Source organism: Mauremys reevesii, linkage group 27 (assembly GCF_016161935.1).
Source record: "Mauremys reevesii isolate NIE-2019 linkage group 27, ASM1616193v1, whole genome shotgun sequence".
Lineage (NCBI taxonomy): Eukaryota > Metazoa > Chordata > Testudines > Geoemydidae > Mauremys > Mauremys reevesii.
In genome coordinates this window covers 9006645-9126819 of record NC_052649.1, presented here as the reverse complement: position 1 = coordinate 9126819, position 120175 = coordinate 9006645, and the positions used below count along the sequence as shown (strand labels likewise).

The window sequence follows — 120175 nt, the reverse complement described above, 5'->3', positions numbered from 1 at the left end:
CTGAAAGGCTCCCAGGAAGGGGACTGAAGGGTCAGGAAAGGGATCGTAACTGTGTTTGATACAGTGCTAAATTGGGTGGTGTGCTATGATGTGGACCCCTCTCTCCTGTGGGACGCAAAGTCCCCTGAGTCTGTGCTGAATGGGTCGCTCTGAAAGACGACGACTACGCTCTTCGTTTTCTCAGAAAATGATTATAGGCTTTATTAATTATTATTATTACCATTATTTGTATTATCAGAGCACCCAGGAGCCCTATTTGTGCACCTGGCTCCATTATGCTAGGCTCTGTATGAACACAGACCACAGAGACGGTCCCTGCCCCAGGAGGTTACAATTTATACCTTTTATTTTAGAATACGAGTCAGCTGCCTTGCTGAGAAGCAGCAGGGACAAGTCTGTATTTATCCTCAGTTGTTAGACCCCTCACAGAAACCCAGCCAGTTACTCAAAATGACTATGGCGACCTTGGCAGGAGGGTGGGAAGGGGCAGATACCTCACGCCCTCTGGCACGTTGCAGTGTTGAGAATATTCCTACATGACGGTTTTGTACTTTGTAAAATGGTATCAGGAATGTAATTGTTTGGTAAGATGAGGAGCTGTTATCTTCGGGTTGAGCCAGGTAGCCTGGGCTCGGGCTGTGCAGGCTTCATTAGGGTTAGTGACAGTGTTAATATTTAAAAATGCACTTGTGTGACCAATGGCCACAGCATCCTCTAAATGTTGGAGCCATTCCCTGCGCTGGAGAGTTTACAATCGAAGATAGACAAGGCAAACAAAGTCAAGCCCCAGAACAATTGTTTCTGAAAGGGAGGTTGCAGGAATTGCTGGTGGGCAGAGGGCAGGAGGCATTCCCGGAAGAGGCGGATTTGAAAGGAAGATTTGAAGGACAGGAGATCACTTGGTGGATAAGAAAAGGGAGCGTGTCCGTGTCCATACTTCACCCACACATAGCTCTGTCTGTTCACTGTCAGTGTGTGCAGCCCTGCAGCCCTTTGCTAGCCAGTCCTTGGCTGCCCAATTCGGCTCTGCCAGTGCACTGCCAACCTGACATGGACCCTCTCCTACTATTGCAGCCTTAAGCCGCTCCCGAGCAGAGACTGCCCACCGTGCCAGACTAGCAGGTGGTGGTATGATGTGGACATGTGGCCACCAGGGCTCATTCAACTCACTCGCTTTTCTGAGACCTAAACATGATTTGAACCCAGGTCTCCAAAAGTGCTTTGACTGTACCACTGAGCCCATTCTCCTCTGGCTACACTGCTGGCCCCGTGCGTGCACACACCCCCCACACCCTTGTGCTTCCTGAACCATCACCAAAAGGAGCGACAGGACATTTTGATGAGGCTTGAATCAAGAAAAGAGAAATGGCACGACAGCATGTGTGCAGTGGGAGTGTGGGGCAGGTGGGAGGCTGGGTGTGCGCAGTGGAGTGTATGGGGGGGTGGGAAGGATTGCTGCACAGCGGAGGCACTAGAAGGGGTGACCAAGGAGGTAAACAGTGTGAGGTTCTTAAATGGTACAAGGGGGTGAACTCTGTTCAAACAACAGATACAGAATCATTCTTGGGCCATCCCCATATCAGCTCCAGGCGGAAAGCACACCCCATAGGGCTTCCCATCTAGCTTCCTGCCATACATCCCGCAGGCCCATGTGTTTCCATATGCTCTATCTCCTTTCCTCTGCTCCAGGAAGCCAGCTCAAAGCACAACACAAAGCAATCACGCACGTCCTCTGCGAGTGCAGCTACCAAGCAGGGCTGACACTGGCATATGAACGATGTTGATTGTTCCATACTGGCATTTGTGTGTCAGCACTGAGTGCTCACTGAGCACACGGGGGCTTTCCAGACCCCAAAGAGCCAGGAAACCTCCAGCCATCACAAACAGGGAAGCCACATGCGAGCCAGGTTTGCTGAACCCATACTAACTGCTGTGAGGAAAACATGTGTCTGAGCCAATCTTGGTGTGACTTTAACCCTAACCCTGACACTCCACAAACAACAGTGAAACTTCAAAGCAAGTGGGCACAGTACAAGGCGCATACACATCTCCCATATGTTGGTCCTTGATTTCACCACTGGGCTTGTTCAGGAGATGCCAGTGACCAGCGAGGGGACGGCAGCTGTGTCTCCCCATCCCGCGCAGGGGATTGCGCTGCCCAGAGGAGCCCTCCCATACCATCACTGGACTCACTGTATCTTCCACTTTATTATTAACAATAATAAAATACAGCCACAAGCCAGTAATGTCCTGGACTCCCAGGGCAGCATATCTGCCAAGTGAGCCTCCAACTGATTGAGCAGCTAGGGCAGAAGTGGGCAAACTACGGCCCACGGGCCACATCCAGCCCACGGGACCGTCCTGCCCGGCCCCGAGCTCCCGGCTGGAGAGCCTAGTCCCCGGCCCTTCCCCGCAGCCACGCTGCTGTGCGGGCCGCGCTCTGGCCACTGCTCCCGCTGGGCAGCTTGGGGCGCGCAGCTGGCTCCGGACGGGGGTCGCGGCTGCAAGCTCCTGCTGCTGGTAAGGGGGCGGGGAGCAGGGCAGTTGGATAAGGGAGCAGGCAGTCCTGGGGAGCAGTCAGGGAGGAGGGGGCAGTTGGATGGAGCAGAGGTTCTGGGGGGGCGGTCAGGGGATGGGGAACAGAGAGGGTTGGGAGTGGGCTTGTCAGGAGTAGGGGTGTGGATAGGGGTTGGGGCAGTCAGGGGCCCGGGAGCAGGGGGGTTGGATAAGCGGGGAGGGGGGGGGTCGTTCAGGTTAAAGATAGACAGGTACTTAAGCGTTGTCCTGGACTGGGGAGCTCGCCTGATCAGGGCCTGTATGAACCAGTCCTGATTCGTCCAACAAAACCTGAAGAAGGGCCCTGGGTAGCTTGAAGCTTCCCTCTCTCACCAGCAGAAGTTGCCCAATAAGAGAGATTCCCTCCCTCACCTTGTCTTTCTAAAGCCCTTTAAGCACCCAAGGCAGAGAGATCCAAATAGCTGTCTGTGGTCAGCACCTGGTGCTGGCGCCACCCCTGGTTTCCAGCTGCTGAAGTCCATTAAAGTTACAAACACATGCCTTTCCTACGACCCCTTTCCCAGGAAAGCAATCGCTCTGGCTGTCAGAGATGTCATGCACGCAAGGGGAGGTTGTGGGTGGAAGGGGAGGTTTTCCACAGGACACACATGCTGTTAAGATGGGAACGTTTCAGAACCCCTGCCCCGAGAATAAACAAAATACATCTGAAAGGCGAAAGCAAAAACACAGAGCTAATCCAAACTGGCCTGGTATTTTCAGATGCTGGATGCTGGCATGTCACCTTCCAGCGATAGCTAGAGTCATGCTGCTTGTTTCTGATCAGGAAAGTTCATAAGGAAATAAGCAATCGCTCCAAGTCCAGTGTTGGAACAGAGACAGGGGCCGTTACTTAACAAGCCTTTCCAAAGGTGACCTTTATCCCAGGCTCTCAAGGACCCTGCTGAAGAGCAAAGCTTCCAGTAATGACTATTATCTGTATTCCAGGCGCACTGAGAGGCCCAGCGCGCCCTGCTGCGCAGACACACCGTGCTGCCCCAAAGACGTTACACTCTAAAGAGACCCGGCGGGAGAAAGGGGGTTAGTATGATTCCATTCCACAAAGGGGAGTCACGGCCTGAAGCAAGCGGTGAAGTGGTGAGCCCATGGGCATACGAGCAGTGTCAGAACTGGGAACTGAAGCTAGACCTCCAAGCCCCAGGCCCATGGCTTAACCACGAGACCATCCTTCTCCTGTTTGCTTTTGGGAGTGATGGAGACACGTGTGCCCAGTGCTACTCATCCCTTCTCATTACAGCTCCTGCTCCTCCCCCATCAAAATCCCAGCTCCTTTGCGGTTTTCTAAATGAAAGAGAAGGACCAGGAGAAGGTAAATGGGCCGTGATTGCTGTGTCTCTGCAGCAAGCTCCGAGCCCCTGCATGCTGTTTGCCATGTTCTGGTATCAGAAGCAGCAGCGGAGTCCTAAGCGTTCTACTTCCTATGTCAGGAGGAGTGCATCCTTCATAGCCCAGGCCAGCAAGTTTAATGGCATTACATACAATGTACAGGATTAAATTCTCCTGTCTGTAATAGCTCATTCTCTGCAAAAAGCAAACCTGTCCCACCAGACGCGTCGGAATCAGAGCAAGGACTGGGGTGGGCAGGCGATAGCACGTGTCCCTCTGGGGCTGAACGGAGGGGGTACCTCATACAGTTTTGGAGCAATAACTGGGACTTACTGGCTTAACTGAGTGATGGTGGCTGCGCCACAGGGCTTTAGATGGGTGTAAGCAAGGACCAGGGGCTGAGGGCAGTGGGGGAACTCCCTCCCTTGGCGAGAAAGCACTGAGACAAGCTGACAAACACAGAAATGCCGCGTTGTGCATAGACACAAAGTCCCCTGTCGCTGCTGAGGCCCGGGGGCTGCTTTGGTGCGTGGATTGGAGTGTTGAGTGCTTGGGGAGCGCTGCATGCCCTGAACCCTACGATGGCAGCCACTGGGGTCAGCCCAGTTCACACACGCCACGAAAATACATGAACCGCAGACTAAAGGGCTGAACTTTCCTTTTCTAAACGGGATTTATTTTAAATTGAATCACGTTGAACCAGGACTTTGAACAGCTGAGTTAGTGGCTGGGATGAGCCCAGTTCAGCGCCTTCATCTAGTCAGCAGCAAACCCTGCTTAAAGCCCAGGTCTCAGAGGGGGCAGCCAGGGACATGCCAGAAGGCTGGTGCTGAGATGTGTGACACCAAATCGCCCGTCTCCCCCAGGGGCCCGTCAGACAATCTGACCCTGGTGATGAAGCACAATAATTCCAGCCCCTCTCCTGGTCAATATACAAAAACCTGTAGGAGAACACTTCAACCTCCCTGGCCACACAATAACAGATTTTAAGGTGGCCATCCATACACAAAAAAAAAAAACTACCACAGACAAAGAAAAACTGCTGCTTCAGTTCATCATTTCATTTGCAAATTCCATCAGCTACTAAACAAAGAAGAAAGTGATGGCCTTTGCCAATACAGAACCAGTTTCTCCTCTCTCCGTTTTTTCATCTCAGCTGCTAGACAGGGCCCCATCCTCCCTGATGATGATAACCTCTCCATCTCTCTAGCTTTTTTGCTTTGCTATATATACACACCTGCCTGAAATTTCCTCCACTGCTTGCCCAAGAAGAAGTGGGTTCACACTCACAGCTCATGCTGCAAAACGTCTGTTAGTCTATAAGGTGCCACAGGATTCTTTGCTGCTTCTACATCCCGGGACTGCTTCCCCTTTGTGTTTTATTGAACTCAGTTACTTAAGGGGCAGGTGCTGGCTGCCAGCCCTGGAGACTGACTCTTACCTCTCCAGCACGCACAGCCCAGCGAGCATCCCCTGCCCACTCCCCGCAAAGGAGCCCTGACATGCCCAGATGTGCCCATGTCCGCCCCACTCCCAGTCGAGAGGCCCAGCCCCACCCCGAAAGGCAGGCTGAGCCGGAGAGACCTGAACCCCTGCTGCCAGGAGGTGAGGCTGTTTGACAGCTGAAGTGTCTGTGCCCAGGCACCTGATAATGCTCAGGAGCAGCTGGGAATATCTCACTGGATCAGACTGAAACAGCAGCTCCACGGGCCTGGGTAACTGTTACCCGCCTTTCCACTGCAGCAGCTGTGCATCCCCACCTGTCCTGAGCTGTGCTGACCTGGGCTCAGGACGTGGCCTCTTCCCTTCAGTTCCAGCTCTGGGCTGTCAATCACACCAGCTCCACAATGGACCTTGCAGGGCCAGGGTAGGGGACAGGACCCACCAATCAGGCGCCTACAGAGAAATGGGGCTCACGCAGCGACTGATTCTGTACAAACCCCTTCCTGAGTCTGCGTGGAGGACGGGACACTGTGCTCCTGCCAGCCAGGCCCAGCCTGTGAATTCCTTGTTCCTCTTGCTGGTGGGATGGCCAGGTAAGCAGGCAGCGAGCTGGTTTAACCAGTGACCAGTAAAGCCAAGAGCAAGGTAACAGATGGGAATCGCTGACTGGGTGATCCCATGGCACTGAGCCTCTGCCCCCTTCCCCGGACAGTCCTGTGCCAGCAGTGTCTGGCAGCGTGTGCAGGGACGGGGGTGGCAATAGGGACTTCGTAGGAGGGTCCAGTTACCTTCCTCCGTAGTTTTAAAGTGCGTCTGGCAGGGGATAGGTTAGCAGCATCCAGAGAGGGGGCTGCATTCCCCCAGGAGCAGGGAAACGTCCCCTGTCAAATCCAAACACCACACACGGGAGAGTCACTCCCACTCAGCACCCTCACTCCAGGACGACCTGTGGCTAAGACGTACAAAGGACTCATGGCTGGTAATGAAATGCAGCTCAGGCTTTAATAAAATACCCCACTTATATACAGCCCCCCCCCCCCCATACACACACATCCCTGTTTCACATGAAGGTCATTGCAGGACACTGGGTACTCAGTGGGACACAGAGGCCAGTGAGCCCCAGGGTGCGGGTACGTGCCAGCCTTTCTGCCACGCACCCTCGCTTTGTCTCCTAACCTAGCTGCCCCCCAAACAGCCTCTGCCCTCCACGGGGCGCTGTCTGAGGAATCCTCCGGAGAGCACATGCAGGAGCAAGCGCCCGGTGCCCAGAGAATGCCAATCTCCTTCTCACCCCGTACGGCAAGGGGAGGCCGCAAAGCCAAGCGCTGGCACGACCCTCAGGGGAAATGGCCACACTTCCTGGAGGCTCCTGCCTGCCGCACGCTGATTCCCAGGCCCCACTGCCGAGCCTGGGCTGGCTCCTCGTGTGCCCTGCACATCGGCGTGGTCTGTAACATAGACAGCAGCTCTACTGCACGAGCCAGATAGGAGCACCCCGGCCAGGCGAGCAGGAGCGGGGCTGGGCTGGTGTCTGGACAGAGTCACTCTCTGCAGACCTAGCAAGGAGAGAGCGCTGGAAAGGGCTTGTGCTAAGCCAGTACCTGCTGACTCAGGACCCAGAGACATGGGGGAGCCTCTGCTCCTGGGACATGTCACATGTCGTGTGCATAAATGCCCAGGTTCCTTCCTTCTATACAGCTTTCTTCTCCTGCTGGCTCAGGACCTGGGCGACGCAGTAGGGGATGAGGCCGGCAGCAGCCACGGGCACGGCCGCGCTCTTGCAGAAGGACAGGACGTAAAACAGCAACTCCACCTTGGTGGGAGGCTTGAAGGAGTCGAAGAGGTGCAGGACGAGGAGCGAGGCCGCGATGCAGCTCAGGCGGAAGGGCAGCTGCTGGCCCATTTTCCCTTTGCAGCTCTCCAGGTACATCTGGGAGTTGAGGGCCAGCCCCAGCCCAGACAGGATGCCCAGGTTCCTGAGGAGGCCGGCGAAGGGGGTGGTGTCAATGTGGACCCACTCCGGCCGGTCACACCACCGCTTGGCTTTCTCCAGGGACCACAGCAGGTCAACGCCGAGAGCCTTCAGCAGCAGGTAGAAGCCCAGGGCGAAGCTGAAGAGGAAAAGGGTGGTGCCCAGGTACCTCCGGAGACTGGCGTTGTAGATGGAAGGGATGTGCCGGAAAGCGGCAGCCACTGCCATGCCTGCAGGGAACAGAGCGTGAGAGGAGAAACAACCCGTCAGAGAGAGGAAACTGGTGTGTAGAGATGGAGCCGCAGAGGCAGCCACAGGGCTCCCAAGACAATCAGGGGCTGGACAGCTGTGGTGGAGCATCACTCCTGAGAGCAGCTGCCCCAAGGGTCTCACAGCATCATCACAGAGCTGACTAACGAGTCTCTGCACTGCCACCTCCCTGGGAATGATTCAGGTGGCAGTGCCCACCGTGGGCACAGAGAGGCAATCTTAACCACCCATCCCTCCCTAGGCTAAGATCCCCTCCTCCTAGTGCCAAGCCCTCTGTGCCCACACCTCCAGACAAGGCTTGCTGGCAGTAAAACCTGCCAGTGATTGGAACTAGTCAGCTAATGTTCTGTCTGGCTCAGCTGGGTTACTGGGGAATAAGGGCTTTGCCAGGCATGTGCCAGGGCACGCTCTCTGGGATTACAAATGCAGCCATAGAATCATAGACTTTAAGGTGAGAAGGGACCATCATGATTGTCTAGTCTGACCTCCTGCACAACGCAGGCCACAGAATCTCACCCACCCACTCCTGTATCAAACCCCTGACCTATGTCTGAGCTACGGAAGTCCTCAAATCGTGGTTTAAAGACCTCAAGGTGCAGAGAATCCTCCAGCAAGTGACTTGTGCCCCACGCTGCAGAGGGGCAGTGCAGCGCAGCATGGCCTAGCCACAGCTTACATCTCAGGGCCTGTCCTGTGGTATTTCCCTTGATGCAATGCACTGCCCAGGACACAGAATATATAACTGGAGAGCGTTCAGAGACGGGTCATGAGAACGAGGAGGGGCTTAGAAGACAGGCCGGAGAGAGAGAGACTCAGGGAGCTTGATCTATCGACCGTCGTTTGAAAGAGCAGGTTTAGGGGTGACTTGACCACAGTCTACAAGTACCTACATGGGGAACAAGTACTTGAGAATAGCCTCAGTCCAGCAGACAAAGGCCTAACATGATCCAATGGCTGGAAGTTGAAGCGAGAGAAATGCAGGTGGTAAATAAGGTGTACGTTTCTAACGGTGGCAGTAATTAGCCACGGGAACAATTTACTCAGGGGCGCGGTGGATTCCCCCTCACTGGCAATGTTTAAATCTAGATTGGATGTTTTAGAGACCGGCTTTGGTTCAAAAGGAAGGATTGTGGGGCAGTCCCATGCCCTGCGTTACGCAGGGGATCAGACTAGGTGAGCACAACGGTCCCTTCTGGCCGTGGCGTCTATGACAGCTGGCGGGTGGCCCCTGCGCCCATTGCTCAGAGTGACAGTAACAGTGCGGCTTGTCCAGGGAGAGGCGATGGTGCACGCGATCACTGACCTGAGATGACCCCTGCGATGACTTGATGGGGAAAATGGGCAGCGATGAAGACTCGAGACAAACAGACGCAGACCTGGACGGCCCAGAATCCCGCCCACAGTGCTGTCCGCAAGAACCTGCCGCAGGGAGACATTCTGGTTAGACACAAAGGGCAGCGGAGCGCGGCTCTGCGCAAGGCCACACTGAGGCTTTCCTCAGGGGAGCAGGGAGGCTGAGAACTCGGACGTCTCTCCCTGCTGGTAGTGGCTGAAGTTCCAGCAGGTGGAGAAGAGGGAGGGTCACCTTATAAAGCCCTGAATGCCAGTCACAGACTGGAAAGTGGCATTAAACAGCCCCTGTGGGGTGGGTAGAGGTTCAGAACCAGGGATTTGCCCTCTGCCATGATCCAGGGAAAGCTTAAAGTGCTTGGAGCTGGCTCTGCTCCCACTGACAGCAACTGCAAAACTCCCATTGACTTCAGTGGGGCAGAGCTCCTCTGATCCCCGCACTCCCCTAGACCCATTGTGGCCTCAGCCAAAGACTCCCAGTCCCATCAACTTCACTGGGCTTTGGGGCAGGTTTTAGTCCAGGCCCTTCACATCCTTCCCAGCCACTGCAGCAGGTGCTCGGTCTCGGGGAGGCATGAGACGCGATTCTCTTTATCTAGGCGTTAGTTGGCTTAGCTGCCAGTGGGATTCATGCTCATGCCCCTTCTAAAAGCCCGTGTCTGTGTGTGCGTTGGGGTGTATGAGCCTGTAGCACCGGCGGCCTCCTGCAGCAGTGAATTCCACAGCTCCACTGCACACTGCATGAAGACTCATTTCCTTTGGTTCCAAATGCACCTCCCTCCAGCCTCAGGGCACCCCACTGACCCTGCAGACACAGGAGCGCAACAGTCTGAACGCTGCTTACTGGTCTTTAATCGTCAGCTGCTTCTTCCTCAGAGCAATGGACAGAATGGCTGTCACCATCACATAGTAAACTCCTGCAGAGCCCATCGCATGGCCGGAGGGACTCCCTGGGAGAGAGAAAACACCCACGTTACACCTTGCCCTGGTCACTAACAGCAACCTCCTACTCAGGGCCTAGAGCGCTGGGATCACCCAGACTAAAGGCCAAGAGGCTGCATCAGCCCAGCCCGGCACAGCTGGCCGCGCAGGGCGCTAGGGAGTTGACAGGGAGGGGCAGGCCCGGAGGGACTCCCCCATGCGAGGCACTGGAGGGGGGTGTCCTTACCAGGACAAGGGGTGTAGGAGGGGAAATGACGTGCAAAAGGAAGTTGCTCAGCAAGAGGAGGGACCCCGCAGCCACTCACAAGCCCAGCTCCCCATAGACACCTGGCATTAGGGAGCTCTAATGGTGATACTGCCAGAACACTTGGCACTTGTGCAGACACAGCCGCCCTCTACGTATCCACCCGCACACTAGTCCCCTGCAGAGACCAGCCCCAGCGCTCCACAGTCGTAGGCCCTGTCTTCACGGCCTGCTCAAGCCCGTTTCTTCCCATCCCACGGTGTGTGTTCACACATCCACACCCTGCTATCTGCACCGCCCGGCGAGGCAGCCACCACGCTCTGAGCTAGCGGGCAGCCCACCCGCTCCCCGCTGCCCAAGGCTACAGAAAGAGCAGTGGTAGAGGGGGCATTAGGCTGCAAGGATCCTATGCTCGACTACCCGGCTTTCTGCTGTAGCCACAGACCACTCCCTAGGGAGATGCAGCTCAGCAGGCAGCGGGAACTGATCGTCACATGGCGCTGGAGAGACAAGGCAGGGGAGGTAACGGCTTTTATTGGACCAACTGCTGTCGAGCGACACAGAGCTCTTCTTCGGGTCTTCGTCTTCAGAAGGGCTCTGCGTAGCTCGAGACCTCGTCTGTCCCCAACAGACGCTGGTGCAATAAAAGGTATTACACCCCCCCACACACCCCTTGTCTCTCTACTGTCCTGGGACAGACACGGCTACAACACTGCGCACACAGCACTGGAACAGTCCATCCAGTAGAGAGCAGTAGTGTGTACGTACGTACGTACGTACACACACACACACACACACACACACACACAAACAAACAAAGCCCCAGTGGTTGCAATATACACAGGATGCCTCTGATCTGGGCCTGAGCCTGCACCACGCTGGCTTCCTACTGAGCTTTGCAACAAGCTTCTGATTCCAGCATAGGTCAAGGGTCCCCCTGCGAACAGAATCTGCACAGGTACTGGGCTAGCCCACTCTTTTTCTGGAGGGAAAGGCTGCCCATCTCCTGGGCCGGGCAGACAGCCCTCTGTCGTGCAGGGGAAGGTATTTGTTCTTAATCTCAGTAGCTGTAGGGTCGACCCAAAGGTTTCTTCTACAGAGCCGAAGTTTAGTCTAAGGCAGGTTTTGCATACGCTGGCCTGTTTCACTCCAGCACCAAGGCGAGATTGGCCTGCCCCTAACTGCTGACAGGGCAAAATCTGCCCTTCCAAAGTCTCCCTTTCCCCAGTGAACAGGTCAGGAAATGTTTAAAGACAGCGGCTGCATCCAAGGCTCAAGCTTGTGCTAAACCACTCTGGCCCTGGGCTCCAGGGCTCCGTATTTCCTTTCTTTGAAGGACTGTTCAAGGGCTTGTCTACACTGTGACACTCAGGGAAATTCCTCCAGATTAACTAAACAAGTGAGTTTAAAATGAATTAGTTACACTGCATTAAGCCCCTGTGTGGACACACTCATTCAGAATGAAAAGTTGCCTGCGTTCAATTTAATTTAATTAATTTTGGAAGTCAATTAAGCTTAAATTCTCATTCAGAATGTTTACCTTAATTCAGTTTATGTTAATTTACTTCCAAAATTAACTAAATGTAACTGAATTAAGGCAATTTAATTCTGAATAGGAGTGTCCACCCGGGTTAACTAATTCAAGTGCTTTGGAGGACAGGATTAGAATGCAAAATGACCTTGAGAAACTGGAGAATTGGTCTGAAGTCAACGAGGTGAAATTCAATGAAGACATGTGCAAAGTACTGCGTTTGGGAAGGAAAAGCCAAATGCAAAACGGGGAATAACCCTACTGCGGAAAAAGATCTGGGGGTCAGAGTGGCTCACACACCGAATATGAGTCAGCAAGGTGATGCTGTTGTGAAAAAGGCAAATGTAATGCTTGGATGTATGCACAGGAGTGTTGTACGCACAGGATGACCACGCGTCCCATTTTGGCTGGGACGGTTCCTTTTTAAAGCCCCGTCCAGGCCATCCCGACTTTTCTGGGACTTGATCAATTGGCAAGAGCCAACGGGACAAATGCCCAATTTTGTCAAAAAAGGGAGGTGTGGTGGGGCGGAACATGGCAGGGGGAAGAGTGTGAGCGGAGATGCCAGTCCCGCGCGGGGGGAGCCGGCACAGTTCCAGCGACCAGCAACAGTCTCACGGGGGGCAGGGCAGGAGTCTCGGGCCAGCCCCACGCAGTGTCCCATTTTCCCTTCAGGAAATCTGGTCACCCTACGTATGTACGACACGGGAGGTAACTGTCCTGCTTTACTTGGCACCAGGAGTTCTCAGCAGCAGCACTGCGTCCAGTTCTGGGCACCACACCTCAAAAAGACATGAACGAACTGGAGAGACCCCAGAGCAGAGCAACAAAAATGATCAGAAGTTTAGAAAAAGAAGTAGAGAAGTTCCTGGAGGATAGGTCCATCCATGGCTGTTAGCCAGGCTGGGCAGGGATGGTGTCCCTGGCCTCTGTTCGCCAGAAGCTGGGAATGGGCGACAGGGGATGGATCACTTGCTGATTCTCTGTTCTGTTCATTCCCTCCGGGGCACCTGGCACTGGCCACTGTTGGAAGACAGGACACTGGGCTAGATGGACCTTTGGTCTGACCCAGAGTGGCCGTTCCTATGTTCTAGAAGACCTGATCTATGAGGAAAGGTTGAAAGAACTGGGCATGTTTAGTGTAGAGAAGAGAAGGCTGAGGGGGGACCTGAAAACAGTCATAGAATCATAGAAGCCAATCCACCCACTCCTGAACTAATTCTCTCTTGAAAGGACGTAGGCAGAGGACAATAGTTCTCTGTGTCCCTTGTGGGTGGCACAAGAAGTAGGTGGCTTAGTTTGCAGCAAGGGAGATTTAGGGTGGACAGTAGAAAAACATGTCTAACCGGGATAGTTAAGCAGTGGAGCAAGTTAGGACATCTCCTGCCTTTCTTCCCAGTGGGTCCCTCAGCGCTGATAAATGCCCACCCCACACCTTGCTGCTGCAGTGGAAGATGCCTCCCCTCCTTGTGTATAATGTGAAGCATGATTCTGCCAAATTACTCCTCTCTCTAGATGTGTCTCACCTGGGCCGGTCTCACAGGTGAGGGGGAACTGCTGGATCGCAGGGCTGGAGGCGTTGCCATAGTAACTGGTCTCCCGGACCCACCAGTAGGGTCTCTGCCCAAAGAGGATCCTGAAATACAAGAATAAAAGTGGCTCTAGTTGCCTTGGGCACAAGAGCAGGAACGCAAGGACACAGCTCGGCAGCTCTGGCCCAGCTTGGGGCAGGGGCTGCAAGAATCGGGGATCCCCAGTTCCAGGCTTGACTTCAGTCTGAGCTTGGGGCACCCAGCTGGCTTCCGCTGCATGCTCACCCAGGAGCCAAATCCCCCCTTTCCTTGATGGTGCAGCGGGGCACAGGAGACGTTCAATCTACTGACAATGGGCTGCTTCTCCCTGGGCGTGAACCAGAGCGACATGTGCCCTCGCGCTGGCTGACCCATCATCCCCCCAGCCCAGCCCACCACATGCCCTCCTTGTCTCCAGAGGCAACTCCATCACCACACCCAATCTCAGCCTTCCCCCAATGGGTCAGAGCCCCATGGTAACAGCAAGGCTGGAGAAGAGCAATCGCCATCAATGCAGCCCCTAGAACCGGATGGGGCCGGCTCCCATGCTCACTCACACTCCCTGGCGCTTTCCGTCATGAGCTTATACAAAGATTCACACGGCTTTAAAAAGGGTTAAGATTTTAGATGGGACTCTGCACCCATCAACCTCAAAGGATTTTTTGTATTACAGAAGGGGAAACTGAGGCTCCCTTGCCCATATCACACAGTAGGTCAGCAGCATCTCCATGTCCCAGGTAAGCCCCGTAGCCCCTGCACCACACAGCCTCTCACTGGAAAATAAAAGCAGTTAAACATAAGCCCCTAAATCTGGGTGCTGCAGAGCTGGAGGAACTTGTCTTTGGAAAGCTCCAGCTTGGTAGGTGCCCACTTCACAGCCAAACAACCCTCTGCAAGCAGGCGTGTGCAGGGCAAGCAGGGCGTGTGCAGGGCAAGCAGGGCGTGTGCAGGGCAAGCAGGGCGTGTGCAGGGCAAGCAGCAGGACCAGGACCAGCACAGGCTACTCACCACTTAAAGACCAGGTTGAGCCAGTCCCCGATCACGGCCACCCAGATCAGCTTGACGCCCACCGCCTCGCAGAGGTGGAACCAGATGGGGAAGAGGATGAAGAAGGTGTTTCTGAGGTCGGCAGCGAAGGAGATGAAGAGGAACCAGTCCTGGGAGCCCTGGTAGTTCTCCTGCAGGTAGCGAGTTGCCTGGATCCCCATGTCATGCAGGACGTTCATGCCGGCCTCCATTCTCCTTGTCTATCAACACTTCAGTATCAGCCGAGAGTGCTGAGTGACTTCGGGCTCTGCTCTGGGGCTGCTCACAGGCTGGCTTTATACCCTGACCGGCTCTCGTTTGCAGCCTGTAAGTTGCTGGCTCCCACAGTGATCTTTGGACCCAAAACACTTTTGTCAAAACCCCATTGATCAAAGGTGCATCACTGGGGGGGGGGGGGGGGGGAAGTGTGTGTTTGAACCAAACATGTTTAGAGCAATTTACGTAAAAGAGAAAAGCTGTTTGCCATCCACTGACCTGAGGGCACCGTTAACCCTTTGCAGCACCACGCTACGGCTACGGTGCAAAAACAGCCTAGGAAAAATCACTCGGGTTTGTGTTTGAAACTGAACCCAGCCTGTGCTGTGCACAATTCCCGCTACCTCCTGACTGTTGCTTACAAACCACAATAACACTTTCGTGTTTTTAATTACGAGTGTCGAGAACCCGATTTGAACAGAGCCTGAAGGACTGATAGTAACGCAAGTGGCACGAAGCACAGCGCGCTCAGGCCTGAGTCAAGGCTACGTTGTCCCAGAGATCCAGTGGGGTCACTCTGGCATGATACTGGAGTGTAGTGGGGTCAAGCAGGCCCTTTGTTGGGCTCTTCACTTTGGAGAGAGGTGGGCTTGATTCTGACCTGGCATTTGTGGGAGCAGGATGAAAGCCGAGAGCTGGGTAGGGATGGATGGGCACCTTTATGGCATTTGCACTACCCTGTAATTTAACTGGGAACCAGACAAGACTCTGCTTACTCAGCCAGTATCCCCCCAAAACGCCAGAAGGACCTGCCAACGGCTCTAGACAGTCAGGCTTCCCCAGTGCTTGGCCTGCGATCGTGCTTCTCTAGAGACGCTTTGTGTGGCCTCAAAGGAACTTTGGCGTCTAGATACCCTAGACACCAGACACTCTTGTCTCTGTAACTCCCTTGCTGCCCTGGCACAGCCAGGGCTGGCCGGGGGGTCGGGGGGCAAGTGGGGCAATTTGCCCCAGGCCCTGGGCCCAGCAGGGGCCCCCATGAGAATATAGTATTCTATAGTATTGCAACTTTTTTTTATTGAAAGGGCCCTCAAAATTACTTGCCCCAGGCCCCCTGAATCCTCTGGGCAGCCTTGGGCACAGCACACAACGGAGGACGACGACGACACAGGGCTGCACTCCCACAGGAGGGTGCGCACTGCGTAGGGCCCAATCCTGCTCCCACTGCAGGCGGTGGTAAAACTCCCATGCACAGCAGTGGAGTCGCACTTGCTAACACCAGCTCTGAATCTGGCCTCACTCTCTAGCTTGCTACATTAAGAGCTGAACTTCCCAGGGTACACGAGATGCCCAGAGAAACAACCAATTCGATTCTACTCCTAATCACAAATCCCATCTGCCCTGGGACGCTGCTGCCCTGCCCTGGGATCCTGCAAAAGCGCCCGGGCTGCCCCACTTGATGCAGCGCCAAAGAATATGAGACATGCCGCCCTTGAAATGGGTTTCAGGCAAAGGTGGAACCTGTTTATACTGGAAAATAAAACCCTGAAGGATCATTGGGCTCTGAAGCAAAGGGAATATACTCAATACTTTTGTCCCTAAGTTTGGCCTCTCCTCCCCTGCAGCCATGCTGCCCCCGCGCTGTCGAGGAAGGGCAGCCCTGCTCCAACAGCATTATCAGCAGCTCTCCTGATAAGCATGAATTATGGATTTGGTATCTGCCTGGCGTGCCAGCCGCCTGGAACCACATGCCATTAGCATGCGGAGGACTCAGCCACACGGATTCGCTTTCACATGCTGAACAAGAAGAGCCTGCTTTTCTATCTGGTGACTCTCATGAGCAGAAATCAGAACCTGTGCCAACGCCGGGGCAGCTTTGCGCTCGCAGAGATTCTGGGCTTTTAACGGCAGCGTGGGACAGGGAGGGGTGGACGAGGCTGCACACAGATGATCGTGCGTGGCTCACACAGGCTGGGGGGCAGGATCCTCTCTTTAGCGGGAAGGCGGGGCCCCTGGTTCTGGGACGGCAGCCATTACAGAGGGGCAGAGGCACAGGCAGGAGCCGAGCGATGCAGAGCCTTGAAGACAAGGGCCTGACCTGATGCACAGAGCAATGGGGAAGCTGATGGCCCTTCAAAAGGGGGGTGCTGGGTCAGAGCCAGGAGAGAGGGAAACCATTTCAACAGCAGCGTTTCAGCTGGGAGCAGGGGCCATGAAGAACAGCGCGACGGGGGGCTGAGCTCTCAAGGCAGATGACTGGGGAGCTGAGCTGCAGTTTACGTGTGTCCCCCCCAGAGCCCAGGTATTACTGCAGCACAGAGAGCAACAGGGCTAATGTTAGGGTGGGTCTGGCCCCAGGAGGGGAGGGAGAGAGGCCCCAGGCTCTGGGTTTCAGGAAACAGGCTGAGAGGTTCTGGGAAGCAGGGCAGTGACTCAGTGTTAACCATCCTGTGGTGACTGGCACCACCGGGACCGTGAGAGCTGCAGGGCTGCAGACAGGCGCCAGGCCCAGGGTGGAAGCAGCTGTCACAGGCATCAGCCCCGCTGCACAAGATGCAGCGTTGCCCAACATCTCTGCTCTGTGCCTGTAACGCAGCACTTGCACTGGTGCCTCCCGTCCACCTGCCTGCGGGTTCCAGCCAGTTATCGCTGCTGTTGAAACTGTGTGGGGAGATGCTAACCAAACAGCGGTGACGTTAGCTAACCAAACTCCGCTGCACCACAACACGCTGGCGTACGCAAGCAGGGGAAACAGCCAGTGAAACGCAGCCCTTATCTCCGCTCAGTGAGAAAGTTCAGGTCAAGAGCCTTGAACCGCGCAGCTGTGGGCAGCCTGTCCCAGGCTAGGGTCACCTCCCCAAGACCTGGGCCCTGCTGATAAACAATGGACACTAAACCTCTGAATTCCCCATCAGCTAAATCCCACCCGCCCTGCTCCCAAGCGGCTGCCTGTGCTCTTGCAGCAGTTGGGGCTTTTCTTAAAGCCCCAGCTCCCGGAGTCAGAGGATCATGAGAGAATCTCAGCTTCTGTTAAAATATAATGCAAGGTTCTAGGCCTCCTGATTCCAGAGAGAAGCTGGGAAACGCGATCCCCAAAGGCAAAGGGGAACGAACATGTGCACAGAAACAGGGCTTAGAAAATGACTTTGCTAAACACTCCTGGTCCGGGGTCCTTGTGCGAGAGCCTTTCTGGACAATGCCAGGGAATCTGGCTTCAGCTTTAAAAATGTCTTTTCTTGGAAACATCCCAGTAAGAGTTCTGCCCTGTGAAGTTTCCACATGGAAAATAGGAGGGGGAGGGGAGACCCTGAGAATCACTGGGCAGCAGCTTCTTCCAGTCTTATTACGAAATCTCCCCAGACGTCCATCCCGGCCAAGCTGCAGGAGGTGGGGGGGTGCGGTGGGGTGGGGGCGCTCCTCTCTCCCTCTAGACAGGGCGTTAGAGCTGAGAGATTCTGATCAGAAAACAACCAACTGCTGCCAGGACAAGGGGCTGATGTCCAGAAATGCCTCCTGCTCTCCACGCAGCCAGTCCCCAAAGCACCTCTCCCACTCCACCACCACCCCACCCTGTCCCCATCCCCAGATGGCACCACTGCACCACCCAAGGCACCAGCTTTGCCCATATACCCCAGCACGGCACCCACCCAGAATGTCTGTCTATCTCCCAGCCCCAAGCCTGGCCTCTAGCTTCCTGCCCCTCTCAGACCACACAGCCTGGCCTGGATCCGTTGGCACAGCTGGGGGAAGCGAGTGACTAGGAAATCGACCCAGTGGCAGACGGGGCCTGGGTTTCATCGACAGAAAATGACCCGTTGGAACTTTTCGTTCTGCTCAAACACCCCCGTGATGGAGAGCGCGCTGTGCCCAGGCCTTCCTTCGGCCGGCCACGGGGCGTGGCTCTGCCCATGTCCCCAGGAGCCTGGCGTGTGTGCCAGAGGGCTGCAATGTCTGTACGTGCAGCTGCTCCTCGGTCGCGACCCAGCACTGCAAGGGCCAAGGGAGAAAAGCCAGAGACCCTGAAATCCAGCAGGTGCTTCGCCACTGCCGAGTGTAAGGTGTTCAGATACTGCACCACATTCCCTGCGTGTCCTCCATCTGCATCCTGCCGGCATGCAGACTTGCTGCTTGGACGAGGGCCTCCCTCCAGGAAGCCCCTGCCCAGAGGGGGACACCAATCACCCTGGGGTCACTCTGATCCCAATACAGCTCCCCCCGCCCCCCAACGGACCCCTGTCTCCCTGGTAGCTGAGTCCAAGTCCCACACAACCCCGCAGGGCGAAATGATGCATTTCCAGGGCTGGCTGTTCAGAGTGAGGAGTATAGTCTGGCCACACCCACAGCGCTGGCAACCCCCACATCCCACCCTGCGGTGCACCCATGGGCAGAGCAGCACCCAGCCTGGGAGGCAATGCCATGCTCTGGCCTAGCCCTGACCCCCTCAGCAGGTATGGGACAGGCGCCTCCTCCAGAGGAGAGACGGAATCTGTGCCACGGGCCCAGAGCCGACATCCAGGCCCCACGTCCTGCTGGGAGCTCTAGTGGAGTTTCTCAGCATTGAGGAACAGTTGTCCGGGGCTAGGAACAGCTGCAACCCATCCAGCCTCCGAGAGAGCAACGCAGCTTCTTGCCAGGGTAACACAAGATTTCCCCTGGCCCTCCCGCGTGCTGTAATATCTGCCGAATCCAGCCTGGTCTCGGTCCAAGTTTCCTTCTGACTGTGAGTTGAGGAGATAGCGCTTTGGGCTTGGGCTGCCTGGGACTCCTTGTGCTCTGCAAATCACCCCTCACAGCCTGCCAGAGCCGAATTCCTCCTTCACACGCCTGCGGAGAACCCCTGGCCTTCCCGGCACTGGCCTGAGTTTAGCCCCTCTCTCTCCACTGTGGCTGGGTATGTGGTGTGCTCTCCCCAGGAGTCAGAAGCTGTATCGCAGCATGCTACGGGCCTCCTCCTCTTTAATGAGACAAGCTGGCTGCCATGTTGGAGCCCCAGGGCCACGGACCCCGAACCTCCCTGCATCCCAATGAGAAATCATCACGGGGAGAAAATCCCCTGCTCCTTTCACCACTACTGTTCTCCGGGGGTTCAAACTCGGCCTTTCACAGGCTCCAGGAGCAGGGAGTTCAGGAGAGCAGAGCTCTGCTCCCAGCTCTGCCCTGACCTGCTGGGGAGCTTTGGGTGAGTCACGTCCCCGAGCGATGCATCAGTTTCACCCTCTGTGAAGTGGGAATGACGACACTGACCTTCCTTTGCAAGGTCCAAAGGACGTGTTCTGGGGCCAGTACCCCCGTCTTTCTGAACCGGGAGAAGACCCATCCTGCTGGATGTTTCACAGGAGCTGCATTCCCAATCCCAGTTTTGTCTCCTCAGTCCTGAGTGGATTCTCCAGGCATGAGAGCTCCTGGAGGGGCAGCGGCAGCACAAGTTTCTTCTCCCCGTACGCTCCTTGCTCCACCCACTGGCCTCATCCTTGACCTGGAGCAAGACAGGCACTCCAACCCCATGGCCAGTTCAACCTGTGGCTCTCTGCTGAGGCTGCCACCAGTGCGCGTGGTTTTACTGGTGTGGACACCTCTCCAGTAGGAACTGGGCTGAGACCCTTCCACTCCATTCACACAGGCCCAGCATACACTGGGCCATGGGTGGAGGGGGTGTGCTCTGGGGGTGACGGCAGAGCAGGATCTGGAGTAGTTTCACCTGGGTTAGCTCTGTGCTCCCATCTGCTGGGAGCTCCTCTCTCCTTGCAGCTAAGGAAACTGGCCTTGGCTCAATGGTATTCCAAGTCTGGCCCAGGCCCCCGAGGCCGGAAAGGGCAGGGAATCAGCCCATGGCTCTGGGGAAGGAGCAGGGGCTTTCATGCTTTGTTGTACCATCTGAGGATTGAACGTGAAGTTCCAGCTGCCCCAGGCTCTTCTCTGCATGCTGGGCACCATGGCTGGGACGCAGCCCAGACCTGAACTCCACAGCCTCTGGGCTGCTGTGGGGGAGATGGGGCTTCCCACTAACATGCAGAAGGGAGTCAGGAGAGGCCCTGCAGCCACAGGATGGGGGCCACTCTCCAGGTAAGCACAGCAACAGGAAGGAAGGGGGCATATGTGTGGCCATGTTTGATGCACCTTAACTTCTGCAAGCTGGGACTTGCAGGTCCCTACGCGAGGAAGCCTGCAGCACCTCTGTGTGTAGCACTGGAGAAAGGGGAGAAGTGTCCCCTTTGGTGTGGGATGGACGGGCATCGGCGTGAGATTGATTTCATCAGTACTAAACTACCATTGGTGGGTGAACGCTGCCTGTCCCAGCTCTGAGCATCTCCAGTGATGCCGGTTCCTCAGATGCTGGCTCCATCCTCTTGCAGCGATACAGTGTTTATAGGCCACTGTGCAGGGCTCATGAGCCAAAGAGCGATGGCTGCAGGACGCTGCGAAGCAGCCTTTGGGCGGAGGATGTAGGCCAGGAAAGGAGGACTAACCTTCAGTCTATTTATAAAGCACCCACAGTTCCCAATCCATGGCATCTGAAACAATAATAAACAGGGAGAAAAAAAACAACCACATCAGAACCACCAGCTCCTCTTGCTCCAGAGAGTTTCAATACGTAACAAGTTACGACAAAACCTCACTGCAGCCCCAGTGCCTCTTGCCAACCTTTGATCCACTAACCATGACAGCCAGATCGCTGGCTTTGGGACAGCGTGTTCCCTGAGATTCCCAGGGCCCTGGTTAGCGTCCAGTCACACAATCAGCAACGTGGGCTCTGGGAAACGCTCCCAGCTTCTGCCCTTGCTGCGACATCCCCTCCGTCAGAGAGCCTGTCTGTGTCCTCTGGGCAAATATTTAATCTAAAGTGCTCCCGGCCAGCCAGGAACTTTGGGGGGACTAAGTGCTGAGGAGTGAGGAGCTAGTCGTGGCTGGCAGCAGTTAGCGCGGTGCGCTCCCAGCCTTCACCTGCGTCAGCGCAGCGAGCAGAGTCCAGGCAGGCCAATCCGGTAAACACACTGGGCAGATGGTGATGGATTTCTGAGAACTTGGCCTCCCCAGGGACTGGCTTGCCGTGTGCGGAAGGCAGAGAACATTCAGGGAACAGCATCCCATTTAGGGCTGTCACTGACCCCTCCATACCTCTGCTTTCCCAGCTCATGGGGCCTGATTCTGCTTTCGCCTACTCTGGCATAAATCCAGAGGAACTGCATCATCACAGATGGTGTGAAGATGGTGGCAGCATGAGAGACAAGGCCCATGGACATGAAGGTCTGAATGGACCATTGTGCCAGGCTAGCCCCACCCAGGGACCCTTGCAGTAGAGGCAACTATGCTTCCCTCCCAGGGGACAGGACTGAGCCCAGTAACCCGTGGGCCACCCAGAGAACCCCCTCTTGCTTTAAAGACTCCCAGGGGCTTGAGTTCAGTACTTCCCCTGGCACCAGGGCCTCACGGACGAGGATAAGGCAGGCGGGAGAGCACAAGGCTCAACGCACTGATGGTTTTAAAGCCTGTTGAGATTCTCAGAGGCCAGAGACAGGGCAAGGGATGCTGCTGCTAATGCCCCCCACCTGTGAGCGGTGTACAGCAGCCGAACCACAGACACAGGAGATGGAAAAGCCATAATCAGCTAGTCCACCACCTACCCTGGGGCTGATGGCAGGATTGTTCCCTCCTGTGCAGGGAGGAGCCTAACAGCAAGGACTTTTCTAACACGTCCCCTCCACTCCCTGGCAGGTATTTTCCGCACCTTCCGTTTGCCGTTGTCTGGGCAGCTACTCTGGCCCACTCATCTCCTGGGCATTGGCCCTTACGTGGGAACCAATTCTTGGACTGTCCCACCGGATAATCTCTACAGACCCACTGTCAGCTGGCAAAGCTCCGGGAGGAAGTGGCGTCTTTCCCAGCCAGTCGGGAGTCTGCAAAGTAAACTGCTTTCCATATGGCTTTCGGTCTGTTCTTCTATTAAAAGAGGAATCATCCTAATACACTGAGGTTTCTGGAGAGCCCTCAGACAGGGCATAGACTGGGGATAACCGCTCTTGCCACTGAAATGCAACCACCTCTGGGATGGGACGTAGGAGCAAGCAGCATGACACAGTCCTGAGCCTAGAGCTGGGGGAGACCCAGGTAACTTCACCGAGGGGCATTTTGACCAGGAGAGTTGACCTGACATTGCTGCTCTGGGGAAAGGGAATCCTGACTGGGCCGGTCAGGGCTTTGGGGTTGAACTAGCACCCACGAGAGAGAAGGAGTCGATAACAGAGCAGGCAGGAGCAGCCCTTGTGGTAAAGCAAAGACCACAGAACCCTGCATGTGTCCCTTGGCGAGCACAAAGGAGCCTGAGAGGGGCCCATCACTGTGGGCCCCGTGCGCCAGGCCTGGCCCAGGCAGGGATCCCTGAATGCAGCAGCCATAACACCTCTCTCAGACAAGAGCAGGGAGCTCCCAGGGCTCATTTTTATGGAAAGCCTCCAGCTCTGATCCCACAGAACCCACCTCACAAACGACACCCCCACCTGGACGCTGTCAGCCCAGGGACAGGGTCATCAGCAGCTGGAGACGCTCTGCGGCTCAATGGGCTCTGATCCTGGCTCTGTTCTCGTTCAGCCCACAGCACAATACACCCTCCTACCAATCCTGACCTTCGACATCTGTGATCAGTCAGATCACCAAATCCCTTCCTGCCCTGGTCAGCAAACTGCCCCTGACCCAGCCCCTGGGTTCCATGACAGTCCGTATAAATACACTCACGCGGCCACTGCGCCGCACACACATACCGGTGCTCCACCAGCTTCCCAGAGTCCAGTGCTGCCGTTTGACAGATGGGGAAAGCAGTGCAGCTCCTTATGCAGACCACCAGGTTCCTTGTTAGCAAGCTCTCAGGCCAGGCCTGCTGCCCCAGCGAATGTCCCAGCCCCTGAGCGGTGCTGCATGAGGCAGACTCCCCTGCTTCTCCCATGGGACTGCCCAACCTAAGGTTTGACCAATGTCTCAAAAGCGAGGCCTTGGGAAAGCGTCTGTGCCTTGGGGCAGACATGGGCCTTCCCCACCCTCAGACACACAAACCCACCAGACTTCCAGTTTGGTGCATGTTCCCTGGGACAAGCCCCACTACGAAGAGGCGGGCGCTAGGGCGCATGGGACTTGCTCAGATGTTGTGTGCCCACGGCGCTGGGCTGCATGAGCTCTGAGCCCTGCAGGTGTCTGGCGGGGCTGTGGGGCCATTGGACAAGGGTCCGTGTCTCTGATCCAGAGCTAGGATTGCTCTCCACAAAAGCCAAGGCCAGGGCTGATTAATCGCTGCTTGGTACAATTGTTACACATTAACTCACTTGTTTGTCCCTTATTTTCCAGCTAGTGCTTTGCTGTCAGTGGACTGGGTCCACAGAGCATTCCCAGCACGCGTCTTGTGCGTGGAACGGTAGCAAAGGTATTGCACAGCCACGGAACACCTGGAGAACTGGCTGTGCTGCTCCCACAGCCCTTTAACCTGCCCCTTGCCCCGTGCACGACTGGGCTCCTTACAAATCACAATCAACTCAGGGAACAACAGGCAACCCAGGGGAGGGGGAGCTGAGCCTCCCAAGCTGTGCCACAGGCTGCCCCACCACGCAGAAGAGCTCAGAAGCAGCTGGGTTGCCACCTGCTGGGAAAGGGGTGAAAGCAGGAGAGCACAGGTGGCATCCTCATGCTGGGAGCTAAGCCAGCTCCACTTCTCGGTCAGCTGTGAGTCCCCTCCCCCTCCTCCTCGGATGCTAGGTTCTCCCGCGCCTGGACACCACGCCCGCAGAGTCCTGCACAATGGGCGCTCCCTCCTCTGCTAGTGATGTCACGACTGGTTATTGTGGTGACAGCTGTGATGTCACAAGCAAAGAGCGCCTGGAAGAAGCAGCCAGAGCAAGGGAATTTTGAAGGTGACTGATGACCTGTTCTCAGGCCAACCCTCTCCCTGACCCCGGAGAGTGGGGCAGAGGAACACGGAGTGTTCCCTTCATTAAAGGGAAGGCACCACTCTTCCTAGGCCTGCGCTGCTCTCAGACCCCCTCCCCACAGCCCTGAGGTTGCTGGCGAGAAAAGCTGTCATCACAACAGGCAATAGCTGGTGCTCAGCTCCCCCACTCCTGAGTGCAGGGGCCGGGTCCTTTGTGCAGGGGCTGGGCCCCTCCGCAATACTGCAGCACGACTCACAGCTGTATGCTCCAGAGTGGAATAAGCTCCAGCCCCAATGCTGCAGCACTTCCCGCCCCGAGAAAGCTGCTCTGCCTGGGCCTACTGACTGGAAGTGGCTGGGGAGCATTTCCCGGCTCGCTGGGCCGTTGCTCTGGGATTTGCTAGAGCTCCGCCCTCGTGCTCAGCCTCTGACTCCTCTTGCCAGGACTGTTTGTGCTAGAGACACAAATTAAGCAGCCCACCAGTGTCCTAAGGGAGTGAAACTTTCTCATTGCAGACAGAGGGGATCTGAGAGCCAAGAGCAGAACCTAGCATTTATTTCCTGTCACTGTGCCAAATGCTGCAAAGAGAATCTTGCAGCCCCCTCACAGCAGGCCAGGCCAGGCCAGGCCTTTCCTCCACCTCCGAGCCTTCCAGTGTGTTGCAATGCACTTGTGATGACAATCAGCATCTCTGAGCCCCCACCCCCCACAACCAGCCAGCACTGCAGCACCGCTGACAGGCTCCAGAGTCAGGACTGACGGCCAGGGCCGGGCGGGGTGAGGAAGGAGAAATAAAGGACAACTTACAGGAGCAGGTCTTCCCACTGCCTCCCAGATCATCATGTCCTGTTCATAGCAAACAGGCAGTGCAATCCCCATGTGTTAGGAGTTGGAGTCAGGGAGTAAAGTTTAGGCCCGAATCAGAACTTTTCCAGAGTGTTTGGAGCTGGGGTTGTGGTTCCAGCCCATCTCTAGGAAATGGATCACACACAAGTCTGGGTTTGAAAAGCACTTGAGTGCTAGTCTATTAGGCAGGGAATGCCATTTTGAGCACCAGCTCCCTTGACCCAACAGAGACTGCAACCCCCACAGACCCCTCAGCAAATGCCTCCTGACCAGCTTGCAGACAGATGCAAAACCAACCCAAAAAGCCTGGAGAAAGGGTTACCAACATTGTATTTCAAAAATAAGGGACTGTTTTCTTAGCACCCCTGCCCTTTCTCTCCTCTGATATTATTATTGTTATAATTAATTATTAACAGGACTCACCTCCATTCACTATCACCAGGGGTGTTTCTTGCTGCTTTTTGCTGCACTCAGCAACTCCCAGTCTTCTTGTACCAAGATGAAAAAATAAGGAACTGTTATCAGCCCTTATTGCCTGGATCCACCTAGCAAAGGTTTGCTACCACTGTTCTGGTGGGGAGAGACACCTGTGTCCCCTTAAGCAACAGAAATGCAGAAATTCAGCTTTTAAACAGGCACCCAAAAACTGAGCGAAAAAGACACCCTGTGTCAAACACGGCTTTCTGGTCACTGGGACCCCTTCCCCAGCCAGCCTTGACAGCTGCAGGGTCACACAACAGTCCTGTAACCCAGACTTGAGGCCTGGGGAGCACGGTCTCAGCACTCAAACCATCCAGGCTGTTCTCCCACTAGCTGTGCAGTGAAATAACAAGAGGCATTCTGGGCAATTCCATGCAAATGAGCGTGCCAGCCAATGCCCTAACATCTCCGCCACTCCCCATGGAACTGGCAGTCCCCAAACTGCACCAGTCTTTGAGGCCCATCTTGAACATCCGTCCGCCATCTGCAGTCTGCTGCAACATATCCTGAGCTTTCTGACAGTCTGCCTGGTGCATTCCCGCCTCCTGCCTCTTACTTTCCCAGGACATAGTAAGTCATCGCTGTCCTACACCCTCCTGCCGGGTCTGTTTCAGCCCTGCCTCTCTCCAACGGGAACACTCATCACCTTCATCCATTGAGCTCAAAACATTTTACAATACAGAGTCGGCATTATCGATTCGTGCCCCTTTTACAGCAGAGAAAACCAAGGCACCAGGAGGTCAAGTGACGCCTCCCAGGTTCCACACACTGAATCATAAGCAGAGTTGGGAACAGAACCCATATCTTCTGCCTTCCACCCAAAGGAGCCTTTGCTCCCTTACAGCAGTGGTTCACAACCAGGGACACATACACCCCTGGGGATACACACAGGTCCAGGGGCGGGGGTACATCAACTCAACTAGATATTTGCCTAGTTTTACAACAGGCTACATATAAAGCACTAGCAAAGTCAGTCAAACTAAAATTTCATCAGCCAATGACTTGTTTATGCTGCTCTATAGACTATACACTGAAACGTCTAAGTACAATATTTTAATTCCAATTGATCTGTTTTATAGTTATATGGTAAAAATGAGAAAGTCGGCCATTGTTCAGTACTAGTGGGCTGTGACACTGCTGTATTTTGATGTCTGATTTTGTAAGCAAGTAGTTTTTAAGTGAGGTGGAACTTGGGGTACATAAGACAAATCAGACTCCTGAATGGGGTACAGTAGTCTGGAGAGGCTGAGAGACCCGGCCTTACAGCAACACAAAACAGGAGACAAAAACAGGACATTTCTAAAGCCATTAGCACTTTTAAAAACCTTTTCCAAATGACGCTGCTGTAACTTACCTTTTATTAGCACATCTTTTCCTGTGTTTTATAATGTGGACATATGTGTAACTACTGAATATATGTGAAGGTACTGACAGCTGTAATATTTTGACTGACATACACCTAAGCCAATGAGGATACAGAGCTTGTAGCAATACAGAAATGTCACAGGAAATAAAAATTGGTCTTGAATGCACATCCAACCTGAGCTCCTTGGTAGGCCTGTGAGAAGCTGACAGATGCTTGCTAGTGAATGTTTTGCTTGAAGCTACATCAGGTCACGTCTAGTGAGTGTGCAGAGCTTCTGTGTCTAAGTCTCTTATATACACTCTTAGATAAACTGCAACTCTGCACCAGGTCACTAGGTATCTGTTGAATCAAAAGGGACCTGGGAAAACTTTAATTAAACATGAGGTATTTCAAACTTTGTCCAATTGAGGGCCCTGCTGACAACATGCCAGGAACCTGACTGCTGCAACCATCTGGGAGCTGGTGGAGTAGCGCAGGCTGGGGCCGGGTTGCTCCGGTTCCTGCTGCTGCCAGTGAGTGCGGGGTCGCTGGGGGAAGAGGTGCAATGGGAGCAAGCCAGGGACAGAGCAAGGGGGAGGGCAAGAGGCAGGGCGGAGGGAGTTGTCCGGTGCCCCACACCCCCTAGGGATGGCCCTGCCCCTTGCAGGGGGTGCCGGCCGAGGGACAGGGCTGGTCACCGGGGCTAGTGCTGTCGCGTATGCAGCACCCAGCTGCCTAAGGCATCATGAAATTTGGGGCAATTTGGTGCCCCAAATTTCATGGTGCCCTATGCAGCTGCGGATGCCTAAGGACCATCTACAGATCTATGGTGTCAGTGAGCCAGGGCTGACTGCTGCTTTCGATGGAAGCCTGAGCACATGGCCCAATGAACAGTCAATCACCAGCCACTTACAAGGCCCTGCAGTCAGGGGCTCAGGGACCTGTCTGGTTCCGGAAGCCATTGTAGGTGAATGGGGGGAGGGCTGGTGAGCACGAGGCTGTCTTTGACAGGCAGGCAACAGGATTAACTTTACACATGCTGGGGTCCTGGTCACTTCTGAAATAGATGCCATCAGGTGAGTGAACAGAGGGGTCTTCATCAAAATAGTTGTAGGGTCTCAGGAAAAAGCCGACTCCGTTCCCCACAGTCACCGTGTTAGGAATATCCTCAGTATGCGGGATGTGCAGGAAGCCAACAGAAATCCAGGCAACCAGGTCCTGGAAGAGGAAGAGACACGTCACTGGGCTATTTCAGGAGAACTGCTAGCTAGGAGAGCACACCTGGGGCAGACCCTCTGTAAACACCACTGAGCAATGACCACTGGTCCAGCATACACAGGGAACGAGGGAATACCCTGCTGGCTGTGACATGAACTGTTCTAGCCAGCACCGTGTCTGCCCACCCCTGGGCTGGACTCCCCATCTGCTGTGTGTGTGTGTGTGTGTGTGTGTGTGTGTCCTGCACACTCCCCTGGAAGGCGCTGCAGCCCTCAGTGGGAGAACCCAGCACACCTCATTTACGATGGTCTCATTGTCTATGAAATCAGCGAAGGCCACGGTGGGTGTCCAGGGGTCGTTCTGGTTGTAGATGCTGGTGCTGGTCGGCTCCTCCTCTTTCCGTTTGGTGACGGCCAGTTTGTACCTAACGAGCAGAGAGAAGAGATTGATTTGCTCTCCCCATGCAGACTGAGCCTGAGTGACGACATCCGTTCTGGGAGCTCGACTCCTGGATTCTCTTCCCTGCTGCGTGAGCCTGGGCAAGTCACTTCTCCTCTCTGTCCCTGTTTCCCCAGTGGCAGAATGGCAGTAATGATCCCTGCCTCCAGGGGCGTGTGATGATTAGAGAGTTAGTGTTTGTAAAGGGCCCTGTGTGTTTGTCTGGGCAGCGTGCTAGAGGCGCGCCCTCTCTGCAAATCACCAGTGTAGTGGCTCCACTCACACAGCATCTGTCAATGGGGAGTGCCCCGGGAGAGGACCCACCCCACACTTACAAATGCTGATAAGGGGCAGGAATACTAGGGGAGAGGATATGAAATGGAAGGGCCATGAAACGGTCAGCACCACATGGTCAGACAGATGTGTCATGAAGGACAGGACATGGCACAGGCTGTGTGGTGGAGAGAGACAGGCTGGGACATGACAGCAAGGCGTGGAGAGATTACCGTAGAGCTCTGGCTACGGGGACCTTGTGAGACCCAGATTGCTGCCTCCCAGTGGGCATCAGACTACGGTTAAAGGGACACTGCTCAAGATGACAAGACTCGACATGTATGTGTTAAATAACAATCTAGATTCACATAGAAACAGGGGGGCCATAATATCTTTTATTGGACCTCACCCACCTTGTCTCCCTAATATCCTGGGACCAACACAGCTACAGCAACACTGCAAACAACAGTCAAGATTCCTAGCATTTCAGGCCAGAAGGGACCATAAGATCTATCATATCCCTCCTGTGCATGATAGGTAGGCCATTAAATTTCACCCTGTTACTCTTGTATTGAGCCCCAGAACTTCAGAAATGTTCCCAGTCCTGATCTGAAGACATCACGAGACAGAGAACCAACACTTACCCTGGGACTTGATTCTATTGGTTAATTGCCCTCACTGCAGAAAACTGGGGCCTAATTTCTAATTTGAATTTGTCTAGCTCCAGCTTCTAGTGAATGAACGACTATGGAGAGAAGCAATTCTGCCACGTTTCTCTTGCATTTTAAAGGCCAAGAATATTTATTGTAATTGTTTAACCTTTCCCCTGTAGGGCAGGAAGCCCCAGCCCCACAGCCCAGAGCTATGGCATGACCCTTTCTGATTTCCCCCTCCAACAAGAGCAAGGACAAAGTTAACAAAGAGCCCTGGCACGGGGGAAAGAGAATTGGGGTTTGAAATACTTTGGGGTTTGCGTCATCAGCAAAATATCGTGGAGCTTCTCTGGGGCTGAGCCTGAGATGAGCCCCTCCCCCCAGACAGGGCCCCCCATCTCTGGGGCTGACCCTGAGGTGAGCCCCTCCCCCCAGACAGAGGCCCCCATCTCTGGGGCTGAGCCTGAGGTGAGCCCCTCCCCCCAGACAGGGCCCCCCATCTCTGGGGCTGAGCCTGAGGTGAGTCGTCCCCCCCAGACAGGGCCCCCCCATCTCTGGGGCTGAGCCCGTGGTGATCATGGGAGCTGTGCCTGGACGCTTTTAAAACCTATTTTTATCTTCACTCACAGCTGCCCAGACTCCAGCAGCTGGTCTGGGGGAGCGAGCGCCTCTGTACTCCTGGCCTCTTTCCCTCCACTTTGTCCCAGCCCTGGATGCTATTTCAGCACAGGCATTTTACATCATTTCCCTTTGGCTGTTTTCCCTGCGTGTGTGGGGCTCGCTAGCAGGGATGGGGTCTCCAGAGGCTGAGCAATGGAGAGAGGGAAACAGCATCTGCAGAGCTTGCACCAAGTCAGTTTCTGTTTTGGATCCATCTCCCCGGGTCTCACATCCCTGCTGCCCCAGAGTGGCCCCAGCAGGACAGGGCGGGAGAGCCGGGATCAGAGGCATAACCCAGCCGATCCATCAGTCAGAACACAGCATTACTGCTGCACCCAAGCAAAGCTGGATGGAAACAGGCCAGCATTGAATTCCCGCCTTTATCTTGGCGTCAGACTGGAGAGTCCATCCAATTCAGTGTCCCATTTCTGAAAGCAGCCAGCGCCCGCTGCTTCAGAGGAAGGTGCAAGAAACCCCATAGCGGGACTTGTGGAATAACTGGTTCCTCCTGCTGCCAGGCAAGCAGTGCTCGACTCAGGCCCTGAAGCAGGAGGCTGCTGGCCCATTGCTGTATCACTGGGGGCTGCTCCCCACAGCCCCAGTTTTGCAGCCACTAGTCCCAACATGACACCAACCCAGAGAGGGATGGCAATTATTTAAGCACAAGCAGGAATTGCTTAATTTCTAAATGTAAACACCTACCTCCCCCAGCTGATGGACCGCTCCATGGAACTGGCTTCTGGCAGATGGTCCCCAGCAAAGCTGACTATCTGGATCCTGTAGCCGCGCTGGTGGCCCCACTTATTTTCACGGTTGGTGGTGAAGTGGATGTATCTGGGGATCTTGGAGTGAAGTGGGAACACAGCCTTGTCCTCAGTGTCCAGGACTTTCTTGGTGAGCCGTGGCCTCTGTATCTGGTGCTCTGGACTCCAAGGAGCCTGCACGGTATCGAATGTCATGTCATGAGCCACCAGAGAATTCTTTGTTCCTACAAGGCAAAGAGAAAACCTCTGAGAAATTGCACCCTTGGCCTCCAGGGCTTCCTGATAGGTTGTAAGAGTCAGGCTGTGGCTCATTCCAAACTGCAGACTACAGAGGCAGGCCCTGCAGCTCACTCAGGAGGACGAAGAACTGTGTGAAAGATCTTGAACAGAACCAATCTATTGCAATCAGGGGAGGTCGCGGATGACTGGAAAAAAGCTAATGTAGTGCCCATCTTTAAAAAAGGGAAGAAGGAAGATCCAGGGAACTACAGGCCAGTCAGTCTCACCTCAGTCCCTGGAAAAATCATGGAACAGGTCCTCAAGGAATCAATTCTGAACCACTTAAAGGAGGGGAAAGTGATCAGGAACAGTCAGCATGGATTCACCAAGGGCAAGTCATGCCTGACTAACCTAATTGCCTTCTCTGATGAGATAACCGGCTCTGTGGATGAGGGGAAAGCAGTGGATGTGCTATTTCTGGACTTTAGCAAAGCTTTTGATACAGTCTCCCACAGCAAGTTAAAGAAGTCTGGGCTGGATGAATGGACGGTAAGGTGGATAGAAAACTGGCTAGATGGTCGGGCTCAACGGGTAGTGATCAATGGTTCCATGTCTAGTTGGCAGCCGGTATCAAGTGGGGTGCCCCAAGGGTCGGTGCTGGGGCCGGTTTTGTTCAATATCTTCATTAACGATCTGAAGGATGGTGCACCCTTAGCAAGTTTGCAGATGACACTAAACTGGGAGGAGTGGTTGATATGCTGGAGGGTAGGGATAGGATACAGAGGGACCTAGACAAATTAGAGGATTGGGCCAAAAGAAGTATGATGAGGTTCAACAAGGACAAGTGCAGAGTCCTGCACTTAGGACGGAAGAATCCCATGCACTGCTACAGACTAGGGACCGAATGGCTGGGCAGCAGTTCTGCAGAAAAGGACCTAGGGGTTACGGTGGACAAAAAGCTGAATATGAGTCAACAATGTGCCCTTGTTGCCAAGAAGGCTAATGGCATTTTGGGCTGTATAAGTAGGGGCATTTCCAGCAGATCGAGGGATGTGATCATTCCCCTCTATTCAGCACTGGTGAGGCCTCATTTGGAGTACTGTGTCCAGTTTTGGGCCCCACACTACAAGAAGGATGTGGATAAATTGGAGAGAGTCCAGCGGAGGGCAACAAAAATGATTAGGGGGCTGGAGCACATGACTTATGAGGAGAGGCTGAGGGAACTGGGGTTATTTAGTCTGCAGAAGAGAAGAATGAGGGGGGATTTGATAGCTGCTTTCAACTACCTGAAAGGGGGTTCCAAAGAGGGGGTTCCAAAGAGGATGGATCTAGACTGTTCTCAGTGGTAGAAGATGACAGAACAAGGAGCAATGGTCTCAAGTTGCAGAGGGGGAGGTTTAGGTTGGACACTAGGAAAAACTTTTTCACTAGTAGGGTGGTGAAGAACTGGAATGGGTTCCCTAGGGAGGTGGTGGAATCTCCTTCCTTAGAGGTTTCCAAGGTCAGGTTTGACAAAGCCCTGGCTGGGATGATTTAATTGGGTTTGGTCCTGCTTTGAGCAGGGGATTGGACTAGAACCTCCTGAGGTCCCTTCCAACCCTGAGATTCTGTGATTCTATGATTCATAGAGGAAACACCACCCCCTCCAAAAGGAGCAGCTGACAATACTATAGAACAAGGAACTTCCTACTCACTTAGCATGTTGGGACATGAAAAATTCTAGAGTTCTCTGCTGGATCGACTCATCATCCCACCCTGCTGTGCACCAAACTACTTGTGTCCTCTTGGAAATTCCTCCTTGCTCCACTGCTTTCCATTCTTCAGCCATGTGGGAAATGGGGAAAGGTCATTTCCCCCCATAACTCCTGGGAAAAAGGGTGTTCTCCCCTCTCAACACTTAGAGCTGGCGTGGGGAACTGAGATTTATTGCACAGGGCTTACTATACAGTGAATGTGTTTCAAAATCACTGGCTATATTTCTATGATGTCTCTTCAGGCAGCTCCACCACTAAATGATGTATCTGCCACCCTCTGTCTGTGACATGAGTATAGAGGAAATCCTGTAATAGGTGCATCTTTTTTTATAGGTATCACCAGTCCATATTTAGATCATTCAGCCATCTAGCTCCTCGAGGGTAGCAAGGTGTTACAGTTCATCCTCCAATCCTCTAATTATGCCACCTTCAATAATCTGTTGTCCAGTCTTCTAAGAAGTGCTGGTCCCATGGGACTCATGACATTTCATGGGTGGATTAGGGGCAATCCTTTGTTGAGAGGATTAATGTTTAATTTTAGTTATAAAATACCTTGTGCTTGGCTCAAGAGAGTTTAAAAGTCCAGAAAGGAGACAGACAATTAACAGCTGAATATAGTGAAGCGCTAGAGCTCTGCCCCTGCAGCTCTCCAGGAGGACACCAAGTGCTTTCAGCCAATGCAACACAAGTTAGAAGCATTATATCATCAGAAGAGACTCTTGCTGGCTGATGATGCCAAGAGGGCAGAAACTGTCCCTAAAAGCTTCCAAGAGCTCCTGCCTTTTCACAAGTTAACTTCCATGGGTGTGAAACTATTCACAGGAGTCACATGACACAGGGGTATTTGCCGTTGAACCCTTCCTGTCCCAGGTCATGCCATGACAGTCAGGAAGGAACTGAAGTTTCAGCTTCTTGCCAGCTGTCCTGTGTGTCTGACACGCGTTATGGCGGCTGTCCCATGTGTGCTGAGAATGCCTCTGGGACTTAGGGTGACCAGATGTCCCAATTTTATAGGGACAGTCCCGATATTTGGAGCTTTTTCTTATATAGGCTCCTATTATTCCCCACCCCCGGTCCTGATTTTTCACACTTGCTATCTGGTCATCCTACTGGGACTTGCTCAGCGGATGCTCCACTGCTTAGGCTCACACTTACTGGGATGCTGATAATCACCACCTAGTGCAGGGGCAGGCAACCTATGGCACGCGTGCCAAAGCCGGCACACGAGCTGATTTTCAGTGGCACTCACACTGCCTGGGTCCTGGCCACCCGTCTGGGCGGTTCTGCATTTTAATTTAATTGAAGCTTCTAAAATACTTTAAAAAGCTTATTTACTTTACATACAACAATAGTTTGGTTATATATTATAGACTTATAGAAAGAGACCTTCTAAAAAACGTTAGAATGTATGACTGGCACGTGAAACCTTAAATTAGAGTGAATAAATGAAGACTCGGCCCAGCACTTCTGAAAGGTTGCTGACCCCTGACCTAGTGGTTAATTGGACGCTTTACTGGTATATAGCTAAGGTCTGGTTGGTATTTTGTCATGTGACACTGTTCATGCAGAAAGTCACTAGCAAGAGTAATCTGTTTTCCACGCTATATCTTAGTCTAATAGCTGGGTTGGATTCCTGCAAGCATCCCCTTTGGGGCTAAGTAGGTCTGTAACATAAAGTGGCCCCTTACCTGTGCAGAATTAATGCATGCCCCCACAGGTGGATTGGAGTGAATCCGTCCTAGCTTGTTATTCCCTCGGGCAGTTAAGTTATACTCTTCCAGGTTCAATGCTGAAGCTTTCTTCTCCCCCCAGGGAGGCAGTTGCATCCAAGACCTATGGCAGCAGTCAGCAAAGTGTGTGTCTACAATTCCTAAACCTGCCAAAGTTTGATGTTTTTCCTATGGAAGTTGATCCAGAAGGGTTTCTAATTTAATCTGGCTGCTCCACTTTATCCGCTGCTCTGGTGAGTTTCTGTGCCATTTCCTTACACTGGTCTCCAGCTCGCTTTATGGGGAGGGGACCCTGCCAGCTCCCTGAATTACAGACTATAGAATTCAGCGCTTATATCTAGTGGCCCCAATTCCCGCTGCATTCCAGCTCCTTTACACCATTTCAGAACAGGGCAGATCCCAGAGCAACCCAGGGCTGGTGTAATGACCATCCCACACACTCAGCTCCTGGCACAGGAGTGAGCCAGGGGGTGGGAAAGGATGTGGCTGCCTGATCCCTTTGTGTTGCAGCTGTTCTGGGCTGTGGGAATCTGTCTTAAATTGGGTTCTAATTTACATTGGGGGATGGGCAGGCCCTGGCCAAGCCCAGAACTCAGAAGCCCCCTTTGCGCCACCTTGGGCTGCTCCGAGAGAGAGAGAGAGAGCGCGCGCACGAGCACACATGCAAAGAGACCTACCTCCAACATCCAAGTCCACTTTATAATTGATGAGATGGTTGTGCATTGTCCCTAGGGTGTGTTCCCCAACCTGACTGCCATGTTCAGTGCCTGTGCCATAGAGAAAGGATGAGCTAATATAGCCAGTGGCGTGGATTTTCACTTCAATAGCTCCGTTCTGGTAGAATATGAAGTCCCAAACGTAGTCATAGTTAATGAGAGTTGAAATGGCCCTGAGAACAAGAGCATATTTAGTCAGACCGCCATAGTACAGGGACTGCAAGTTGGAATAATGGCGTCTCAGCGGGACTGAAGTGTCCTGCTCGAAAATACACAAGGAGTTTTTATTAACTTTAGGGGTCTCTGATTCAACTAGATAGTGTCTATCCACATAGGTGGCCGTGTAGGGGCAATCAACACCTCTGACCAGCTCAAAAGCAAACTTGCCGATGCCAAAGCTCCCATCCATATATCTAGTCACCATCCCTCCGGGACAATTAGAGCCGTAGACAGCAAGGGCTTCTTGGAGACTCAGCTCATAGACAATCCTCTCTCCATTGAACTTGATGTCAAAGAGACGTGGCCCTGTATTCACATCCATCCCAAAGGCAAAACTCCAGGACTGGAAGATGACGTGATTGTTTTGGATGCTGTAGCGGGGTCCACGAGGCTCATATTGCAAAGGGCCTGGTGCCATGGGGGCTGCTCTGGGCCTCATGGAACCAAATTCCTCATCAGGTTGGACTTTCTTAACTTTTACATCTTTTACGCGGCCTTGTATGAACTCAGTCTCCAGCTGCTCCATGTCTTCATAGTACTTGCCATTATAGAAGACTTTGCTTATCCTCCATTGGGAGGCGTCCAGGCTGCTGTGATTAACCAGCACCTCCAGCCCCACTGGGTGCAGATAGTAGCCGCTGCCATTCACGTTCTGGAACAGAACAAACCAGGTGGCACGATCTCCTGACTGGAACCCCCGAGGGACTGTGGTGAGGGTAGCAAAATTGGTCTCATCATAATCACAGCACTCTCTGAGCAAGCCTGGTGCTTTGGAGAACTCCTGGTAGACAAAGCGGTCAATATCCTTGTATTCCTTCTCAGTCACTGGTCTGCGGTGATATGGCAGCTTCCCTCCATACTTCCGCACTGTGACATCCCTGTGAGTTGTTGGCTTTGGCAGGGGACTCACCACGTACTCCGTGACATTCGGGTCTGTTTGGTTTCCGAAATACACCACAGCCAGCGCCTGCCGGGGGGGTCGCTTGCCCCCACGATCCAAGAACCCCAATGCCTCTGCCTTGGTGGGGAGCTGCACATCGATGTAGTAAATGCAGTTATCAGAAGGGTTTGCTTGAGAGGCATCTACCAATGGCACCCCAAGGTTTTCCTGAAGATATGTCACCACTTGCACCATTTCTTCTGGCGTCAGATCGGCAAAGACCAGGCTCTGGTCGCTGTGCTTTCCCTCCTGGCTGCTCAGGCTCTGCGGCTCACAGCTGGCCGGTTTCACTCCTCGAGTCAGCAACACACAAACCAAAGCAAAAATTGTGGCTAGCGCCAGAACCAGGAGGATGAGGACAGTTTTCAGGTTCATGTTGCAGCTGCAGAGCTGGCTCCTGAAGCCTCACAGAATGGGGGTGCCTGCTGCAGGCAGCCTTGCTAGGAGAGCAGGCTGTGTCTGTCTGTGGGGAGGTGCAGGGCTGGAGGAAGGCGATGTGGTGAGAAGATGCTTGAGGTTTGCCGTCAACCATAAAAGGCTACTTCTGCGTCTCCAGACCATTCACAGGCTCAGCTTCTTAAGCAGCACTTTAGGTCTCCACACAGCACTCACTTCCTGGCCAGCTCTTTGGGAGGCGGGTTACAGAGGCTGCTCCCAGCCCCACGGCGCTTGGAGCAGGGATGGCTTTGGAGTCGTTTTAGAAAACACAAGCACAGACCCAAAAAAAAACAGGGAAAGCAAAATGCTCTGGCCAACAAAGCAGAGATGTTGAAGAAGAGAGACCATCTGCTAGGGGCTTCTTGCCAGATGTTGTAACCCGATCCCTCCCTGGCTACAGTCCACTTCTCTGCTGCCCTGTCCCAGACTTTCCCCCTTCGGGCTTCCCTCTGTCTTGCTTCTAATGACTCCCCTGCTTGGCAATTTACTTGGTTACATCCCAAGAGCTGTTGTTTGGGCTGATCAGGCTGGACTCGTTTCTCGCACCTGCTCTGGTGCCACCGCAGGCTCCGCTGACTCCTTTATTCAGTGTTTGTGGGCACATGGCCCTGGCTCTGGTGCTCGCTCTGCCAGGTGTGACTTCCCATATCTATTCCCTATTCCAGCCTCCTGCTGCCATTCGACGCTCAACACAGCAGGGAGTTCCCCCACTGGGTGTGTGGCACCTTATTGTGCGAAAAGCCCTCTTGGAATGGACCTCCTCACTAGTGGTACAACCCAGCGGGAATAAGCGTGGCCAAACTGGGCCCATGGGAGCTAAGGACTCTGTCTTTGTTCGTTTGTTTGTCAAGCACCATGCACATTGCTGAGACTATCTGCAAGAAATAATCAGGGGCTGCTGGGAGGGGAACGGGCTGCAGGAGGGTTCACAGGTTGCTAGGTGCCTTTAGAAATAGTGTTTATATTCTGTAGCAGCACCCAGAGGTTCTGGGGCAGGCCAGAGCACCCTGGTGATGGGCACTGAACAAACATACATGGAGAGACAGACCTTTCCCTAAAGAGCTCACACATGCTATGGAATGAGCCCAGAGCAAATAAGCAAATCCCACTCCCATCCCCCACATTCTGAGGCTTGGATGTACCAATCACAAACGTGCTGTAGGCGGGTTGCTGATGATGGCCAGACAGGGTCAGAGACTAACAGTGTCTCATCCCCTCAAAAACCTCCTTCCCCATGGCATACCCCTCCCCCCGGGTTCTGAGCTGGATTTGGTGCAGAAAGGTAGGGAAGCCCAGGATGCTCGGACTCCACTCACAGGGTCAGGCACAAACCCAAGCTCAGCTGGTCACTCAGTTTGCCTTGTAAGCAAATTGTCCTTTTCCATCCTTAACTCCCACGTTCAGCAAATGCCACATCTCCCTCAGGCCTCTGCTCCCATTCCCACATTTCCTGCCTGCCTCTGCTGCCTTCTCTCCTGCTGTTTAGGACATTAGGTGTTTTCCCCTCTTCTCATCCCCCTTCCCTTCCTCTTTTAAAGTCATAAGTTCCTTTCACCAAACGCTTGGAGAGCCCCCAGCTCTCCCTGTGTAGCTTTGCTTTTGTAACAGCTGGGCAGGGCTGGCTCCCGGGCTGCAGGCTGGCTTCAGGATTTATGGTATCTCTGAAACCTGCATGTTGCCAAAATCAAAGCGTTTCCTGCATGCTCCAGCCCATGAGCAGAGCTGACCCAGGTGACTATCTCTGGCCTCATCCTGAGGTCTGCTGCCCCTTCATACCAGGAACAGGGGAGGATCTGGACTCTGCATAGGGATGGGGACTTCATCCCTGATTGGTTAAGACTCCATGTCCTGTCTGTGCCACCAGTTTGGCAGAATGTCAAGCTCAGCTCAAGCACTTTGGAATTAAATCTCCTTGGGCATTGGGCAGGGAGGGGGCTTAGACCAACCCTTCCTGTGATGGAGGAGAGGTCTGAGCTGCCAGCTCTGCCCCTTTCCTTCCCAGGAGCCCCGTTCCCACCCCCAGAATCATTTTCAAATTCACTCCTTCCAGTGGAGCAGGGCAGAGTCCCAGCAGATAAAATGCCCAACTCCTCTCATGGCCAGGTCAGTGGCCCACTGGGCTCTTTTGGCAATTTGTCCCTAACTCTGCCCAGGGGCATGGCCCTGCCTTGTGACTTGATCCGAACCCTCATGCAGAGCCCCGTCCCCTCGGCAGGCAGCGGGGACAGGCCCTGGCTGGGATGCTTGTTGCAAGGTGGGTATCAGAGGGGGCCCAGGGCACGGGGGGATGGGATTGGACAGGCTGGAACTGGGAGAAGAGCCCTAGGAGGGAGCTGGATGAGGCAGTGCCTTTGCCTGTCTGGGGAGCACGGCTGCCTGGCACCTGGCACCCACCATGTCTCAGCTGCGCTCTCATGATGGGCACTGACCTGCAGTGCCTCCTCCTAGTCCGGGCTGCTGTGGCAACTGCCAGCAAGCAGCCTCTGCCTCCCGTCTCGCTGCCCCAGGCCCCAGCCCACAGCGGCAGAGACTCGGGGGGGCCCCCCCAACACCAGCCCTACAGCCACTGCCGCTGGCTTCCCAATCAACCCAGCACCACCCCTGCACCCCTTCCAGCCCAGCTACTCCACCCCTGCACTCCACCAGCCCAGCTACTCCACCCCTGCACCCCACCAGCCCAACTACTCCACCCCTGCACCCCTTCCAACCCAGCTACTCCACCCCTGCACCCCTTCCAACCCAGCTACTCCACCCCTGTACTCCACCAGCCCAGCTACTCCACCCCTGCACCCCTTCCAGCCCAGCTACTCCACCCCTGCACCCCTTCCAGCCCAGCTACTCCACCCCTGCACCCCACCAGCCCAACTACTCCACCCCTGCACCCCTTCCAACCCAGCTACTCCACCCCACCAGCCCAGCTACTCCACCCCTGCACCCCTTCCAGCCCAGCTACTCCAGCCCTGCACCCCTACCAGCCCAGCTACTCCACCTCTGCACCCCACCAGTCCAGCTACTCCACCCCTGCACCCCTTCCAACCCAGCTACTCCAGCCCTGCACCCCTTCCAACCCAGCTACTCCAGCCCTGCACCCCACCAGCCCAGCTACCCCCAAGCTACCTCTGCACCAGTGCAGCACCCCCCAGCCCTGCTCACCAACCCCAGCCCTGCACCAGAAGGGGCGTTGTGGGAATGAATAGGGCTTGGTGTCAGTCTCTAACAGCCAGGATTGTGGGACAGCCATAGCTAAGAGCAGTGGGAGGTGCAGCCCCACCTGCTGTCTAACCTCCCAGGCCACAGAGGAAGCTTGAGTTCAGATTCTCTCTAGTACCCTCCAGAGTCACATTGCCTCCCCCACAAATGACCAAGTCTCCCTGAGCAAAAGCTGGCCTAGGACCTTACACTGCTTCCTTTGCAGGACCAAATTCATCTGGGCCTGGAGCCTCAGCAGCCCGTCGTTCCCTAGCTGCTCTGAAAATCATGCTTCCTCCTTGGACAATGGATCCCAGATCTTGGGAAGGAGCCTGCTCCCTTGGGACTAGGGAGGGGCGAAACTTATTTCCATATCCCCTTGTCACTAACGTCCTTCCAACGATGAGCCCTGATGGTCTCATTAGCTTCTGGCCCAGCCGTGGCCAGTGCTTGGTCTTTGTTTCCTCCACTCTATAGTTCACTCCCTGCATTGACCATTCTTAGCCATTTAACGGGTCTCTCAGCTCTCCTGGCTTCCTCTGCATCATCAGCCCAATGTTCGTTTGTGCTCTAGGCAGTGGAAGCTGCTTTGCACCCTGGTATGTGATATGAAATCGTGTGCAGTGTCCCATCCCATAATACCACAGCCATGACACCCGTGAGTGCCGTGAAGAGCCCCCCACCCCCACAGTCTGGCTCTACCCAGCACCTGTCAGTTCTAAGCATCACATTCATTTCAATATTGAACAGCTCACATGTCTCTTTTGTGGCTTGTGATGACTCAGGTGCTCCAACACTGGAGTAACAGCCTTGTGCCCCATCTACTATTCTGCTGATCTTCAGACATCCTGCTAAAATTACACCCAGTATTTACCAGAGATCACTGTCCCCAAAGCTGCTCACTTAGGGAGCAGATGCGCAGGAGCCACTTGTCAAATCTTCATCTCTTATTCCTTTCCTGTTGTTGAACTACCCACAAGGTCTGGAAAGCAGAGTGAGTAGGAGTGACTTAGCTCACAGCCTTCTGCACGGCCCCAGACTCTCACAGCAGCCAGATCAGACCCTCAGGAGAGGCTTCAGGCTACAGGGCTTTATATATCTGATGTTCTTGAAAGGCACTAGCCCATGATGAGGACTGGCTAACCTCGGTGAGATCTCACAGCTGCTGTATGGCTTGTGCTTTCTCAAGGCAGGGGTTTAGTCAAAGCTTCAGGCCACAGCATGTTTTTAAGGTTGACTTATAAATGTAGGCAGTGCGCACACAGCCTGTGGAATTCATTTCCAGGGGATGTTGTGAAGGCCAAAAGTATAGCTGGGTTCAAAAAAGAATGAGATAAGTTCCTGGAGGACAGGTCCATCAATGGCTATTAGCCAAGATGGTCAGGGACACAACCCTAGCCTCTGACTGCCAGAAGCTGGGACTGGACCACAGGGGATGGATCACTCAGTGGTTGCCTGTTCTGTTCATTCCCTCTGAATGGCCACTGTCGGAAAACAGGATACGGAACTAGACCCAGTACAGCTATTCCCATGTGCTTATGCTAAGACTCTTAGCCCCTTCAGCCTTCATGGACACAGGCAGTGCAACACAGCTGCAACAGTTTAAGAATAAGGCATTTGAGATAACTTTGGACCAACATCAAGCTTCATTATTTTCACCTGAGCTAGTTACTACTCAGTATTTATTACTGTTATCAGAGGAACAGAATTGGCTCTCCTTCCACCTGCCTCCCTCCATGCGACAAACTGGATTTAAACATGTTGTTCTAAAAAAGACTAATGCAAATTCTAACCTGGCAGCGCACTGAGAAAGTTATGTTTCCCTTTAAAGAGACAGTCCCTTGTAATAGTGAAGTTACTATATAAAAAGCTACACAACATCGTTAACAGATGGACTTGAAGACAGATCTCCATGACTAAAAATAGATTTTTTTCAGCAGAGTAGTCACTCTGGTCATTCATTCATTCATGCCCGTCACCCCAACCGGGGTATAGGCCGCCAACAACAGATCTCCATAGTCTTCTATCCTGGGCCATTCGCTCTAGCTGGTTCCAGGTATAGCCCATTTTTTTGCTATCAACCTGAAGGTCGCGTCGCCAGGTATTTCTTGGGCGGCCTCTTATTTCTCCTACCACATAAAGACCCTGCAGTCCATAACTCTTAGATACAGCCCTTGTAAGCAATTATAATGGTGATATTACTTTATCAAAAGATAAACTTAGTCATTAGAAATGGGTTTTAAGACAGATCTTCATTATGCAAATGGATCTTCTGGGCAGAGTATTCACTTCTTCTACCACACAAAGACCCTGCGGCCAATAACTCTTACAGTCTCGTCAGATTTTGGAAGCCGTCATAGGTGAACGGAGGGAGGGTTGGTAAACATGAGGCACTTTTGGACAGGCAGGCAACGTGGTTGACTTCACATACACTAGAGTCCTGCTCACTGGTGAAAAAGACGCCATCAGGTGAGTATATGGAAGGGTCTATGTCATAATAATTGTAGGGTCTCAGGAAAATGCCGACTCCGTTTCCCACCGTCACTGTGTTGGGAATATCCTCAGCATGTGGGATGTGAAGGAAACCAGTTGTTATCCAGGCAACCAAGTCCTGGGGAAGGGAGACAGTGTCACATAACTTGGTTATTTCAGGAGAACATTCATTGGAGGCACGTACTGGGGCGGACCAGTAACATCCAAGGACAGAACCTGGGCCAAAGCCTGCGAATGCCACCTGCCAGGTCCCTCTTTTGGAGGGCGGCTTGGGCAATGGAAACATTTTCCTGACATTTTTTCCCCATTTGTTGCAATTTCAGATTTTTCAGACTGTCCTGACCAGCTCTGCTCATTCACTCCACACACGACTCAGTCGCATGGACTTCACGAGGACAAAGAATGAACAGGTGCCAACTCGGAAACACAGAGTGCAGTGAGTTGTTTTTCCTTCCCCGAGGTTTTCCTTTTGTCCCCCAGAAACCAAGAGTCCTGTTAGCAATGTCTGTCTGAGCCCTGAGCAAAAGAACGGGCCTCATCTGTGAGGGTCCTGGGCTGTGGATGGCTCTAAGACTGAGCATAATACTCAGCACACTGTAATACATGGCCCCAGCACAAAGAGAATCCAACTCACCTCATTTACAATGGTCTCTTTGTTTATGAAGTCAGCAAAGGCCACAGTGGGCATCCAGGGGTCGTTCTGGTTGTAGATGCTGCTACTGGTTGGTTCCTCCTCTTTTCGTTTGGTGACAGCCAGTTTGTACCTAATGAGAGGAGAGAAAGAAGGCAGCCACACAGGACAGGGACATTTAAAACCAGATTGGGAGAAATATACTACAGGAAACAGTCTGCCCTGACCCCACCTGGCAGGGTGGACGGGGCATGGGCTACATAATGTAATGGGTCTTTTCCACCTCAAGCTTCTGTGATCCTAGTGGACACCTCACAAAACTATTACCACAACCTTCAGCCCAGCAGAAACTCCAGAGACTGGTAGAGCAGGGTGCCAGTGAGGTGCATCAGCAGAAGGGGAATGGGTGTGACCTGGACTGGAATAGCAGGTACCGCGCAGGTCATGACTGAGACGCACTGACTGAGCTGTGGCCAAGGGGTGAGGCAGGACTGGGAAAACAGAGCGGGCTTCAGGCCACAGGTAAGGTGCACTGGAGGAAGTGTGTGGCAGCAGGGTACAAAATGAACCAATGAAGCAGAGAATTCAATCAAGGTTTGCAACAGAGGTTTGGCTTTAAACTCCAAGGAGTGGGCAAACAGCTGATAGGGCACAACTGAGGCTACGTTTATGTCATGGAATCCGTGACTTCCAGAGACCTCGGTGACCGTCTCTGCTTCAGCCCCACGGGCTGCAGGACTCTGGAGCTGGCAGCCACTGAGTCCCTGGCAGGGTTCCAGCGACAGGTGACAGCTCCTGAGGGGGCCTCCTCAGGGTTCCAGTGACCGTGCAGGAGGTGGGGGACACCTCGGGCGAGCGTCTGGGGTGTCCTGTTTTCTCTTTGGGAAATATGGTCACCCTGCATTTCCCAGCTGCTGGGGGTGGAGGGGGAACCCCACAGCTCCCAGCCACCATGGTGGGGGGGGAACAGGGAGCTGCAGCAGCAAAAGTCACAGACAGGTCACGGCTTCCCTGAATTTGTGTTTCTTGCCCGTGACCTGTCCATGAGTTTTACTAAAAATAACCATGACAAAATTGTAGCCTTAGGCATAACGCCCAGTGCTTGGTAAGAGGGAACATGATACCCTTTCATTAGCGCGTTCAAGAGCCTTTGCCCATACCTGAACCACGCAGCCACTGGACACCTAGGCACCCGCAGGTGACTTGTGTATCATAAACTATGTGGTAACATCTAGCTGAAAGCTGCCTACCTCCCCCAGCTGATCGCTCTCTCCATCAAACTGGTTTCTGGCAGATGTTCCCCGGTGAAGCTAACGATCTGGATCCTGTAGCCACGCCGGTGGCCCCACTTATTTTTACTGTTGGCTGCAAAATAGATGTATCTGGGCATGTTTGAATGGAGCCGGAACGCAGCCTTGTCCTCTGTGTCCAGGACTGCTTTGGTGAGCCGTGGGCGCTGTATCTGGTGGTCTGGACTCCAAGGAGCCTGCACGGTATCGAATGTCATGTCATGGGCCAACACAGTATTATCCACCCCTAAAAGACAAAGAAAAATACCACTGAAGAAATCACTTCCTGTACTTCCTAGTCAGCATACGCATTCTCACCACCACCCCGTCCCAGAGACTCTGAACAACGTGGGTTCTGCACGGGGCCATCTCCATGTCTGCAGCTCTGTGCCCAACAAGCAGTCTCACGCCAAACGAGCGGCTAAGTCCTTCTCAGCAACGACTGCAGTTGTGATGAGTGCCTGAGATGCAATGAGATGTGGCCGACCCCATCATCTGGCTCCCGTAATCACCTACTCACCCTGTGCAGAGGGTTAAGTGGAGCCTAAGAGGTGCAAAACCCTTGTGCAAGCCCCTGCACTCTCCCCAGATGACAACGCAGCTACTGTAATTAACAAACATTACATATACAATAGGTCAGTGATTTTCAACCTTTTTTCATTTGCAGACCCCTATACAATTTCCAGTGGAGGTGCAGACCCCATAGTCTGTGGCCCTCCAGGTGTCCACACACCACAGGTTGAAGACCCTGCGACAGAGCAAGTAGAATATTTCTGCTCATGATTTTGCACCTTCCTAGAAGAGAAGGTGAACTTGCAAAGTGACAGGGGGAATGAGCAGCACCTCTCAAGAACTGGGAGATTCCATGTAATTCAGGGCCTTGCAGGGAATGAGTCCGAGCAGTAAGGGTTGGGGAGGGTGGCTTTTGTCATATGTGAATTCCAGGGATTTATCGAGTGGCATTATGATATTTCTATTGTATTAGCTGTCCCGTTCCTAATGTTCTAACCTTCTGTTCACTTTTTTGACTGTCACTGCACATAGAGCAGATGTTTTCAGGGAACTATCCACAATGACTCCAAGGTCTCTTTCTTGAGTGGTAATAGCTAATTTAGACCTCATCATTTTGTCTGTATAGCTGGGATCATATTTTCCAATGTCCATTACTTTGCACTTATCAACATTGAATTTCATCTGCCATTTTGTTGCCTAGTCTTGTGAGATCCCTTTGTTACTCTTCACAGTCAGCTTTGGACTTAACTATCTTGAGTAATTTTGTATTGTCTGCAAATTTTGCCACCTCACTGTTCACCTTGTTTTCCAGATAATTTATGAGGGATCCTGGTCACATACATATTCATCATCCACTGCCAAAAAATAATGCTCCAATTTTTTCCAGGCTCTATGAGGTGGGGGAAGAAGTCACAGGAAAGGCTTCAACTATGAAGATGGACAGAAATATTCTTCAGCAACTAATCACAGCCTATGAAGCCAGCAGAACTGTGAATTTGCAACAGATTTTGACACGAGTTAATGCCAATCCCTTTGGCATTAGTACAGGCAACTGACAGTCTAAGAACAGGCACAAAAGCAATATTGGGTGATGTACTGACAGCCCATGTCCACTGCCCACCAACAGTTAACCCCGCTGGGAGGAGCTGTCTTGTGATAGATGCATAAGATTTGGTACAAGCCATAGCAAAGCCCTCCAGGGCCAAAACATTTGGAGACCTTGTAGACACGTTGGTAAGAACAGGGCTGGAGCAGACTTTCACAGAATAGACATGCATTTGGCAGTTACTGCGAAGAATATATTAAGTGTTGTACAAGGCAAAAATGCACAAGAAGTACTAGACCCATCTGAAGAAAGGTGGAAGACAGATACGTGCCTCTCCCAAGTAACTGGATGAATTTCATTGCACTGCCAGAAAATCAGGAGGCTCCTGCAATATTTTTATCTGAGTAACTAAGACTAGTCTACTAACAAATTCAGTGCATGGACGTGAGGTTGGTAAGGGCCCATGGGAATAAGATAATCGAGATGTTCACGAGAAGGAGTCCCAGGAACTTTCCAAACTCCGTGAGCCAGGAAAAGGTGGTTATAGTCTCTGGTTCTCAGTTTGGGTTGCTCTGGCTTCTTCTGCTTAGGCAAAGTGAGTTTACTTGAGGCTTTCATTGAAAATAATTTCAGTGCAGCTACAGCGGGTCTGGGTTTATCTGCCTCTACTTACCCTCGGGAGGACAGGATGCCAGAAATCAAGCCCACAGCTCTATCCAGGTTGGATTATTTATTTGTATCTTTTTATTTTAGGAAACACGTTCTCCTCCTCCAGAAATGCTGGGGTTGTTTGCTCCTCCCACGGACAGCAGCTTTTGTATGAAAATCATCCATGTGGCTTTTGTCACAAATGAAAATAATGCCAAGAAAATCCCAATCAGCACCAGGCAGCTGCAGCCCAGCAGGGTTAGTGCAGAGTGACTTGCAGTCTCACATCCCAGCCTGTGTGGGGGTGACAGGTGCTGTCTGTGCCATACCCTTTCTAAGTGCCTAGTGCAAGGAGTTCAAGCAAGATGCAGCAGAGCTGCCTTTCTTATTCAGGGACAGGGCTTGCTCCAGGCACCAGCAAAGGAAGCAGGTGCTTGGGGCGGCCAATAGAAAAGGGGGGCACGTCTGGGTCTTTGGCGGCAATTCGGTGGCGAGTCCTTCGCTCCGAGAGGGACCTGCCACTGAATTGCCGCCAAAGAATGAAGCAGCGCAGTAGAGCTGCCGCCGAAGTGCCGCCGATCACGGCTTTATCTTTTTTTTTTTCCCCGCTTTGCTGCTTGGGGCGGCAAAAAGGCTGGAGCCGGCCCTGTTCAGGGATCACAGCTGTCAGCTGCCCTGAGAGAAGGAATCCAAAGCTTGGGGTCAGAGGATGAGAGGAGGCAGAGGTGCATGGTCGCAAGACTGTGTGTCACAGGGATGGGGCAAAACACAGCCCTTCCCTTAACGGTGCTGCCAGAACACGGGCTGTGGTCAGCTGGACACAGAGGAGGCCTGTTACTGCAGAACTTACAGCTAAAGCCTGGCTCATTAGGGGTTGCTGATGTATAAGCACCTAGACTGAAACGGCCCCGGAAAGAGCTAGAGCAGCACCCACAGAGGGGCTAACGGGATGGCATGGGCGAGAGTCTTCTCCTTTGTCTGCACCCCGAGACCTTGCTGAGCTTCCTTGGCATTTCCGAGCAGCTGCGCCAAAGGAAGGTTAATGGCCAGGACCCCTTTTCCAGAGCACAGAGGCAGCCAGGGAGGTAACTCCTTGGGCCCTTGCAGAGGAACTCGACACTCCATTAGCCTAATCCCTACACTGGTGTAAAAGCAGGAGTGAAGTCAGTGGGACTCTGTGAGCTTGGTGCTCTTGTCCCCTCAGTTTCCCCATTTAAGTGGGAACGATATGGTTGATCCAGGTCCGCGAAGCAATTCAAGAGCTACGACTGAAGGTCTGATGTACGTGCGACGCGTGCTCACTACGGCAGTTTGCACTAGAGTATCTCCCATCTGTCAGTCAGACTCTCCACATGTCCCCACCGCCGGGAGCTCTCTGCCTTGCGGCCCCTGGCGAGTGGCTGGCTTTTCTCTGCAGAACCCCAGCCCTCCAGCTCGTTTGGCACTGGGAAGGGTGCAGGGGCTGCTGTTACCAGAATTCAGGCCAGAGCCTATTGCTGAAAGGAGCTGGTAGGGCAGACTTCTTACCTGTTCATCTGATGGACATTTGCAAGTCACGTGCAGAGCATAGACAGCCAAGTGTGCACGATGCAGGCCTCCTAACCAGCCTGCCCCAGACCCACCGCGCCTGAGCTTGCTATGGCTGCTTCAGCCCTCGGCAAAATCCCAGAGGGCTTGTGAGAAATGGGTGAAACGTAAGAGGTGATTTAAAATCGGTTTGTGCACGTCCTGTGCCTCTCACCGAGCCTGGGAGCTGCACAGAGCAGCCTCAGCGCTCGAAGGTGAGCACCAGTGTTCCAGCCTGAGGTTCCTGTGACTGCTAGAAACTGAGCTGCCAGCAGCTCATCTCCTGGATGATTTACATTGGTTGGTTGCTCTAATGCTGCTCTCTGCTGGCTGAGAGTTGTGCTGCTGGGCGGAACCAGGCAGTGGGCCAGTTACACTCATGCCGCTGCCAAAGCTTATGCTCAAATAAATTTGTTAGAGTCTCAGGTGCCACAAAGACTCCTGGTCTTCATGCCACAGCACTGACTTCAGCAAGTCAGCCACAGGTACCCGAGAGCAGAACACAGGCTGCTGTATCCGCAATGCCTGCATCCCTCTCCCAGCATTCGGGGATGGTGGGTATTAGAGTACAGGCGCCTGGGGGAGGGCGCTGCACAGCCTGTTAACATGGGAGGGGGTATTGGAACAGCAAAGAGCTGAGCACCGTCTTTCAGCACTCCCGGGCGCGGAAAGGGCCTGTGCTACCGCGGGCCGCCCCCTGGGCAAGAGGAGAATTCTAATGGTGACCCAGTAGCTGTGGCTGGTGGGCTCTGTGCTCGGGACTAGCTTGCACCTGACATTAAGATTCTTCACATAAAAACCTCCTGGGTTTCCATGCACGCTCCGGGCTGGAACATGCAGTGGATGAGGGTCCAGGAACGTGACCTCCCACTTCATTCAGAAAGGGAGGGGATGCTGCCTTTCTACCTGCGTCCACCCACCCCGCCTTCAGTCTTGGGCTGTGCAACTTTTCCTGCAGCCCACGGGACTGACCTCGCTCGCTGACAGCCCACGGTGCCGATCCACACCCTATGGCGTCTTTCACGGGGGGGCGGGGGGTTGGCACTTTGGCCAGATATGATCAAAATGCCCAGTAGAGACTACAGCTAAAGAGGAGATCAGAGCGAGAGATTTTACTCTGGAGAAAGGAGGAGGATAGATGAGACACCTCCGCTACAAACAAATATTATAATCTCTCTCTCTCTCTCTCACACACACACACACACCCCCGTTCCTGTCTTCCCGTTCCTAACACTACTTTTGGGACAGCCTAGGATTGGAACGGGGGCCTGGGCTCTGTGTGTCAAACACAACACAAAGAGGGAAAACAGAGAGATGATTAGAAACAGAGAGTTCTGCATTACCAGCCCTAAGGCAGAAAGGAAACCAAAGAGCCACAGCTGGGAGATAGACACACCTGGATCTTATCGAAATGAGTCCCAAGCAGGCGCTTTTGGTTACCGACATCTTAGGGGATAAACAGCCTTTCCCTGTAAAGCTTCAGCCTATGTGGCCAGTTCCCCCACGCAGAAGGCGTTACAGAGAGCCGAGAGCAGACATCTCCATCGAGGGAGCTAATGCACAAACAGCAGCAATGAGACCAGAGCAATTCTGGGACGTCCCATATTGAGCTACAAATAAACCTGGTCAGTGGTTGTCTCTAGAACTCTTCACTGTTTATCGGGTTTCAGATTCTGATTCCTTAACTTCATTTCCTTCAGCGGTGGAAATCTGTCAAATGAACCAGTATTCCCCAGCCTTGCCTTTGCTTTTCATGCCAGCTCAGGGCTCCATTCTCATTCCGAGAGGTTACCCAGCAGCCTCCCAGCTATTACCTTGCTCTGCTGCTGGTCAGACTCCTTAACGCTTCCTCACCATAACCAGAGTGAGGACACAAAAGGGGCAGAGATAGAGAAACACTCTTGATGGGGTACACGCCAGGCAGGTCTCTCTGATACCAGAGAAAGGAGAAAAGCAGCACTCCAGAGTCCAAGAGAAACCTTATTTTGCAAATATAAATGTACCTGGGAGGAGCTGAGATACTAAAAGGATGGGCACAAAACTAGAAATAAAAAAGTTACACAGAAACCTACCTCCAACGTCCAAGTCCACTTTATAATTGATGGAATGGGTGTGCACCGTCCCCAGGGTGTGATCCCCAACCCTATTGCCATAGTCCAGACCGTCACCGTAGAGAAAGGACGTAGTCATATAGCCTGTGGCTTGGACTTTGGCCTCGATAGCTCCGTTCTGGTAGAAGATGAAGTCCCAGACGTAGTCGTAGTTGCCCAGAGTGGCAATGGACCGAAGGACCAGAGCAGAGTTGGTCAGACCCCCGTAGTACAGGGACTGCAAGTTGGAGTAATGGCGCCTCAGCGGAGACCCAGAGTTCTGCTCAAAAATACAGATGGAGTTTTTATGTGTTTCTGGTGTCTCTGTTTCAACTAAGTAGTGGGTGTCTACATAGGTGGCTGAATAGGGGCAATCAACCCCCCGGACTAACGGGTACGTGAATCTCCCAATGCCAAAGCTCCCATCCATGTACCTGGTTGACATCCCTCCAGGACAGTTGGACCCATAGACAGATATAGCATCCTGGACACTGATTTCATAGACAATCCTCTCCCCCTTAAATCTGATGTCAAAGAGACGCATCCCCGTGTTCACGTTCACCCCAAAGGCAAAGCTCCAGGCCCGGGAGACGACTTGGTTGTTTCGGACACTGTAGCGGGGCCCATGAGGCTCGTACTGCAGAGGGAACGGAGCCCTGGGGGGTGCTCGGGGCTGCATGGAAGAAAATCCCCCGTCGGGTGGGGCTCTCGTAACTGGGACCACTTCGACATGGTCCTGGTGGAACTCGCTCTCCAGCTGCGCCAAGTCCCCGTAGTACTGGCCGTTATAAAACACTTGTCTCACCTGCCACTGGGAGACGTTCAGGCTGCTGTGATCAACCAGCACCTCCAGCCCCACTGGGTGCAGGAAGTAGCCGCTCACGTTGTGGAACAGAGCAAACCAGGTGGTGCGGTCTCCGGACTGGAACCCCCGGGGGGCTGAGGTTAGCGATACAAAATTGGTCCCATTACAATCAAATACTTGATTCAGGAAGGTAGGGGCTGTTGAGAACGTCTCCCTCTGTAAGAAGATTTCAATCTGCTCATACTCCTTCCCCAGCACCGGTCTGCGGTGATACGGCAGCTTCCCGCCGTACTTCTGCACCGTGATGTCCTGGTGAGTTGTTGGCTTTGGCAGGGGACCCACCACGTACTCCGTGACATTCGGATCCGGTTGGTTTCCAAAATACACCACAGCCAGCGCCTGCCGGGGGGGTCGCCTGCCCCCACGATCCAAGAACCCCAGCACCTCGGCCTTGGTGGGGAGCTGCACATCGACGTAGTAAATGCAGTTATCAGAGGGGTTTGCATTATAGCCATCTACCAATGGCACCCCAAGGCTGCGCTGCAGGTACCTCACCACTTGCACCATTTCTTCTGGCGTCAGATCAGCAAAGACCAGGCTCTGGTCGCTGTGCTTTCCCTCCTGGCTGCTCAGGCTCTGCGGCTCACAGCTGGCTGGTTTCACTCCTCGAGTCAGCAACACACAAACCAAAGCAAAAATTGTGGCTAGCGCCAGAACCAGGAGGATGAGGACAGTTTTCAGGTTCATGTTGCTGCAGCCACGAAGGCAAAGGAGCCTGAGGCTTCAGGAACCACTTCCAGAGTGGTGTTCCCAGCTCCAGGCAGCCTGTTTAAGCTGCAGCTGAACGGGTTAAGTAGAGGAAACATGAGATGTGGAGGCGAGGTCGGAGGAGGAGATATGAAGTTTGTGGGGACCAGAAAGGGCAGGTCTTTGCTATCAGCCCGTCCAGCACGCTCTGTGTTACAGTGTAACTGATAAACAGAAGACCACCAGTTACAGAGCAGGCGCCATTAATTGTTTGTTCAGACCAACTTCCAGAGGCTGCCTGTAAAAGATGCGATCCAAGCACTCAGCATCAGTAGGGGGTGAAACCAAATCTACAAGAGGCTGGAGATTTTTCGCTATGGTGCAGAATTTCATCCCTTCCTGACTCACTGGACTTGGACGGCTCCTGGGGCTCCTTTCTCATGAGCTCTACACTGCTGCTAGTGTCTGGTTCTCAGTCTGATTTGCTCTTGCATTTCCTTGGCAAGCAGGGTGGTTGTAGTGTTATCTCTGAAGACGGTTTTATCTTGACTGTGGCTCTGGATTAACCAGACTAAGACTAGAGCCACAACAAATGTGGCGGAAGGAGCTAGGCGCTAGGTGCGGATTTGAATTTTAATGTGCGCTCAGGCCTTGCCTACACAAAGGGAATCGACAGTGGTGCAGTCCTCTGATGGAGCCGTGAAGCACAGCTGACGCCAGGGGCCTATGCTGGGGTTTGCATTGGGGTAACATCTCTAACAGACCAGGCCTCCATCCCCCCCGCAATTCCAGGAGTTGGCATTTCTGGGCTGCTAACACGAAGCAGGTCCTTGTGGGATGGAGGAGAGGCAGGGGATCCAGCTCTTACTGGTGCCATGTCTGGCTCGGGGGTGGGATGCAAAGTGTCTCTTTTTTACTCTTCCCTTTTTGCAGAAGCCATTTTAATTTAAAGACCCTCCCCTCAATGCTGCTGCTCCCCTGGTGCTTTCCCAGAGTCCCTGCTGAACTGACGTATTGCTGAGTCGCAGCCCGATAGACCAACCTTCAGACAAGAAAACTGCGACCTGCTCTCTTAGCGCCATTGACCAGTGACCCCTGAGCATAGACATGTAGACAACACCTAGTTGTTTCAGCCAGCAGATGGCGTGCACCGGTGTGTAGGACGTTATATAACTCTCAAATAACCGTCCACGGGAACTGCCGCTGGAAAACGTGCCTGGCTGTCTCGAAGCAAGAGGAATTCAGCAGCCACAATGAGGCCAGTTTGGGGTCCGAGTCTTGGGACCTGAACCACAAACGTTCCCAGAGATCAGGAAATGCTTAGCACTGCACAAGCTAAATCAGCTAATCCACAGTCGCTGGTATCCCTGCTTTACCCTGGGGAAACTGAGGCACAGTGGGGCAAGGTGACAACCCCAAGGTCACAGGGAGAGGCAGCGGTTAGAACTAGTGAGACCCTGGCTCCCACCCCATGCCTGGCAACTGACGGGTGTAGAAAAATACACACATTTCCAAACTGCTACCTTACACGTTTTCCCTGGACCAGCTGCCTCTTGCTGGGATTCACATGGCTCCTGGGGTTTGTGACTTTCCCTGACTCCTCATTTGAATAAGTCAATAAATAATGTTGCAAGAGCTCTAAGAAAGTGACTAAGGATGCTGCCACTGGCCGTCTGCGAGAGTTCTGCATCTCGGGACAGCCCCCACTCCTGCAGTTCTACAGGATACAGGCAGTCCTCGACTTGACCACGTTCGACTTACGACGAACAGCACTTAACGGCGTTTCTGAATGGACACCCTGATTTGATTTACAACAATTAGTTTCAACTTTATGATGCTCGGTCCTGCAATAGAGTGGACTGCGGTTCCGAGTTAGGACGTTTCGACTTATGACACAATTTTCAGGAACCAGTTGTGTCATAAGTCTGAGAACTGCCTGTAGCACGTAGTAAGTGAGAGGCACAGGAGAGAGAGAGAGAGATCACCAAGAGACCTACCTCCAACGTCCAAGTCCACTTTATAATTGATGGAATGGGTGTGCACCGTCCCCAGGGTGTGATCCCCAACCCTATTGCCATAGTCCAGACCTTCACCGTAGAGAAAGGACGAACTCAGGTAGCCTGTGGCTTGGACTTTGGCCTCGATAGCTCCGTTCTGGTAGAAGATGAAGTCCCAGATGTAGTCGTAGTTGCCCAGAGTGGCAATGGACCGAAGGACCAGAGCAGAGTTGGTCAGACCCCCGTAGTACAGGGACTGCAAGTTGGAGTAATGGCGCCTCAGCGGAGACCCAGAGTTCTGCTCAAAAATACAGATGGAGTTTTTATGTGTTTCTGGTGTCTCTGTTTCAACTAAGTAGTGGGTGTCTACATAGGTGGCTGAATAGGGGCAATCAACCCCCCGGACTAACGGGTACGTGAATCTCCCAATGCCAAAGCTCCCATCCATGTACCTGGTTGACATCCCTCCAGGACAGTTGGAGCCATAGACAGATATAGCATCCTGGACACTGATTTCATAGACAATCCTCTCCCCCTTAAATCTGATGTCAAAGAGACGCATCCCCGTGTTCACGTTCACCCCAAAGGCAAAGCTCCAGGCCCGGGAGACGACTTGGTTGTTTCGGACACTGTAGCGGGGCCCATGAGGCTCGTACTGCAGAGGGAACGGAGCCCTGGGGGGTGCTCGGGGCTGCATGGAAGAAAATCCCCCGTCGGGTGGGGCTCTCGTAACTGGGACCACTTCGACATGGTCCTGCTGGAACTCGCTCTCCAGCTGCCCCAAGTCCTCGTAGTACTGGCCGTTATAAAACACTTGTCTCACCCGCCACTGGGAGACGTTCAGGCTGCTGTGATCAACCAGCACCTCCAGCCCCACCGGGTGCAGGAAGTAGCCGCTCACGTTGTGGAACAGAGCAAACCAGGTGGTGCGGTCTCCGGACTGGAACCCCCGGGGAGCTGTGGTCATAGCTGCTAAATTAGTTCCATCATAATCAAATACTTGATTCAGGAAGGTTAGAGCTGTGGGAAATGCCGTCCCCCGTAAATAGCCAGCAATCAGCTTGTACTCAGCATCCAGCACCGGTCTGCGGTGATACGGCAGCTTCCCGCCGTACTTCTGCACCGTGATGTCCTGGTGAGTTGTTGGCTTTGGCAGGGGACCCACCACGTACTCCGTGACATTCGGATCCGGTTGGTTTCCAAAATACACCACAGCCAGCGCCTGCCGGGGGGGTCGCCTGCCCCCACGATCCAAGAACCCCAGCACCTCGGCCTTGGTGGGGAGCTGCACATCGACGTAGTAAATGCAGTTATCAGAGGGGTTTGCATTATAGCCATCTACCAATGGCACCCCAAGGCTGCGCTGCAGGTACCTCACCACTTGCACCATTTCTTCTGGCGTCAGATCAGCAAAGACCAGGCTCTGGTCGCTGTGCTTTCCCTCCTGGCTGCTCAGGCTCTGCGGCTCACAGCTGGCTGGTTTCACTCCTCGAGTCAGCAACACACAAACCAAAGCAAAAATTGTGGCTAGCGCCAGAACCAGGAGGATGAGGACAGTTTTCAGGTTCATGTTGCTGCAGCCACGAAGGCAGAGGAGACTCCTGGAGCTTTACAGCAGCTTCCAGAGGCGCTGCCGTCAGCCTGTTTGGACTGTGGCTGGATGGAAACATGAAAGGTGGAGAGAGGCTGGGGGAGGAGAGCTGAAATTTTCGGGGACTAGAAAGGGCAGGTCTTCGCTCCCAGCCCATCCAGCAGCTGTGGTCCTCCAAGAGCAATGCATTAGGAAAACTACTGGAGCTGCAGGGCCCGTGACTCATAAGACAAATTTCACATCATGTCATCACTTTTTTTAGTTTGGCCAGTTTGCTGTGGTTAGCCAGGAGGGCGGGATGGTGGTGTCGGCATCAGTTAGGGAATGGAGGTGGGCACATTCCCAGCCTGTGAGAGTGGAGCTTTCACCACCACAGCTTAGAACTTCACCACTTTGCATTTCACTCAGTTTCCCTAATTTCCCAGGCTCCTTCCTTCCACACACGCGCCCTGGCTGTGTGGTTTGGGTTCCCAGTTTGGCCTCCAGCAGCAGCTCCTGTGTGGAGGAACATGCCTAGCTATGCGCTAGCCAAAGGGATAGGGCAGCCCCAGTGCAGGGCCTGTCTCAGCACCCAAATCCCAATTACTCATTAGCACCAGCATCGTGCCACTGCACGGCCTGTAATTAGCCAGGCTTGGTCACACTCCCATGAGACAACTCAGGGTTGTTATTAGCCCTGCTTCATGGGGTGAGAGGAGATGACCTCCTGCAGGCCACCAGGGGAGGCAGAGCCAGGGTTAGCACAAAGGAGTCCCTGGTTTCCACCATGTGCTCATCCCTCTCCCCAGGCTGCCTGGCCACACACTGGTGACCAGCTTGGTACTGGATGGGGGGGCGGGGGGTCAGGGGAAATAGAAGACACATTTCTGAACTGCCACTTTCCCTGGACTGCGCATGGCGCTGGCAGCCTCCTGTGGAACTCCCACTGGTTAGCATGACTTTTCCTGACTCGTTTTAGTAAGTTATGGTTTTCCTTGGTCTCCCTGAACCAGACAGACACAGCAGCCTGAGACTGCCCAGCAGAGAGCAGAGATTTGGGGCGCACAAGCCCTGCAGCTTTAGCCGTAATCCCTGCCAGATCTCCAGCCTCTGCTGAACACACAAGGAAACCAAGAATCAAAGCAAGTTTCCATTCCTGCTGCCAGCCTTGCCTCACCCCTGCCTCCCCTCCCTCCCTCCCTTCTCCTGCAGGCAACACTCACTCTTACCTGCGGGGGGCAGGTTGCTTCCTCCTCAGGCAGTTCCACCTTTACTCCCATTGCAGCTTCCTCGCCTTGGGTCTGGGCCCATCTCCCTGCCCTCTGGAGAAGCATTTAGCCAGTGCTGCTCTTGACAAAGAGCCTACACCATCCCATCCCCGGCCCCAGCCGCCTTCTCTGGCCTAGTCTGCAGTTGTGAAGACAGACACAAGCGGACTCGTGTCATTTCGGAGTCCACCCGTTTCTGACTCCTTGGCAGCTAGTCTAGTGCTGTGGCGAGGGCAGGAGCCACTGCTGTCACCGTTCACCACAAGGCCTGTTGGCAGGAGAATTATACACATGGCTACCCCAGAAACATGCATCTTTCATTCTGCAGGACTCGCTAGTATCACACCTGCAGACAACGTGCACCCAGGGAGGAGACAATACAGGAGTGGCACGTACAGCAGCAGCCTTGCCCCCGGAGCCCGGCTAAGAGCGATGCAATGACAGTTTACATCTCCTCTAAGCTGTCTAAAGCCAGGCACGGGCTGCAAACACAGCGCTTTTCTAAGTGACAGCGAGTGCTTAAAGAAAGGTGGAGAAGCGCTACAGCTGGATCCAGCGCAGAGGGAGCTTCGGGGTGGCCTGAACACAGAGGATTGGGATTTGTTCGGTGTGTTTCGACATAGATCTAAGCTCCCTAGTTACTCCACGGTAAAAACCGACCAACCCACACTGAGGAGCAGCCTCTTTGTGGGGAGGGCTACGGCCAACGTGGAGGGAATTTGTTCTTCTCTGCTACTGCTCCCACGAGTTTCTAGCCTGGGTATGTGCCCAAGGATGTCCCCGTGCAGCGCACTAAGTGTGCAGTACTTGATACCGTCTACTTCTGCAGCACTTTTCCAGCTGAGGGATCTGAAAGCATTTGATAAAGTTCTCCGGGATGACAGCAACCCCCTGCTGCAGACCATTTGCAGAGTAAGTGGAGAACAAACCTGAATTCATTTCAAACTGCGAGGGAAATTTCAGGAAGCAAATGAAATGAATTGAACAGCAGCACAGCCGGGCCACCTGTGCAAACACTCTGACTCTTACGAAAAGTGAGCTGGGTTCTTTAAGAAGCACAAGTGCTAGAGGCCTTGGTTTTATGTCTCAGCTAGAAGAGAACACCTGCAGCAGCGCAGAAAGTAGCAGCAACACAACTTGTTCATTCCCAGTTTCAGAGCCTGGATCCCATTCCACACGTCCTATCCAGCTGCTGTACGGAACTTCTCGCAGCCCTGCCCCCGAGAATTCACTTAACATAAGAACATAAGAAAGGCCGTACCGGGTCAGACCAAAGGTCCATCTAGCCCAGTATCTGTCTACCGACAGTGGCCAATGCCAGGTGCCCCTGAGGGAGTGAACCTAACAGGCAATGATCAAGTAATCTCTCCTGCCATCCATCTCCATCCTCTGACGAACAGAGGCTAGGGACACCATTCTTACCCATCCTGGCTAATAGCCATTTATGGACTTAGCCACCATGAATTTATCCAGTCCCCTTTTAAACATTGTTATAGTCCTAGCCTTCACAACCTCCTCAGGTAAGGAGTTCCACAAGTTGACTGTGCGCTGTGTGAAGAAGAACTTCCTTTTATTTGTTTTAAACCTGCTGCCTATTAATTTCATTTGGTGACCCCTAGTTCTTGTATTATGGGAATAAGTAAATAACTTCTCCTTATCCACTTTCTCAACATCACTCATGATTTTATATACCCCTCATCATGTCCCCCTAGTCTCTCTTTTTCCAACTGAAAGAGTCCTCTCTTCTTCTTTAATCTTTCCTCATATGGGACCTCTCCCTAACTAATTATTTTGCTCTTTTCTGAACCTTTTCTAGTGCTAGAATATCTTTTTTGAGGTGAGGAGACCACATCTGTACACAGTATTCACTTCCTGCTGAGGTTTATTTTAAGCTAGTTAATTCCTTTTTTGAACCACCTATTGCTACATCCTGGGTTTGGTAAATTGCCCACCTCTCCCTGCCCCCCCCGAAGGAGTGAGAAGGGAAGTTTCGTGTTGTGTGAGCTGCACAGTCTGCTCTCCTAAGAACAACAAGTACAGCTGCACAATCCATCTCTGCAACGTATCGGAGTGTCCCTGCCAGGCCCCCGGGCAGGGAGCACGTTACTCAGCTCCCCGGGAGCTGGCTGGGCCTGTCTCCTTGCAGGCAGAACTCCGGATGCAGGGAGGTTTAAGTTCCTTGCTCCCATTTTCTCCCGGCAGCTAGTCACATCATTTTAAATGTCAAAGTAAGTTTGCTTGATGCTCGTTCACCCTCGTTATAGTCTGTAGGGATGGGGCAGCAGGCTGCTGTGCCTTGTTGCCCTTTGATGGGCATTAACAGGCCACTCACCTAGGTATTTCCCCACACACTCATCAGTTCAGGCCCTAGCAACATGTTACCAGCTTCCTTGTGAGCCCAGCAAAAGAGCTACTCCAAGCTCGAGGGTGAACGCCCAGGAAGCTGCTCCAGCTCTGACACAAGCAGCTCGCTCCCCTGGCTCTGCAGCTGGACCGGCTCCCAAGACTCACCAACGCTTATTTCTGTGGAGTTAGAGTGGGTGCTTTTCACTCAGTGCCACGTCAGGTTCTTTCAGCATCAGCCCATGCCGACCCCCAGCTCCGGCAGCCTCACAACAAACAAGGGAATTGTATTTTAAGCCACAGTCCTTTGCTCCTGTTGCGAAGGGGCCTGGCTTGAGTAGGCCTTTGGCATTTCCCACACCACAGGGAGCAGGGTCCTGGAGGGGGCAACAGGAAACTTGGACTCTCTCCAGAAGCCGTTTCTCACATTCCTCAGTGGTTCCTAAGATTTGTGAGGAGACCCAGTGTGCTCTCACCAGAGCCAGCTGCTCAGGGCAGGGTGCACCACTGCTCGGTGGCTGGAGCAAGAGCATCATCTAGTGGCCGTTGGCTCCAGACGGGGAACCCCTCAGCGTGTTCTTGAGAGGATGGCTTCTGTACAGAACAGACACCTGCCCAGATCAAGCAGCCTTAACCACCTCAGATCCTGAGCAGCAACTGTCTAAGTCCCCCCGTTCACCCAGTCCAGGGGGCTACGTGGACTGCAAATACCTGACACCACACTGAAGTGGAGTGTGCGGCAGGTTCCTTTCACCAAGGGGGGGAGCCCAGCTTAGGGCACTAAGGTCTCAGGAGACAGCATTAAGGGGGAGATTTCAATCCTCCCTCAGAGCTCAAGCTCATGGGAGAGGGAGTTTGGAAGCCATTGGAGAATGTGCTGGAGGTAGGAGGGAGCATGCATGCAGACGAATGCAGAGGAGCAGGTCTCTAGCCGCAGGAAGGGGCTGCTAGCTAGAAATGGGAGACAAGGGATGAAAGGGAAAAAAGAAAAGAAGGAAAAGGTCAGTATCCTGAGACCACCGCAGCTTTGAACTTGGAGCAGGAAGGGGAATGAGAGAACCATGGTGTGGCAGCTTCTGCCAGCCAGGGGCACTGCTGCTGAGCTTTGCGACTGGCTCGCATCTTTCCTCCTTTGGTCTCCAGTGAAAGGGCCACAGGAGAGCCCTGGAGCAGGCGCTCTAGCCCTAAAACAGCAGGCAGCAGCGGTGACGCTTCTCCCACATACAGGGCCTAGTCAATCCAGCCCTCGCCCCGAGACTGACAACCCTGACGTGGGCGATGCGCACTACACACAGCTGCAGCCATGGCCCAAGGAAGACGCTCCAGGCACCAGCTGCCTGGAGTTGGAGGCTCCCTTATCCCAATCCCTGGTCCTCAGTGGTCCATTTTATTCCAAGTGATTCTAGCAACTCCCAGTCACCCCAGGCAGGCAGTGTAAGGACGTGGGGCCTTGGTACTAGGTTGCTGGATGCTAATGGAACCTCAGGGCTCCACACAGCAGCAGGCTGCCTGGAGAAATGGTGCAGGAAAAGGAGATGATATAGCACAAGGGTGGAGCGAGTGGAGGTGAGAGCGGCAGGGCCAGACTGGGACAGAGGCGAGGCACAGCCACTGACAGAGCACGTCTGACAACGCAGCATCACACAAGGGTCCCACTTAAGAATTCAAAGTATCTGTATTTTAATTTCTTGACATGGTAAAAGTTTTACATACGTTCATCTGGCAAGGAAAGTTGAACAGTCCAACAAATAAAAAGGAATCAGTACAAAGAAACACACAGTGAAGGTGCTGCTCCCAGGCAGCAGCTAAGACGCAGTTGGTTTGTTACTGAATATTTATTAACGGGAAGACCAAGATTGGACTTACTACAAACAACAACAAAGGAGTCTATCGAAAGGGCAGGGAGCTCTCCACGCTCAGAGCGACCCCTGGGAAACCAGCAAGAGACAACGTGGCTCTTCAGCATAGAAGAAACAAAAGCAACAGAACGCAAGAGGGAAGGAGAGGACGTTCATTCCATTCTCACGACTAGCTACCACCAAGGCTACTGCACAAGAAGTTACAGGTGTGACAGTGAGACCCATGGAAACTTCAGGAGTCCAGGATCAACTGATCCAGCTTTCCCCAAAGGAGGGCGTGAAGTAAAAATACCATAAATAAGAAAATGTAGAAGGAGCCTGCAGCGTCATGAGCCCATTTCACACACACACACAAACTGACAACGCAACCGACCGTTTCCCATGGGGTTTGCAATGGACCATGAAACGTTCCAATGGCCTGGGAGGAGCTCCTGGGCACAGGAGAAGGAATCGAGGTACCTTTCATGGGGTGCTGAGGTTTTGATACTGATCTGCTGTGGCTGCTTTTGGCCGTCCTCATCCCAATAGATCAGCCATCGCAGCCAGCCTGCCAAACACTGCCCCTCAGGACACTCAGCACGGGACTGGGCATCACAACCTGCTATTTCCTTAGCATCAGTGGAGACTATGAGGACTTCAAAATTTGAGCTCGGGCCTCTCCCTAACTTCATTCAGGACAGAAATGCCTCACGCCGAAGGAGACGTGGGAGAGATTAACATTGATTTTAATCAAGAAAACTGCTTTTGTAGAGCCAAGAGGAAAGCTACACACAGGAGCAAAAGCTACCCGGGCTCTGAACCTGCCAGCCCAGTGGGACGTGGCTGGTGGCAACCAGCTTTAGTGACAGGTGCTCCACTAGCCCTCTGCACTGATCTAGCTGCATTTCACAAGGGAGAGCCACAAACTGGGTGGGATCTAACTTGATAGCGATTTCCTGGCTTGTTTGAACCTACAACTCTCTCAATGGCACTTTGCTGAGCGTGGCTGCAGCCTCGGCTAGGGGAGCCGCCTGCTCCAAAGGGGCACTTCCTCCCAGCCTTGCAGTTAACAAGCATCAGACGATGGCACTGAGCAGCAGCTGGCGTCTCGCAGTCAGCACACACTCTGTGGACTCAGTCTAGTGTTGAAGACACTGCATCTCCTCCATTCCCAGGGACCCCCAGGAAACCCTGTGGCTGACAGGCTGGGGGAGAAAGGGGAGAAGAGAACCCCAGGGCTTGTCTCTCATCCAATGCCCACCTAGGTAGGAAGAAAGGCTTGAAGGAGCATTCCTGCCTGGCGGCTGCTCACCCTCAGTAGCCTGCATGTCCCATGGCAGGGGCCTGCTCAATACCAATTACTACATTAGGGAGAGTTCCTGAGCCCTGAACAAAACCAATCACAGAACTAGGCGAGGGTTTCTTTAGAGTTTAACTAAGAGTGCAATACTATTTCCAGCCAGTTTCCCATCTCGATAGTCACGTAACAAACCAAGGCAATGACGGTCTTTGAGTTGACTGAACAGTTCTCAATTCAAACGTGGACACTTAGTAGAGAGTCTCAGCGTTGCTGCTCCGAGGCCTCTTGATCTTCTCAATGTTTTTAAGGATCATATCATGCAAAGTGACCTGGAAGGAGGAGGAGAAAGACCATGGATGCACGTGAGCAGTGGGACATCCACGATTTGACTTAACTTCCCTCTCACCATAAGCACTGGCTGTTCTTAGCTACTAGGCCCCTTGGCCCCTCCCCACCTCACCAGCCCTTGGCCCCAGCAGCGCGTCATGTCTCGTGTCAGGCAGTAAGCGCCTTAGGCAAGGCCATGCCTGTCTGCGCTCTGAAGAGACCGGCATGTTTTGGCCACTGCAAGCTCCACCGATGAGAGCGAGTTCGTTAACAGAGCCCAGGATTGGCCTACAGCGCCACCTGGAGAGGCTGGGACAGAAGGTTCCCGCAAAGAGCACAATGAACTGCGTGCCCCAGGACGGGCCAGCATCAGCACAGAGGAGGGAAATACCAGACGCTCCAGGGCAGCGACCCGCCGCTCTCTCTCCTTGCTAAGAGCAAAGGGAAAGCAGAGGCCCAGGCCAGCTCCCTCTCAGGGCTCTGAGGTGGGATGGATCCCAAGGGTGCTTCTCCACAGGGGAACGCATGAGCTGGGTCCCAACTCTCACTCACATATTGATTCCTCAGCTCTGAGATGATTAAGCGCAGACTAATGTATTCCTTCTCATCAATCTCTGTCACCGTGCGGCGATAATCCTCCTACACAGAGAAGGGAGAACGTGGCTGTGAATAGCTGAAAGGCCAGGCTGCCCCTCCATCTACAGACATCAAGGGGGCTCTCTCCTGTTCAATCCTATGCATTCAAGGGCACGAGGGGATCCCCTGTATAACAGGCCAGAGACCTGCCCCCAAATAATTCCTACAGCTGAGATTTTAGGGAAAAAAACTCCAATCTTGATTTTAACATTGCCAGTGATGGAAAATCCACCACGACCCTTGGGAAACTGTTCCAGTGGTTAGTTACTCACACACCTTACTGCCAGTCTGAACTTGTCTAGCTTCAGCTTCCAGCCATTGGATCACATCAGACCTTCCTCCACTAGACTGAAGAGCCCAGTATCAAATATCTGTTCCCTGGGTAGGGACTTTTAGACTGATCAAGTCACCACTTAATCTGCTCTTTGTTAAGCTAAATACATTGAGCTCTTTCAGTCTCTCACTAGAAGGCAGGTTTTCTCATCCTTTAATCATTCTCACCGCTCTTCTCAGAGCCCTCTCCAATTTATCAGCCTCCTTCTTGAATTGTGGACACCCCACAACTAGACACAGGATTCTGGTAACAGCTGCACCAGTGCCAACCCGGAGTTAAAATAACCTCTGCTCCTACTCAAAATTCCCTTGCTTATGCATCCTAGAATCCCATTAGCTCTTTTGAACACAGCATCACACAGAGCTCATGTTCAGCTGATTATCCACCACGACCCCTACATCTTTTTCTGAGTCGCTGCTTCCCTACATTCTTTGTTCCCAGATGTACATTTATCCATATTAAAACAAATATTGTTTGCGTGCACCCAGTTTACCAAGCAATCTAAATCGCTCTGAATCTGTGAGCTGTCCTCTTCATTATTTACCACTCCTAATTTTTGTCAACTGCAAATTTTATCACTGACAATTTTATGTTTTCTTCCAGGTCATTGATAAAGATGTTAAATAGCACAGGGCCAAGAACTGATCCCTTCAGGATCCCACTGGAAACAGACTCACTCAGTGATGATTCCCCATTTACAGTTACATTTTGAGACCTGTCAGTCAGCTGGTTTTTAATCCATTTAATGTGGGCCATGTTAATTTTATATCATAATCAAAATGTCATGTGATACCAAGTCAAACATCTTACAGAAGTCTAAGTATATTACATCAACACGGTCACATTTATTAACCAAACTTGTAATTTTATAAAAAATATATCAAGTTAGTTTGAAAGAATCTGTATTCCATAAAACCATGTTGATATGGATCAGTTACATTGTCTTCCTTAGTAATCAAACCCCGTATCAGACACTCCATTGTTTTGCCTGGGATTGATGCCAGGCTGTCAGACCTATCGTTACCCGGGTAATCCCATTTACACTGTATACACTGGCCCAACATTAGCTTTCGTCCAGTCTTCTGGAACTTCCTCAGTGCTCCAAGACTTATTGGAAAAAAAAAAAATCAACATTAACAGTCCAGTGAGCTCCTCGGTCAGCTCTTTTAAAACTCCTGGATGCAGGTTATCTGGACCTTCTGATTTCAAAATGTCTCACTTTAGTAACCGCTGCTTAACATCCTCCAGAGATACTAGTATAGTGGAAATAGTGTTATAACCATAGGATGAGACGATACAGTCTGTTTCCGCCCCCACACCAAACATAGAACAGATTTATTGATCATTTTCACCTTTTCTGCGTTATTGATAATTCTACCATCTCCATCTAGTAATGGACCAATACCATTGGAGGGTTCTTTTTGTTCCTCATTATTTTAAAACTCCTCCTTAATGTCCTTTACTCTGCTGGCCATAGATTTCTCCTTGTGTCTCTTTGCATCCCTTATCGCTTTTCTACAATTTCTAAATTCTGATTTATATTATCAGTTTTCCTTTCCCTTGAGAGAAGCCAGATCCTTCCAGCCCTGCAGGCTCCCCTCCCAGGGCTCCTAGCCACCACAGGGTCCCTCCGCCAACCCTCCAGGCTCCCAGACCCCACAGGACTCTTGGAGCTGCTGCTGAAGGGAGTCAGTGATAGAAACAGCCAGTAGAGGGCTATCCACAGAAACAGAAAGACAATTAATTCTCTCCAATCCCACCAAATGCTCAGCAAAGAGATGCTCCACTTACCACATGAGGATATTTTGCTATTTTGGAAACCAGCTTTGCCCTTGTGATATAGTATCTGGAAGGGAAGGGAAGAGGGTGGATTTAATAGTCAGAAAATGGCAAAGCAGTGTTCTCAGACCTTGCCTTAGCCACGGGGCTCAATTCCTTACCCAAAAGCACTCAGCCGCCCAAGAGGGACCCAGCGAAGAGAGCTCATAGCCACCCCTGCCCCACCTCCACCTACCTAGAAATCTGGTCCAGATACGAAGCTGCCTCACTCTCCACAGTCCGCAGCTCAGCCACTGTCTCCTCCTGCAAGGGAGCCACGGACACAGAGTGAGCTTCACAGCAGAAGCAAGAAACTCCAACCCCACTCATGTGTGCAGCCACCCAGGGTCCAGCAGCTCAGTCTCTGGCCATCTTTAAAGTGGCTACAGCTACTCGTCAGGGTAGAATGGGATGCAGGTCTCAAGCCTCAGTCAGTTAGTGACGGTTAGAGGCACACAGGAGCCAGCAGGAACCAGCAGTTCCTGGCCATAATGACCCCCTGCACCAGCCCCATACAGCCCTAAAAATTTAGTCTGCCTTGCTCAGAGGATCAGCAGCCAAGTTCCTGGGAGATTCAGGGAAGAAAGCAATGCAACTAGCTTCACACAACCCCCCTGATCCTGCCAGGTTAGGGTGCTGGGTGGAGCACGCAGCCTTCCGCAAACATGGCTCAGCTTTACTGGGTCTTGCAAGACTATGGCGCTGCTCCCAGGCCTCTTGGCAAAGTGATGCTTTTAGGCACTCGCTGCCCCTCCCTCCTCTTTGACGCCAGGGAAGGAGTCAGGTTTCAAGACCAAAACTAGCCCAATCTACCCCTCGAAGAGAGCCCTTTGGAGGTGGAGCTAATGAAAGGCTCCTCAGGAGCCCAAGACGCCCTGGTGTCTGGAGCACTAGCACATAACGGAGCCACGTGGCCATAGGTCGCCTCACCTGAATAGAAACGCCAAAGTTGTTTCCATCTTCTATCCTGGGGATCAGAAGCTGCACCCACATTTTGACCTGGAGGGACGCAAAATGACACTGACTGAGTGCAGACAGCACTGGAGGGACCTGCCTTTGAATCGGGACCCCTCAGAAACTCCCACTCGAGCAGCTCATCCCAAGACCGTCTCAGGGCCTGGCTCATGCGGTGACTGGGGACAAGGCCTGATGCCTTGACCTCTCCTGGGAACCCATGACATCCACCCAAGCATTGAGGGAAGATTCTGTCCCTCGATTTTACTGAAGCCCCACTCAGCAAGTATCTGCCACAGGTGTGCCTGGTGCTGTACAATGGCAGAGACGCAAGCCCTTCCAAGCAAAGGACTAGCAGGAGGGAGCTAGCTGAGGGCCGCAGTGACAGTGCCCGCTCCAGGAGCTGGAGTCAGGGCAGCTCCAAGCACATTTGAAGGAAATGCCATTTCTCTTGGTCAGCGCCGGCACCTGCCCCTTTGAGCAGTATCCTGTTCAGAGACCATGAGAAGCAGGGGGGTGGCGGTGTCCTACATTTCCTTATTGTAGCGAGGTGAACACCCGCTCCAGCCCGGAAGGGGTTGGAAAAGCCCTGCAGAGGGCTGGGGCTGGGCAAGGGAGTAAAACCCCGGCTGATGCGGGGGAAGTGGCTGCAGCTGGGGCCATGCCCCAAGCTGAGCAACTAGGCCTTATAAGGAGGCCAGGGCAGCCAGAGGGAGGCAGGGCTGGGGAAAGGCCTTAGGAGCGGGGAAGCTCTTGGGGTGGGGAAACCCAGTAAGACTGTGGGGTACTGCAGGAGGCAGAACCCTGGGATAAGGGCACCGGGGTCCTGGGAAGGATACGAGGGCCAACGGCCTGCAGGGGGCGCTCCTGGGTCGTAGAGCTAATTCCCAAGGACGACCAGCAGGAGGCGCCGCAGGGGTGAGTCTGCGCTGTGCTACACTTATCCTAGAGGTAGGATGGAGGCCCAGTCCGCTCTTTATGGAGCCCTGAGAAGCCCTGATGCTATGGGGAAGGAATTCGGACAGCTGTGTCTGGGGGCCGATCGCTGTACTGCCCCATGCTCAGGCCCACACCCACCGTGTTGCACTTCTCAATCAGCAGCCTGATCTCCGGTTTCACTTTCTCAATGATGTCCACTAGCTGCTGGTTACTCTTCAGCATCCCATTGGGCATCACAAACACTTTGGTACCTAGCGCCAGAGGGGAAAGGTCAGTTATTCCCAGCATGTCACATCAGAGACCGCCAGCTCTGCACGTGTTCTAACCAGGCTGGATCGCCATGGGGACAGGGATATTTAACGGGCTATTACAGAGACTACCACCCGGGGAGGGGAGAGAGACAAGACCCGGGAAGAAACCCAAACTGGAGAAACAGGGTGCAAGGGAGCTCCCTGAGCCACACGTAGGAGCTGCCTCTGTTTCAATGCAGCATAAGGCCTGCAGCTCCCTCCTTCCACGAAGGGGTCATGGGGCTCTAAGCCTGCTCCCCCCAGCAGCACGCCAGCTCTGATGAGTACTACTCCCGTCTCTCGGGAGAGACCAAGCTCTGCTCAGCAGAACCACTACTGGGCTCCTCCATGACTCAGTCACCCGTCCCGGCTTGTAAGAGGAAACACGGACAGGCCTGGGTTGGGCAGTGGCAGTCGGGAGAGGGCAGGTGGAGCTTGTGCAGTTTCATACCCCTAGGCACGGAGCGCTGGCTCAGCGGGCAGGCAGCAGCACAGAGACTTGGGGACTCTTACCCTGGAAGGTCTCTTCACAGTCTTCCAGCTTCCTCTTTTTCATATTTGGCTAAAATACACACAACAAAACGTTTTACTCCCCAACCACTCGGGACCTAGAGTGACAGCAGCGAGGAAATTCCTTACAGAACATCTTCGAGGGTCCTGATTTCAGAGCAGCCTTCCCCCTCCAACTGGGGGTGGGTTACAGAGCAAACACAGCACCACCTCCAGCCAGGATCCACGGCTGAAGAGACCAGTTCTCATATGGTCACGGGCGGCTGTGGCCTGTCGTTAACAGGGAACAGCCTAACCAAATGCACAGCAAGCCATGCAGGTTTAAATTAATGTAGCCAAGGGAGGAATCTTACCCCATCCAGTCCATCGTGGCTGTTAGTGAGGAGGATCGGGTCAGGGACAGGAAGGTTCATGTCTGAGTGGATCTGGGTGAGATCATGAATATTCAGGATGGGCTCCTGGAAAACAACAAGAAGTCACATACAAATCTAACAACTTTTGTCATGTTAATTGCCAGGAAATGGGAGATTCCAGACCTCAGGTTTCATCCAGCCACCAGGCAAGCGAGAACAGAGGCAGGTATGAAGATGGGACTGAGAGGACTAGGAAAATGGATTGTAAGTTTGGGACCGAACCCATTAGGTTTCTATCCAGTGCTCAGCTGATGGGATCCACACACTATCACAGTCCGTAAGAGACACTGGGCCGAATGTCTAGGGCTAATGGCATTCAAATGGGTATAAAGCACGTTTGAGACACTGCTTTTCAGTGTTTTACCCTCTGCTCTGACTAAAGACAACCCCTCCCTGGGGTCAGGATTGCATGCTGGACACTGAAGTGAGTGGGGAAGCAGGCAACAGCACATATCTTACCTTAAGGAATCCATCAAGTTCTAACAACTTCTTTGGGAAAAAATTTGCCACCAAATCTTCAGCCTGAATGAGAAAGAGCAGATGGTTACATGAGAGCAGCACCTCAGGCTGCCCTCACCCAGCTCGCAAGGACACTGTGGAAACCAAGGCTACTGCAAAAGGCCAAGTGTACAGCTCTGTTCTAAAGCCGGGGGCTGGGGGGGAGGAAATACCTCAGAGGGAGTCAAACTCTCCCACCTGAAGGCTGAGGAGTCTTGGCAGCCCTCCACTCTGCCAAGGCTCTGGAGAACAACAGGGCTACAGCCTCTCCACACTCAGGGAGTGACTGAAGTGCCGAGTGCTAGCAAGGAGCCTGCAAAGAATGGTTCTGCTGCACCTCAGAGATCACAGCACAATCCAACAGAAAGCTAGAATCCCAACATGGCATTCACTCTGCCCCCATGTTCCATTCTGGGGGGATGGGCGAGGACGCTTACCTCACTTGTGATCCGCTCCCTGAAAGAGTCAACCTAGAAAAGAGAAAAACAGCTCAGAATAACTGCTCCCAAACAGCACAGTTCACAGCCAGCCTTAGTTCTTCCTGATATCACAGCCCAGGTGTGCCAGGCACTGGGCCAGAGGCAAAGCCCTACATACTCATTCCACAGCTACAGAACTCATCCCCTGCCTCGGAGCTGGACTCCCAAATTCCAGCTCTCTTAGAGGTGTACATTGTTGCATTCCTGAGGGCTAGCGAAAAGCCTGAAAACCAGAACAAGAGGCAACTGACCCAGGGTCATTTGCCCGACTGCAGACAGCCTCAAACAATAGCTGAGAGGAGTGAGCTGACCTACTGATCTTCATGGGCTTGCATGGAAGCATGAAGAGGACAATGTGAAAACTGGAAATGCAAGGCCTGCATTAAAAACTGAACTCTATCCTAAAATTAAGCAGTAGGGCCACTCCCTGACCATCCTAGCCATGGCATATTGAATCCAATAAGAAACCCTATTTTCAGAATGTATCTGAAGCTCCCAGTCTCCTAAGTGCCCAGAATTTGGGGACCTTGATGCAGAATTTAGGTCCAGTTTGCCCTGCTGCACACAGAGCCTCCGAATAGGGTAAATGGCCCCTTTACAATGGAGGCCCAGGGTGAGAATGATATTGTAGAGCGGCGGGTGGCCACACAGCAGCCTCTCCAACACCTTCCCCGCAGGCCAATGGGAAAGACGACCGAGCTTTATAGGATGTCATTATTACCAACTGCTGAAAGGCCTCCAGACTCAATATTCCAGGCAGAAGCTGTTACTCCAGGAAAATCCCTGTTTGTCAGACTCACCAACTTCAGTAAACAGAGCCCATGCTGGCGGCAGTGCAGGGACAGCAGGTCTGACATTCCCCATCCCTGTACTGCTACCATTGGGGATGGAGAACACAGCAAGCTGCCGTGGCAGGTGAAGCACAACCAGAGGCTGAAGTTGCTGCTGTTAGATTGACAAGGCAAAAAGTGCACTCCAGAAGGTCCCCATGAAGCCTCAGAAACATGCACATTACGCTAGTGACATCTGCGGAACACTCCTGGACTGGAACAGAGGCCACCACCAGCCGAACTTCTCAGGACCACCCTAAATATTCATTGTCAGGTGTTACGTCTAATTATGCCAAGCCTGTCTCCTTTATCTGGCTGTTAAGCTGACTTGGTCAAATGCTTAACGCCTGGCTTGATTTATCATAAAGCAGAAATGCAGCGGAACAGCTGCCTATCTGGGGCAGTGGAAGAACAGAGTAACTGCACCACCTCACAGGCATGCACATTGCAAGATGTATTCCTTTTGCTTAGCTTTAGGCCAGGTGGGTTTTTATTCTTACTCCGGACACTTCCTTTGCTCTTGAGGGCTGAATGATAGTGAAAGCTCTCACTGTTCACTGAGGGGGTGGAGGGTCTGGTAATAACTGATAATTTGCATAAGAAGCCCATGGTTGCCATAGCAGTAAACGCTATCAGTTACTGAAATGTTTTGCCCTTGTTCTCACCCCGCATAAGGGTCTCATCAATTCAGTCCCTTTCTCTGGGGAGAGAAGTGGGCATGCTCCCCAATGGTGAGAGGACTGATTGGTTGCCATCAAAAAAAAAAAAACACCCAGAAACTCAACATTCCCTGGCTCAAACACAGGACTGCAGAGTAACAGCTAGGGCAAGAATCGGAAGACAAGTGCAGTTCGGTTATTGAAAGGGGCATCACCAACCCGAAGGCTACGCAATTTAAAATACAAGTAGTTTGGGGTCCTACACATGATCTTCAGCCTCTTGCCAATTTGGGGTTTGACAACCACTTTTCTTATTTCTTTAAAAAACAACATTTTACTCTCATGTTGCCACGTGACTGACCCACAGACAGGGAGCCTGACTGTACCAGGGAAATGGTGCTCCCAACTATGCACAAAGCACAGTCCAACAGGCAAAGGAAACAAACCAGGACAAGTGCCACGATTTCCATTTTTGTAACCTGAGGTGTTGCTCTGACAATAGAAGGTACAGTCAGAGTGAAACCTGAAATTGACAGTGCCCTTACAAGTATTTCACAGAACAATCTAGCGCAGGGGCAGGCAACCCATGGCCCGGGTGCCGAAGGCGGCACTCGAGCTGATTTTCAGTGGGACTCACACTGCCCGGGTCTTGGTCACTGGTTCAGGGAGCTCTGCATTTAATTTTAAATGAAGCTTCTTAAACATTTTAAAAACCTTATTTACTTTACATACAACAACAGTTTAGTTCTATATTGTAGACTTATAGAAAGAGACCTTCTAAAAAGGTTAAAATGTATGACTGGCAGGCAAAACCTTAAATTAGAGTGAATAAATGAAGACTCGGCACAGCACTTCTGAAAGGTTGCCGACCCCTGATCTAGAGCCTCTCTGAATGGGGGTGACTTGGAGCGGGCAAAGGGTTTTCCAGATGCAGACCGTGCAGCATGAGTGCCCAAATCTACAATCTGAGATGTGCACTAAACAATGACTGCGTCGTTCATCTGGCCCCACAGACCTGACTGTTAATTACAACAAAAGTTGTTGTGACCCCCGTGACAATCCCCCCCAATCCCCAGACTTCGGCAAGTGTTCCCACACTGTAGGCACCTCACCTAAAAGGCTGCTCCTCAGAGGAGTGAATTCCTTGACAAAGCAGCAAGACATTTAACATCTGCTGCCACTATCTACCAAGCAAAAACAAAGTAGCAAGCGAAGGCTGATGGCCACCCAGCCTGAGCAACATGGCAGCCTGGCCAGACACCGAGCTGCTGATATTCAGGGTCTATCTACGCTGCAGCCCTGCCACCATAACATTGTGGTGTAGACACTTCCTACTTTGACTGAAAGAGTTTTTCTGTTGATGTTGTTAATCCAGCTCTCGGAGAGGCAGTAAGCAGCTAGGCTGATGATGCCGGAAGAATTCTTGTCAACCTAGCTGCATCTACACCGAGGGCTAGATTGACCTAACTATATCACTCAGGCTATGGCTACACTTGCACTTCAAAGTGCTGCCGTGGCAGCGCTTTGAAGCGCTAAGTGTAGTCAAAGCGCCAGTGCTGGGAGAGAGCTCTGCCAGCGCTGTCCGTACTCCACCTCCCTGTGGGGAATAACGTACAGCGCTGGGAGCCGCGCTCCCAGCGCTGGGGCTTTGACCACACTGGCGCTTTGCAGCGCCGCAATTTGCAGCGCTGCAGAGGGTGTGTTTTCACACCCTGCTGCAGCGCTGCAAATTCGCAAGTGTAGCCATGGCTTCAGTGCACAAAATTTCACAGCCTAGTTTTTAAGTGTAGACCCCTCAGGGCCCTGTACACTGCAGGGAAGGCGGGACCAAGCTCTGTGGGACTCTGGCAGGTGCAGCAGGCTGGAAATTCTCAGGCAGAGTCATGGCAAGTAAAATGAAGGTTGGTATTGAATTAGCTACAGCCAGAAGGATGCAGCCACTGAATCAGCCCCTCCCCTGGGGTTAGTCATTTGGCCACCAACTAAGCTGTATTTTACGCCATGGATGCTGCAGGTGCCCCCATCCAGCCGTGCTGGGGACAGAGGTGGTGCTGGCCCACTAGGGACCCCGAGCAGGAACATTTTGCACCCCCCCAACACATGCTAAAAAAAGCAAATGGGGGCCCCTTGGGCTGCTCCGGACCCTATGGAATTGCTTAGTCTGCTCATGCTGGGGAGCCAGCGCGGGGCCCTGCCAAGCCTTAGGGTACAGGAGAGGTTCCCCCCCCGCAGGCACAGCGGGGGTTTGCTGCGGGATTGGGGGCCCGGTCTGACCCGTCATCACTAGGCTTCAGCGTTAACGACGCCGCCCCGCCCCGGCCAGTCCGGCGAAGAGGAGCACGTGGGGGGGGGCGGGGCGGCGGCCGCATGAGGGAACGCGGGGGCGGGGCGGGGTCCGGGCGGGGCCGGGCGGGGGAGGGCCCGTGGGCGGGATCCGCACGGGACAGGCCGCAGGGTACGTGGGGTGGGGGAGGGGCGGGGCCCCCGCGGCATCGATACCTTGAGCTTCACTTCCGGGTCCACCTTGAGCAACGAGGCCATGGCGGGGGGGGCTGGGCCGGGCGCCCCCTTGTCTCGCTCTCGCTCGCGATCTCACTCGCGCCCGTCCGAACCACCGGCTTCGCCGTCGCCGGAACTGACCTCACAATAGCCGCCGCCAATCACTGGACTCGCCTTCCCCACGTGACCGTTCTTCCCGGCGCGCATGCGCCGCACGCGGAGCCGGGCCCCAGAGCAGCAGCGAGGGAGCGAATAAAAATGGCTGCCCGACTTCTGGCCCCCGCATGACGTCATGCCGCCGACGCCGCTCGCGAGACTGGAAGCCGTAGGTCCTGGTTGGTTAGCGGAGCTGGTACTATAAAGTGTGTGTTTTATCTGCCAGGACCTGCCTGGTACCTGGCAGCGTCAGCCAGGAACGTGGGACCCGTCGGGGGGCGGGGCGGCCGTAGCGTTACCAGTTGTGGTTGGAGGTATTCCTGGAGATTCCATCGCATGACATCATCTTTAATAAAAGATCAATTTTTATTTCCTGGAGACTCCAGGCCAATCCTGGAGGGTTGGCAACCGTATGTGCCAGGGAGAGGGGCAATGGTTGCCCTGGTGATGGTGGCATTGGTGCGCTGAGCGCCCCACCTGCTAGCCCTGACACTGCCCGCACCGCCCCCCGCAGCGCCCCAGGCCTGTGCTTAGTGCACTAACCGTGGTGCTTGTTGCCGCTCCCAGTAATGGGCACTTTATGGGACGAGTCGAGCAGTGAGTGACCCTCCCTGCAAGGAAAACCCCAGGTGCAGCTTGACGCTAACGAGCCCGCAGCCACAACAGCAAAGCTGCGAGCACACGCAGGGGAGGGAATGGGGTCTGGGTGTGAGTCTTGCAAGGAGTTTTTATTAACAGCCATCATCAGATCTAGGAAATGGGCACTGAGCTCTCCCAGTGTGTGTGCGAGAGTCAGGGTATGTATGATAGACAGTCTGCCAGATTCAGCTGCTGTCCATCCCTTCTCTCTGAATCAAGGGGTACCTATGGGCATAGAGGGCGCTTACAGCAATAGGCAGATTCCCTTCTCTGTCGGAATTGCCCTGTTGTTCCACAGGCAGGTAACGCCTTCTATGCAAGAGACGAACAAGACTGTGCCCCGAGCCTTTGACCCCATGCTGGAGGATGAGTTTTACTCACTAGTGGAATGGTTGGAATGATCCTGACTGTGGACCGGGCTCCTCCAAAGGGCATGAAACCTTTGGTCAGGGCAGGCCATGTGCTGAGGCCCTGCCTGCGTGTTTACCCACCCTGACTTGGTCGGATGTTGGTGAGAGCCAGAGCCCATGGCTGTAATAATGAGCAGGGTCTGTGAAGTGCTGCTGAGCGCACCTCCCCCGAGCTGCACACTGATCCTTCGGGGGCTCTCGAAGCCAGGCCCGAACCCACGGTGGTGCTCTGACAACAGCCCAGGCCTACCCCACTGCACCCCCACGCTGCCCCCTCCCCTGCTGGTCACCCCGCGGCCCCCATGAGTCCCCCTTCCCGCTAGGGGCGCTGCAGGCCGGTAGATGGAGTAGGGGCCATTACGTCACGTCCTGCATGCCGGGGACGCGCTGTGCGGGCCCGGAAGTGACGCGGGCGATGTTTGGGTCCGGGCTCGGCCAGGGGCCCGAGCGCGCTCAGGGCCGGTTTCCACGCTAGGAGTCGGAGCGGCCGGGAGTGCGGGCGCGCCCCGCCCGGGCATGGAGGGCTCCAAGTCATCGGCCTGCACCATGCAGGTGAGCTTCGTGTGCCAGCGCTGCAGCCAGCCGCTCAAGCTGGACACGTCCTTCAAGATCCTCGACCGGGTCACCATCCAGGAGCTGACAGGTACGGGGGGTCCCCGCCCGAGCGCTGGTGGCGGGGAGCGGGGCATGGCCGGGGTGCCAGGGGAAGGGCTCGGGGGGCGGGGATGATACCGGGGTGAGCACAGGAGGTTTGGTGTTTCCACAACACTTTGCTGATCAGGCGGTGAGGACGATTCCTGTCAACCTGAAATGCCCTGGGGGTGGGTTTAGGGCGGCAGAGAGGGGCTGTCTGGAAGGTCAGTAGGACAGGGGTTAACACTCAACCCTTTGTGGAAGAAAACGGCTGGGATGACCACAAGTGGGACCTTGGCTATACAGCCTAATTCATTCCGAAACCTGCAGCTCTGTGAAATAGTTTCATTGTTTATCGTGCACGATTTCTTCAGTCCTCTAGTAATTGTTGTTCTTTGTTCAGCTCCCTTACTTACCACAGCTCCAGCAAAACCAGGAGACATTCATGAAGAAGAGACCAACTTAACAGAGGTAAAAGGTTTGGATTGAATATCTTGTCATTCCTTTATCCAAGGTCCTCTGATAAAGCTAGTTTGTCTCTTGGAGGCTACAGGTTAGCCTGAACTTTAAATTAATTTGTCCCGTGAGGAGGATGATCCTTCTTTTGAGAGAGAATCCAAAAGGAAGCTGATTCTACTCTTTTATGTCATGAGTGGCATTTGATTGGCTGATGGTGTATTGCCTTAATTTCCAGGAAGCCTTCACAGAAAACCGTCAGGATGGTGTATCCAGGAGATTCATTCCTCCAGCCAGGTATCACTTGTGTTTGCAGTAAATTTTCTGAAACATTGTGGGGGTCTCATGCTTCTACATGTATTCATCTCTGTAAGAGCTGCCATGATGGAAGGCATTGTGGCTGCTGGCTTCATTTCAGAATAAATCTTACTAATTCTTTATTTATCACACACTCCACTGTAGTATATGAAAGCCAAAAGAACTCCCATATGGGGAAGGATAAGTGTAACTTGCATGCTTTGGGTGTGGGTGGTTGACCACAGAAGTCATGCATTAAGCACAGATTCTCCCTTGCTGCAGTGAACCTCACCTAGGCTTATGCTGAGATCCTCAGCTTCCTTGGGCACTTGGGGTATTCACTGGATCCAGTAGGGTCCCAAAAGCTTTCTTAATCTATTCTATTCAGGACCTTCCTACTCCCACCCCCCACACCACCCTTTCATGTAGCAGCTCTAACTCCTGCATTTGTGGTGTTCTTGGGACATTATTTACCACCTAAGGGCTGGCACAGAACTAATACATGTGCACTGCCACCTAAGACTGCAAATCTCCCACTGACCTTCATGTAAGTTCAGTGTATAGATAGATAGATAAACCTTTGTTCAAAAATCTAAGAGAAAGGACTGCACAAGACATCAGAATTAAAGGCACAGTGGAGGGGTCTCTGTGAGGAAGCTTTGGGACATAATATCCCAGTGAGAGAAATTCAGTGATGTTCTGACATTCTTCATCAGTTCACAACTATAAAATCCCTTTCTCTTCAAGAATGATGTCAACAGAAAGTGCCAACAGTTTTACTCTGATTGGAGAGGCTTCTGATGGGGGAACCATGGAAAATCTCAGCAGAAGACTGAAGGCAAGTCTAGAGTGACTGACAAAGTGTAAGTTCTTTGGGGTAGTTTGCGAGTTGGAGTTGTAACTCATATTTCTGGCCTCCAAATATTTGTAGAATAAAGGTAAAATCTTAAATTCTGTTCAGTTTATCAAGCTTGGGCTGTGAAAAATGGCACATTGCTGTTCTCTTAGGGGGCACAAGTCTGTCCATTGAAGATTTTGTTTTTCATTTAATATTGATCAGAACCTGGGGCTGATTTTAAATTTTCTATACTAAGAGTGAACTCTTTTTCTAGGTTACTGGTGACCTCTTTGACATTATGTCAGGACAGACAGATGTGGACCATCCTCTGTGTGAGGAATGCACAGACACCCTTCTAGACCAGTTAGACACACAACTCAATATCACAGAGAATGAATGCCAGAACTACAAGTGAGTGATTTATTATTGACCTGTTGGCGCACTCCATCATCGCTTCCAGTAGCCTTAGTCTGAAGAGCAGGGAAAGAATATAGATATAAAGAAGTCCCTGAACGGAGCATTTGGCAATTCTCCAAATCTCATCCTTTGAGAATTGCCTTAAGTATCCTTTTGTAACCACCTACTGTCTCCTGTAGACGATGTCTGGAGATCTTGGAACAAATGAATGAGGACGATAAGGAGAAGCTGCAGATGGAGCTGAAAGAACTTGCTTTGGAAGAGGAGCGATTGATCCAGGAGCTGGAAGAAGTAGAGAAGAACCGCAAGATGGTAGCAGAAAACTTTGAGAAAGTGAGGGCAGAAGCAGAGAGACTGGATCAGGAGGAAGCACAGTGAGTCTTAGCCAAAGTCTGTTTCGTGGCAGGAGTGACAAATATGGACAAGTGGGTGTATCAGACTGGGTTGTGAGTAAACATGTACTGTACTTCTAATCACCCACAAATACTGTCTGGGTACAAGTGGCTTCCTCTATTACAAAACTGGGGATCTGGCACTTTAGTTAGTTAGTGACTTTCTGTCTGGGGTAGTGGTGCATGTGGGAGTTGGTCTCTTGCTGTCCTGTTCTGTTGGTAGCTTTTTCATTGTTGCTGTTTGAAGGTATCAGAAGGAGTACAGTGAATTCAAGAGGCAGCAACTGGAGCTGGATGATGAACTGAAAAGTGTTGATAACCAGATGCGCTATGCCCAGATCCAGTTGGATAAACTGAGGAAAACCAATGTGTTCAATGCAACTTTCCATATCTGGTAATGTAGGCTCTGGGCTAGAGGGGCAGAGCTGCTGCAGGTTTCATGATTCTGCATTACAGCATCATTGCCAAGATAGCAGCTTGATTTTTGGCAACTTAGGTGCTAAGCAGGGCTGAAATGTACTTCTTAGCTGAGAGCAGGCGATCAGATCTCCTCATGGGGGCAGCTGAAAGGGCAGGAAACATGCTGTACCCAGGCTGTGTGAGATTTGCAAATGTGAGAGCAGCTGGCAAGTGCTATCTATAGGCTGTCAAACCTGGGACCACGTGGAGCCCAGTGCTGAGCCCCAACTGAACAGCTCTGCGTGAGCTTTTGCACTTGCCATGTTGAATCCTGAACTTTACAAAGAGAATGTAAGCTGCTCCCTTGTCTTTGAGCTCCGTAAAGAGACTTGATGGCTTGCAGGGTTATTGCCTTGCATTACAGCAGCAATGGGGATTAGGGCCCTCTTGTCCTAGGTGCCGTAGAGACACTCCCTGCCCCAAAGAGCTTACTTACAACTTCTCCTCGTAACACAGGCACAGTGGGCAATTTGGCACAATTAATAACTTCAGACTTGGCCGCCTCCCCAGTGTCCCTGTAGAATGGAATGAGATCAATGCAGCTTGGGGGCAGACTGTGCTACTGCTTCATGCCCTTGCTAACAAGATGGGCCTGAAATTTCAAAGGTAAGAGCAGTTCTTTATACACCTTGTACTAGCTATCGTGCCATGGGAAAAGGCACTCACAGACTTATCTGCCTTTTCTTTCAGATACCGTCTTGTTCCCTATGGAAACCATTCATATTTAGAGTCCCTCACAGACAAATCGAAGGTAAGAAAATCCAAAAATAATCTGCCTGGAATGCTAAATTCCCTCTATTTCTGCTAATACGAGTGAGCAAAAAATGTAAATCCTGCCATTCACCATTAGATCTTATTACAGGCTTAATACAATTGCTGCTGTAACTGCCTTACCTCTGATAATCATAGAACTGGAAGGGACCTCGAGAGGTCATCTAGTCCAGTCCCCTGCACTCTAGGCAGGACTATGCATTATGCTTCGTGCTCCCCTGGGGGTGGGGCTGCAAAGAAGCAGAGGAGGTGCCCTGCTTTATTTAAAAGTCATTCTTCTGGCCAGTTGAGGTGTGTCAGTGGGCTCAAGAGTCCTGTCCAGGTGGTGACTGGTGACTGGGATGAGTGGAATGCAGTGTGGCTTGGCTCTTGAAGGCAGAGGAATCCCTAGGGCCCTGTCCTGCGCCTGTGGTAAGAGTTTCTAAACTAGAGTCTCTCTTGGCTGCCTAGAACTAACTTCTCTCTTTTAGGAGTTGCCCTTGTATTGTTCTGGAGGTTTAAGGTTCTTTTGGGACAATAAATTTGATCATGCAATGGTGGCATTCCTGGACTGCGTGCAGCAATTCAAAGAGGAGGTGGAGAAAGGCGAAACTCGCTTTTGTTTGCCTTACAGGTAAATGTCTCTATCTGAAGTGCTTCTGTAACATAGCGCATGTTAACCCATGCAGCTCTGCCAATGCTCCTGCATCCTGAGCCATAGCATTCTTTGCTATTCCAGGCTTGTCTTACTTTCAGCCAAATCATCTGATGGTTCTGTGCTTGAGTGGAGAGCAGTACAGAACCATTTCCTAGGTTCTCTCTTTTTTGACCTAAATGTGATTTAAAGCTAGTTACTCAGCAATGAAAGGCCACTGCGTAGGTTTTTTTTAAAAGCTGGTTATTACCTTTGTTAAAATAGGGGATCAGACCATGTCTTAGACAAAATGTTCAGTGCTCATGTAAGATTCATAACTCTGAGATTAAAGGGTCTGAAAATACAGTACTTGAATACTTCAAATGTCAAACCCAACTACAGAAATAACTGCTTCAAAATCAGTCGAATGAAGCTAGCTTAAATGAAGTAACACAGAAGAGATTACACAGCATTAGTGGTTTATCAGAGGTGATTATGTTGAAATGTAAATGTGTTAATAAACCTCTGTTTATATGATACAGAATGGATGTGGAGAAAGGCAAGATCGAAGATACAGGTGGCAGTGGTGGCTCTTACTCTATTAAAACACAGTTTAACTCTGAAGAGCAATGGACAAAAGCACTCAAATTCATGTTAACTAACCTGAAATGGGGTCTTGCCTGGGTTTCATCCCAATTTTATAACAAATGACTGTGTGTGTGCGCATGTGTGTGTGAAAAACTTGTCCTGAGGGCTAGAGAGTATCTGCTTTTTTTTCCTCAAGAATGTCATAAATTGTCACTTAATACAACATGTTTACAATACCAAAAATCCACAAGACACTTTAAAATTTCATTTGACAAGTAGTGCATAGAAAAGCAATATGTAAAATTGTACTGTTGAGCAGAACAGAATATAATTCAGCTCTTTATGAAATAGCTAGATAGCAAGTATCTGGGAGTTTTATAGACAAGTCAGAAACTTCTGTACAGCACCAGTAGGTATCTGATGTAATCTCATTACAATTTAACAGAGAATGCAGTTAGAAAAATGAAATATTAGTGACACAGTGAGAACTGTGTTGGGGCAAAGTCTGTGGAAGCTCTGCCTGATCACCCTAAATGGTGACTAATGCTTGAAACTTAATATCGTCTCTTTAAATCAGAACTGATGAGCACTTAATTTGGTGCCACTGAACTTTATAGGGGTTTGATATTGTTTAAAACATTGCCAGCTATTTAACAATTTGTAACAAATATTTCCTGCAGCCTGTTACTGCACAAAGGTGCACTGAATAACACTGTAATAAAATACTTTGTATTCTGGACAAATTGAGTGCTTCCATTCCACATACACTTAACTACAGCATGGCATCCTGTGTACTGGTATGTAGATCCTGAATAGCTTTCCATCCAAGTAAGATTTAAATCCAGCTTTCAAAGCAACTGGTGCTTGATTTGACTTGCATTTCCCTCCTCTGTTAACACGGGCAGACTACCTAACTGACTTTCTTTTCAGGCTGTGGGGAAACTAGATCCGGGGGGCAGAAGGAAAGGAATATAGGAAGGAACAACCTTGATATTGTAAACTGTTCAAGACAGTTACTGCTTCTGCACAACAGCAACTGTGTGAAGAAAGCCTGGCCTGGCTTGTAGCACTTGTACACAGTAGAACAGTTTGTAGACTTATTGCTGCCGTTTCTATAACCATTTTTCCGAAAGCAAAACACTTCACCACGGCAGCATTTTACTCCAATGTCACTACTGCAGTATAGAGGATAGTTTGCAGAGGCCAATTTTAACAGTTTTAAATGCCATATTTGATAGCTGCTACATAACAACTAAACAAAAGTTCATCCTACATGAGTTACAAGTCAAAACCACGTGCATCTGTTACAAAAGATTAGTGGATGAAACATGGCTTTGAGGACACTGATACATGAGAGAGGTTGCAGTGGAAAAGCCAAGTTTATTTTGTAGGAGGTACAACATAGTTCTCTGAAGATCTAGTTCCTTTGTTCTTCCTTGGATTAGTGGTGCCAACACTGTGCTTCAGTATTGCATATGAAAACTCTAAAATGCTTTGTGTGGTAATACCAGTGATGCAGTTTAAATGCTCCACAACCTTAAAAAAAAAATCTTCCTTATTTTGGGCAACAGAGCGGTAGTTCTAGATCTTAAATCTTTGAGTATTTGTAAAGGAAAATAAAAACATGAGTATAGTCCACCCTATGGCTCCAATACTGTGCTATCTAGCTGCTATGGGAATACAAATACATTAAAAAAACAAAACACTAGCCCTCTGCAATTAGTCAGTTGAGGATCCTGTTAGTGGAATCTTTCTCCCTTACAGGGAAGGAATATATATATAAAGCAACTAACTGCTTCTGCTGTGAGAGGACAATTTTAAATAGGGCCTCTCTTTTATACTATAAAACACAGGCTGGCTGTTTGGGGGAGATTGGTGCCTTGTGGGGTTACTCCCTCCCCCCCCTCCCCCTTTCTGCCAGTGGAAGCCTTTGGATACAGCATATTCTAGGTATAAGAAAGCTGCAGGCTTCTCAGAATAGGTTTGCAAAGTAATGAGACTCATGTTAAATTCCCAACCTCCCCTTGCCCTGCAGTACTAATATATTAAAGGACTCCACCTTTAATATACTCCCACTGCAACACACCTGTCTCCCTGTACTCCATAAACAGTAAAAGATGCAAAAAAAATTTAGTTCATGTAAGCCTAAGACCTGCACTGTGTATTTCTTGTCTAGCAGTACCTGATTCCAGTATTCAGGGTTTAGTATGAAAGCGCTTGTGCTGATGACTCCAACTGCCAAGAGCATGAAATCTTCCTTTACTGACAAAAATTTTGCTCTGTATAATTAAAACAGTAGTAATATCTGCTTTAAAATGAAGCTGTTCTGTATTTCAACAGCTAAGTGTTGTATTGATACTGTGTATTTGGAGGTAAACAATTTTAGTGGCATTTTAATGTACAAAACACACGTACAAATTAACACTTTTAAAACCCACTTCAGGCTGATACTAATACCTTCAACTTAAAGTCCAATCTCCCACTACTTAACTTATTTATTTGGCTACATTTTCTTAAAGATAAGAGAGATCCTCCCTGTCTGCCTATTCTACAGCAAAGTTGCTGAAGCATTTTAACTTTTATAAGCATATGGAAAAACGGAGACCATGAACTGTAAAATGTTAGGAAAACCAGTATTAGTTTGAGGAGTATGCTAATAACTCTTATTATACTTGGCACTTCTGTAGTATTTTGTCTTCAAAGCTCTTTTGAAAACACTTATTGATCAGTGCCAGCCTAACAGGCAGGTAAATATCACTGTTCTGCAGATTGAGAAAGATGCAGTGTACCCAGGATGACAAACAGTCGCTGTCAGAGCTGGGATCAAAACTTGGCAAATTAAGTTAGTCATACTTAGAATCGATTATTCCCAAATACTACTTACTATGGAAAGGAAGCAATGTATGGACATTTTGTATACTTCTTGACATTTCATAGAATTAGCAACTTAAATCCAGAAACCTCAGTCCCAGATTCTTAGTTCACAAAGAATGGTCTGTTGAGTTGTATTGCAAATAACTGTGACTTGTATTTTCTCAGTATGCTGAGCACTTTCTCTAATCTGTATCTGATGCATCATAATTTGTCAGACAACTATGAAACTGCAACAGATGGATGGTAAAGGCACAAGAATGTGTGACCCTCACAAGCTTTTTCCCTCCCCTCTGAGCATAAAATCAGTACTAGTTCAAATGTGTCCCGGGGCATAGGTGGTACTTACATCTGGAGTTCACTCGGTGTTGAATTCTCAATAGAAATCCTCAGTAAAGTATCATAGATGATGTTCCGCATGAGATAAGTTAAATCCAGTAGGTGCATGCACATCTTATGCAACTGTTTCATAGGAAGTAAGCAGCCATTATGTCCTAAAGTAGATATTATACATGGTCAGCTATATATTTTCTGATCCATAAAACTAGATTATAAAAAATATTAGCCATTATGACCAAGGCAGTTTTGTGTATTGAGTTTATGGCTAAGATTTTCAGTAGTGACCACTTTAAGGTGAGGTACCCAAAACTTGAGACTCCATAAAAGGGTCTGACTTTGCTCAGCAATTTCTATCAATCAGGCCACTTTAAAGGATCTCAAGTAGGACACCCAAAAAAATCACAATTCACTTTGGAAAAACTGTGGCCTTATATAACTGCTTTTAATAAAAATATTAGTCTTATAACAACATCTTGCTAAACAGCCAAAAGACCAGTTACCCAGATGCATTTCTTTCTTGGACGCTAACTGCTGGGCTCCTCCCTCTGTGATGTGTAAAGCTTCTTGCTTGTGTCAGTGGTAGAAGGTTCTTGTGCAGATTTCTATCATTTGACAGGTAAAATGAAGCCCAGGACTCACCCTAGGAAACACCCCAGGGCAGGGAGAACACTTTGAAGCTTTGGGCTTTCCATTAATAATAACCGCATGGGTGAGTTTCTCTGTCACTTCATACTTGATTTTACCTCTACAACAAACCACTAATCTGAGATTGTTTGTTTCAGAGTTTACTGGTAACTGCATTTAGTCTTTTTTAATTTCTACACAGTTTCTTCTTATTAATACTCTTACCTAACACCTCCAGAAGCAACTCAACATAGGCAAAAGGAGTTGGCACATTGATCTGGAAGCATAGAGCCTTCAGAATGGCAAGTTCTGACTCCACCAAGTTCTGTTTTGTGTATGAATAGTCTAAGGACTGCAGAAATTTCAGAACTGTGTTATTGTTAATTATCTGGAAAAAACAGTGATGGGTTATTTTTAAAACTGCTGCTGTGCGTAAGAGGTGTTCTCTCAAGATCCCAGAAGTTCACCTGCATGATGATATGCTGTTAATAGTTTCTTTTTGAGCTGAGAACTAATAGAACTTTTGTTTAACTTGCCTTCTAAGCTAAAAATGGAAAATGCAAGCTGAAACTATTACCCTTTGCCAGGTAGTAGCACATATTGGGGTTTTGCAGGGCTGTGCCCCATTGGAGCAGAAATCAGGGATGCTGAGTTTGGGTATTTTATCAGTATAACTTTTTTTATTTACACAGTATACACATGTCCTAGAACTGAAGTGGTCACACATAGCAGACAGGCAAAACCCTCCCCCTGCAATATCAGCCCTAACACCATTGTCCACTTCCTAGGAAGTATATTTGTCCCAAGGGTCAACTCCAATTAGCGAGATCAAGGCAGAAAGAAAACTCTTGCTTGCAATATTTTCCTCAAAAATAAAATACATCACAATACTAACAACAACACGGCATTTCTTCAGACAGAATAGGGCATCACACACTAAGAAAATTAACTTGAAAAGCTATGTAATGGCATCATCTGGCAACTCCCTCCATAACAATCCTGGGTTTTGATATCGTGGTATGCTTAACAACCAAATGGTACAGGTCATGGATACTTTAAATAATCAAATTATGTTAACATCTTTCATTGTGAAGGTGCAGTGTACAATTTCCAGAGGCATAACAGTTACTGTGACCGAGTGCAAGAGGGTCTAGATCTCCCATGCCCAAATTATCCTGGATTACACAGTTAACTCCTTTGGTGTGGAGTTTAGATAAGACCAAAATTTAAGTAAGAGAGAATATACTGTACTACTAAAAATCTGGTGTAAGAAAGTGGTTAGTTTGCTCACATTGTAGTGAAAAGAAAGTTTGCTTGCAAGCTGAATGCAAGACACAAGCCGCAGCACAAATGTGTCACACATCTGTGCTTTCAAAGTGCCCCAGATGTTGCCCTCTCCTTGTTCATTGTTTGTCCTTGACTTTTTGATAGAGTTATAGCTCTCTTCTACATGCTTAATCATAAACCTGCAAGGAAGAAAAAAGCTAACTATGTTAGGAATCATTAGGGAAAGGATAGATAATAAGACAGTAAATATAATGGCACTATATAAATCCATGGTATACCCACACCTTGAATACTGCATGCAGTTCTAGTCACCTCATCTCAAAGAAGCTATATTAAAATTGGAAAAGGAACAGAAAAGGGCAACAAAAATTAGTGGTATAGAATAGCTTCCATACAAGGAGAGATTAAAAAGACTGGGTCTGTTCAGCTTAGAAAAGAGAAGAGTACAGATACAACAGAGGTCTATAAAAATCACGAATGTTGTGGAGAAAGTGAATAGGGAAGTGCTATTTACCCCTTCACATAACACAAGAACCAGGGTCACCTGATTAAACCTGCTGCCTATTAATTTAAAACACAAAAGGAAGTACTTCTTCACACAATGCACAGTCAACCTGTGGAACATATTGCCAGGGAATGCTGTGAAGGCCAAAACTATAACTGGGTTCAAAAAAGGATCTGTAAGTTTGTAGATAGGTCCATCATTTGCCAAGATGGTCAGGGGGACAACCCCATGGTCAGGGTGTCCCTAAACCTCCAACTGCCAGAAGCTGGGACTGGATGACGGGATGGATCACTCAAAATTGCCCTGTTCTGTTCATTCCCTCTGAACCATCTGGCACTGGCCACTGTCAGAGACAGGGTACTGGGTTAGATGGACCACTGGGCTTGCCCAGCAGGACCATTCTAATGTAAAAGATCAGCTCTCAGAAAAGTTGCCTTTTGCTAACAAAAAGAAAAGTACTTTCAACATGTATTCAAAATACTTTACTCTCAATATACATACCAATTATCCTTGTAATTAAATGACAGGAAAGACAAAGCTGCAGCTATAAAGATATTCCATATCTTCAGCCTGAGCAGTGCAGAGTACATACAATATAACTGTACTACAGATATAAGAATTGAGTGTTGTCTTTGCTTGGGAAGTTACCTTTCAAATATTTCAACTGCTTGATATCGTGCAGATTGGTCCAGGAACCATTTTTCACACAAAAGAAATACAAATTCTGCAAAAAAGTGCAATTGATCATAACTGGAACTGATGGATAAGATGGATACACTTTATCAAAAAATAAAAGTAACTTATCTCAATAAGGAATCAGACATGCAAATTGAGTCACTCTTTATAGAGAGGCCACGAATGGGAGTTTATGCAGAGGATAAACAATGAGGAGTCCTTGTGGCACCTTAGGGACTAACAAATTTATTTGGGTGTATCTATTGGGTTTCCGGGAAACGCCCCCCAGCCTAAGGGGAGGTTCCACAGGGCCTCAGAAACCCACTAATTGCGGGGGACAACTAATAAAAGAACAGGGACAGGAGTGCGGTCAAAGGGTCATAAGAAGGGAGCCTGACGGGGACACCGAGCAGAGAACCCCGGACAGCGCCCACAGCTCCTCGAAGGCGTCAAGGGAGCCAGCGGACGCTGCCCAGAGGAACTCCGCCCGGAGACGTGAACGGACTAAGGATCGGAAACAAGCCCCACAGTCGCAGGAGTCTTCACTGGCCAACCGCCTCTCCCTGGTCACGTAGATGGCCATTTTCGCCAGGGCGAGGAGGAGGTTGACCAGGAGGTCCCGCAACTTCGTGGGGCCACGGATAGGGAGTGCATTGAGAAGGAGGCAGGGTGCTTACCCTGCTCCTGTCCTGAAGGGGGGAAGGTTGTGGCTGGGAGCTGCTAAGCTGGGCTGATTGGGAAGTGGCTGCAGCTGGGCCACACCCCATCAGACCACAGCTGGCCTGTATAAAGAGGCTGGGAGCCAGGCACTCAGAAGTCTCTCTCTAGCTATAGAGGGAGAAGGGCCTGGCTGCAGGGAGCTAGACACAAGGTACCTGAGTGAAGCAGGGCTGGGGGAAGGCAGAGGAGCTGGGGAGCTCTAGCCTAGAAAGCCCCAGGCTGTGGCCTAGCATTGGGCCAACAGGTACGGGGCGTTGCAGAGGGCAGCCCAGGGGTAGGCCAAGGCAGCAGGTCCAAACCCTCCTGGCCAGTGATGAATAGGCTGATACTGCCCCAGGGCATAGGGCTAGACAATGGCTGGCAGTAGCCATATACTGAGGCAAGGTGGGGATAGAGGGTGGGGTTCCCTGGAGAGGGGAGACCCTGGGAGAAAGGGGTTACTGCCAGGGGGCAGCACCCCATGTAAAAGGGCACTGGGCCCAGGGAGGGACACGGGGGGCAGAGGACAGATGGATCACCGGCCTGCAGAGGGTGCTCCAGCGCTGAATCAAGCTAATTCCCAGAAGTCACTAGCAGGAGGCACCCCAGGGGTCAGTCTGCTCATCTACATTGGGCATAAGCTTTGTTAGACTCTTTGGTGCCACAAGGTGCACACATCAGGCATTCATGGCATGTGGACACAGACACACAAACAGACACAGGCTGACAAAGATCTGCATCTCTCACCCACTATCTGGGTCTCTTTGAAGCATCCTGCTTGAGCGGACAGCTCATTCAGATACTGTTCATTTTCTGTAGCTAAACAAATTAAAGTATCTTCAATGATCTCGGGAGCAACAACTCCAAAGACTGGCTCCGGGGTGTGACACCTGGACACTGCCTGTGCCTCCGAGCTCATCTCAGCACTTCTGGCCAGTTCTCAAACAATAAAATAAGTGTTATTTTGATAGCACCGCAGCTGTACCCACCACAGTCATTATTAGCGAGGGCACCAGGGAGCGCATGGGACAAGGCAGCGGTAAAATGACGCCTCCTTAGCGTGGACGTGCTCCCCGCGGGTGTGCGGAGTCCGTCACTGGTACCACACACACACGTGGGTCGGTGCTGCAGGGGCCACCACACTCACAGGCGGGAGACCGGGATTTCAGTCGGCCCCGCTGCTCCCTCGGCAGAACTGTTCGCTACGTTCCACGCCCCCACCACCTGCCCTCATCGCCACGCGTGAGCGTGACCCAGGCCCACGGGGCTTTATGGCGCCCACGACCGCCGGTTCCCGGGACGCCGCGTGGGGCACCGCTGATGGACGGGGCCCGCGGCGGAGGCAGGGTTGCCTGCCCCCCCCATGAGGAAACTGGCGGCTTCCCGCCCGCCCCCCCCCCCCGGCGGGGGTACCCGCGGGCGCCGCTGCAGCCGGGCGCTTCCCAAGAGCCGATTCAAGGGGCGAGCTGGGGAACCGGCTGGGCAGGGTCTGAGGCTGGGCGGGGGGGGGGGGTGGGACGGGAGGTGTCAGGGGGTCCCAGGCCGATGGTGGGAGCTGGAGGCTGCGGCAGCTCGGCGGCTCTGGGATATTTTTTCCCTCCCTCCACTCCGCCTCGTCTCGTCTCACATGCCGCCTCTCAGCCAATCACACGACGCCATAGCCCGTTGCCATCAGGTCACGTGGCATTCTCCCACTCGCTCGAGGCGCCTCAGTTAGTCGCTTCTTCCCGCCTAAAAGCTCTCCGGATCGCCTGAAGTCCCTGACCACCAATCACAAGAGACGCTCAATGGACGCGTCACGTGGCCCGCGTAACCAATCGGGCGGGAGCACCTGGTCCCCTAGAGGTGATTGGTCAGAATCAGTACTTCCGCTGCTGTCGTGGAGGTGTACTTTGCCCTCATCAAACATGGCGGCACAAGCGTCACGTAGGCGGAGTCACGCCGACGCTGCTGGGGTGCGCGTTTGCTCAAGGCGGATATGACGACAGCCTCCGCGCCCCGCCCACTCAGTCACGTGAGCGGGGGTGCGGCTCCGCGGGGAAGATGGCGGCGCCGCGGGAGCCGGGCCGGGAGTCGGAGGCCGCGTTCGCGAAACGGGTTGACCCGGCGCGGGAGCCGGAGCTGAGCGCGGAGCAGCGGCGCGTCATGCAGCGCGCGGAGGAGGCGCTGCGCCAGCGGGGCCTGCAGCGGCGGCTCCGGGGCCGCAACCTGCTGACGGGGCTCGGCATCGGCGCGGTGGTGCTGGGCATCTGTATCCGGCCGGGCGGCGGGAGCCCCCCTGGGGGTGGGGGCGGGGCTGGGAGCAGGCCCCCCCCCGGGGAGGAGGAGTGGGCCCCCCCTGAGGGGCAGGAGCAGCGCCCCCCCCCCCCGGGGCGGAGAAAGGGTGGGAGCAGCGGGTCCTCCCGAGGAGTGGGGGCGGGAGCAGCGCCGCCCTGAGGAGTGGGGGCAGGGGTGGGAGCAGCACGCCCCCTTGGCAGAGGAGCGGGGGTGGGAGCAGTGCCCCCCCCCCGGAGGAGGAGCAGGGGTGGGAGCAGTGCCCCCCCCCGGAGGAGGAGCAGGGATGGGAGCAGTGCCCCCCCGAGGAGTGGGAGCAGAGCCCTCCGGGTGGAGGAGTGGGGGTGGGAGCAGTGGGCCCCCCCCGGAGGAGGAGCAGGGGTGGGAGCAGTGCCCCCCCGAGGCGGGGGAGCAGAGCCCTCCTGGTGGAGGAGTGGGGGTGGGAGCAGCACCCCCCCAGCAGAGGAGTGGGGGCAGGGGTGGGAGCAGCACCCCCTGGTGGAGGAGAGGGGGTGGGAGAAGGGGGGGCAGGGGGAAGAGTGGGGGCTGGAGGGATTCCAGGGGGGAGCAGCCCTGTGGAGCAAGGAAGGGCCACTGGGGGTCTCTTCGATTCCCCCCATGTTTTCCTGAGTGGTCCTGTCCCAGATGGTTTCACCTTCTACAAGATCTCCCAGGAGCGATTCCTGGACGAGCTGGAGCAGGAGGTTGAGGCTGCCCGGGCCCAGGCTGCCAAGACCCCAGTAAACTGAGACCCTGAGCAGGCTGGGGCTGCTCCCCACTTGGGATGGATCCAGCTGGAACTGACATGTGCCAGGGACCCTCAGCAGCCTGACTCTTCTTGGGTTGCTTCTGCCTTTGACATGCCAGGCACTCCCTATGGTGAGCCGAGTCCCCCTGGGTGGAGACGGGGGGCTCCTCTCCCCTGTGCCCAGTGGGGACCAGGCTCCTGCCACCTCCCGATAAACCTTCTGGCTGCAGTTGCAGACTGTGGTGCAACAGCACCAGCTTTGTTTTCTGACAGGTTCATCAGCTATTCACCCCCTGCAGCAGGTGGGCCAGGGCCTCAATAAACCTGTCTAAATGATTCACCAGAGTGGGTGTGTGAAATGCCAGCCCTGGGCTGCCTCAAGTGGGGCCTGCTGGGGGGCACCTGGGATGGGGGTTGGAAGGATAAGTTGGGTAAGTGCAACATCCCTGTAATATCTTCTTCTTGGTGGAAATACACATGCAGGAGCTTAAAGGCTGTCTTCCTGGTCTGTCCCAGCAGCCCCTGGGTGGTTTGTAGCTATTTAAGAGCAAATGGGGAAGTGTCTAGGATCAAGTTTGTTGGTTGCTTGGGCTGAACATGGCTGCCTTGGGGCTGCATCATGAATTCCTTGTTTCCTGGTGCTGAGAGGAAGCTATGGGCGGTACCTGGCCTGGGGGTGCCACCCAATGTGTTTACCACTTGCAGGAAGAGGATGCAGCATGGAGTGATTCTGCCCCAGGCCACAAAGAGCCCAGTTATCCACTGACCTCTGCATATACCCTGTTGTGCAGGGAGGAGTAGAGCCCTGGGAGAGGCTGACACATGGAAATGTGCCTCTTTGGCCTTGGGGGAGAGAGATTGAGTCCTGCAGGGACAGGCCTTGCTTAGCCTTTCTAAGCTAGTACATGGCTGCAGAGCTCCCTGGAGTGAGTTGTGCTGCACCTCTGGCTGAACAATAATCTCCATTCCACCTGCAGCCTGGAATGGCTAATCTACATTGCACCACTGTAGCCAGGCCGCAGCCCTGTGGGGGAAGCATGGGATTGCCCAAGCCATGGTCCCTGGGCTGCAGTCGTTTCCCCAGGTCAGGGTGTTTGAGGCATTGACCTTACTGGGCCACTGGGGGGTGGCCACTAGACCTGGAAGTCAGTGACTCATTCCTTAAAAAGTGATGCAACTTTAAGCATATGAATAAAACCAACTGTGGTGAGCTACTTGCATGGCCTCTGGCTAATGACGCCTGTGGGCCTGCTCAGGTATTCTGGGGAGAGGAAAACCCCTGTAGGTGAAAAAATCAGCATCACTTATTTATTATAATAAGATGCTATGCACCACACGCCCAATAACCCTGTAGGTGATGTGGGGAAGGTGCCTAGATGCTGCCTCCAGGACCCACTGAATTAGATACAAAGGTGAGGTGCTGCCCTCTGGGGGAAGGCAGCACAAACCACCACCCCTCACTGCTAGGAAAAGGTGGCTCTTACTGCCCCTGGCCCAGCCTGCAGGGGAAACACTCTTTCCTTTGCCCCTGTGAAGGGCAGAGCTCCAGCACCTGTTGTCATGTTCCAATAAATGCCTCTGGAAATTGTGCTTCCAAGTTGATTATTAAGGCAGCTGGTGGCAGGAGGCCAGCTCAGTGCCTCAGGGACTGTTCCATGCAGCACACATTTACCTAAGAGGCTAAAGAGTGGTGGGAAGGAGATTTTCCAGCTCATTGGCTTAAGTCCTGAATTCACAGGACAGGCCGCTCCCGCTTCAGCCAGGAGAGCAGGTGTATTACCTGGGGCCACCTTCCCACTCCCACCCCACCATGGACACAGCAGGGTTTCTCCTCAAACCATTTACAAGAAAAGCCTCCCCCCACAGCTGTCCTACAGGAAGAATCAATTTGGTTACAAGATGCTCCAGCTGCTGTGATCACACCCCACCCTGCAGTCAGCGATCCCTATTTGATCTGTTTTATTCACAACCACTGTACAGAGTCTCTAAAAAGCCTTTTACAACAAGGTCAGTCTGTCCTATGGAGAGGCAGGGCAAGGGCAGTGCTTCACGCTGCAGCTATGGGGCCAGAGCAGAAGCCGAGCTCCAAGGCTCCCTGCTGGCTAAGGCCCAGCAAGAACAAGCCTGAGGCCTGGTGCCCAGGAGAATGGCTTGGCACGAGGGTGTAAAAGTACGTGGCCCGATGCTGCTGGTTTATGGTTCTGGGGCAAAGAGGCACTGAGAACTCAGCCCATGCGCAGGGGGGCAGCACCCCTCTCACTGCAGTGGGGCTGGCGGCTCCTGGCGAGGAGTAAAGCACGGAGGTGAGTTGCCATAAAGGGGAGGGACAGTGTCAGCACGTGCATTTCCTATAACCCAGGCCCTGCCTTCAGCAGACATGACCCAGGGGCTAAGTGCTATCCCCCCAGGGCACAAGTCCAGGCAGAGGTAAGACCAGCCACACCCCAGGTAGCCTGGGCCTGCGTCCATGGCATCCCACAGCAGGGGCACTTGCTCTGTAGGTGGGGGTGGCCCTGGTGCTTTCTGGGAGTGTGGGGAGGTGGGGTCAGTGAAGGGCTGGGACTCAGCTAAGCAGGAAGCGTTTCTCAGCTGACACTAGGGGGGGCTCTGAAGCAAGGCTCCTCATGGTGGTAGGGAGTTACCCTGCCCCACTCGGGCTCCTTCCCAGCCCACAAACCCGTCTCCCTGCAGCCTGTGCTGGGAAGCAGGTGAACCAGGCTGGGTGTGGCCACCATCAGACTTCACACGGGCCCGTGGGGGCCAATGCAGATCCTCCCCGGGGCTGTCGGACAAAACCAGGCATCTCCAGGCGGTGGGCACCCGCAGCAAACACCATGGGCAGGAGTCGCCATTCCCCACAGCGCCAGTGCTGTCTCCACACCCGGAGGAGCCCGTGAGGCAGGGCGCTGCCTGGCCAGCTCGCAGCACGGCCTCTCACCACCCCTCCATGGCAGCTGGTGCATGGCTGAGGTAGTCCATGAAAATCGGTGCTGGCAGGACGGTTACTGCAGAGAGAGAGAGAGAGAAGGGGGCACTCACCCTGAGGGGCCTATGCAGGAGCCAGCCGTGCACACACTTGGGGGCTCAGAGCCGCGTGCCTGGCCCCCCAGGGGAACCCGGGCTGTGTTGTGCCTCCATAGCACATGCTCCACCACAACCTCTTCTGTGCCAGAGGGAGAGTGGCAACCCTGGGGGTCGGTGGGATAGGACTCTACGGCCCAGGAAGCCCCCCAGCAGCCCCGCCCTCACCGTTCGGCTGAGGTCTCCGGCGAATGTCACCCCTCTGCTCGGCCGCTGCTCCTGCGAGCCGGTGCTGCTGCCACTCAGCGAGTTCCTGCGCATGATCCCTGCTGGGAGCCAGACGAGGTGAGGGGCCAGGGGGCCCTGAGCCTCCCCCCATGAAGCAGCCCCCCAGGTGCCTGCTGCACAGCCTGGCATGGTACCCAGCTGGCATGTGGGGACATCTCCCCCACCATGGAACACGCAGGTTAATGCCACCTTCCCCAGGGCAGAGACCTGAGGATCCTCCGTGCAGCCCAGAGTGCGGCCCCCCGAGAGCTCCCCACCGCACATGCCCCTGGGCACTAAAGCCACATGGGGGTCCCAGGCAGAGAGAGCAAGGACGGGGGGGAGGGCGGGATCAAGTGCCAGCAGGGAGCAGCCGGGGGGGAGGGGCAGGTGCAAGAGGACAGGGGGGGGGAGGCTGGGGGTCAAGTGCCAGCGGGGCGCAGCGGAGGACAGTGGGGGGGTTTCAGGTGCCAGCAGGAGCAGTGGGACAGGTAACTGCAGACTGCAGGGGGGGTGTGGGTGTTGCCAGCGGGGAGCAGCTGAGGACAGTGGGAAGGGGGTTCAGGTGCCAGCAGGGAGCAGTGGGACAGGTACCTGCAGGCTGCGGGGCGGTGTGTGTGTGTGTGTTGCCAGCGGGGAGCAGCCTGCAGGCTGCGAGAGGACAGTGGTGTGTGTGTCAGGTGCCAGCAGGGAGCAGCCGAGGACTGACTGACTGTGTGTGTGTGTTGCCAGCGGGGAGCAGCTGAGGACAGCGGGGCGGGGGGGGAGGGGGGGGAGAGTCAGGTGCCAGTGGGGAGCAGCGGGCCGGGTACCTGTGGGCTGCGAGAGCTCCAGGCGCTGGAGGCTGTTGCGCCGGGACGGGTTGAAGCTGCCCTTGGAGAGGCGTCTCTGGCGGCTGGAGAGCATGGCGGCTGGGGAGACGATGCCCGGGGGGGCCTGCTTCCCCATCCGGAAGTACAGATCCTCGATCTCCCTCTTCTGCACAGCCTGCAGTGTCTGCACTTCAGAGAGGTGCCTGGGGACAGCAGGGCCGTCAGGGCAGGGCCGTCAGGGCAGGGGGCAGACGCCTGTTTCTAGCCCAGCTGCCCATAGGGAGGAGACTGGCAGGAAGCTGCCTTACCCCGCCCCAGCACGGGCCAGCAGCCCCCCTGAGAGCTCCCTGGAGCCAGAGGCGCTTGCACAAGGCCCAGCTTGCTTCCCTGCCGCCCCCCAGCAGTGCAGCACGTGGGAAAGGCCGAGCCGGGTCCCCCACTCACTTCTGGCGCAGGCTCTGCAGCTCCTCCCAGATCTCCTCGTCCTCGCTCTCCGTGTCGTCGCTGCTCAGGTAGGACGAGCTGCGCGCGCAGCTCATCCACACCTGGCTCACCATGGCCTGCTGAGGGCTCTCAGCACCGCCCTCCCCAGGCCCCTCCTGGTCGCTCTCTGCCAGCGCCACCGGTGTCCCCTCCTCGGCCAGCAGCTCGTCGGGGTCCTGCACCGGGGTGTCAGGTACAGAGTCCGAGTCGGGGCTCGTGCTGCCCTCCGTGGCGGAGGAGCTGGGCACCGAGGGCTGGGAGGAGGCGCCAGCCACCCCCTCCCAGGGCTCCTGGCCACTCTGCTCACTGTCACTCTGGCTCTGCTGCCCCAGGGTGCTGTTGGCTGGGTCCTTGGACGTGGTCACCTGGAATCGGCCCAGAATCTGGGGCTTGGCCTCTGGGAACAAATGGGGAAGGGCAGGTTAGCAGGAGCCGGCCCAGCGTGGGCCAGGGCAGGTCTGGGCGCTGGGCGTGGCTCTCCACGCACTGCGGGGGAGAGCTGGCACCAGGCACTCTGCGATGCCAGCCCTGTTCCCACCCTGGCAGGCTGAACCACAGCTCAACCAGCACCTTTACCTTCGTTGATGGGGGACAGCCGTGCCTTGGCCGGGCCAGGGGCGGGCGACTCTGAGACGATCAGGTGGCTGCTGGGTTTCGGGGAGCAGGGCGATACCTAGGAGAGAAGCCGGTGAGCCAGGTCAGGGAGCACAGAGCCGCTCCCGTGCGGGGTCCTGGCCCCCAGCAACATCCAGGGCCATCTAATCCCCAGCAGCAGATGGGCCGGGGATTGAGCTGTGGCTCCCTGGCTCAGGCCCAGGCCTCTGGATTAACAGGCTGCTCCAGGCCTCGCTCCGAGCCAGCAGCACTGCCCCAGCCCAGGGGCAGCGGCTCGTCCCCTGGAGTAACACCAGCCCCAGGGCTGCTCTAACTGGTCCCAGCATCACCCGCCCCCGGGGCCATTCCACCAGCTCCGGCATGGCCTGCAGCCGGCCCCTTCCCACCAGCCCTACGCCGAGAGCCGGGGTCTGGCGCCACTAGGGCATATCCTGGCTGTGCCCCCACATTCCTGGGGCCACCTCACGCTGCAGCACCCAGGCCCCTTCTGGGGGTGCTTACCGAGCCGCTATCCAGCGCCCCTGCAGCAGGGGCTCTCCCCGATGCCAGCGGACTCTCCCCGATGCCGCTTCTTCCCAGGCCCTGAGGGGGAAGAGCTGGGCCCCAGCCCGCCGTGACACAGGTGCTGGTGGGCTCCTGGGTCCCACTGCAGTGTGGCGCTGGCTCCACCTGGCCTGCAGGGCCAGGGGAGGTGAAGTGTGCCGGCCCCAGGTACAGCGACTGCGGGCGAGGTATCGGTGCAGGGGCCAGGGGCCCCCCCGGCGGGGGAGCAGCCAAGGAGACGGACGGCAGCAGCGTCTGGGCCATGCTCATCATTGCCAGGGAGAACATCTCAGCCAGCGAGAACAAGGGGGAGGTGGCAGGAGACCAGGGGGGCGCAGCGGGTGCGGTGCTGTTCATGGGTGGGCTCAGGGGGCCCAGGTCTCCCCTGGGTGGTGTGGTGGACAGCAGGGAGCCCCCAGCCTGGGGCCCGGATCTGGCAGTCTGGGGGAAACACTGGGATGTTGGCAGCTGGTACGGGGCCAGGCCAGGCACCGTCAGGGAGGAGGGCCAGCTCCACGCGGCTGCACTGGGGGAACCTGCGGAGGAGAAAGGGATGAGCATGGGAAGGGTTAACCATGTCCCCACTCCACGGCTGGGTGCTCCCCCTCCCTCCCGTCTAGGGTCCCCACATCCCTGCCCCCAGCCAGCTGCTCCCTTGGAGGGGCCGCCGGGTGGGCGTTCCAGCCAGGCCTGGGGAAGGGGGGGAGGCCGGTGTCCGAGCCGGTACCTGGCGGTTCTGCTGGGAGCAGAGGCTGCAGCCCAGCGGGCTGGGTCCCTGGCGGGGTGTCTGCGAGGCTGAAGAGGTCGTTTTCAGAGGCGGAGCCACTGAGCGAGTGCTGGACCGGAGCCAGCTCCGACTGGCCTGGGCTGCTGCAGCCCAGGTCTGGGACAGAGACAGGGAGTCAGTCCTGGCACCGCGCAGCCCCGACACCCCCAAGCCGCAGCCCCCCCCCCCCCCCCCCACTGGGGCCAACTTGTGCAGCTGCCGGGCAGGGGGTGGCGCAGGCCTCTCCCTGCATAGGGCAATGGCACCTGGCTACTGCTGCCCGGGCTGCAGGCACCAGCCGGCCGCAGGCAGCACCCTTCACGGCAGACATGCTTCCATCACAAGCCAGCGGGCAGCACAGGGCCGCCTGGCCCAGCCCCCCAGAGAGGGGGTGTCGCAGGCCCAGGGCTGGGGCACCCTATTGGAGGGGGCAGGGAGTGGCAGGCACGTACCGCTGAGCAAGGACGAGGCCGAGATGGAGTGCGAGAGATCCTGCAGCTGCAGCTCCGCCTGCCAACGAGAGACAGGGCCTGTGATGGGCCAGGCCAGGGCTGCGGCAGGATCTGGCCCACACTCCCACCCAATCCCACGCTGGGACCCCCCGGCAGAGCCCGGGAAGCTGGAACAGGCTCTCTGGAGCAATGCACGGACCGGGGGCGGGGGGCGCTCACCAGGAAGGCTGCTCACCGAGAGTGAGGAGGACACTCACTGGGCAGCCGGAGGGTGAGGGGGGTGCTCAACGGGGGTCCGGGGGCCACTCACAGAGGAGTGGAGAGGCGCTCGCCAGGGGGAGGGCGAGCTGCTCCCCGGGGGACGAGGGGGGGCTGCTCACTGGGGGCACTCACCGGGAGGCCGTTGCTGGTGGCAGAGGGCGACAGGCTCTCAGGCTGCGGGCTGCCAGCTGCCCTGCTGGCACCATGCCCGTCCTTGCGCAGCAGGGTCTCCACGCGCTGGATGATGTCCTGGATTCGATGGATGAAGCTGTCCTGCTCCGACTGGAGGATGAACTCGTTATTGACCTGTGGGGCCAGGCAAGTGGGTCAGTGCTGGGTGCGGGCCCCCCAAACCCTGCCGAGCCCAGCCAGGCCCTGCACTCACCATGACAGCCGCAATCTCCTCCGGGTTGTCCCCGTCCAGGTCGAACTTGAAGGTCACCATCTTGTTGTTGTAGGTCTGCAGCTGGCACTCCACCACCCTGTCGCTCTTGTCCGAGATCTGTGGGGCAGGGGCAGCTCATAGGCAGCCGCGGAGACCCCGCCACCCCCCGCCGGGAGCCAGGTGACACACAGGGAGGGGCCAGCGGTTGCAGTGCCAGGCCTGTGCCAGCCCCGCTTCTCAGCCTGTGCAGATGGGTGGTTTGGGGGGGGCCCTTTTGCCCCCTCAATGGAAACATGAAGGGCTGATCGGCGCTTCTGTCCCCCACATCGTTCCCTGTGAACTGCACGTCCACACACGGGCAGGAGAGCAGGACCCAGGGCACTGGAGCAGCCGCCGTGGTGCCTCCTAGGAACCAGGGAGATCGGCCCAGGAGCAGTTGCTCCCCAGGCACCCCCCATTCCCTGCCACCCTGACCTCCCCCTGACAGCTGCCGCCCCACACTCCCCATTCACAGTGGGCTTCGGCCCCTCGCAGCCTGTGAACGAAGGCAGGGCAGGTGCCGGTGGCGCTTACATTGGTGATGCGCAGCCTTGACCTGGCCCGGCGCCGCAGCAGCTTCCCAGAGGCCCGCTTGGCCGGCAGCTTGGCGTTCTGCTCGCTGGCCGAGAGCCCTTCGCAGCCGTCGCTCAGGCCGGATGCCACGTCTGACGCGTAGCTGTGGGGAGGCCCCAGCACAGGGGCAAGAGTTAATGGCCAATCCCACCTGCCCCAGCCCAGTATCCCCTGTAACCCGCCCTGATCCCCATCTCAGTGACCAGCCCCAGCCCATTCCAGCCACCACCTCCCGGGGGGGCAAACAGCTGACTCCTCCCACCCAGGGGCTGGGGGCACGGCACTGACGGAGCAGGGCCCAGACATACCTGTCCACTGGGGAAGAGAACTCGCTGGCCGGGGCAGACGGCAGGCGCTCCATGGGCGAGCTCACTGCGATGCTCTGCAGGGGAGAAGCCAGAGTGAGGGGGCATTGTGGCACCCCCAGCAGCCCCCCAAAGGGGAGCGTGAGGTGCCCCTGGGAGGCCCCACTCACCACAGGGAAGCAGCTCTCTGACTGGGCAGCTGGTGGGCTGGAAGGGTCCCCAGTGGAGAAGGTGCCTGAGTGGCAGTGGGACAGGTCTGGTGAGTCCACGAATCCAGAGGAGCTCAGGTACCCGTCCGTCTCGCAGTCAGCTGGGGAGCAGAGAGCAGGGTGAGTGGCCAGCCCATGGGGGAGGGCCAGGGCAGGCTCCCCCCCGCAGGAACTGCCGTTTCTCGCCCCCCTTCCCCAGGAGAACGGGAGAGAAACAGGAGCAGCTGCCTCGACCGATCACTGCCAGGGTGCCACGTTCCAGGCTCCCAGCAATATCAGCCGCAGACACCAATGAGAGGCTGGGAGCTGCTCTCCCTGAACCCCAGGGAGACGCAGGCCAGTGCCAGCAACGCCCCTCCCCCCTACCCCACGGTGCCCGCGCACTGGCTACGTACAGGTGGTGGAGGAGTAGCTGGTGTGCCGGTACAGGAAGTGCTGGTGCTGATCTGCCTCGGGCTCCTCGGGCTCCGGAAGGAAGGTGCCCCCAAAGACAGAGTCCCCGGAGCCAGGCGTGGCCGGTGAGGCCTGGGGGGTGGTAGGCACCGGGGGGCACTTCAGCTCCTCCAGCAGGGGCAGGATGCCTGGCTGCTTCTCCTGCTCCTGGTGCTGCAGCTCATCCTGCGCCCGCTTCATCTTCTCTCGCTTGCGCTTGATGGTGACCACGCGGTCCCGCACCGCCTTGGCCACCAGCTTGTAGTCCGCCTCACACACAAAGCCCAGGGTCACCTGCAGGAGGTGCAGGGGGCGCGTCAGGCCCTGCCCCGGCAAAGCCTGGCAGAGCCATCTGGGCACCCAGGGAGGCAGTGAGCCAGGCACAGGCGAGGGAGGCAGTGAGCCAGGCACAGGCGAGGGAGGCAGTGAGCCAGGCACAGGCGAGGGAGGCAGTGAGCCAGGCACAGGCGAGGGAGGCAGTGAGCCAGGCACAGGCGAGGTCAGGGAGTGGGGCTTGGTTGTGCCGGGGCAGCCCAGGCAGAGGGTAAGAGAGTCGCTGCCCCGGAACGGACCCTGCCCCCTGCACAGCAGCAGCGCCTGCTACAGGCTGCAGCAAGCCAGCAGCACAGATCCCAGCGGCGAGCGGCTCCCCCGCGCCAGAGCTGTGGGCAGCGTGGGTACGCGGAGGGGACCGGGCCTGGCCCAGTTCATTGTCTCCCCATCCCAGGCGGGGGCAGGGCTGCTCCCCCTCCCTCCGTGGCAACCTACCATCTCCTGGGCCACCTCCTCGGCCACGTCCTTGTGCAGCTCGAAGAGGAACTCGAGGGCGTTGTTGTCCTTGTACTTGCCGTGCAGTTTCTTGGTGTCGTCCATGCGCAGCCAGAGCTTGAGGCCGGACTTGACGCCGTCGTCCTCCTCGGCCAGCTCCACATGCACCCCCGTGTCCTCCTGGAAGAAGGAGTGCTCCAGCAGGTCCTGGATGGTGTACCTGGCGGACAGGCCGGGGTCAGCGCAGCCTGGGCACCCAGTACTGGGAACCCAGTACGGCACAACTGGCACCACGGGACAGAGCCGGCACCAGGGCGCCCTAGCTCATCTGGAACCCGGGCCGCCAGCCCAACCCGGCCAGCCCCCTCCACCCCAGAGGCCTGCAGCCCCCCATCCCTGCCACACCGGCCCCACCAAGCCCCGTGGCCCCACGCTCCTGCCCTGCCACGCCCACCTCTCAGCCTTGTCCATGCGGATGCAGCCCTCAATGATTTCCTTCAGCTCTGGCACCTTCACCTTGTAGAAGCTGTTGGGTTTCATGCCCTGCAGGGAGACATCCCGACAGTCAGGCAGGTCCCAGGCCAGGCTGTGCCCGAGCAGCTATGTCACCCTCTGCAGCGCTGCGAGCAGACGTCCCTGAACGTGCAGGGGGTCGGACTGAGGTGAGACTGGCCCTGCGAGCAAGTGACATCTGGGGCTGCCCTCTGGCTCCTGGGACCTGACTCCCAGTCCCCGCAAGTTGAGTGTGGAAGGGACCCCACAGGGAGGGGCCGGGAGGACAGAGACCCTGATTCAGGCAGGCGAGAGCGGAACCACCCAGCACCAGTCCCTGACGGGCCAGGCAGAGCCCAGTGCAGACCAGCTTCCCTGGCCATGCCCCTCCCTGCCCTGAGCGAGGGGGCAGAGCAGTTCTGGGTGACGGGAGGTCATGGAGCAAACCGGCACCGCACTGGATCTGGCCGGCTCGGGGTCGTTAAGGCTGCGGGCTGGCCCAGGTTCACAAACAGCTTCCTGGTTCCACTCCATTAACGCTGGAGGCTGCTGCTCCCAGGTCCCGGCACGCCAGGGAGCAGCACGTGGACAGCCACGCGGCCTCCGCCAGGCTGAAACCTGCTGCGGGGAGCAGAGCAGGGGGCAGCCGGGAGGCACAGCTATGGGGGAATGGGACCCGCCTGCAAGAGCATCCAGGGGAACCCAGAGCGGCTCCCCCTTCTGTCCCCAGCCAAGGGACCCAAGAGCTCAGCAGTGGCTAGCGGCTTTCCTGAGCACCTCTGCCCAAGTGTCTAGGTGTGGAGCTGCTCCCAGAGCAGCCTCAGGAAGGAGGGAGTATCTTAGTTAAGGACCAGGCTGGGGTTGAGTGGCTCCGGGGGGGAGGAAGGGGGAGAGAGGGGTCCCCGAGCAGTGCCAGTGGGGGGGGTGGTCCCCCGGCCCCTAGAGTGGTTCTGGCAGGGGTGGAAGTTCCTTGGCTGAGCGGCAGGAGGAGGGGGGTCCCCAGTCCCCCAGAGTGGCTCCGGCAGGGGAGCGGTTTCCCTGCCAGGGCAGTGCCAGCGGGGGGGAGGGGGGTCCCCAGGCCCCCAGAGTGGCTCAGGCAGGGGAGCGGTTTCCCTGACAGGCAGTGCCAGCGGGGGGTCCCCAGGCCCCCAGAGTGGCTCCGGCAGGGGAGCGGTTTCCCTGGCAGGGCAGTGCCAGCGGTGGGGAGGGGGGTCCCCAGGCCCCCAGAGTGGCTCAGGCAGGGGAGCGGTTTCCCTGGCAGGGCCGTGCCCGCGGGGGGTCCTCAGGCCCCCAGAGTGGCTCCGGCAGGGGAGCGGTTTCCCTGCCAGGGCAGTGCCAGCGGTGGGGAGGGGGGTCCCCAGGCCCCCAGAGTGGCTCAGGCAGGGGAGCGGTTTCCCTGGCAGAGCGGTGCTGGTGGGGGGGTCCCCGCATCGAGGCGCAGACACAGCCACTCACCGAGGTGACCTTGCGGTAGATCTGGGCGGCGTTCTGGCACTCTGAGTAGGGGTATTCCGAGGTGGCCATCTCCAGCATGCACATGCCGAAGGCGTAGACATCCACCGCCTCGTCGTACTTCTCCTCGTACATCTCGGGGGCCATGAACTCCGGGGTGCCTGGGGGCGCAGGAGACAACTCAGCGCCAAGCTGCTCCTTGGGGCTGGCTAGCCACACCCGGCTGGCCTAGGGTGGGGGGCTGGCTGCAGGGGAGGCTGCGCTCCCCGACTCTCATCTCAGCAAGCCAGGCTGGCGTTGGCCACCCCAGGGGTCCCATGGCAGAGGGCGCCCCCCGGACCGTGAGTGGCCCCTCAGCCAGGCCATCCCAGGGAACCCACCCAAGGGGCCCGGCTGCTCGCACGCCCAGCGCCCCGGTACCTATGACGCTCTTGGCGAAGGAGGCCCGCTTGAGCGTGGCCAGGCCCAGGTCCCCGATCTTGACGGAGCCGGTGGGGCCCGTGATGAAGATGTTGTCGCACTTGAGGTCGCGATGGATGATGGGGGGCGAGCGCGTGTGCAGGAAGTGCAGCCCCTTGAGGATCTGCCGGCTCCAGCGCTGCAGGACCTTCAGCTTCATCTCCTTGAAGCGCTTCAGGTAGCTGCGAGGGCAACACGGGCGACATGAGGGGGCGACTCCAGCTGCTCCCCCCGGCCAGGCGCCACCCAAGCTGCACGGAGCTGGGCAGCAGGGTCCCGGCGCAGGCTGTGGGGAGACTCTCCTCACCCAGGCAGCACACACAGCGGGCTCCGCAGGAACGGGCGGCTCTGTAGTGCCGAGGGCCAAGCACGGGCCTAGGAACGGCGAGCAGCCGGAGCTGCCTGGTGCAGCGCAGCACGGCGAGGTAAGGGCGCCCGGGACGCACTGACAGCTGCTTCCTGAGCAGTGGGGGCTCACAGAGCGCCTGGCAGGCCCTGGGCTTTGCCCCAGCACCCCCACCAGTTCACAGCCCAGCTTGGCCGAGAGGAGCTGCGAGCTCTGCCCGGATCCTGCCCGGGCCCCATCACGCCAGGCAGGGGCGGCTTGGAATGCACCTGGCCCACATGCTGGCCAAGCTCGCGGTGCCAGCAACCACAGCGGTCACACGCAGGCCAGACAGGGTCCCCCGCTGCCCGCTAGGACCCTACCCCCCCTCCGCCTGCCACACAACCCCCACCCTGCCAGAACCCGGCTACCTCCCTCCCACCTGCTAGGACCCTACCCCCCCTCCGCCTGCCACACAGCCCCCACCCTGCCAGAACCCGGCTCCTCCCCGCCACCTGCTAGGACCCTACCCCCTCCCCTCCGCCTGCCACACAACCCCACCCTGCCAGAACCCGGCTACCTCCCTCCCACCTGCTAGGACCCTCCCCCCCCTCCGCCTGCCACACAACCCCCACCCTGCCAGACTCCCTGCCTCCCTCCTCTGCCACCCACTAGGACCCTACCCCCTCTCCCCACAGGCCCCAGGGCCCCTCTCTGCCTGCCACACAACCCCACCCTGCCAGAACCCGGCTCCCTCCTCCCACCCGCTAGGACCCTACCCCTCTCCCCACAGGCCCCAGGGCCCCCACTCCGCCAGCCACACAACCCCACCCTGCCAGACCCCCGGCTCCTCCCCGCCACCCGCTAGGACCCTACCCCTCTCCCACAGGCCCCAGTGCCGCCCCTCCGCCTGCCACACAATCCCCACCCTGCCAGAACCCGGCTACCTCCCCCGACCCGCTAGGACCCTACCCCTCTCCCCACAGGCCCCACTGCCTCCTCTCCACCTGCCACACAATCCCCACCCTGCCAGACCCCCGGCTCCTCCCCGCCACCCGCTAGGACCCTACCCCCTCTCCCCACAGGCCCCAGTGCCCCCCGTCTGCCTGCCACACAACCCCACCCTGCCAGACCCCCCAGCTCTCTCCTCCGCCACCCGCTAGGACCCTACCCCCTCTCCCCACAGGCCCCAGGGCCCCCTCTCCGCCTGCCACACAACCCCCACCCTGCCAGAACCCGGCTACCTCCCCTCCCACCCGCTAGGACCCTACCCCCCCTCCCCACAGGCCCCAGTGCCCCCTCCACCTGCCACACAACCCCCACCCTGCCAGAACCCGGCTACCTCCTCCCACCCGCTAGGACCCTACCCCCTCTCCCCACAGGCCCCACTGCCTCCTCTCCACCTGCCACACAACCCCACCCTGCCAGACCCCCGGCTACCTCCCCACCCGCTAGGACCCTACCCTCTCCCCACAGGCCCCAGTGCCCCCTCCGCCTGCCACACAACCCCACCCTGCCAGAACCCGGCTACCTCCCCACCCGCTAGGACCCTACCCTCTCCCCACAGGCGCCAGTGCCCCCTCCGCCTGCCACACAACCCCACCCTGCCAGACCCCCGGCTCCCTCCCCGCCACCCGCTAGGACCCTACACTGCCTCCTCTCACCCTGCCACAACCCCCCCCTGCTGCCAGATCCCCCCTCCTCCCACCCGCTAGGACCCTACCCCTCTCCCCACAGGCCCCAGGGCCCCTCTCCACCTGCCACACAACCCCACCCTGCCAGAACCCCGGCTACTCCCCCCCCACCTAGGACCCCCCTCCCCCCCCCCCAGGCCCCCCCCCCCCCCTCACCCTGCCACACAACCCCACCCTGCCAGAACCCGGCTCCTCCCCACCCGCTAGGACCCTACCCCCTATCCCCACCGGCCCCCGTGCCCCCTCCGCCTGCCACACAACCCCCGCCCAGCAGAACCTGGAGCCCGCCCCCCAGCCCAGCCCCGCTCACGTTTTCAGGGTGCCCGAGGTCATGAGCTCAGTGACCAACACGATGCAGATCTGGCCCTTGATGGCTGACTTCCAGGAGTCGTAGAAGCGGACAATATTGGGATGCTGCAGGCCCTTCAGCATCTCCACCTCCTCGCTGAAGCGCTGCCGTTCAGCCTTCGACAGCTTCCGGGTCTGCAAGGAACCCACAGGAGAGGCATGAGTGGCCACTGGGGGGCGCCCTCTGGCACCGGGGCTGGTGGCACAATGGACCGGTCCTGGCCTGAGCCAGCCCCAGAGCCCTGCCACGGAGCCTCCCCTTCGCTCCCCCAGAGCCCTGCCACGGAGCCCCTCAAACCAACCCGGCCACTGAGAGCCCCCCTGCTCCCACCCAGAGATGGAGCCCCTACCCATCCTCCTGGCTCCCTTTGCCAGCCACATACACGGCAGCAAGGCCATGCCAAGCTCCCAGTGCAGAGCCCAGACGGGCCGGTAGGCACCGGTGCCACGCACAGACAGCAGCCCCATGAGCGCTGCTGGCGCTGCCCAGGGCAGCAGGATTACTCATGTAGGAGAGACGAGCGGAGCCAGGCACCACGGCACCAGCAAGGCCACGCAGAGCGTCCCCCCCACGCAGGGCTGGGGAGCTGGCAGCCGCTAATCGTGCCGGCTGGACGCACTGTGCAGCCCAGCTGCCAGACTCCCCCAGAACGCCCCGGCCCGGCTTATCAGCACCAGAGACAGCCCGTATCTGGGTCAGGATGGACATGGAGTGTCGGGGGAGGGCAGAGCAGCCGGCTGCGGGCACAAGAGCAGAAATTCACTCACCTCCCAGCCCCCGAGAGCAAGCAGGGCCAGCGGGACCCTTTGCCCAGCAAACAGCCGGGCTCTGCACAGAGAGAGCCGGGGCCCAACCAAGCCCCCCGTGTGCCAGCCCCCAGAAGGGAAGAACGCGTCTCCCCTGCCCCTTCCAGGGAGCAGAGAGGCCCGGCAGGGACAGGGCAGGGGGGAGACTTTTTGGCTTACTGGGGATTTGCTTGCTGGGTGGGGGGAGGGGGCTGAGCCAGCAATTCAGCAGCTGGCCTGGCGGGGGCACGGTGCCCACGCGGCACGCTGGGGTGTTAGTGAGACACAAGCCACCCCCGGCACTCAGATTCTCCAGCGAGGACGCAGATCACCGGCTGATGAGGCAGCGTGGGCCCCTCTCCCTCCTGCGCCAGTGGGCCCACCCAGAGGAGGCTGCCCGCTCGCACGGTGCTGGGCATGCACCCGTGTGGACTTGGAGTGACACAGACAAAGCCACCGGTGTCTGCACCTCCTGCTGCAGCTGTGGGCCACGCAGGGCTGGAGGTCGGCACCACCTTTGGATTAAAACCTTTATCCAAGGGCGAGGGGGAACCCAACTCCTCCCCAGCAGCCCACCCAGCCTGCCTTTGTGCCCCCAGCTCAGGGCACGCACCTCGTTTGCGTGGGGGCTCGTTTCCACTGGGGATTTCGCGCCAGCACAGCAGTCCTGGGGCCAGCCCCTGCACAAGGGGGGCCAAGGCCTGGTGACCTCCAGGTGCTAGCCACCCCCACACCCCGCGGCTCAGCAGGGCCCTGGTAGTTGGGTCCCAGGGAACTTGTGACAAGAGACAGGAGGGAGTGCTCAGCACCCCAGCACAGCTCCTGCCAGCCAATGCCCTGGCCAAGAGAGAACTTGTGTGCCATAGGGGCAGCCCGCCCAGGGCTGCCCCCTCCACCTGGCATAGCACGGCCCCTCAGGCCAGCCTTGCACCCATACACAAGGAGTAACGATTCCTGCTGCCTCGCTTTGCTGCTTTCTAAGAGAGCAGGCGGGCGGCTGGCAAGTGCAGACACAGGGCACCTTTATGGCAGGGGGCCATGCGAGCCTCAATGCCGCCTTTGTTGGCAGCACAGGCGCGCCCGGCTCTGGACCTGGTTTTTCCATGTTCCTCTTGCTCAAGTTAATTAAAGTGGAAGCAGAAGTTGAGCTTTGACAGAAGCTTAAAGCACCGTGACTAGGAGCCCAGCCCCAAGGTCAGCAGGGGGGGCACAGGCACCTGCCCCCTGGGGCTCAGCCTGGCAGCTCCATCCCCTCACCAGGTCTGCTGACGCCAGCCAGGACAGCTTCCCCTCTGCCCACACAGGCCAGGCAAACTCCCTGGGGACCAGCAGGGGCTGCCCCCCATGACTCCTGCTCAGCACACACAGGGGGCTAGGGACTCTCCCAGGAGCAGTGGGGCAGAGCAGGGGTCCTGACAGGCTCCCAGGCTCCTGCAGATGCCCCAGCTCATGCCAGCTGCCCTGAGGGGCCAGGGGACTCAGGGCACGGAAGGAGCCACCCCCTGGGACATCTGTCCAAAGGAAACTGAGCCGCTGCAGCCCGGGATTTCCAAAACATGATGCAATGTAAAAATGGCCACGCGACTCTGGGGCCACCCCCTTCCTCCACCCGTCGCCCATTGCCTCCCCCGGCTCCAGCCTCCCACCCCACAGCTCTCCCTGCTTGCTGTCCAGGCTCTGGAGTCCCCATGCATTCCTGTCACGTGCTCCACAAACCAAACCCTCCCCAGGACCCGTGCCTGGCCGCTGGCATGCTGGTAACTGTGCCCAAGGCCCTGGAGTCGCTGCCCTGCTCCCGCCCTCGCAGAACCCAGCAATGTCTGGAGAAACTGGGAAACTGGCACAAGTAGGAGCCTGTGGAGGGCTGATCCCCCTGCCCCAGCGCCAGACACGGCCCAGCCTGTGGCACCCTCTCCCTAGACAGGGGCCAGAGCTCCTGTTCCCCCACCCGCAGGGCACTACGGGGCCACAGCTCTCTCCTTGGCCAGGCAAACTGGGCCCTGGCCAGTGATAGAACTGGGGAGCCGGGCCTGGCGTGGAGGCGAGATACGCCAGCAGCTGCTGCGAGCCCTGTTTGCCTTGGTGCATGGTTTAAGGCAGGCGCATGAAATGACATGAGCCTGAAGCAGCAAGAGCTGACTCCATCCATGGCCCCCGATCGATTCCGGGCCTGCACTCGAAATGCCGAATGTGCCACGCGGGTGGCGCTTCCTGGCAGGGCCCTGCTTGCTGGGAGTGAGACGGGCAGGGCCAGGTGAGCGGGAACACTGCTCCTGGGGGGCTGCAGCAAACACCCCCCTCTGCCCCTCCCTAATGAGAGCAGGGCCCATGGGAAACTGACACAAGTAGGAGCCTGTGGAGGGCTGACCCCCCTGCCCCAGTGCCAGGCAGCGAGCAGGGAGAGCACAGGGAGGATCCGGCTGGGACAGGCTCTCCACATCCCTGCACTGACAGCCAAAGAAACCAACGGCTCGCGGCTGCCGCGTTTTAACACTGGAAGCTGCTGGCTCCAGGGATCTGTGCGCTCGGCCCCTTGGCTCGCAGGAGCCATAAATCAACCCGGGGATCTTTCGTAATGTTTTTGTTGCATCATAACTGGCCCCGTGGCTGGGCTGCAGCTGCCCTGCGCCCCACATGGGGCCATGCACAATCCCCTCCTTTCAAACCCACATTCGGGGCCCTGGCCCAGCCCAGAGCAGGGAACCCGCTGAGACCAATGAATGGCACCTTTTAGATCCAGGGCAAGTGAACTGATCTCCAAGCCCCCCCTCTGCTCCTCTGCCAGTCCTGACCCGTAGCAGCCCCTGCTAGTACAGCCGAGGCCGGGAGGACCACCAGCTCCGCCGATGCCCCCAGTCCTGACCTGCAGCCACCCCCCATTCCAGCCTTGGCTTCTCTCGAACAAGTGCTCCCAAACTGAAACAGCAACCAGTACATCCAGTGGCACCAACCTGAGACCCAGCAAACCTGTCAGGGACCAGCTGAGCCTCAGTTAATTACAAACAGCAGCCGGAAGCACTTGGTCCTTCAGCACTTGGGGAGTTGCCTGAGAGCATCCCAGCCCCAGACAGTCCCCAGGCAGCTCCCCACCCCCAGTTTCCAGACCCAGAGGCGGGAGGGGAGGGGTCTTCTGAGGAAAGGTGGCTGGCCTGGGCTCCTGGAAGCCACACGTCTCCCAAGGTGCTCACAAGTAACCAGATTCAGGAACTCTGGAATCTGTTCCCCAAGCCTGCGAGCTGCTGCTAAGGGAACAGGGAAAAGCCCAAGGTTGCCCCTCACCCGTAGGGGCTCCCCATGCCTGGACAGGGCATACGGGCTCCCCCAGATGGAGTGCAAGAGTGCAAGGGGGGATCGCGCCACCCCCAGAGCCGCGAGGGCACAGCCTGCCCTCCAGTCCTGTGCCCCCCATGCCAGGAGGGCAATAACCAGGCTGGCACACGCTGCTTAGCATTCTTGATACATTACCACTGAGATGTGGGGGCTACGACTGGGCGAGGGAGGGGCTAGGAGCCAGGATGCCTGGGTTCTGTCCTGGCACCCTTTCAGCAGCACTATGTTTGGTGAAAGTTCACCTTGTGGGCCAGGTGCCCCAGCAGCTCCACAAAGGCCAAGATGGCCTGTGCCCAACGAACAAGGCCAGGAGGGCGCTGCCATGCCAGCAGCAACCCCTGCCCACGCCCTGGCTCCACTCACCGAGAAGGCCCACCAAGGCACCCGCTCAGCATACGCAGGGGCGGGCAGTGCACCCCCCAGCTCCAGCCGTCTTGCTCAGCCCGGAGGGCAGGGACACAATGTACCTTGCTAATAGCCGCCTCGTGCACAGCAGTACGATGCTCTGGGTCACAGACACCAGAGCCGCCTAACAAGCTGGGATGGAAGCCCGCCCCCCGCTTGCCAAGGCAGGGCTGGCCTCCTCCAGCAGTTCAGCAACCCAGAGCCACCAAGTCCCAAGTGCCAGAGCCGGCCGGGCTCTCACTGCTAGGTTCCACCGCCAGCCCGGGCGCCCTGCTGCTCTCATTGGCCCCTGCCGAGGTGGAGCTGGGGGAGGCGGTGTGGTATTTTTACACGTTTCTTCCTCTCTGAAGGTGTTTATGAGGCTCTGGCTACAGACCCAGCTCTGTGATGCCCCGGGCAGCAGAGCTGAGCAGCAGCCTCTGAAAGCCCCATTGTGCAGGGCCCGGCATCCTGGAGAGGGGACCAATTTACATAATTATGGTGCATTTATAGCTAAAAGCCTCTGCAGGCCACCATAGCGAGTGCAGCCTGGCCCTGAAATAGCACCCAGCCATAAATCCCAGCCTGGGACAGCCCCACAGACCTCTCCAGCTGGAGACGGCTTGCTGCTGCCCCAGAGAAACAGCAACCCCGTCAAGAGCGTGGCTGGCACAGATCTGCCGCCTGGAGAAGAGATCAGCACCAGCCTCTACGGAGCCTCCCTGTTTGCTGTCGCCTCCTCCCAGGCTGGGAGCAGAGGCCCAGCCTCCATGCGTACAGCGATTCTCTGTACCTACAGCATGCCCCTCGCATCCCACTGGAGCCTGAAAACAACTCAGCTCTTCCAGTCACTTCCTGACTGGCGCCCACGGTCAGAGCACCCCTGGGCGCAAGGAGCCGAACCCTCCCACGGCTGCTCAGCTAGTGGGGTTCAGGGGGCAGATCGTTTTCCTAGGTCCCATGAAGCTCAACAGCCCCCCAGAAACCAGCCCCAACATGTACCAGGAACCACCAGGCCTGGAACAAGCGGCTCCCAGATCAGTCTGGTGGGGGCAGAAACCCACCAACCCAACCACAGCCAGGAGGAAAGGGGCCCCCAGCGCAGCACCATGGCTGCTTCGTCAGCAGGCAGCCAAGGAGCAGCACCTGGCATCTCCTTACACACCCAGCCCTGCCCTGAGGGTCAGGCAAGCCTGTCCTGACAGCCCTGCTAGCGCCAAGACGTCAGGGGAGGTCTGTCCCCCAGGAGAGGGAGTGGTACTGTCTGGACCAGGGAATGGGGGCATTCCCACAGATCAACAGGTGTGAGAAACTGCAAGGGCCCCCAGCGGTGCCCACATCACGCCGCGTAACCGGGGAGCACAGGATCTCTCGTGCCAGCAGTGACCAGAGCCCGCCTCGTCCCACAGCACCTGGGCAGCACTGTCCCAGCATGCGCCAGTCTGAGGCCCTGCCTGGGCAGCCAGCGCACAGCTTGGAGCCAGAGGGGTCTCCCCCACTGCATTGCTACCCATGGGGAGGCTGGCTCAGGGCTCTGCCACCCAGAAGCGACACAGACTCACCCCCAGAATGGTCGGGGCGGGCGCTGCCCTGGGGCCAGTGGAGCAGTAGCCAGAGGAGATGTTACCCACCCGCCCTGAACCTAAGGGCCACTAGGACAGCCTGGAGCTGCGTTCCCAGTGGGCCATGTGGGCACAGAGCCCCTGCCCCCCCTCGCTGGGGTGTAACACGACCCCCAGCAGTGCAGGGCCAGTACAGAGAGGCCTGTAAGCACAAGACACTCTCCCTGCCAGCCCAGCCCAGCCCAGGCCCCCCCCGGCCTCTGACCACAAGCCCCAGGAGCAAGGGCTGTCCTGCCAGTGTCTGGGATGCGCCCAGCACGCAGGGGCACTACCACAGACACTGTAGAACAGCAACCCCAGATGCCCCCGCCCCCTTGAAGGGCTCACGTCCACCTGGGGGGGCCCAGTTTGGGTTCACCAGCCCCCCTTCCTCAGCTCTGCTCCGCCCACAGCAGCGTGGGCTCTGGGGAAGGGACAAGCACTCGGTGCATAAGGAGAGCGCGTGCAGACACACCTTGGCCAGTTCAGGCAACTCCAGCTCTTGGCTCCGTGCCACTGCCCACGGCAGGGGAGAGAGTCAGGTCCTGCAGGAAACCGCTCATGATAAACAAATATTTACCAGTTGGGCCCACTTTGGGCATCTGGTTTCCCCAGCCCCGCCCAGCATCCCCCAGGCATCTGTCAATAAAAACACTGCTTTAAACCTGACTTCAGAAACCAGAAATGGGTCAGGCCAAGACTATTATGTGTGGGGAGCCCAGGGCTGGGGGAGCAGGGGCCTCTGGGCCAGGACTGAGGGGCACCGGCAGAGCTGGGGGAAGGGGGGGAGCTGGGGCTGGGGGAGCAGGGGCCTCTGGGCCAGGACTGAGGGGCACCGGCAGAGCTGGGGGAATTGGGGGAGCCGGGCCTGGGGCAGCAGGGGCCTCTGGGCCAGGACTGAGGGGCACTGGTAGAGCTGGGGGATGTGGGGGAGCGGGGGGGGGGGGAGCAGGGGCTCTGGGCCAGGACTGAGGGGCACCGGCAGAGCTGGGGAAGTGGGGAGCCGGGGCTGGGGGAGCAGGGGCCTCTGGGCCAGGACTGAGGGGCACCGGCAGCGCTGGGGGATGGGGGGGAGCTGGGGATGCGGGAGCAGGGGGCTCTGGGCCAGGACTGAGGGGCACCGGCAGAGCTGGGGGAAGGGGGAGCCCAGGGCTGGGGAGCAGGGGCTCTGGGCCAGGACTGAGGGGCACCGCAGAGCTGGGGAAGGGGGAGCCGGGGCTCTGGGCCAGGACTGAGGGGCACCGGCAGAGCTGGGGAAGGGGGAGCTGGGGCTGGGGGAGCAGGGGTTCTGGGCCAGGACTGAGGGGCACTGGCAGAGCTGGGGATGCGGGAGCAGGGGGCTCCGGGCCAGGACTGAGGGGCACCGGCAGAGCTGGGGGAAGGGGGGGAGCTGGGGCTGGGGGAGCAGGGGGCTCTGGGCCAGGACTGAGGGGCACCGGCAGAGCTGGGGCAAGGGGGGAGCCGGGGGCTCTGGGCCAGGGCTGAGGGGCACCGGCAGAGCTGGGGCAAGGGGGGAACCCAGGGCTGGGGGAGCAGGGGGCTCTGGGCCAGGACTGAGGGGCACCGGCAGAGCTGGGGGAAGGGGGGAGCCGGGGGCTCTGGGCCAGGACTGAGGGGCACCGGCAGAGCTGCTGTGTAAGAAGCTAAGGACTGGAATAGCGGGTCAGGGCTGAGGTCAAGTGACCGTTTATATTTTAAAGGCAATAAATGACAACTGTGTGACAAATGCAGGACAAAGCTATTTCTGAAAGGGCACAACCACAACCACTTTTATTTGTGGTACAAACTCCTATATTTGTACCACAGCGGCTGATTCTCTGCAGGATTAGGGCTCAAAAACAGGCTTGTTAAATCTGCTCACATGCTCCTTGGCTCCGCACAGGGGACTTGGGACAAGAGATGCTGAATGAGGAAATCCTAACCGCGGGGCACTGGTAGCGCTCTCTGGCGCCGGGGGGGGCAGTTTGAGGTAGCAGGGGGGCCGTGGGTTGGGGCTGAGGGGCACTGGTAGGACTCTCGGGGCGGGTAGCAGGGGCCGTGGGTTGGGGCTGAGGGGCACTGGTAGGACTCGGGAGGGGTAGCAGGGGGCCGTGGGTCGGGGCTGAGGGGCACTGCTAGGACTCTCGGGGCGGGTAGCAGGGGCCGTGGGTTGGGGCTGAGGGGCACTGGTAGGACTTTCAGGGGTAGCAGGGGGGCCATGGGTCGGGGCTGAGGGGCACTGGTAGGACTCTCGGGGGGGGGTAGCAGGAGGGCCGTGGGTCGGGGCTGAAGGGCACTGGTAGGACTCTCGGGGGGCAGATCAGGATCGAGGGGCATCAGCAGAGCTGGAAGAGGCAGCCGAGCAAGGGCTGGCACAGAAACTCGGACCGGGCGACAGGGGATGGATCGCTCAGTGACCGTCTGTTCTGGTCATTCCCTCTGCAGCACCTGGCGCTGCCGGCAGAGAGGACGCTGGGCTAGACGGACCCTTGCTCTGACCCAGCCTGGCTGTCCTTGTGCTTTCCTGGGACTCAAGGGGCAGCCGAACTTTGTATCCAACGGGTCCCTGCCTCCTCCTGGGAAGGTGCAGCCTGCTGGCCCGCCAGAGCCCACACAGAGCCGTTGGGACTGCTCAGCACTGATGCCTGCAGACAGGCCCCCCAAAACTCCAATCAGCATCTCTTTATAAGCACACCAGAAAGCCGTCTGGCACCATCCCCACGACAGCCGGCCTGGCCACGCCAAACACTGCCAGACAGGCTGAGACACCAACACAAACAGCCCTGCAGGACGTCTACTGGGTACCTCAGATCCAGCCTCGCAAACGGCACGTGCTCTCAGCCTGACGGGCGCCCTCCGATGTGGCCTGTGGAGAGAGCCTGGGATCTGCCTGGCAACTCAGTCTGGAGCAGCAACCCTAAGGCAGGGTTGAGAACCAACCTGGGGCTAAGAAAGGTGGCCAGACGCCCCCCAGGCGGCGCTAGCTGCGAGCGGGCCAGGGACGCACATGCCTGGCACGGCCCAAATACAGGATACAGCACGTGACAAACCCACAGAGGCACACAAAAATTACACACACAGGAAAAGCCAGGCACCATGGGGCTGACCGCGGAGAGCGTGATTGTGACCTCAATGCCTGACCCCGGGAAGCGTCACCACTAATACCAAGGGGCATCCGATTTGTGTGCAAGATGAAAAGCTTTGGGAGAAAACTCCGGGACACAGAGCAAAGCTCCAGTGGGCAGACACGAAGGGCCAGCCTGCTGCTCAGGGCACAATGCCCCTTCCTCACAGAACCACCCGCTGCCATGCAGGAGTCCCTCCGCCCACCCGGAGACGCAGCCATCAACACACACAGCGACGCCCCATGCTGCTTTTAGGGGCAGGAGACAAACTCGCAAGACACGTTTTTCTGTGTAAACAAGGACTTGGAACTCGCAGCTGCACCAGCCGGCCCAAGGACGAGGGTGGTCAGAGATTTTGGACTGCAGCTGAAGCCCATCCCAAGGGGTTGTATGGAGAGGTGGGGTCCTCCGGAAGGGACAGTCCCCATACAGCCCTGCTCCTGGTTGCAGCAGGAAGGAGGATGGGGGCTAGAGAAACCAGCCCCCTCTCAGCAGAGGGAGGCTGGGGTTGGAGGAGGAAGGGATGGGACAGCTGGCAGGAGACCAGAAAGTGCCAGGTCCGGGTGTGTTAACGCAGCTCCTGCAGCCAGCCCCTAAGGGCACCACAGAGCTTCTGGCAGCATCACACAAACCGGCCACGGGTGCCCACCAATAAATCTGTTGATTTAGCCACTGGCACCACACTAGCCTCTGTCAGGAGAACCTGAGAGGAATCGTAGCCCCCATTTACACTCCAGAGGCACCTCCAACACCTGCCAGCAGTGCCCCGAATCCAGAACCTGAAGGGGCCAGTTCTGCAGAACACAGCACAGAACTGGCAATGGGGGCGAGGCTGGCGTTTGAAGCAGCCCCTCTGATGGGCGGGGCAGCGCGTGCAGAAAAGGAAGCCCAGAGCCTGGCACTTAACCTGTACCTTGGCACCGAAGGCCTGATACACAACTACAAGATCTATGGGGCAGGGATTGGCATGCATGGCTCTACCATGCTGCAGGCGCTGCCGTCGCCAAGTGATGAGAATGAGCCATGCAGGGAGCTGCAACTGATGCAGAACTGAGCTGTGAGGAGCCCAGAGCAGCTGGACGGCAAGATGCTGGGAGCATTTCACACCAGGGCCCAACAGGCCAGAAGCTGGGAATGGGCGACAGGGGATGGGTCACTTGATGATTCCCTGTTCTGCTCGCTCCCTCTGGGGCACCTGGCACTGGCCGCTGTCGGAAGACAGGACACTGGGCTAGATGGACCTTTGGTCTGACCCCGTCTGGCCATTCTTATGGCAGGTCTAGCACAGCACCAAGATGCCAGCACATGGGCACTACGGATCTGAGCCATGCTTGGGGGTGGGCAGGGGCACGCGTTGCTTGGTTGCTGCAGTCCAGCTGCAGAAATGGCACTAATGGGAACAGCCATGAATTACGGTAATTCAGTATCTGTGGCTGCTGCTGCCAGCTCTCCTACGTAAGAGAAATCACAGGTCCAGCGTGCCAGCCACCGGAGGCCACTACTAATAGAAAGGAGAGACCTGGGGCTGCAGAAGCCAGAGAGAACGGAGAAATGAGCAGATGTGGCCCCAAGCCCCCCACACCTTCTCGGAGCTCCTTCTTCCCCAGTCTGCTGCAGTATCACAAGTGTGTCTGGGGAGTGGGAGGCCCAAGGAATAAGAAAGAGGCTGAAGCTGAAGCCAAACGAGAGGACAGGGACCTGGGGGAAGCATCCCGCACATGCCCCCACCTGAAGTCTGAGATGTGTCTTGAACTCAGTTTTGGGGGGTCCAGGAGAGCCCAGTCCGACCCACGGCTCAGTCCCAGGACCATCAAAGGGACACTTGGGTCAGGACCAAGTGCTGGCCAGTCACAACCCCCCGACTTTCCTAAACCCCTCTGGTGAAGGAGCCACTGACCTGGCACCTGCAGAAAAGCTGGCCCAGCTGAAGGGCCTGTCCTAGCCCTGCCAACACCACAGGCAGAGCCAAAGCACTGAGCCAGGGCCCAGGCCCATCCTGCTGGTCAAGCTCAGGACCCCTCAGTCCCTCCTCACACCAACCTGCCTAGCTCAGCGATCCAAGGCCAGGGGCTGGGGAAACTCCCCCACAGCCCTCACCCCGACCCACCCCCTGGGGCCTGAGTGCCAGGGGCAGCATCTGATTAACCTGAAGTAGAGCCCCACTGATCTGGGAACCTTGGGGGAGCAGGGGGCAGCCCGAGAGTGGGCTTGGTACGCTGGGTCCTGAGCAGGGCCCTTGCAGCCTGCTGGGCTGGCTGGACGGACTGAGGTGCCCCAGGCCTGCAGTCGCTGTGACCCGGCGCTGGGGAGCTGCTCCACCAGCCCCTGGAGCGTAGGGGAAGGATCCCGGACAGATCGCCCAAGTTTGTCAGACATCAGGGTCCAACCAGCTGACAGCAGGGCAGCTCCTCACTCTCAGGCACCCTGGCTCCTGACCCTGCAGAACATTGCAGGGCCCAGCCAAGGGACTGCGCCTTGCCCAGCCAGCCACCTCCGGGAGCCACGGCCCCCACTCCAAGCCCAGTGCCGACCCCGCTAAGAACTCAGGAGGCCCCATTCTCCCCCACCCCCGCCACAGGACAGTGCTGCAGGGCAGCCAGGTGCCCAGGGACTGGGGGGTCTGGCTCTGCAGCACCCCGCCCTCCCCCAGCCTGTGCAGCAGTGACCCCTGGAGAGCAGCCGCCCGGGGACCCACCTGAGGCGCAGGCGCTGGAACCGGGGGTGCTGTCCATCCTGTCCAGGGTTGACAGTTTGGTTCAGCGGCTCTCCGCTCCCCCACGCCCCTGCCCGAGGGCGCCTGGCCCGGGGAACCCCCCGCCCGCGTTGAGGGCTCCCGGCCCGGGGCCCGCACCCACCTGCAGCTCGCACCAGGCCACCTCCACGGTGGTCTCGGTGTCCAGCCCTTTGTACACCGTCTTGAAGGAGCCGCGGCCGATCTCGATGTCGAACTTGAGGAACCGGCCGTCCGGGGAGGTGGCCACGGCGCGCGTCTCGATCTCCTCGTTCTCCTCCTGCGCCCGGCGGCTCTCGTCCGGGGGGGCGCCGCGCGGGGAGACCCGGCCGGGGGGCGGCGGCGAGGGCGTCTGGCCGCCGCTCTCGCTGCCCGAGCCGGAGCGCGCCGCGGGCTCTGCGCCTTGGAGAGCCCGGGGGTCCCCGCGCGCCTCCTGCGCCCCGGCCGGGCCGGACCCCGGGGCCCCTCGTAGCCCAGCCGCTCCAGCTCGGCCGAGCTCCGCCGGCTGAACCTGTAGGAGCCGCGGCGGCTCTCGCGCCCCCGGCTGCGGAGCGGAGCTGCCCGGCCGGGGGTCCCCGGCTCCAGGGCGATGCCGCAGCCGGACAGATCCACCTCGGTCTGGGACATGGCTCCGGCCGCGGGGGGCCCGGCCACGTGGAGCATCAGCATGGGGGTGCGGGGGGGTCCGCGCTTCGCACCTGGAGGCGCAGCAGCCACCGAGCCCGGACTGGGAGCCGCTGTGCGGCGCCGGCCCTGGGCTGCCCGGAGCCGAGCTCCGCCCGCCTGGCGCCTCCCCCTCCCCGGGCGCAGCGCACGCCCCCGGCCCGCCCCCGCCCCCGCCGGCAGGAGAGCGGGGTGAGCAGCAGGCTCGGCGCCTGCTCGGGCAGCTCCCCCCGGGCCAGCCCAGACTGGGGGCAAGGCCCGCCCGGGGCTCCACACGCACCCCCCAGCTCTGCTCCCCACCATCAGGAGGATGCAGGTGTTGGTGAGGCTGGGACAGTTCAGAGCCTCCCCCCGTCCGGAGGGGCAGCTCCGGGAGCAACCCTACAATAACAGTGTCACCGAGCCAGAACAAGCAGCCTGTGCAGCCCGAGGAGGAGCCTGGCCGGCCAGCCTGACTCTGTGCGCCCCGCTCCAGTGCTCACCCCCACCCCCTTAGCCCGCTGTTCCGGGCCACGCGATGGGTGCTGCCTCTGCATGGCCTCGGCTGCCCCTTGTCCCCGGCCTCCTGTCCAGACCCACACGGGGCAGGGCCTGCCTTTGTTCTTTGTACAGCCCCTAGCACAGCCCTGTGGCCCTGGAGGTTTTTCGCCTTCCTCCGAAGCATGGGGCAGGGGTCGCTTGCTAATGGAGTGGGGGGATCGGCTAATGTGGCCTGCATCTTGCAGGAGGTCAGACTAGATGATCATATTGGTCCCTTCTGATCTATGATTCTATGATTCTAGGGCCTTGCTCCCAAGAGGGCTCCGGGGGCACTGCTCTGACAGAAGGAAAGCCCCAAATATTGGGATGGCAAAGCCCAAAGAGACGGATCCTCCTCGCAGAAAGACTGACACTGAGATGGGAGCACTTGGGCACAAAGACCTCTCGGGTCACTGTGGCTAATGAGCCCTGTGGGCCAGCTGCCTTCTGCCCCCAGCTAAAGGACAGACCCACATCGCGGGGTGACGTCAGACCAGGGCACACAACTAATGACCAAATCCTTCCCTCCCAGCATTGATGTCTGGGAGAGGCAGGAGACTGGCCTAGATTGGGGAGTCCAGGGCGCTGCATTGGGGCTCGTTCCGTTCATGACTCTGCCACTGACCTTTGGCAAATCGCTGCTTCTCTGGGCCTCAGTTTCCCTGTCTGTCCCATGGGGGTGATGTTGCTGATTCTCCTCCATAAAGTGTTTTGAGATCTGTGGATGACAAGTGCTGCTGTTATTCTCATAGATGGCACACTGGTCTGTCCTGCTATGGCATGAGTTCCTTCCTGTATGCAGTGCAGAGCCATTCCTCTGCTGTCTATTCTGCAGCGCACTTGGGGAGGGTGTTCCTGCTGGAGACTCTTGATCCACAAACCCAGACACCCCCACACCAAGGAAGCACCCCCTAAAATGCTGATGCTGCAGGGAAACAGGAGAATTAACCTGTGTGAATCCCCACTGGTCACGTCTTCCTCACTTGGCTGCACGTTATTCTGCTGAGCCTGTAACTCTCCAGTGCTCAGTGAGGGGAGTAGGGAGAGCCAGCCATGCGCTGTCACAGTGCAGTGATCAGAACTGGGGCCAGATTTAGGTGCAGGCAACCACATAGACTTGGGGCGTGCCGGGCTTGGGGGGCTGTTTTTGTTGTTAGTGACAAAAGGAAAAATAGAATGTTTGAAGTAAAATGTTCCAAGTAGTCCGTGTGTGGATTCATTTTTCACTAACCTCCTAGAATGTTCTGGACTTTTGTAGAATCTTGTGGAACCTTCCAAACTTTCTGAGAACTACATTTCCCGGGTATTTAAGGGGCGTGGCGTCGCCTGTCAGTCAGTGAGATACAAGAATGAAGTGAAAGCCCAGCTGCAATATTGTGAACCTTGCTTTATTTTGCAACTGTGAAAATGTATTTGTTTTAAGACTTGAAGAGTATAAGTAGCGCCTGGTAAAGGACATATTTAATGAGACACCAGAAATACCTATCGAATCCCTATCTATGCAGTAATATAAAAGAAACTGTTACTTCTTTTGCCATGCTTAACACGTACTGTTTGATGACTTTCTAAGACTGCAGAACATGGACTTTTGCTCTCCCCAATACTGTCTGTTTCCCCCATAGGAAATAAAGATGCCCTGGAAGAAGCCTTCAGGAGCTCAGTATAGGAAGTGAAAAGCACAATTGCAATCTAGTTTGCAGCAAGGGGCAAATTTGATGGGAAAATTGTGAAACAGAACAGCACACACAGGGCTTTAGGCAGTAGCGATTGTCCCAATGCAGAAGAAATTGAGGAGTGAAGCGTAAATGACAGAATTCCTGTTAGTAAGGAATTAGCAGATTTAGTTGAAGATAAGGAATGGAAAGGTGAGGAAAGTGATGGAGAATCATCCAGGTTTCCTGGCGGCATGAAGAAGAGTGTGGCTCACATGACAAGCGGAGTAATCCAGAAAAATCAGGCTTACATGAAAAGGAGAGAAAGGATAAGGAAGAATCAGCCTTGCGTGATGACAAAGAGCTGTGGCTGCCATTCCCTCAACCTAGTTGTGTCAGACACAGCATCATCTTTAGATTCAGTCT

General features: G+C 55.3%; 8 protein-coding genes across 13 annotated transcripts; 2 read left to right on the top strand and 6 right to left on the bottom strand.

Moving 5' to 3' along the window:
- Positions 1-6320: 6320 nt before the first annotated feature.
- Positions 6321-14588, bottom strand: LOC120392059 (glucose-6-phosphatase-like). The gene is made up of 5 exons (XM_039516424.1): positions 14232-14588; positions 13179-13288; positions 9780-9885; positions 8889-9004; positions 6321-7545 (listed from the first exon to the last, which is right to left on the bottom strand). The coding sequence occupies exons 1-5, from the start codon at positions 14459-14461 to the stop codon at positions 7034-7036; spliced, it is 1074 nt and encodes a 357-aa protein (XP_039372358.1). The 5' UTR covers positions 14462-14588; the 3' UTR covers positions 6321-7033.
- A 12188-nt stretch (positions 14589-26776) lies between these two features.
- AOC3 (amine oxidase copper containing 3) lies at positions 26777-38021 on the bottom strand. Of its 3 annotated transcripts, XM_039516381.1 has the most exons (5): positions 35434-38021; positions 30992-31277; positions 28560-28689; positions 28103-28265; positions 26777-27435 (listed from the first exon to the last, which is right to left on the bottom strand). In XM_039516381.1, the coding sequence occupies exons 1-5, from the start codon at positions 37004-37006 to the stop codon at positions 27416-27418; spliced, it is 2172 nt and encodes a 723-aa protein (XP_039372315.1). In that variant the 5' UTR covers positions 37007-38021; the 3' UTR covers positions 26777-27415. The 3 variants fall into 3 exon arrangements, with proteins under 3 accessions (XP_039372315.1, XP_039372314.1, XP_039372316.1); XM_039516380.1 differs by having other exon boundaries at positions 26777-28265; positions 35434-38018; XM_039516382.1 differs by lacking the exon at positions 35434-38021 and adding an exon at positions 34715-35233 and having other exon boundaries at positions 26777-28265.
- A 4358-nt stretch (positions 38022-42379) lies between these two features.
- On the bottom strand, positions 42380-55691 carry LOC120392048 (membrane primary amine oxidase-like). 3 transcript variants are annotated; one of them, XM_039516384.1, is made up of 4 exons: positions 54083-55691; positions 44633-44918; positions 43386-43515; positions 42380-42869 (listed from the first exon to the last, which is right to left on the bottom strand). In XM_039516384.1, the coding sequence occupies exons 1-4, from the start codon at positions 55650-55652 to the stop codon at positions 42585-42587; spliced, it is 2271 nt and encodes a 756-aa protein (XP_039372318.1). In that variant the 5' UTR covers positions 55653-55691; the 3' UTR covers positions 42380-42584. The 3 variants fall into 3 exon arrangements, with proteins under 3 accessions (XP_039372318.1, XP_039372319.1, XP_039372320.1); XM_039516385.1 differs by lacking the exon at positions 54083-55691 and adding an exon at positions 48405-48692; XM_039516386.1 differs by lacking the exon at positions 54083-55691 and adding an exon at positions 46903-46923.
- Positions 55692-60926: 5235 nt separating this feature from the next.
- On the bottom strand, positions 60927-73760 carry PSME3 (proteasome activator subunit 3). The gene is made up of 11 exons (XM_039516431.1): positions 73588-73760; positions 69558-69590; positions 69082-69144; positions 68563-68667; positions 68213-68261; positions 67548-67660; positions 66447-66515; positions 65713-65780; positions 65490-65544; positions 63281-63367; positions 60927-62730 (listed from the first exon to the last, which is right to left on the bottom strand). The coding sequence occupies exons 1-11, from the start codon at positions 73627-73629 to the stop codon at positions 62650-62652; spliced, it is 765 nt and encodes a 254-aa protein (XP_039372365.1). The 5' UTR covers positions 73630-73760; the 3' UTR covers positions 60927-62649.
- A 1425-nt stretch (positions 73761-75185) lies between these two features.
- BECN1 (beclin 1) lies at positions 75186-80392 on the top strand. The gene is made up of 11 exons (XM_039516405.1): positions 75186-75435; positions 75829-75896; positions 76120-76178; positions 76926-77016; positions 77291-77427; positions 77613-77807; positions 78073-78219; positions 78741-78890; positions 78975-79035; positions 79526-79668; positions 80211-80392. Exons 1-11 carry the CDS (start codon positions 75309-75311, stop codon positions 80377-80379), a joined length of 1347 nt encoding a protein of 448 aa, XP_039372339.1. The 5' UTR covers positions 75186-75308; the 3' UTR covers positions 80380-80392.
- Positions 80393-81083: 691 nt separating this feature from the next.
- On the bottom strand, positions 81084-89129 carry CNTD1 (cyclin N-terminal domain containing 1). Of its 2 annotated transcripts, none has more exons than XM_039516426.1 (8): positions 88884-89129; positions 88004-88185; positions 86531-86606; positions 85382-85556; positions 84316-84478; positions 83477-83621; positions 82439-82535; positions 81084-81792 (listed from the first exon to the last, which is right to left on the bottom strand). In XM_039516426.1, exons 1-8 carry the CDS (start codon positions 88913-88915, stop codon positions 81637-81639), a joined length of 1026 nt encoding a protein of 341 aa, XP_039372360.1. In that variant the 5' UTR covers positions 88916-89129; the 3' UTR covers positions 81084-81636. The 2 variants fall into 2 exon arrangements, with proteins under 2 accessions (XP_039372360.1, XP_039372361.1); XM_039516427.1 differs by having other exon boundaries at positions 88004-88195; positions 88884-89127.
- A 26-nt stretch (positions 89130-89155) lies between these two features.
- On the top strand, positions 89156-91141 carry LOC120392073 (cytochrome c oxidase assembly factor 3 homolog, mitochondrial). The gene is made up of 2 exons (XM_039516451.1): positions 89156-89507; positions 90176-91141. Exons 1-2 carry the CDS (start codon positions 89300-89302, stop codon positions 90277-90279), a joined length of 312 nt encoding a protein of 103 aa, XP_039372385.1. The 5' UTR covers positions 89156-89299; the 3' UTR covers positions 90280-91141.
- An 860-nt stretch (positions 91142-92001) lies between these two features.
- WNK4 (WNK lysine deficient protein kinase 4) lies at positions 92002-117627 on the bottom strand. Its single transcript, XM_039516365.1, is given in 21 exon segments — positions 92002-93283; positions 93528-93628; positions 94379-94581; positions 94823-95258; positions 95438-95534; positions 95978-96555; positions 96747-96902; positions 97238-97295; positions 97631-97804; positions 97884-98000; positions 98457-98598; positions 98804-98877; positions 98971-99110; positions 99405-99735; positions 100210-100429; positions 100664-100752; positions 102157-102314; positions 102574-102794; positions 104942-105114; positions 117040-117377; positions 117380-117627. Coding segments are annotated over 21 exon segments (4014 nt in total). The 5' UTR covers positions 117585-117627; the 3' UTR covers positions 92002-93280.
- Positions 117628-120175: the final 2548 nt, after the last annotated feature.

What these genes read in the sequence shown, in the direction of transcription:
- LOC120392059 (XM_039516424.1), bottom strand. Translation starts at nt 14,461, where the DNA reads ATGGAGGCCGGCATGAACGTCCTGCATGACATGGGGATCCAGGCAACT. An exon ending in CTCAACCTGGTCTTTAAGTG is followed by an intron (nt 13,289 to 14,231) that starts GTGAGTAGCCTG and finishes CTTGTATTTCAG; the next exon opens with GATCCTCTTTGGGCAGAGAC. An exon ending in CAGCTGACGATTAAAGACCA is followed by an intron (nt 9,005 to 9,779) that starts GTAAGCAGCGTT and finishes TCCCTGCGGCAG; the next exon opens with GTTCTTGCGGACAGCACTGT.
- BECN1 (XM_039516405.1), top strand. Translation starts at nt 75,309, where the DNA reads ATGGAGGGCTCCAAGTCATCGGCCTGCACCATGCAGGTGAGCTTCGTG. An exon ending in ATCTCAGCAGAAGACTGAAG is followed by an intron (nt 77,017 to 77,290) that starts GCAAGTCTAGAG and finishes CTCTTTTTCTAG; the next exon opens with GTTACTGGTGACCTCTTTGA. An exon ending in ATGGGCCTGAAATTTCAAAG is followed by an intron (nt 78,891 to 78,974) that starts GTAAGAGCAGTT and finishes CTTTTCTTTCAG; the next exon opens with ATACCGTCTTGTTCCCTATG.
- PSME3 (XM_039516431.1), bottom strand. Translation starts at nt 73,629, where the DNA reads ATGGCCTCGTTGCTCAAGGTGGACCCGGAAGTGAAGCTCAAG. An exon ending in TGATTGAGAAGTGCAACACG is followed by an intron (nt 66,516 to 67,547) that starts GTGGGTGTGGGC and finishes GCGTCCCTCCAG; the next exon opens with GTCAAAATGTGGGTGCAGCT. An exon ending in TAGCAAAATATCCTCATGTG is followed by an intron (nt 63,368 to 65,489) that starts GTAAGTGGAGCA and finishes TTCTCTGTGTAG; the next exon opens with GAGGATTATCGCCGCACGGT.
- LOC120392048 (XM_039516384.1), bottom strand. Translation starts at nt 55,652, where the DNA reads ATGAACCTGAAAACTGTCCTCATCCTCCTGGTTCTGGCGCTAGCCACA. An exon ending in AGTGGACTTGGACGTTGGAG is followed by an intron (nt 44,919 to 54,082) that starts GTAGGTCTCTTG and finishes TTTGTCTTTTAG; the next exon opens with GGGTGGATAATACTGTGTTG. An exon ending in AAGAGACCATTGTAAATGAG is followed by an intron (nt 42,870 to 43,385) that starts GTGAGTTGGATT and finishes TCCCTTCCCCAG; the next exon opens with GACTTGGTTGCCTGGATAAC.
- LOC120392073 (XM_039516451.1), top strand. Translation starts at nt 89,300, where the DNA reads ATGGCGGCGCCGCGGGAGCCGGGCCGGGAGTCGGAGGCCGCGTTCGCG. An exon ending in CGCGGTGGTGCTGGGCATCT is followed by an intron (nt 89,508 to 90,175) that starts GTATCCGGCCGG and finishes GTCCTGTCCCAG; the next exon opens with ATGGTTTCACCTTCTACAAG.
- AOC3 (XM_039516380.1), bottom strand. Translation starts at nt 37,006, where the DNA reads ATGAACCTGAAAACTGTCCTCATCCTCCTGGTTCTGGCGCTAGCCACA. An exon ending in CGGTCCATCAGCTGGGGGAG is followed by an intron (nt 28,690 to 30,991) that starts GTAGGTGTTTAC and finishes TCTGCTCGTTAG; the next exon opens with GTACAAACTGGCCGTCACCA. An exon ending in ATGAGACCATCGTAAATGAG is followed by an intron (nt 28,266 to 28,559) that starts GTGTGCTGGGTT and finishes TTCCTCTTCCAG; the next exon opens with GACCTGGTTGCCTGGATTTC.
- CNTD1 (XM_039516426.1), bottom strand. Translation starts at nt 88,915, where the DNA reads ATGGCGTCGTGTGATTGGCTGAGAGGCGGCAT. An exon ending in GCAGTTGAAATATTTGAAAG is followed by an intron (nt 85,557 to 86,530) that starts GTAACTTCCCAA and finishes TCTTCCTTGCAG; the next exon opens with GTTTATGATTAAGCATGTAG. An exon ending in ACCCTGAATACTGGAATCAG is followed by an intron (nt 81,793 to 82,438) that starts GTACTGCTAGAC and finishes TTTTTTTTTAAG; the next exon opens with GTTGTGGAGCATTTAAACTG.